This window comes from Drosophila pseudoobscura, chromosome 2 (assembly GCF_009870125.1).
Source record: "Drosophila pseudoobscura strain MV-25-SWS-2005 chromosome 2, UCI_Dpse_MV25, whole genome shotgun sequence".
NCBI classification, from domain to species: Eukaryota; Metazoa; Arthropoda; class Insecta; order Diptera; family Drosophilidae; genus Drosophila; species Drosophila pseudoobscura.
This window is the reverse complement of record NC_046679.1, coordinates 13,649,089-13,764,852: the sequence shown is the minus strand read 5'-3', so window position 1 is coordinate 13,764,852 and position 115,764 is coordinate 13,649,089. Positions and strand designations below refer to the sequence as shown.

The 115,764-nt window shown below is 48.1% G+C and overlaps 17 protein-coding genes and 1 long non-coding RNA gene across 22 annotated transcripts; 3 read left to right on the top strand and 15 right to left on the bottom strand.

Annotated features, from left to right (window-relative positions):
- Positions 1 to 543: 543 nt before the first annotated feature.
- On the bottom strand, positions 544 to 3,549 carry LOC6897281 (uncharacterized). The gene is made up of 3 exons (XM_002137405.3): positions 2,909 to 3,549; positions 2,588 to 2,840; positions 544 to 2,528 (listed from the first exon to the last, which is right to left on the bottom strand). The coding sequence occupies exons 1-3, from the start codon at positions 3,439 to 3,441 to the stop codon at positions 633 to 635; spliced, it is 2,682 nt and encodes an 893-aa protein (XP_002137441.2). The 5' UTR covers positions 3,442 to 3,549; the 3' UTR covers positions 544 to 632.
- A 459-nt stretch (positions 3,550 to 4,008) lies between these two features.
- On the bottom strand, positions 4,009 to 6,704 carry LOC4801624 (uncharacterized). The gene is made up of 2 exons (XM_001358646.3): positions 6,116 to 6,704; positions 4,009 to 6,061 (listed from the first exon to the last, which is right to left on the bottom strand). Exons 1-2 carry the CDS (start codon positions 6,535 to 6,537, stop codon positions 4,024 to 4,026), a joined length of 2,460 nt encoding a protein of 819 aa, XP_001358683.2. The 5' UTR covers positions 6,538 to 6,704; the 3' UTR covers positions 4,009 to 4,023.
- A 15,217-nt stretch (positions 6,705 to 21,921) lies between these two features.
- Dop1R1 (Dopamine 1-like receptor 1) lies at positions 21,922 to 46,179 on the bottom strand. Of its 2 annotated transcripts, none has more exons than XM_033385720.1 (6): positions 44,741 to 46,179; positions 35,697 to 35,757; positions 35,155 to 35,334; positions 31,532 to 31,661; positions 25,588 to 25,833; positions 21,922 to 24,271 (listed from the first exon to the last, which is right to left on the bottom strand). In XM_033385720.1, exons 1-6 carry the CDS (start codon positions 45,047 to 45,049, stop codon positions 23,734 to 23,736), a joined length of 1,464 nt encoding a protein of 487 aa, XP_033241611.1. In that variant the 5' UTR covers positions 45,050 to 46,179; the 3' UTR covers positions 21,922 to 23,733. The 2 variants fall into 2 exon arrangements, with proteins under 2 accessions (XP_033241611.1, XP_003736555.3); XM_003736507.3 differs by having other exon boundaries at positions 35,652 to 35,757; positions 44,741 to 46,178.
- A 207-nt stretch (positions 46,180 to 46,386) lies between these two features.
- LOC4801623 (brain-specific serine protease 4) lies at positions 46,387 to 48,707 on the bottom strand. Its single transcript, XM_001358644.4, has 4 exons — positions 48,361 to 48,707; positions 47,753 to 47,918; positions 46,948 to 47,689; positions 46,387 to 46,891 (listed from the first exon to the last, which is right to left on the bottom strand). The coding sequence occupies exons 1-4, from the start codon at positions 48,568 to 48,570 to the stop codon at positions 46,468 to 46,470; spliced, it is 1,542 nt and encodes a 513-aa protein (XP_001358681.3). The 5' UTR covers positions 48,571 to 48,707; the 3' UTR covers positions 46,387 to 46,467.
- A 390-nt stretch (positions 48,708 to 49,097) lies between these two features.
- On the bottom strand, positions 49,098 to 51,314 carry LOC6897279 (transmembrane protease serine 9). The gene is made up of 4 exons (XM_002137403.3): positions 51,015 to 51,314; positions 50,608 to 50,773; positions 49,808 to 50,540; positions 49,098 to 49,741 (listed from the first exon to the last, which is right to left on the bottom strand). The coding sequence occupies exons 1-4, from the start codon at positions 51,222 to 51,224 to the stop codon at positions 49,324 to 49,326; spliced, it is 1,527 nt and encodes a 508-aa protein (XP_002137439.1). The 5' UTR covers positions 51,225 to 51,314; the 3' UTR covers positions 49,098 to 49,323.
- A 256-nt stretch (positions 51,315 to 51,570) lies between these two features.
- On the bottom strand, positions 51,571 to 52,660 carry LOC6897278 (uncharacterized). The gene has a single exon (XM_002137402.3). It carries the CDS (start codon positions 52,634 to 52,636, stop codon positions 51,662 to 51,664), a length of 975 nt encoding a protein of 324 aa, XP_002137438.2. The 5' UTR covers positions 52,637 to 52,660; the 3' UTR covers positions 51,571 to 51,661.
- An 810-nt stretch (positions 52,661 to 53,470) lies between these two features.
- Positions 53,471 to 55,419, bottom strand: Sp212 (Serine-peptidase 212). Of its 3 annotated transcripts, XM_015181842.2 has the most exons (5): positions 55,286 to 55,369; positions 55,086 to 55,236; positions 54,845 to 55,013; positions 54,005 to 54,776; positions 53,471 to 53,946 (listed from the first exon to the last, which is right to left on the bottom strand). In XM_015181842.2, exons 2-5 carry the CDS (start codon positions 55,137 to 55,139, stop codon positions 53,538 to 53,540), a joined length of 1,404 nt encoding a protein of 467 aa, XP_015037328.2. In that variant the 5' UTR covers positions 55,140 to 55,236; positions 55,286 to 55,369; the 3' UTR covers positions 53,471 to 53,537. The 3 variants fall into 3 exon arrangements, with proteins under 3 accessions (XP_015037328.2, XP_015037329.1, XP_002137437.2); XM_015181843.2 differs by lacking the exon at positions 55,086 to 55,236 and having other exon boundaries at positions 55,286 to 55,419; XM_002137401.3 differs by having other exon boundaries at positions 55,086 to 55,364.
- Positions 55,420 to 55,857: 438 nt separating this feature from the next.
- On the bottom strand, positions 55,858 to 57,480 carry LOC4801618 (serine protease gd). Its single transcript, XM_001358643.4, has 3 exons — positions 57,208 to 57,480; positions 56,979 to 57,150; positions 55,858 to 56,912 (listed from the first exon to the last, which is right to left on the bottom strand). The coding sequence occupies exons 1-3, from the start codon at positions 57,418 to 57,420 to the stop codon at positions 55,948 to 55,950; spliced, it is 1,350 nt and encodes a 449-aa protein (XP_001358680.2). The 5' UTR covers positions 57,421 to 57,480; the 3' UTR covers positions 55,858 to 55,947.
- Positions 57,481 to 59,395: 1,915 nt separating this feature from the next.
- On the bottom strand, positions 59,396 to 60,787 carry LOC4801617 (uncharacterized). Its single transcript, XM_001358642.4, has one exon. It carries the CDS (start codon positions 60,685 to 60,687, stop codon positions 59,809 to 59,811), a length of 879 nt encoding a protein of 292 aa, XP_001358679.4. The 5' UTR covers positions 60,688 to 60,787; the 3' UTR covers positions 59,396 to 59,808.
- A 13,339-nt stretch (positions 60,788 to 74,126) lies between these two features.
- MetRS-m (Methionyl-tRNA synthetase, mitochondrial) lies at positions 74,127 to 80,982 on the bottom strand. Its single transcript, XM_001358641.5, has 6 exons — positions 80,770 to 80,982; positions 80,426 to 80,706; positions 79,944 to 80,366; positions 79,614 to 79,878; positions 74,952 to 75,149; positions 74,127 to 74,681 (listed from the first exon to the last, which is right to left on the bottom strand). Exons 1-6 carry the CDS (start codon positions 80,861 to 80,863, stop codon positions 74,170 to 74,172), a joined length of 1,773 nt encoding a protein of 590 aa, XP_001358678.3. The 5' UTR covers positions 80,864 to 80,982; the 3' UTR covers positions 74,127 to 74,169.
- Positions 80,983 to 81,522: 540 nt separating this feature from the next.
- Positions 81,523 to 82,817, bottom strand: LOC6897276 (uncharacterized). Its single transcript, XM_002137400.3, has one exon. It carries the CDS (start codon positions 82,706 to 82,708, stop codon positions 81,866 to 81,868), a length of 843 nt encoding a protein of 280 aa, XP_002137436.2. The 5' UTR covers positions 82,709 to 82,817; the 3' UTR covers positions 81,523 to 81,865.
- A 216-nt stretch (positions 82,818 to 83,033) lies between these two features.
- LOC4801614 (uncharacterized protein CG45076-like) lies at positions 83,034 to 84,048 on the bottom strand. Its single transcript, XM_001358640.4, has 2 exons — positions 83,913 to 84,048; positions 83,034 to 83,842 (listed from the first exon to the last, which is right to left on the bottom strand). Exons 1-2 carry the CDS (start codon positions 83,997 to 83,999, stop codon positions 83,093 to 83,095), a joined length of 837 nt encoding a protein of 278 aa, XP_001358677.3. The 5' UTR covers positions 84,000 to 84,048; the 3' UTR covers positions 83,034 to 83,092.
- Positions 84,049 to 84,087: 39 nt separating this feature from the next.
- LOC4801613 (uncharacterized) lies at positions 84,088 to 85,057 on the top strand. Its single transcript, XM_001358639.4, has one exon. The coding sequence runs from the start codon at positions 84,122 to 84,124 to the stop codon at positions 84,980 to 84,982; it is 861 nt and encodes a 286-aa protein (XP_001358676.4). The 5' UTR covers positions 84,088 to 84,121; the 3' UTR covers positions 84,983 to 85,057.
- Positions 85,039 to 106,962, bottom strand: trx (histone lysine N-methyltransferase trithorax). 2 transcript variants are annotated; one of them, XM_033376849.1, is made up of 9 exons: positions 106,288 to 106,962; positions 100,037 to 100,615; positions 97,917 to 98,938; positions 96,130 to 97,237; positions 95,848 to 96,063; positions 87,171 to 95,778; positions 86,976 to 87,109; positions 86,730 to 86,905; positions 85,039 to 86,660 (listed from the first exon to the last, which is right to left on the bottom strand). In XM_033376849.1, exons 3-9 carry the CDS (start codon positions 98,823 to 98,825, stop codon positions 86,487 to 86,489), a joined length of 11,325 nt encoding a protein of 3,774 aa, XP_033232740.1. In that variant the 5' UTR covers positions 98,826 to 98,938; positions 100,037 to 100,615; positions 106,288 to 106,962; the 3' UTR covers positions 85,039 to 86,486. The 2 variants fall into 2 exon arrangements, with proteins under 2 accessions (XP_033232740.1, XP_033232741.1); XM_033376850.1 differs by lacking the exons at positions 97,917 to 98,938; positions 100,037 to 100,615.
- LOC117183324 (uncharacterized) lies at positions 102,579 to 103,154 on the top strand. The gene is made up of 2 exons (XR_004468480.1): positions 102,579 to 102,803; positions 102,952 to 103,154. It is a non-coding gene; the product is annotated as an uncharacterized lncRNA (long non-coding RNA).
- A 1,299-nt stretch (positions 106,963 to 108,261) lies between the features above and the next one.
- Positions 108,262 to 110,396, bottom strand: LOC6897274 (bromodomain-containing protein 4-like). The gene is made up of 2 exons (XM_002137398.3): positions 109,770 to 110,396; positions 108,262 to 109,680 (listed from the first exon to the last, which is right to left on the bottom strand). Exon 2 carries the CDS (start codon positions 109,675 to 109,677, stop codon positions 108,322 to 108,324), a length of 1,356 nt encoding a protein of 451 aa, XP_002137434.2. The 5' UTR covers positions 109,678 to 109,680; positions 109,770 to 110,396; the 3' UTR covers positions 108,262 to 108,321.
- A 58-nt stretch (positions 110,397 to 110,454) lies between these two features.
- LOC6897273 (prolyl 4-hydroxylase subunit alpha-2) lies at positions 110,455 to 112,588 on the top strand. Its single transcript, XM_002137397.4, has 8 exons — positions 110,455 to 110,730; positions 110,790 to 110,941; positions 111,001 to 111,151; positions 111,209 to 111,402; positions 111,461 to 111,984; positions 112,040 to 112,093; positions 112,148 to 112,313; positions 112,384 to 112,588. Exons 1-8 carry the CDS (start codon positions 110,558 to 110,560, stop codon positions 112,443 to 112,445), a joined length of 1,476 nt encoding a protein of 491 aa, XP_002137433.4. The 5' UTR covers positions 110,455 to 110,557; the 3' UTR covers positions 112,446 to 112,588.
- Positions 112,589 to 112,600: 12 nt separating this feature from the next.
- On the bottom strand, positions 112,601 to 115,327 carry DIP-gamma (Dpr-interacting protein gamma). The gene is made up of 10 exons (XM_001358638.4): positions 115,176 to 115,327; positions 114,612 to 114,730; positions 114,454 to 114,554; positions 114,287 to 114,393; positions 114,046 to 114,219; positions 113,860 to 113,988; positions 113,580 to 113,778; positions 113,366 to 113,514; positions 113,208 to 113,267; positions 112,601 to 113,133 (listed from the first exon to the last, which is right to left on the bottom strand). Exons 1-10 carry the CDS (start codon positions 115,264 to 115,266, stop codon positions 113,015 to 113,017), a joined length of 1,248 nt encoding a protein of 415 aa, XP_001358675.3. The 5' UTR covers positions 115,267 to 115,327; the 3' UTR covers positions 112,601 to 113,014.
- Positions 115,328 to 115,764: the final 437 nt, after the last annotated feature.

Here is a 115,764-nt window from a genome sequence, read left to right as displayed (position 1 = left end):
GATCGTAGCATACGAAATTTGTGCATTGCACTGGATTTATTTATGCATTTATGCATTTATGCATTTATGCAGTTTTTCTAAAGTGATTCTGCGAAAAAATAGGAGCTGCAGCTTATAAATTTGGGTGGACTTCGTTTTTCTTTGAAGGTAATCAAAACGAAAGAGTTAATGCGCGGAGCACTAGCTTCTAATAGCTCTAAAGATATTTCATATATTTTTATCATGTCTTCTATTGGCGTCTACAAAGAGATAAATTTAGATAGAAGGTGACACCGTTTTCACATCTAATCTCTTTTGAGGACCATCCGTCTGTCAGTATGCATCCAAACGTACAGAACCGTTTGATATCTGTTTTTACCATTTGTCTCTCTGAGAGCCGAGAGAGCGTGTTCAAAATGTGGGTGATGCGACGTCACCATTAGGTATGGTTCTGCGATTCAGAGAAAGCAGAGCACCGCGGATTAATTCGTGAAACCAGTATAAATTATAGCCAAGAAACGACGTATGTAAATGTTTCCTGGAGCGCATTCGAAACAAGTTCGATCACTATTAGAAAGTACATATATTTGTATTATCTACTACATACTATGTATAGTTAATGCCATTAATAACTAATTAAAACAACATAAAATCTACTGAATCTTTGCCTCATTTCGCATTTTTGTTAGTACTCTTCGGGCTAGTCCACGCCAGGCTGTGCCACTAAATCGTTTGTTGTTATCCGCGCTGCGACCAATGCCAAGGCGCATAGGAGCGCCTGGACTTGTCCCCCAGATTCTCGGACTCCGACGGGATGGAGGTTCGCCGTGCTGCCCCCCGCCCATGTAGCCGAAGACGCCGTCCTCGAAGACGGTTTCCCCATTGCGGCCAAAGGCAGTGCCCATGTAACGATCACCCACGCCGCAGTCGAAGGAGCGATAGTAGGGATTCTGCTGGATGGGATAGAGTGGGGAAGGCGGCTCTCGGTCCTTTTTGCTGGTCTGTGTGCCTCGGTTTCCACTGCGAGCTTTGGGTTGCCTCTGAGGCTGCTCGGTGCCTGCGGGAGGCGTGACATTAAAGTCGAACTCCATTTCGCTCTCGCTGGTGTCCGTCAGGACCAGATGGTCGGCACAAGGGGCTATGCAGTGGCGCTGGCACTGCTTGTCAAGGGCGGAAGCCAGCTGCTTCTTCTCTAGGGTGTTGCGGCAGGTGCACATCATTAGCGTCTGGTGGCAGGTGCACTTTCTGAAGCCCTTTTCCTTGAGAATCCGTTTGATCTTCCGCAGCGCCACGGCCAGCTCACTCTTAACCACCCGGAAGATGATGGGCTTCTGCCGCATCCCGAGCGTGCCCAACGGCCGGAGGGTGATAAAGATCTCCCCGTTCTTCTTGCAGACATTGAGCACCGGCTGCTGTAGCTCCTTGGCCAGTTCCTCGGCCTCAGCATCCTTGCACTTCTTAAAGGCCGACTCTTGTTTGTCTAGGAGAAAAAACTTCATCAGCTGTACGATGGGCCGCCGGATGGCGCCGGGTCGCCAGCCCATCTCGCAGGCTTCATAGCTCTTGTTCCATGACCAGCCGTGGTCTCTGGGCACTCCTCCTTGCTGGCGAACGCAGTATTTGTGGCGGCCAGTCACGGTGCGAGTGTTGAAGGGGAGCTTGGGGCCTGGGCTGTAGAGAGACTTCTTCATCGTCTGTGCCTTGCGGATATTCTTGTCATCATCTTTGCCCGACGTCTTCGGCTCCATGATTTTCTTCACTTCGCAGTTCTCATCGAACTCGTATATCCTTTTATTGTCCTTGATGTCGTAGATGTCGCGTAGCTCAGAGAAAACCTTGGCCAGATGGGGTCCGCAGTCCTCGTTACTCGACTTGTTAACGACGCAAAAGTCTTCGGGCGGCTGCGGCTCCACCTTGGGACACTTGGCCTGGACTTGGTTCGTCTGGAAGATGTCTGCGCATAGTTTCCGGATGCGACAGTGGGCACAGAGCTTCCCGAATTTGCAAGTGCAGCGGCAGGGAGGACACTCGTCAGTGCCACCTGCATCGTTGTCCTTGTCCTTGACTGCCTTTTCGCAAGGATCCACGCAGTAATCGTCGATCGTGGCCGGTGGCTTGCCGAGGAACTCGAGCAGTATCTGGTCGGCCGTCAATTTCTTCTCCTTGTGCCGGTCATCTACCACGGGCATCGGCTTGATGCCACACTTTGGGCAGGACGCAAATTTTGGCATCCAGGACATGTTGGTCAGGCACACGGGACAGAAACGGATGGGCTTGATCTCCGGCTTCTTTCCGTCGCAGTCTGCAATGGGCATTGGTATATGGTTCTGATCGCAAAAGTCGGGCTTCTGTTCCTGACGAGTCGGCAGATACGAAAAGCAGGGCAGATGGGGCTCTCCTGGCATTTTCAGATCCACGGGCATGTGTGTGTCACGACAAGGACTCATATCAAACTCATCCGGGTTCCGACAAGGCGGCTTTGGTGGTGGCGCGCAGCCCGTGGACCTGGTTATGGAGTCTATTAGCTGCTCATACTCCACGGCCATTTTCTGCAAAGGTTTAAAAGATAGTATTATCAATGGGAGCTCTGATCTTACCTCGCACCCACCTTCAGTTCACAGCAAGCCGGAATTCCAGATAGTTTGTCCGTCGTCAGTTTGTTGGGATTAAAGGTGCCGGCCTTCTGACTGTGATATCGCTGCAGATCCAGGCGCAGACGCTCGTCACCCGGCTCTGAATCCATGGCATCTAGGCAGGGATCGCAAGGACTGGGACAGTGCTGGGATTCGCCCATAACGAACATTATGTCCTGCGGATTGATGCTTTTGTCCATGTTCCGCTGGCATTCGCTCTCCCCTACCCTGCGGATATTTGGAAGAAGCAATTTACTAGGTCTGGATCACTATGGGGGAAAGGACTCTTTACGTACTTCGGCTGCTCATTGCAGCGGATGACAAGGCGGCAGAGGACCTCCAGCCTACCAGCCGGCTCTCCCCCTTTAGACAAAACGCACGTGTCCACATGGATGATGTCACTCATCTCTCGTTCGATAAGCTCTGTGACCATGGTAGGGAAGGATGTCTGTCCGCTGCCCACAGCGCGATCATTGTACTTTACCACGAATGTCATGCCGCATTCCTCGAGAGTTTTGCGTAAGGCATTGGGCTCCGTCTGGAACTCGGTGCCGCTGCCCGGCTTGAACTCGTTCACATTGATCCGGCTCGAGGTGAGGGTCAAAGGCGTGCGATTGAAGTTCACATCGATCGCCAGCCCCTTGGGGTCGGTTATTTCTACGCCCTGTGCCTCCAAATTGGTCACCACGACGTCAAAAATAAATGTCGGTGGTGGCTCCTTCATCGTGGGCCTTGGTTTCTCAACTGGCACGGCCTCAGCCGGTGGCTCGGGCGCAGGTACTAACGTCGTTGAGCGGGACTTGGATTTTCGTTCCTTCTTCTTTGCCATGGTGATTAAAAATTTTGTTTACTTCATAATTTGTTCAAATACTATTTGTAAAATTTTGTAAGTATGTTATTTGTAGTTCAGGGCCGTCAGGGTTAACATAACCTAACCTAGCCTATTTGTAGTTCGACTACTTCGATGATTCGAATGGGCATCAACTTTTATGATTAACAAACCGAGAGGGTGTGGGTCGCAGCTACGGCCGAGACTCTACATATGTATGCAGGCAGTATGGCTCTCCTTCGCCAGAAGGCGCACACATTCATGAAAAAGGGTGTGTGAGAGCGAGAGATAGAAAATGAGTTGGTGCGTGGACGGCGTAGTGTAGTCCCTTCAGATTGATTTGTTCTTTCTGGCTATAATAATAATCCGATCAGTCATTCTCTATAGTTCTGTGCTTAGTTCTCTCGTATATTCAAAATTGTGGATGGCGCCCTTGAACAGTGTGATATCACAGGAGTCTGGATACAACATTTGGTTGCTCTAGCTTCATCCACTTTCCGCACAAATCTATTACACCCCAACACTTTTCTTGAATATTGGGTATAAAAAAACCTTCTTTCTTATTTATCTACTATTCACTGTTTATTTTATATTCTTTGCCCCATTTCGCATTTTTGTTAGTACTCTTCGGGCTAGTCCACGCCAGGCTGTGCCACTAAATCGATTGTTGTTATCCGCGCTGCGACCAATGCCAAGGCGCATAGGAGCGCCTGGACTTGTGCCCCAGATTCTCGGACTCCGACGGGATGGAGGTTCGCCGTGCTGGCCCCCGCCCATGTAGCCGAAGACGCCGTCTTCGAAGACGTTTTCCCCATTGCCGCCAAAGGCAGTGCCCATGTAACGATCGCCCACGCCGCAGTCGAAGGAGCGCCAGTAGGGATTTTGCTGGATGGGATAGAGTGGGGAAGGCGGCTCTCGGTCCTTTTTGCTGGTCTGTGTGCCTCGGTTTCCGCTGCGAGCTTTGGGTAGCCTGTACGGCTGCTCGGTGCCTGCGGGAGGCGTGACGTTGAAGTCGAACTCCATCTCGCTGTCGCTGGTGTCCGTGAGGACCAGGTGGTCGGCACAGGGGGCTATTACGCGGCGCCGGCACTCCTTGTAGATGGCTCGTTCTAGGAGTCGCTTCTCCCGCGGACTTCGACATGTGCACATCATCAGCGTCTGGTGGCAGGTGCACTTGACGAAGCCCTTGGCCTTGAGGCTACGCTTGAGATCGCTCAGAGCTAGGGCCAGCTCGCTCTTGACTATCTTGAAGGTGATAGGATGCTGCTCCATTCCCAAGGTGTTGAGCGGCCGCAGCGTCACGAAGATCTCGTGGTTTCGCTTGCACACGTTGAGCACGGACTGGTTTTGTTTCTCCATCTCATTGTTCTTCTCCGCTAGCTCCTGGCAGACGCTGAACGCGCTCCGCTGCGCTTCTTGATCCAGGAAGAACTTCATCACTCTGCTGGTGGACCGCGCAATAACACCGGGACGCCAGCCATACTTGCGAGCCTCATCGGTGTTCATCCAGCCCCAGCCGTGCCGCCGGGGGACGGCTCTATCGCTGGACAGGCAAGTTTTGTGGCCAGCCTTTTTTGGGGCCCCCCTGTCACCCAGAGAGATCCCAGCACCCCCGCTCACCGGGGCCTCCTGCCCTTGCTCTGACCGTCTATTGGAGGGCATTATCAGATGGGACTGAGTGCAGCGCGCTTGCAGCTCGGCGGCCTTCCGCGATTCGTCGATCTGATAGAGATTGATAAGTTCGGAGAAGACTCGGGTGAGGTAGGGACGACAGTTCTCCGGTGGATTGGTGATCACGCAGAAGTCCTCACCCGTCTGCGGCTTAGGGCACTCCTTGGCCTTGGCCTCCTTGGCGCTTTCACGTGGCTGGAATACGTCCTCGCAGAGCTTTCGTATGCGGCAGCGAACGCACATTTTTCCGCTTGTGCAGGTGCAGCGACAGGGCTTGCATCCGTCACCGTCCGTCTCCTGCAATTTCTTATCGCAGGGATCCTTGCAGAAGTCCTCGTCTCCTGACAAAGTGTTTCGCTTTCGCAGCTGCTCCTCAATGATCATATCCGCTGTCAGCTCCCCTGTGTGCCGCTTCTCCGTCACAGGCATGGGCTTCGTGCCGCAGTTGGGGCATGCGGCGAACTTGGGCAGCCAGGACATGGCGTGCAGACAAACGGGGCAGAATCGGATAGGCTTGATGCCAAACTCTTCCGTATCGCCCATTGGCACGGGAATCGTGCGTTTTTTTTGCTGATCGAAGGACACCCGGCAGGGTGAATCCTCTTTGACTGGACGCACAATACAGGGCGATGGCTTCAGGTCTTTGACACTATCGGCCACCGACTGAATGATTCCCGCATACTTGTCTGTAAGCTGGCGCAGGTGTCCAAGACAGGGCTTCTCCTGCGGTTCGGGTTCATCATAGTCGATCCTCGAGTTCCGGCTGCGGTAACGCGAGAGATCCCATTGGAGCTGCTCATCGCCCGGCTCGGCCTCCAGGTGGTCGTCGCACGGATCCGAGGGAATCTCACACGGTTCGGCGGATCCTACCATGAACATGATATCCTGCTGGTTGATGGTTGGACCCAGATTGACACAGGAGGGACGTCTCTTGCTGCCTGTGTTGGGTCTAAGGAATGACATTGAGCTGAATATCCTTTGAGCCCTTCCCTCCAATACTTACTCTATGGGTGGATCCTCGCATTTGATGGTGAGGCGCAGCATGATTTCCAAGACGCCGATGATTTCATTATTGCGTAGCAGGCTGCAGGAGCCGCCGTACATCAAGTCGCTCATGGGGTTGTCGATGCGGTCCGTGAAGTCATCGGGGAACTGTACCTTGCCGGTGCCCAGAGTCCTGCCGGCAAGGCGAACGGTGATGGGAAGCCCATTGGCCGCCAGAGTCTGCCGCAACGATTTGGGGTTGTCTATGAAGTCGGTCTGACTTCCGGCCGGGAACTCACGGACGTTGATGCAGCTGGAGGTGAGGGTAAGGGGCACCTTGCCAAAGTGCATGGACACCTGAAGATGCTTGGGTTCGCTGATGTCGTCATGGGGCAGCTCCAAGTGGCTCACGACTATGTCGCACAGGAAGTTGACTGCCATGGCTGCTGTCGTATGTGACTCAATGGAAAATTTCGTCGGCAAATTAAAAATATTTCAACTAGAAAAGTAAGTGGAAAGCTTTTTCCTCAATTTTAATGCATTCCTTAAAAGTGTCTAAGAGTAAAACTGTAAAACATAATGAAAAGAAAATAATCTGAAATGTATTGAATGACTTTAATGTCGAAGATTCAAACCCAAGTGCCTGTCATCCTGTGGGAAACCCAAATCGAAAGCTTCATTACCAGCGCTGACCTTCGGTGACCTCTTGCTCTCTGGCGCCACAGGACACTGCAGAGTGTAGAGGGTGTCTGGCTCTTGGCCAAGGCGAAAAAAATGTTATTCTAATTACTTGGAGCAGACCCTTCCAGGACACTCTTTAGCCTGTTGCACCGGAGAGGGCATTACCCTAAGCCCTTGGCTAGGGGCTACTTTTACTCCCTTAGTTTCACCCCTATGTTGAACCTTTAGAAATTTATTACCTCGGGTTACCACTGCACTGGGCGAAAATGTGTTCGGAAACTAAGAAAACATATCTTACCCTCTTACAATATCCCCGAAGTGTTGCCTCAGTGTACAGGTTTTGAAAGCGGCTAAGCACGCAAGGCATGCCACTGCCACGCCCACTAAAGTGTGCCACAATTTATCATATCAGCCCGCTCACATGCTTATCTAAATTAAGTTCAATTTTAATTAAATTTCGCGCATTAAGGCGACGCCTATCGGTTTTCTGGCAGCCTGCAACTCTCCACTCCCGTCTCCCCTCATCAAAGTATTTAAATTTGCAAAGGGGCTGGGGCTGGTGTTGATAGGAGGGAGGTGTTGCAGAGGAAACATTGGAAAATATCCCCAAAAATGCTGAACCACAAAACGAAAACGATTTTCGAGGGAAGAGAGGAGAGCAAAACAGAATAGACTCTCCCCGACTAACTAAGCCGATTTAATTGGATACAAATTAGTGCAGCCAAGTGGGTGGGTGTCCAGGGGGGGCTGCCCGATTAGGGGGAGGATGGTGGCTCGAGGGGATGGTGACCAAACAATATCAAATTGGTTCCATGGGCGCATTTCGTTTCTATGTATATGTTTGGTTTGTCGAGTGTTTGGCCGGTTTCTGCTGGCCAAGTGGAAACCACTCGTGCATAAATTATCCAAAACTAGTTGGGACCTAACGATACTCTAACCGAAGGCAGAGATCGTCGATGGAGAGGGGATGATCCAGCATACACTACCAGCACCAAGCTTTAGTATCCTACATGTAAGAAATCCTTGAAGCGATTGGTAATCATCCAAAGTTGGCTTGAAACTAAGAGTTCTTTACTATTGCTTGGGCTGTTATTCGTCTCTTAAATCACTCACATCACATTACTGAATGCCTAGATAGGCATATTCGGGCTCATAGTCTAATCGGTACATTCTAACCATATCCATTCAAAATGTTGAAACATTTGTAAGGGTATACACCCTTTTGTGCCAGAAAATATCCTCCTTTGATTGCAGCAAAATTTTAGCCCGACTTTGCATAAATGTGTTCGCCCACAAAACGTGTGAAAATGGCAACGGGAGAGTGCTGGCCAACATTTTCGTGCGGCACAATTGGCTTTCCTCTGATCGAAAACGTTGCATTAATGGCTTCTTAATTAGTTGGCCATTTTGTCATGTAAAGCAATTGCAAAACAATTTTCGACATTGTCAGAGTTTCGATCGAGTATCAATCGAGTGGCCCCCAGAATTCCCCATGGAGATTGTCTCTGGTCAGAATTTGAAGACTGAATGGCCATCGAGTGGTGGACCAAATTGCTGATGTGTCTAATATCCAGCCTTGGATTGCATAACTGATTTGCTGAATCACTTTTGAGTGAGTTTTCCAATGCACTTTGTCCCCATTCATTTGCATATTTGTGCCACAAATTCCACATCTTCATTCGGGCAGCAATTTAATTGCTTTGCCAAATTAATGTCTGGACTCAAAACAAATGCCAAGCACTTTGCTAAGCCAAAAAACCAAACCAATTAGAATTTCTTACAGACACAAAGCTCTCTCTAACTCCTCTAACTCTGTTTTTGTCTTTCTGTGTGTGTGAATGGGACAGTGTGATATGGCCCGAAGCATGTTGGCCATAAGTAGAGTTTAATGAATCCTTTTGGATAAACAATAAAACAGTTGCAAGCTCGCAAAACTTATTCCAATTCTCTTTCGGCCATGGCCCTGACAGTGGCAGAGGGGTCACAACCACATACCATTCCCACAAGTAATCGTAATTGGTAAGAGGGAGAGTGCGAGTGTGCATTTCGAAATGCTTTTTTGGGCGCTTTTGTTCGGTTTTCGCACGTTACGTATACGCCACAAGTACAAGGCACATGGCGTATGGCACCTCTTCGCTCCTCTTCGCCTCCTGCTCTTTTGGGTGGCGGTGCCTGTGGCTGCATCTAACCCACTGATTCTGTCTAAGAGCATTGCTGATGTGGCTGCCTCTGGTGCTGCTTCTGCTGCTTCTCCTGCTGGTAGACAAATGAGCACTGCCATTAAATGCGTTTGAAATATGCTGGCAAATCCCTCACAGCTGCAGCTGGAGTTGGAGGTTGGAATTCTGCTATCCAATAAATCTGCGAATGCTGAAAATGGAAGTGAGATGGTTCTGGTCTTTGAGAGACTGAGAACTTACTCGTTCTACCCAAAGTGTTACATCATGGCGGATGGTAGGCTTTCTAAGCCAAAGCAACGCCTGCTCTGTTCTTTTTCCGCTGCAGATTTTCCGGCTCCCAGAACTTTAAGCTGCATTGCGCCCAATATTGATTTTCTTTAAGGTATCGCTTCCATCTCTTCTGAAAGCATATCCATTCAGGACTTACTTGGGCTAATACTCGTACCTTTTTGGCTGTCAAGCTTCGCTTTGCCTGATTAGAATTTGACTTCAATTTTGGTATTTTTCTGCCCTTTGCAGATAAGCAAAAGGTTGGGATTTTTATGACAATTTTTGCTCATTTTAATGGCCTAGCTTGTGGCTCCCCCTCGCTTTTCTGGCCTGACTGCCTCAAGGATGTTTGTCTGCTCCACACACACACATCTTGCCCCTCCTCACCTCACATGTGGGGGAAAAGGCAAGTGGGTTCATCTATTTTTTATTTGGCCTTTGCCAGATGCTTCAATATCATTTGTATACCCACAACACACTCGTATGTAGGGATGTACATATCTGCCGGGAAGCAGCATTATATTCAAGCAAATTTCAATATTGACTCGACTGTCTGTCTCCCGTCCCATATCTTTGTGCGAAACTCTCTTAAGCGTTAAAAGTGGAAGAAAAAATCGAAAAAAGCAAACTCCAGGTAGAGTCAAATAATTGAATATTTATTCGAATTTGAACTTCATTTTGCTTAGTCCTCCGGCTTTGAGGAGGCCGCTATTGTTAAGGATCCCGTATTTTTCCCAACATAAAGTTAAATTACATCCGCCGCTTGACATAGTATTGCATGCAAAAGTGGGAGTTGATAATTCAAAAGATGCTCTCACAAGATACATTTTTCGCCGTCGCATAAATTTAGCACCTTTCATTCGGTAACATTTCAAAATGCATCTCTGACAATGATTTTTCGCCGCTGGAAGGAACCAATTGAATAGGACGTGCTCTTTTTCCACACAATTTGTATCGGGGGTGCATTGCAGTGGGATTTTTTCCCACAAATCGTTTGTATAATGCTCAGAATATAGCTATACCATTTGCTTCCACGTTGCCATTAGCTGTCGGTGAAAAATGTTTCGTTTAGCATCAGCTTACGAAGAGGGACAATTTTAGCTGGTACCATCGATGGCTTCTGACTATCTGCAGGCGACCGCAAAGCGGAAATTAAAACTTCTGGCCCGACAAGGCGAGAATGAACGTTCTTGTGCATGTTTGTGCCTGTTTGTTTGCTCGCCTGTGCATCCTTAGACCCAGAAACATACACACACCTACACACAGTGGAGAGCGGGCTAGGAAAAATCCCAAACCAAACAAATAATATTCGTTTGCGGTCCTGTGTGTATTGGTGTTTGTGTTATTGAATTCCGGAAAATTCTCTTTTAATGAACTCGAAATTCCTTGCACATGCTGCGCCAGGAATCCCATCACTATTCTCTGCCGCAGAGGCAGAAACCTGGACACTGACATGTCGATATATCTACACGTTGCCGGGGTGGGAATTTAATTTTGGAAAAATGCTAGCACTTACCTGGTCTAGAAACCCAATGGAGATGCGACATGACAGAGAGACTGCTGCGATAATTGAATCAAATTGGAAATTTCTTTTTCATTGAATATTCGTACATTTTTCAGTTTTGCAAAAGAAACCCGAGGCGATGCGATCGATGAGGGGAGGCTGGAAATGCAATTAACTAAAAGCCAAATTCATGCTTATCAATATTTTTCAGTATTTATTTAAGTATTTCTCACTTTGCTAGGTATTTTCTGGGGATAAACTTAGATCAGAGCTTATTAATTTATACAGAACAGGTGAAGCACAAGAAAGAGCCAGGTGCAGGTTGGAGAGGTCACAACTTAAGTTAGGAGTACACCAGGTGTTCTTGACCTTAACATATACAGATTATACACAGACACATTTACGGCTAATTCTTTGGAATGTTCCTTTAACCTTTAACCATTTTATTGGGCTGTGGGGCTACATAACGCACACACATTGAACTATTTACTGATTTACTGATTCATTTATTTATAGTTTAATTCATACTTTATTTATATCTCTAGACAGTAACAATGAACTACAATTTTCGACTACAGATTTGGTTTATGCTTTCTGATTTCAGATTTCTGATTTACGAATACTCGTATGTATGCATGTGTATGTGTGGGATGAGATTCAATAATTTACAAGTTAATTTGTGTCTATTCGGATTACCAGTATTGTATTTGTATGTTGTTCTTGTTTAGACTATTAAATGCTTTCAGCATAATTGTAGCTTAACTCTTAGATTTAAACACCCACAGAACAGGAGCAGGAGCAGGATAGCGAGTAGAGTACGAGTACTATCTGCTCCCAAATGGCTCGTTCAATTTTCTAGATACTTGGTATTCACATACACACATATGTCCATAAATATATATAGTATATACTCGTGTATGCAGGATTGCAAGTTGTTTAGGTTGGGTTTAAGTTTACTTAGAGCTAGACAAACGTTCAAGTTTCACTTAGCGCTTTCAAGGGATCGATCCTTAGTAAATTCGAAAGTGGGAGAGCAAGAGGTACAAAAGAGCCTTACATACATACTCGTACATTACATACACATCTTTATTTAGTTTCGTCCTTCGATACAAGACTTTGCCATTTAGCTAATATCTAAAACATGTTGTAGTTTTTGTTTCCGCTTCCGCTTTAATTTGCTTAGACTCTATGTTGGTTTTGGGCTTTCCCCCCAATTGATAGTTCTTTGGTTTGATATTCATTCGGGTGAGTGCACACAATCTTCGCTTGTTATTTACATAATTCAGGTTACCGCCTACGGGAGGGGAAAGTACAGTTTACACAACGCAATCACCTTAAGGTACAACATAACTAGTATTAGTAAAGTATAGGTACGGAATTCCCATGGCTGAGTCTCTTTGAGTATCAGTTTGAGTTTCAGTTTCTCTGTGTTTCAGTGTTTCGGGGTTTCAGTGTGCGTGATATGTGGGTGGGGCTGCCTCTGAGAAACGTCAGATAATGTTTGATAATTAATAATTCACAAGTTATCAGATATGTTCCACTGACTAATGTGGGATGTTTCTGGCTTTCCTGTTGGCATTTTCCTCCAATCGCTGCCATGCTCGGTATAAAAATGTGGCACTGCCGCATCCGGCGGATGTTTCCCCCACCTGACATATAATGCGGAAATGCATTTCTGAGCCACGGGGGATATCATCTAGCAGCTCAGCCTCGGTTCATTTCAGTTCAGTTCGTTTTAGATGTAGGAATGTGTCAGCTTTTGTGTCAATTGTGTTGCCATTAAACTATTGCACATCGACAGAACGGAACCACCAACAGATACACTCGTTTCCGCTCTGACTGCTCTCATATTCGAGCATGTCAGCCATTCTGTGACATGTTATCTTCCCGATGCCAGAGCCAAAGTTTCATTGCTGCCTAAAAAATGTTGCCACAAGTCCATGAAGGCTGCTGCTGCACCACCTACACCACTATGGAAGAGCTGTAGGAAACTTGCACAGAACTTGACAGTTTTTAGCGCTTAATGCAGGAAAGCCAGCTGTCAGCTGCAGTGCCAGAGGAACAGACGACTAAGTGGCTTCCATTCACTTTGCTGACCAGAAAGGAGGAAGGAAAGAGGAAGTTGGTGGCGGCACGAGGTCCATTAGATAATTTGATGATTGCGACGACACTCATCCAGAGGACAAAGACGGTTGTGGATAAAAGTAGAGATAATATCCTGAAATATTTCCATATTTTTTATGTACGTAACACTTGTAGCTGGGATATTCACAGCTTATACATTTTGGATTATATAAATGCACGTTTCTTTGCTATACGATATATCCACAAATAAAAAGTTTCTTTTGTTTTTAAAGCCAGAATGAACGCAAATGTTTCCACCAGCAATGCAATCGATATTCTCTTTGACATATTGTTTCCACTTTCTGCAAGAGCGTTTTTTGAAGAGATAAATCCTTGATTGTCAGCAATTGCCTCGAAGCATCTCGTGAAGCATTTAAGCCTTTTCGGATACAGTTTAGAGTGCTTTTGAAGGCCTGTCTGTGGTTGCAATAAATGATTCGATATTTGGGCATTTTCAGAATTTTCACCATCAAGATTCATAGTTTATTTATGCGAATCTTTAAGCCGGGCAGTGGGAACAATTTGTGCAGCCATTTGCTGCTTGCTGTTTGCCTCTTTGCACTTTTTGTATTCTACTGAAAACATATTTGCCAGAATTTATTTATGCGTGTAAACAAAAGTGTTGGGAAAGGCCCAGAGCCAGAGCCTGGCTGAGGCTATACATGGATCATGTATGGATGGATGGATGGATGGATGGTTGGTTGGATGGATCCGAGGATGAATGAATGGGGACTATGCAGATGGCGGGCGTGTCAGGCAAGAATCGCAGCCTGTTTCACGGCAATCACTCAGTGCATTGTTTGCACTGCTCCGCTTTTATTTTCGCTGCAACAACAGAAACTCTTCGCCAAAAAACCAAACAAAATACGAAGCGAAAAAGAAAAGGGCGGACCAAATATTAAGTAAACAAAAGAAAAACTGAAAAAAAGCCAGTGGGAATGCGGGTGGGAGTGAAAAACATTTTACCATTTCACTTTTCATTGCGTGCCATCGTAAAATGAAAAGTAGTGCGAAATATTTGAGCGGAATCTATGTCAGCAGTTCTTCCATTTTCCTCCTCAATGCTGACGAAGCTCGTAAAAGTGTGGAAGCCTCGTAATTTTTATGCGAGTACCAGTACTCGAATGAGTACTCGGGAGTTCCAGAAGAAGAAAACGGCGCAACTGGCTGTCGAGTGGCCCGTTCAGCTTCATTTAAGTTGGAAGCTTTCTTCCTTCCTTCCCTTGCACTTTTCCATTTCTCTGTTGCACCGAAACTGATCTAATTAGACAGCGGGGGGCACTCAGAGCGTATTGAACTGCTTGAAAAACTTCGGAGCTAACTTTTCCATAATGATTATTGAACACTGCCGGACACAACAAAGTGGAGAGCAATCAAAAAAATTTCCACAAGTTTGTTCCCACCGAAATATTGCATTGTGGGAAATGGTTCAATAGTTCATTTGACAGGGAACAAACTTATTTAGAAAATGGCAAATTATTAACTATTTGACAATTAGATTGGCCATTGGAGAAGGCCACAAATGAAGTCTGACAAATGTATGGAGCAAGAAGTCATCACATAAACATTTCCCAAGGACCACAACTCCGCTTGATTAATGGGGATCTTTAAGGAAAGGAAAGTCAAGCAGCCATCATGATTGATATCAGTGTCCTGCCAGAGACAGAGCGAGGGTCCACTCCGCTAGCCAGCAGCGGGAGGCATTCCTACACCCCATCTCTCGGCAATTTGTGTGGTTCAAAAGCCAGGACGTCTAAGCCCCAGCTAATGAAAATGTGAATCAGCAGTAAACGCTCTAAAAATTCCGCCAGCTTAATAGCCAATTAGCGCTACAAAAGGGACAGAGCAGGAGACTGATGAGGAGGCCTAGATTTCAATAAAGTGTCTTTTCTGCCAGACAGAGGAGTCCCTCTACTAATGCAAAAGAATGGGCCTCCTGCTGCTCTACTCTGCTCTTTTGATCCTACTCCTGTAGCGCATAAATTACAATTAAGTGTAATTAATCATTGCTGAGTGGCCCCGCGGCACTTCGACATCGACATCCACATCCACATCCACATCCCTAGCCCCATCGGTGGCACAGCCAATCCAAGATGCCACAGCCGTTAGCGGACCAGCCGCCATTTGTTTGGCTGTTGTCTTATCCTGGGACAGTGGACAGGATGATGGGACACTCGAGTGGTTAGCCGCACGGCCACTTACCCGGAGCAAGGAACGCCCTGACGCAGCAGGAACAGCTGCATCAACGACCATTTCCCAATGCAGGTGTGTTACTCTTAACACCTGATGGACAAAAAATACCAGAACACCATGAAGACATCGACGAGCTCGTGGATTACTACCTGGGGGCGTCGCATATTAATTCGAATTCAAAAATTGTATAACAGTGAAGTCTATATCCCATTTTTTCCCTCGATATTAATGACGACGTTTTTATTTTGTTATCCGTTCATTAATCAGGAAACCATAACGTAATATAATTACAGCCAAATCAAGCTCAAGGATTATGCCAAAACAAAATAAAACAAATTAGGCTAAAACACGTGCTCCAACCACACTTTAACCTTCATAAGAAAATATAGTAATTACCATAAGTGACCATGATAAGGGTGCCCTGCACAGTAGCTATTTGAGTCAAGAATATAATTAAGGAGAAGTATATATACTTCTCTTGCCGAAAGAAAGATGCTTAAGTGTTAGTAAGCATTTAATAAGAAATAAAAATAATTAACATTAGTTCGGCTTGAGGGTATCCTTAAAAGAAAAGGGAAATTACCCACAAACTATTTTTATCCTGGGGTCAGTCAATGGCACTTGGCCGTTAGAGGGTTAATGGGAGTGGAGTGGGCCAAAAGAAGGAAAATGAGGAAATGGCTCATGTCTGCTGGTCGCTGGTGGCTGGTCAGGTCGTACGTTCTGCACTAGTTGGCCAAGGCAAAAGGCAAATCAATGAATGGAATGAAAGAGGATGAAATACACAGGAGAAGCCTCACACAGAGAGAGAAAGCAAATAAAAGGGAGAAAGAGAGGGGCACAGAGAAGCATAAAGAGACAGAGAAAGAGAGAGAGAGAGAGGAGAGAGAGCGAAGCGAGTGTGCTCCATCAGCGGCTCGTTCAGTTGGAAAAGTTATTGCGCCAGAAGTAATTCTATAAAGAAAGCTGTCAGCCTCTGCGCTGTGTGTCTCATTCTATCTCTCTCTCTTTCTGGATATACCTGTCTCTTTCATTGATTCTTTCTGTCTTTGTCGCTCGCTCAGTGGAATTTGCCTATTCAATGGGAGAACGAGTATTCCAGCATTCATTTTGCTAAACGAAACATTCACGCTATTTTAGTTCTTCAAAAATCTCTTGAATGGGGCTCTGTATGGGTATATAGTCTATATATACCTCTTCATATATCGGGAATCGATTTTGGGGTTAACAGCTATTTGTGGACTCGACCAGCGAGTTGAAGAGCTGTTAACGATGGCTAAAATATTCGATTACCAGCATCGAAAAGGGTTTGGTTTCGGGGGCACGGGCTCCCCAAGGAGTTTGGTTTTTTGGGCTGAATGAAACGTTTTTTTAAAAATAAACTTAATTTGATTAGTAGGGTTCACTCGGTCACACACACACACACACACGCACACATTGAGAAAGAAAGAGAACAAGAGAGCAACAGAAAGAGAGAGACAAAGGACAATTCTCAACCAAACAGAACAGAGAGAAATTCCGAAAATTGATTTTCCTTCAACAGTTTTATTTGCCAACATAATTTAATAATAAACTTTGGCACTTTTAGCCATGGCCCAGACCCCAGGACAATGTCAGGCGTATCCAGCCTGCCAAGGATTGAGGATTGAGTGGGGATTGAGAAGGGACCGGAGCGGAATGGAGTGTAGCGGAGGGGCTGCCAGCAGGGATGATGGGTTGGCAGGGCTGGGGGTTCACTGAAGCTTGAAATTTATGTTCACGCCTGCATTGTTGCCCCGCAGCTCTAGCAGGACACTTTCCATCAGCATCCCCATTCTCCCATCCGCCTGGTGGAGGCAGCCAGCTGTCAGGAGCACACGGACCAGAGGGCAACCACTGGACAGGGGTTTCGTTTTTAGTTTCGGCAGCAGATACCCGTACGAGCTCGACTTTAATTGGAAAATCATGGAGCAGCAACAGGAGAGAAACAATATTTTAACAAATAAATTACGTTTGAAGTTCTGGTGTGCTTGTGGGTCACCTTTTATTATCGTTCCATTTTGGTTTTCCCCAAAATATTTATCAATTAATTAAATGAAAAATGGGGACAGAGCAGAGTGTGTATACTGTTCACGTGCCAAAGCAAAACCAAATAATCCACATAAATCAATTGCAACATTTCGCCCCAACGATTAGTAAATTTCTTTGTTCTGATCATTGTACTCAAATCAAAATATTTTTCATGTTTGATTGGTTTTATTCAGCTTAATATGGATTAAATTTAATTTGATTTTTCCCTCATCATTTTGAGCGTGCTATTTTTGCTGAATTCATATTTTATTGCGTGGCAAGAGCTGAAATGTTTTTGTTTGCAGCTGTTGTACTTCCAAGTGTTATTCATCGAGGCGAAAATAATAGAGTCTGACACATTTGAGCTTTCCCATAACAATTTATAACAGAATTCCTAGCTCTCCTAAGCAGACACTTCCTTGCTTAAGCCCTTCCTACACTCCAGTCGAAAATTCTTAGAATTCTTGGCATCAATTAACACTCGAGGCTCGACAGTCCCGCATACTGTTTCCACCTTAAGAGGCGACATTTTTAAAGCCGCATCAGATATGCGGGCTTTCAGGCCTGCCTTTGGGGAACCTGGGGCGACACACCAGAGCAGACCAGACCGCCAACGACGACGACAGCGACGACGATGGAGTAATTCAATTTGGGTTTAAAATTGCAAACTGCAGGATCCGGCCCAAGGCGAGGGCGAGGGCGAGGGCGAGGGCGATGGCGTGGGCGAGGCCTTGGCAAAGAAGTGGGTGGGCATCGGCAACAGCCTGCCTCAGGGTCACAGAGTGGGAGGTGGGTAGTGGGCGGTTGCACGGCTCAGGGGTTTCTTTCCTCTTAATTAAAATGCATTACATGTGATAGCCGGGCATATAAAATCGATTGAGTGCTGTTTAAGCTGAGCAGGCCGCTTTCTGCTTGCTGCTTGCCGCTTGCCACTTGTCAGCCAGGATCGGAGTCAGAAAGTACAAGAAAAACGAGAAGGAGGTGGGTATTAATTAATGATTGTTATATTGAGTGAAGACCGGAATGCAAACGGACAGACTTCCAGGGACCGCCATCAGGCATCGTTTGTGGAGAAAGTTTTGCTTGAAATTGAATTTGTTTCCCAATTAAATTGCCGCAATTGAAAGAGCTGGCACTAAGCCCAAGTCGAGTTCATTTTGGATCTGCTGCTGGGGCTGGGGATGGGGCTGCAGCAGGGGCAACTCTTTCGGCGCAACAAAGAGCTGAATGCGACTATGGCACATAATTTTAATTGCAGACTGCGGCGGCAGGTGGGCTACAAGAGGCAGGGAAATCTGTCTAAACTTTTGCCGGCATTTGTTATTGTTGCAACGACTGCACAAAGTTTTTCCAGCGCAAAAGTTTTCCCTACTCTTCGCCACACCGCCCAACGTCAAAAAGAGGAAACTTTCTGCGGGGTGGCTGAGGCTGCAGCGCAGAGAAGATGAATATCAAATGCCAGTTGCTGGCCAAAGTCTTAGGGGCGGTTGAAAGTGCTTTAAGTTGCCAAATGTCAAAGATTGCGTATACGCAGAGGTTAAATGTCAAGTTCATTGCATCCATGTTCACATCAGTAACCACATTCACATCACCCTCCCACATATCCTCATCCGCTTTGTGCTTGGAATGCTGCCAAAATGTCCGGCTGTCAAGGTGTAGGTCAAGTCTGCTGCGCTTTGACCTCCGAAATTGAAGGAAACGCTCTCCTCTTTTTGAGCATCCCGCCAGATGGAGAGGTTTTCTGGTAATTTGCCTATGTAGTCTGATGGATTGTGCAGCCAAAGCCAGCCCAAATCCTGGCGCGTAAGCGAAAAAAGAAATTGTGATTAAAATTGTGTTTTTATGATCCATTGAGGCGTGTCTGGGGCTGAGCGCGGCATTAAATTACGGCCTCGACTTTGGCCTCGGCTCTTAGCTCCCGAACGTATAAATTAGCACGCCAAGCGTTGGTGGCAATAAAACGATTTTCGGGGGCATACGTAGCGTATACATTGCGTATACGCAATGCTGGCCAAGCACAAAGGCAGCTCAGACCGAAAGTAGGCTACAAAATGACACGCGCCTGGTCCGGAAACAGAAGGAGGAAGAGATACTGGCAGCACAGACTGTGTGTAAGATGAAACGGAAGGAATTTGTAGAAAGTCGTAAAGCAAAGTAAACACATAAAAATGCCAAATTATATATCTCACGTACAGCACATTGGAAGGACAGCAGTATGGTCGGTGGACAAACAACTGTTGATAGTTCTTGGTCCTTGGGAGCCAGGAGCTCTGTCAATCTCAGCTGAGCACTGACTAAAACCGAGCCAGCGGAATTCAATGCAAACAAAGGCAGGAGTCAGACCATTCATCCATCCATACAACCATCAATCAATCAATCAATCTAAGCCAGTCAATGTCAGTGCCAAATGTCCAAAATGGAAAGCGACCGATTGGCGCCCTGCCTGGCATTCAACATGCAATTTATGCGAAATGTTGACATTCATCGCCTGACTTTTTCGTCTTAAATATTTGCCAAAAAGTTCGGCACCAATTGCAAAGCCAAACAAATTGTGTGCAAGCAGATTTTAAAGTGGGCTCAAAGGATTGCCAATTGAACATAAATGCCATACATACAAAATGCGCACACGATAAGCTAAAGAATTACAGAGCTCTGAAAAAATCTACTCTCAAATGAAATGCTGGATATACGATGGATATGCTAACAATATTTAAAATTCCTCTTCGCATAAAATATTCATTTTAAATTCTTAAACATCTCTAGCAATTATTCATTCGATTTTTCTTTGGCAACCCATTAAAAATGGTTATCAAAAGTAGAACAATTTGCATTTAATGGGAAAAATAAGAGGCATCAACGCTGAAATTTGGAAAAGTGCCTCGAAGAACCAGTACTGAAGCTAAATTTCCTTCCTATTAAATTACGATAGCCTAAGCTAAAAGAAGGGAATAAATTGGCCCACGAGGGGGAATAAAAGAAAGGAAATAATGTTAATATTTCATCAAGCATTGATTTCCATTTTATGTAACAACCTTTTTAATAGCTTTACTTGAATCAAGTATAAGACAAGAAAGAAATAAAAAGAGGACAAAAAACCTTGGTTTAAATGACTAAAGTATTCTTCCAAGAAAGCATTTAAGCAAATTAAAAGACATAAGACTGGCAAGTACTCGTTCTTAGATATGTTTAAACGTTTAGAACCTATTACACATCAGAGTTTATATATGCCTGCAAATATTTAACTTAGAATGTCCCGTCCATTAAATGTGTTACGTAAGCCAAAAGCCAAACAATTTCCTCAGTCTCCATCGACCCCACAAACGAACCCATAGTATTAAAACTTTAGGTTCAACACTCGATTTCGATTGATGGCAAATATTTGTTTAATGCTCACTTATGCTGTTTTTAAATTGAACAAATTCAGTTTCAAATGAACTTTTTTCCTGCATTTCCAGTTTGTTTGCACTAAAATTGTAATTGTTTGTTGTTGCTTTTGGCATTGATGGCTGTTGTATGTTTGTTGAAAAGAATTTTTTTTCGGTTTGTTGGTTTTTTGTGGGGCAAATAATTGAATTCCGAAAGCAATTACGAGAAATCTGTTTATTTAAGCAACAAATAAGCAGCCTAGGCAGTCAGTCGAGCAGATGGATCAGACAACAGGGGCCTTCTCTTGCTCTCATTATATATATATATATACGTATAGATATCCCTCTCTCCGTACCTGCGGAGTAGTCTGGGGGTTTTTTTTGTGAAGCGATTATGGTAATAAAAGGGAAAATTCAGCTTGGCTTCGTTGGGCGTCCTTCGTTTTGAAGAATAAAGACAGCTTGGTATGCCTGTCACGTAGCCATCTAACATGAATCTGGCTAATACAATTAGAAACGGAAAAAGACAGGGAAAGAGAGAGGTAAAGATAGGGAAAGGGACACGTGGAACGACCGCCCTTCAATTGGGTTTCAGCCCTACAAATGTTTCAATTAAAATTCGCTCAAATCAAATGGTCGAAAAAAGCGCGTAACCTTTGAAAGTTCGTTCTCGGCGCAGTCAACGACAGCACAGGATTTTCACGATGATTGCAGCACAAAAGAAACTCGGAAAAGCCGGAAAAGCACCAATAGTCGCAGTGGCAATCGCAATCGCATGGCCTCGAGCAAATCGAAGATGAACAAAAGAAGCGCCGAACCCAAAGTGGAAAAAACAGGAAGCCAGATTACGGGAAAGCAGAAACAAAAGCGAAAGTCTGAGAGGCATTAAGGGTATCTTAATTATGCCCCAAAACAGAGTCCAACGCCCTAACCCCTTAGTTGCTGAACTTCTCAGAAAAATAATGCTCCAAGAAAATGAGAGACTGAAAGTTCTCGGAAATATAATCTCTAAGGGAACGGTGTATGTGCGTCCACAAAGAAGTGGAACACTTGTTCAATCCTGTGGCATCTGTGAAGTGTAGCTCTTGATTTATTTCAATCCATATGGAATCTCTTCGATTTCTGGCCACAATGGGTTAAGGCTTAGGGTTGCGTATTTATCATGTAATTCCCCGAATTTTTTTTCCTGTTGAGGGTTTAACGTGCCACAAATGCCAAAGTCAAAGTCAATAGCTGTTCTGTGCCCAAAACACAAAAAAAAATTCCGCAAATGGAAATTGGGGCAGCGTTGAGAAGGGCCTACGGTGGCATATCGATGGTGCCACTCGTGTGGGGCGATACATTTCAAGCCTTTACCCAGGGAGGAAGAGGAGGAGCCTCGGCATGCCCCTGGAAGACTATGCGACACGTGCGCGTGGCAGTGGCAGTGGCAGGGCGCCAAAGTCGAATTGATTGCGTGCCAGTTGCGTGCCAGTGGCGCAATTCGGGGGCGGTTCGCAGGCGGATCAAGGGGCGTGTCAGTCGATAACAAATGCCATTTGGCGTATTGTAATTAAAATGACGAAAGCAGGCAACTTTTAATAAACTGCCAAAATAAATACGAAAAGGAGCTTGATTCGAATAAACAAAGGCTGAAAAGTTGTAAGAGGATTGTAAGCGGAAGGAGTCTGCGGGAAAGAGCTGTGTAAGAGACAACATAAGTACTCTGTATTAATAACAGCACCAGGCAGGAGGAACAGAGGTAATGGAAAAGCTCTGTGCCATCCTCAAATAAGTGAAAATGAAACTCGAGTGGCACGAAAGGGAAAACAGAAGCAGAAACAGAAACAGAGCCCCCAGCAGAAACAGATCCCAAAGCCAGGAGCAAAACTCAGACAGCATAATTTTTCATTATGCCGCGAAGAACAAACTGTTTACATTTGTTGTACTTCAGCAAAGACAGAATCCCCCGCAAAGGAAGACAGCCACAGCCGCTGGCAAGGCAACAAGCTCATTTCGCCTGGAGCTCCTCTATCAACCCCACTTCAAGGCTGAATCTTTTGCCTGTTTGCAGGTGCGGCTCATTAAATCATTCGGTAATCAGAGCTGAAGCCCCAAAATGCTTCACGGTTAACCTTTCGACTGAGATTGTTTCCCATACACTACCGGAGACGGCATTGTTATCGATCAGAATAAACAGCCGCTTGGCGGTCGGAGATATATCAGTAAGGGTAGCTAAGCCGTCGGTACCCGAAAATGTCCGTCCATTCTTGCTACCTTTTGTTCCTCCTCCGCGAGTGCCAATCACAGTTGGCTTAATTAACATTGTTGAGCACAGCAGTGTGAAGCAGAACAGAGCCATACAGAGATTTCCCGCATAAATTCAAATCAGTCTGGAAACTTTTCAGGGGTGTCCCATAAAAAAGTTGAGGCCAACTTAACATTGCATACACTACCCGTACAAAGCAGAAATAACGATGGGGTTGGAGTTGAACTTGGAGTGGTAATGCCATTTGGTTTAGCCATAACAATAATCATTTTGGATAATTTACGACTGCACTTGGCAGCTCTGCCGTTCAATGGCCATAAATTCTCATCAATAAATCAAATGTAAAGCTTTTCCTCGTCCAATGTGAGGGCGCCGCGATGTATGCAACGTTTTTTCTTCTTCTTTCCCTGTTGTGACAGCCAGTGTAGATGTATGTGTGTGTTTGTGTGTAAGTGTTAGTGTGTGGCAAGTGACATGTGTCACTCCATAATAATCGCATTTGCATGGATCCCAAACGATTGCAAAACTGCCATGAATAACGAAACAGGAACTTGGACAGAGAGCTCTTTAGGTGCTGGAGGGGGTAAGATCTTAGACCTAATCACGTCCTGGGCGTCGTTTGTGGTTGTGGGACACAACGGGGGCTTACTGCTAAATACGATTAAGTATACGCATAGTTGATTGCTTTGTCTCTGGGACGCGCTGATAATACTTACAGGTTTCCATTTTGCTTTCGATTTTTTTAGGGGAAGGAAGGAGGGACTCGGGATTGCTTTGTTTTCGAGTGAGAGATCGAGATCGAGATGGTGTTGTAGGAACCCAGTTAGTGGCTTAGAGCAGCTCCGTTTCCATTTGGGCAGCCTCGACGGTCTCCACAATGGTGACCGTAGGCGCCGTGACCGAATCTCATGGAACATAGCGCGTGGTCAGTGCTCCGTCGTCGTCATCATCCACGCGGAGGCCGCCACAGCCGCAGCCGTAGCAGCACGGCAGCCAGCTGTCTCCGCTGTAGCCGCCTTTTGGTCAAATCGCAGAGACCTGCTCGAGCTCGGCACTGGAGCGACCCGAGTTCATCACGACGACATTTTTGGACGCATAGTCGGTGATGAAGCGGTCGCTGTTCCGCGGATGGATGTTGCCTACGTCCTGGGCACAGCACCAGGGATTGCGCATGGTCAGGATACGCTTGAAGGCGTCCCGGAATTCCTTGTTGAAGATCGAGTAGATGATCGGGTTGAAGGCCGAGTTGGAGTAGCCCAGCCAGGTGAGGATCTTGAAGGTCTGTCCGCCGATGCAGGTCTTGCAGAAGGCGGCCGTGATGTTCACGCAGAAGAAGGGCACCCAGCAGATGAGGAACACGCCCATGATGACGCCAACAGTCACCGCCGCCTTGTGGTCCGAGACGTGGTACGGAGAGCTGTGGTGCAGGTTTCGCACCTTGAACTTCTTGGGCGTCATCTTGGGGCGTCGAATGCTCTTGTAACGCTGTTTCTCGGCCACCTCCCCGGGTCGGGTCACTGCCTTGATGGATTTGACATGCTTCTGGGCATAGCAATACAAGCTGAAAGACAAACAGAGAGAGAGAGGGAGAGAAAGAGACAAGGAAATGACAATTATTTGTCACTTAATAAATGTATTTTGCTTGTGGGCGTATCCGACAAATGATTGCTCAACTACTGGATAGTTTGTTACTGGATAGTAGTTACTGTTTCATGTAATTGATATGATAATTATTCACTTGGGCCACTTGCCACGTCAACTACTCCACAATAGCCAAACACACTGCGTATACGCAATGTACGACTATCATATCCAATCTTCCACTCCAGCTGCTCTCAATGAGGCCCTACTCCCACTCCTACTCCCACTATAATGCTGCTGGGCAGCAAATAAACAAGCATATGTCTCTGTCAAAGTATCTGTCAGAGTGTCCGTCAGAGTGTGTGTCCGTGGGCGAGTGTTTAGTTGGATCCATCCCCTCACATAAAAAGGATAACACGACCAGGCACAAATTATGACGATAAAAGTATATTTATTCTGTAATTTAACCGAAATTTGATAGAAAATTCCAATGCCCAACCAGCAAGGGATCCATTTGATGAAACGGAGCGGAGTCCACTCCCACTCCCACTACCGTCTATTGGCTGCAAATCTCGTTAAGCTAAAATGGCAACGTGCCGCTGGCCGTAACGTTGATGAGCAGCCATGCTGCCATATCGCCGTCCTGTTGCTACTTCTAAATATTTGTGTATGTGTGTTTGTGTGTCCTTGTCGTAGTCCTTTTCCACACGCCCAAGTCTTTTGCCTGCTCTGCCGGGGCGGGCAATGGTCTGGGGGTCAGCCTGGGGATTACTTAGACGGACACTAATGCGTGCGCTTATTTGCTCAACCCCAAGAACCAGGACCCATACTCAGACCCCTACCCCCCCAAAAACCCCTTGCCACAGCTCACAGCCAACAACCAACAAAACCTCTCGTGCCTGGCGGCCATCAGGGGAGCGCGCATTCTCCTTGTAGCATTTTTCTGATATATTCAGCATTGCGATAGCAGCAAACTTCCTCCGTTTTTACAACATTTTATTATATACTTTTACTACTTCTGGCTCGACTTCCTCTTTGTGTTTTTGGCATAGCTGGAAAATATTTGAGTTCTCGTTTTGTTACGATTTGAAAGCCAAAAACTTTCTACAGCTCCGGATTACAAAAGTACCGGAGGTATCTGTATCTGTCTATCTGTGTATCTCCATAATTGCAGCTGAAGGCGTCGGGAATGAAAACGGGTTTCTTTATGCATTTCATGTTTTATGCAGGGCCCGAAAGTTTGCCCCAAGTCTGAATCTGAAACCCCATCAGATAACTGAATCGCATTTGACTTACCGACAGTAGATGCCAATCATGACCACACAGGGCAAGTAGAAACTGATACAGCTGGAGACGACGGCATAGGTGGGCGTGAGGTCCAGGGCGCATGTGGGATACTTCTTGCCATTATCCTCGAAAATCATAGGCTGGTCGGGCCGATGGATGCCCAAGGAGATTGGCACAAACGAGACGAATGCGGCCAGCAGCCAAATGGCGGCGATGGTAATGACAGCCACGCGTCGTGTCACCCAGCGGCCATATCTGTGAAAGAGTACAAAATAAAAGCGACTCGGTGAGAAAAGGGTTGCACCAATTGGGAACAACGGAAGCGGAAATACACGCGCCATGCTTGCTGCTGCTCCTTCATATGGTGATGGTGCTGCTGAATACTGCCGCTGCCGCTGGCTCTTGTCTTTTTGTCCTTTTGTCCTTGTGGTCTTCTGCAAAGGGTAAATAACACACAAAGAGGGAGAGCACCAGGAGTAAGACCACGAGCAGGACCACGACCAGGACCAGGACCAGAAATATCAGCAGCAGCAGTAACATCAGAGGCGGGACAGAAAACAACAGAAACACGGTGCCATGTTGTGATTGTGGCTTTGCATGTCGCCGGCATTCCCTCAGCGCCCGGCAGTGGCAGAGGCAGTGGCCATTATACACAACAACACAACATCATTTTCGGGGCTGGGCGCGACAAGTGTGTGGGGCCGGCCGGCCCCAGATCAGGGATCAGGATCAGGTGTGTAGCGGCGCTGCATGTCATTAATTACCCAGCAAGCCCGTGCGACAAATCGACCTAACCCGAAACCAAACCGCAGCCACATATCCCACACAGACTCTGCCACATGGCGCATGCAAATCAGCCTCGTTTGGCTACCTTTTTTCAAGCACTTCGATTTAGCCCCTGCAGCAGGAAATGAGCAGGCTGAATTAGGGACCCCAAAAGCCCTCAGCCCACAGCCCAGACCCAAAAACCGAAACCCAAATACCCCACAAGGCTGAGTGGGAGCCACAACAGCGGTGGCATATGCCGCATCATTCTGGCTTGTGCAGGAAATCAAACAGAATAATTCAATTTCAATACAAAGACGCACTCAGACGATACGATGCCGATGACGAGGATGAGGAAGAGGACGAGGGCACAGACGACGACAGAGCGGAAACGGAAGTTTATGTAATTGTATTCACATACAAATTCAATTTCGTTTTCGGCACGAAAATTGATTTCCATGTGACGAAAGCCCCTAGCTCTTGGGGCCCAATCTCTCCACCTGTCAGGCTCCCGCACTCTCTATCAAAGTTTCCCAATCGTATTTCTTTCCTGCTTCTCCTGCCTGCCTGCCTGCACTAATTCGGCTGCTTCGAGGTTGAGGTAACGCTTTGATATATGCACATGCCCGTAAAGCTGCACCCATTAGGCGACACACGATTGCCTGCCTGCCAGCGTGGAGCAGCCAATCAGCGTCGAAGCATCGATGGGCTAATTGAAATCGTGTGTGAGAGTTCAAATATTGTGTGTACCAGGTGCAGGCTGTCTCAAGCCAAAGGACATTTGCATTAAACGCTCGAGCTTTGGCTGTGGCTGTGGCTGGGCCTCTGGTTCTGGCTCTGGCATGCGGCGGCGGCTTTGTGTGTGTTGGCCCACATGCACTCAAGAAATTACCGCAAGGCACGCAGAATGATCCTGCCCCACAGTCTCCTGCTGCTTCTAACGGTTGGGTGTTGGTTGGGGGACATTTGCATAGTTTGGGCTGATTCTTTTACAACGTCAGCTTGTCGGGGATTGTTTGCTTTTGCTTTTGTTTTCAACATGGGAAATATGACTCCTTACTGTCATTGCTGGCACTCACATCAGGTACTATGGAGCAAAAGGTCCAGGAAGTTGGAAATTAATTCCAAAACCACTTTCATGGGACAAAAATTAAATATAGCTTGTAAAGCTATGTAAAGCTATAAAGCCCTCTCTGTTATCCTAAATCTCAAAAGTGTCTTCCCCACCGCAATTCATTTCTCATTCCGCAATCAACTTTCAATCATCTCTCTCAATCGTTCCATTCCTATCTGTGGACCTATCTTGTAGATTCCTAAGAGCAACTTTTTGCCGACCAAAGCCAAGACAACCCTGAAAAAAACAATTACAAAATGTTCCCAAGTGCGTCATTCTAGGTGGGACAGGTTTTTGTGGTGTGCGTTTAAGTGCTGCGCCTCCGGGGGCTGTCCCCAGCCCACCCACAGCACCACGCCATCTCCATTAACCCACAGCACCATCCTTCTCCATTTCCACCCACACCTTTGTGTGTGGGGGGAGCTCCAGCACAGAATCTCCCCTTTCCTGCGGCAAAGTTTCATTGTTCTTTCACTTTTTATTGCAGTTTAAAATGAATTTCACATATGCGTCTGACAGTTACGATGATGACAGGCGCCAAAGTCAACGACAACCAAGTTTGGGGAACGACAACGACAACGATGGCATCAACTTGTCACATAAAATACAAAAATTTCCCATTTCGTTATTCTACATTCTTGGGATGAGAATGAGAGGCCAGCCGCTTCATCTTCTCTTTTGCAGGGCCTGCTACTAATTAAATTTGCACGCGCTCCTCATCCAAATTGTTTTTTGCGAAATCCAGGCGAGCGCAATTAAATTAAACGCCTGCAATTATTCTAAAACGCTAAGAAAATATACAGAATCAGCAGTTCTTTCTGGTTGGGAATGGGATGGAGATGGGGACGGGGATGGGATGGGTCTTGGATGGATGTGCTCTAATGAGACTGAACTTTGCTAGAAGGCACAGCCGAGCAATGTGGGGGGCACAAAGAAATGCGTTGCTGCCTCCACTTTGACATGCAAATAAATCAGATTTGCATAAAGAGCAGGATGGCGACGAGAGGAGATCGGGGCGGAGCGGAGCGGAGTACTGCTCTAAGGATAGCAACATTAATGCTAGACACATCCCAGAGAGCCCAGCCACCATTTCTCAGACACAAAAGGTGGCGACTGTGCACTGCGCTGCGTTGAGTTTTCCTGCAATTTACCAGCCAGCTGACGGCACCTCTGCCAGTGTTGGGGTTCGGGTCTGCTCCTTCAGATTGAGTGGTGCGAGCGACGTCTTGACATTTGAAGTGTAAAGCATCTCGGCGCTCACCCAATCATGGGGGAGTCCTGGGGCACGGTTGGAAGGCGAGAATGCAAACGAATTCAGGTGGCCAAACTCAATTTCAAATCGCTGTCGGGACTTGCCCAGCGGGCACTGTTCTCTGAGTGGCTCTGCAAATGTCATTAACCCAGAGGCTCAAATTAATATTGGACTATAGAAAGCGGGCTCAATCAGTGTCTAAATGGTAATCTTTTGGAAAGCTGTAAATAGATTAAATCAAAGGCGAAAGCTCTTTAAATCTAATAATGCCAGCCACTCTTTGATGTTCAATTTGTAATAGTTTTGATTGATAGTGATTTCATTATTCTAAAGTATAATCCTCCAAAATAATAAGTATTTCCCTTGCAATATATCTGTATCCTCCTTATATAGATTACCATATGGAGAGACTCTACCTCCACCATCAACTAAGATCAACCAACCACATCCTGCACTGCACCTATCATTAATCAATCGATAATTTCACTTTCAATTCCATTCAGCCAGCCAGCCATCCATCCATCCAAACAACCAGCTACCTCTCTATCCTTCTATGTCAGATTATCCTCGAGGACAAACGGAATTCGAAATCAGGAAAAATGTTGCATGAAAATTGTCATTTGCTTGCCCCAGTCAGTCGCCCCGAATCTCCTTCTAACCCCCGGCTAGTGGCTCCGCCAGAGCTCATTTAAATCCTTTGCCGGGGCATACAAAATTTTCAATCTGAATTTTTAGACTCGCTCTGGCATCAGCTTGCCACATCAATGAAGCGTTATATGCTTCCCAACTCGTTACGGGAACCGGGCCATACAAAAGACCAACAGAGTAGAGAGATATGTACACTCGTCTATAGAGTGGGGGCAGGACCAGTGGCGGCGGCGGAGGCAGAGATGGATGCTCTCACACCAATACAACTGTCGTTCAGCATTTTTCATAAACGAATAAGCTACCCCAGGTGGCAACAAGCAAGGGTCGGTGTCGTAGTGTGGCAGACTGCTGGGGGGGTTTGGAGATGGAAAAAAAATATTTTTCTACTTTTGGCTTTTGGCTGAAAATAGCATCAAAGGATTTATTATGGCTCTTTTATGGCGGGGTTCGTGGGCTAGTGCTGCGGTATGGGTCCCGGGGCTGGCAACTGTCTCGATTTGCTGTAGTTGCCCCCAGCCCCTTTTCTCACCCCCAAACAGCTTGCCCCATACTGGTGCACAATCATTTCGTTAGGATCCTCCCACTGGGCTCACGGTCTGGCTCTGTGCTCAGTGGCAGGCTGTCAGCAACTTGACCAACATCATTTTTAACATAGCCCACAGAACACACACATACAGAGATAGAAGTACATACAGATACACACATCTACAGATGTGCTTGCCACCCACACATGGAGAGATTCCGCTCTGTTGCTGCCGACACATAATAAATTTTTGCGTTTGACTTTGCCAGAAACTGCAATATTTCTGTTCCGATTCCTGTGGTCCTTCAAATTTCTGTTGGCTTAAACTTTTGGCCAGGCCCTGGTCGGGGCCATTGTTGAAAATTTAATTAACACACAATTGTTGTGGTCCAGCCTAATATAGAAGCATGTAGAGTTTTGAGAACAGCAGGGAGACGCCTGATAAACTTGTTTCAAGTTCTCATGGGGGCCGACTGCTTTTGTTGGAATGGCTTGGCTTTGGAAATCAATTTCAAATGCTGACTACAAAGCATACTAACATGGCTGACTGGCAGGTTTTTAGGACTCGACAGCAGGACAAGCAGGGGCAGCATTGTCATTGTCATAGTCGGAGGCGCACTCACAGAGAGAGAGAGACACAGAATGGCAGCCACCTGAGGCAGCAGAATTTGATTGTCTCTTAGACTGCCTACTGTTCCTCTTCCTCTTCCCCCTGCTCCTTCTCGTTCTCCTCTTGGCAGGAGAGGACAGAACAGGATAGGACTGAGCCGCACAGCTGGAGAGACGTGCCGGATATATGTACACAAGCTAGATTGAACAGTGATAATGGAACATCACATTTGGGCAACCTTTATCCACCTGATAGATGAAGTCATTTCGATCGGGTGTGACAAATGTGAAATGTAGGCAAGAGTAAATAAAGCTAAACGAAATTTTAAAGATACACTTGGCTAAGTTTAAGGCTTGATAGGGGATATGGAGTAGAACCTGAAAAAATACCTTACCTTTTTCCCCATTAATCAATGTTTTCTTCAACCATTTTCAGCAGTTCTCTTTCTCAACAAGTGACCAGCTGCTAATGAAAGCTCTTTTGTTATCCTTCGATTTGGTTCAGTCACATGACTTGCAGGAAACGATTCCCTTGCAAACCATCCTTCAAAAAAAGGAAGCCAAAACCACAGCAGAAATTATACCACACCTAAAATGCTCTGGCAACTTCATCTTCAATAAAGTCCCGCCCAGAGAAGCGAAAAACATTCCTCGTAATGCCCAATAAATCTGTTACTAATGAAACAATTATGTGGAGCGATTAATGGGCCACACTACCATAAACAACTCGAGTGGCAGAGGCGGAAAAATAGGGAGAGAATGAAGCAGTGGCACGAGTGGCACGAAAACGTGACAAGCATGACAACGCGGCGTATGAGTAATGTGCATACAAAGCACCTGCAATGGCGCCTGGCTTTGGGGCTGACATTAATGAATCGATATAGACGAGCGCGGCTGTCAGTGGGACATCAATGAGGGGACTTTTCACCTGTCCGTACCAGTACCAGGGCTCGGGGAGTACAATTAGTTTTTATCGCTCGGTTATATGGATGGAATAATGTATGCATGTGACAGGGAGATGAGAACAGCTGACATCACTCACCTGAGCGGATCCTTGATGTGGATGTAGCGGTCCATTGATATAGCGCACAGGTTCAGAATTGACGCCGTCGAGCACATGACATCAAAGGCCACCCAAGTATCACAAAATTGCGCTCCAAAGATCCAATATCCTGCAGGAGATATATCGAAAAGGAAAAAACATATACAGAGGGGAAAGTTAAATGACTATTTGATTGACCTGACTGTCTGATTTCTTCTTTAAAATGCTTAATAAGTACTTGGCTATGGGTCTGGCAATGGTTCTGGGTCGGGGTTTGGGGCATCTGTGTCTGTTTGTGCTGCGGAAATTGCCATGTTGCGGCCGTCGCACGACGGACGGAATAAAAAATTTCATTCATTTGCTTGCTGCCGTGCAACAAGCCCAATAACAACAACCATAAACGATGGCTACCATCGGAAACCGAAACCTTTGATACCCTCTATACGATCTATCGTTGTTTTGCTAGCTTTGAAGCAATCCAATTTTCTGTATTTTGGAGCTACAACTTTAAATGTTCAAAATTGCTTTCCCTTTGCAGCGAAAAAAATCAGATAATAATCATAGTGACCCTTGCATAGAGGATAAGCGCAGCAGAAGCTGCAACAGGGACCAGCAGCAACATGGCAGCGACTGAAAATGGTGTCACAGCCATCAGATTCTTGTTTCATTTATTCATGACGTAAACTGAGTTTAAATCATTTCATAAATTCATTTCCGTTTACTCTGCTTCCCTTTTCCTTTTCCTTTCCTACCACACATACACACACACACACACACACACATATATCCCGCTGTCCTTTGCGCCATTTAAATTTAATTTGGACAAAAGTAAAAACAAATATTTTGTATTTTTTTTTGTGTGCTGGGCAATTTTATAAGTGTGCTGCAATTATGGACAGACTCGATTGATGTATGGTGCGTGACCAGAAGCGGATGTCCTTTGGCGGACCCAGGGAAGAAGGCAATGCCACACGGAAATAAATTACACACAGATACAGAGCACACATACGAGTGCGGTCTGTGTGTGAGTGTGGAATTCAATAACAGATTTTGATACGCAAAAAGGTTATTTATTTGCGGTATGGCTTTTGCATGATGATTCGATAAGAAAACGCACATCATGCTGGCAAACGGTACGGCTTTCATGCCGTTCAATCAGGCGTGCCACAGGATATGGCTCTTAAGTGCCACAGGATGTGCCGACGCAACTGGTCAAATCAGATCGCATCCCATCCCATCTGACCCTCCTCACGTTTCTCCCGTGGAACATCAAAAGTTATCCTGTCAAGTCAGCCATAATGACATTCAGTTTTCAATGCTTCAAATATTGATTTAAACATGGGAATAAAATACAAAAAATATTGCTGGTAAATGCAAACTGGTAGCTAGCCAAAAGAGCACATTGCTTCTAGGAATATTTTCGAATGGTTGGAACGGTTCTACATTCTGTAGAGCGATGCCAAAACATATTTCGTCTGTCAATGCCCTGTCGATGGTCTTATTTCATGACTCTATTTGGTTATCAAAAACATTGCATAGGATTTGCAAATGGATTCCATTAAACATGGCATTTGCACTACCCAACTTTGGCCCCTAGCTCGGGTGCACCAATACCCCGCTCACAAAAGCAGCTTTGGAACAAAAATATGCACAGCATTTGCCTCAATGCTTAGGGCCCCAGAAGAAGGGAGAAAGAGAGAAAGAAATCTCTCTCGGGGAAACCCAGGGATCTGTACAAGTCAGCAAATAATTCCCACAGCTTTCAATACTTGAATGCATACACACATGCCAATTGCTTATGGCCAAAAAATGTGTTATATGCTTCTCTGTGGCACCATCTGTCAGTTCTCTTAACGTGTCTGTATCTGAATTTGAGAAGAAGACTGGGACTGGGACTGCGATTGGAAGTGGGTCTGATTCCGGGTCTGTGTTCGAGTCTCTTGTTGTTTGAATTTGTCCAATTGCGTATGCTGTTTATTTGCTGATTTGCCTGTCCTGAAGCGTGCTAAATGTTGCCTTGGCGAACATAATTTCAGTCCGTATGGGTGTGTATCGGTGTGTGGGTGTTGAAGATGCCTCAGGGGGCATCTTTTTGTCTTGAGAGCAGCTGAGCATTTTTATTTATTTTTTCACACATTTGCTTACGCGGCAGGCTTCTACCCTCCACTCCTCTCAGTCGAGTGGCTAAGTCGTTTATTATTTTCACACACTCCCAGGAAAACCCCAGGCAAGCGCTGTTCCGGGTTTGGCATTGGGTGTGGGCCCGACATACATGTGTCACCTCAACGCATCGCGACGCACTTCACTCCCGGCTTTTCCTCACATTTTCCAACTCATATGACGAGCTCACATTCGGCTTCTTCCTTTGTTTGTGGGGGACGCTCCTCCACTTTTTTCCAGTGTTTGCGCGAGTCCCTACACATTGATGTCAGCTGCATGTTTCCTGAACCGGAACACGTTGTTAGCTCTCTCCCCGGCTGCTTCGAACCCCTATTCTTCCCATGGGAAAAGTTTTGCCGGCTCTCAAAGCCGCCGTTCGCCTAATTTGCCTCTTATTTACTTAGCCAATGTTCGCGCTGCCGCCACTCGTCAAGTCCTCCCAGGATTCAGGACACAGCCAGTGCCATCCCCGTTGTGGAATTAATAAAATGCACTCATAAACGGCACCCGGAATGAGGCTGGGACTGGTGCTCCTCCCTCCCCTCCATTGGCATCCGGCTCGGCAAAAACTTGCAGCTGCAAAACTTTGTCAGCGTCAGCGTCAACGCTGAGAGGATACGAAGGAAGGGTTTCATAAAGGAATGGCTTCCATGGCGGCGGAGCAAGGACTGCCATGGCTCTCTCGGAATGGCTAATGGAAAATAATCAGAATGTGTGGTTGCACTTGGGATCTGCATGTTAGTCTCCACATCAGACATGCAGCTGGAATAAAATGAAATTCCTGTATGGCTCACTATAACCATTTATGCATTGGAAGAGGGTGAGATGAAGAGTTTCTACGGAAGTTGATCGGAAACTAGAGCTATCACTTAAGTAGATGTCCAAAGAACTATCTCGAATGAAATCTCCTCTATTCCTATATCCTCAAGCCATAGACCATCCTATTCCATCCATCCTTCTCTCAATTCTTCTTTCAAGACCAGAGGCAACCCTCGCTTATGTATATCATGCCACCACCTTCCACGGAAGTTTTTGAAAATCACAATGGACCACTCGGCGTACGTACTGAGTGTCCTCGGCGTACCCGCTGTACTCTGGGTAGTCGTGCGGCGACTCCTCATGCAGCTGACACTTTAAAAGGCATTGACAAAGCCACATAAAATCCGGCTTTAAGCGCTGCCAGGCATGTCAAATGGGCCCCCAACACGAGTGGAGGAGGGAGGCACTCCTCCGTCGACTCGTTTCGACACTCTTCGGTTCCTCTCGAGGGGCGGACCTCAGCGTTTTTGCGCTGAAACAGCCTGCAGCATTTTACATAAATTTCCGCGATAGCAACAAAAAAATTTCAATTGCAATTTTCCATTACCCACACAGAGATACGGATAAAGGCTCAATAGAGGGAGATGCTATTGGTGATGAAGGTGGGATGATGTTTGCACAAAAAAGTGTTCATTTGTACTCACCCAGCAAATCGTTGACGCCTGCGAATGTCATCACCAGGGAGGCCACAAACAGATCCGCAATCGCTAATGAGGCCAGGAACAGGTTGCCGATGCGTCGCAGGCTGCGCTCCGTGTAGATGGCCAGGCAGACGAGGATGTTCCCGGCCACGGAGAGGAATATCAGCACCGATAGGAAGATGCCTGCGGTGATTCCGAGAAACATATTTGTACACCCATAATCGCACCATATCCAGATGATGGCCATAAGCGCCGAACAATGATCAGACAAAGCATTCTCATGGGATGGGACACCTGATGTGTGCTATGTGCTGGATGTGGCTGTGCCTTTGATGGTGTGTTTGCCGCATGCAACATGCAATTCTACAGATACTTGTAATTGCTAGGATTGTGGAGAGTAGAGTGTGTATGCGTATATAAATGTGGTATGGCTGATGAAGGGTCTTGTGGCTTTGTGTGTGTGCGTGTATACGTGTTGCATTCAACGACATTTACTTTACCAACAACAACAATTGACACAAGGGACAGCGGCTCCGGTTCCTCACCAACTATTGTATCCATTTCGGAGGCGTTTGTCCAGCTGCTCTCATTGTAGAACGATGTCAGCTGCAACGAAATGAAGAGAACGGAAACGAGTGTTGTTAAGACAGTTTCCCAGTTAGTTCTAAACTTTGTTCTAGTACTCCAACTTCTTTGATGTTCAAACTAATTAAATTTTGTAAAAGGTTTTTGGCAAAAATAATGAGAGTTTTCTTTGCTTCCATTATGCTTTGCCTGCGAGTGGCATGCGTGTGGCATGCGTGTCTTGGCTGTGGTATCTGGTGCCAGGGCTGCCGCAAAGAACCATCAATCATCTGTGGCATCTGTGGTAGGACCCGACGAGGCCAACGTCTCTGGCATTATTCATAATTAAAATTGACAAAATTTCAAGAAAATTGTTGGGGGCGGCTCTAATGAAATTAATTTGTTTGGCTAAGCGTTGCCCTATCCCATCTCTGCATATCTCTATCCCTCTGGCATCTGTCTGTCTGTCTGCGGCAACTTTGAGTGCGAATTTGTCTTGCGGTTTCTTCAGTCGTTAGTGTGTGTCTCTCTCAATCTGTTTGTGTGTGTGGCAGACATGTTGGCATTCTGGTGGTTGCCTTTGCTGTGGACCCACCATCACCCACTATCCCCAGGCTGTGGCACGCACTCACACACTCACACAAACACAATTGAGCAGTGTAAATTAATTTATTAATTAATATATACTCGCACAGCCAGACACATGCCCGTCCTCGTACTCGTATGAGTTCGGGAAATGCAATTACTGCGAGAGTGGAAGTTGTAGCCGGGATCTGGCTGGGTCCCCGAAAAAGGATTCAGAGTGCTGCCCTGCAGCTGGCTTTGGCTTTTTTCGCGCACTCCTGCCACAGGAAAGTAATAATAACAATAACAATAATTATAATAATGATAGCAATAATAAAATGCTCAAAAGCAGACCTGAAAACCGCTGACAAATGCAATTAATTAAACGGAGCTTCGCTTTCCATCGATATAACTTTATTTAATTACATTTTTTCAACGGTGTATGCATTTATCCCATAAGCGGCTTATTAACTTTAAAGTTGCTAATTGTCTGAAATGGAAACTGAAGTTTAATGAGCTCCGAAATGCTGTGGCTGTGCGCAGGCCACAAATGGAGCCCTCTTTTGGCGTGGAACACATGGCGTATGTGAAATTTAGCGAAAAACTTTTGGGAACATGCAACTGATTAGCACACAGATTGTGGATTTCTGGTGAAGATCATTCTCATTATTATTATGGCTTGATTATAAAGAAAAATGGGTTCGAAAGAAGCATTTTTTTAATGTCCCACATTGCGAATACGCAATGCAGTGAATGCAAGTAATTTTACTGTGAACTTCTGACTTGACTTCTGAATGCGCATCCCCATGGTATTTGATATATAATTTACATAATTTGAAAAGGAAGCAAACCATCTTCCATTGGCCGATTGCCTGCTGCTCCAAAGGCATCAAGTAAATTGCATGAATATTTAACTAGATCCCAGAAACCACATTAAAATTGTGTTCCGGCTTGGCCCCAGAAGTGCGTTTATTACTTCACAGCTCGGCCAGAGCGAGTAATATTGATTGGGAAAGGGCCTTAGATGGAGGCTAACTTTGCATAGATGGTCGCCCCCGAGGCACTCGCTGATTGGGTTAAGGATTACGTGTAATGGACCATGAATTAACAATAAATAAAATTAATTGCCACTGCACATTACGACCGCCCGGCGGCGACGGACAATAAAAGACACTTAAGATTATAAAAATTACATGAAATGTTTTCGCGTGTCAAGTGAATTTTCATTAAACTTTCCAGCTGCTGCGGCTGCTTCTGCCGCACAGATTTTGTAATGCCGGCAAACATTACCCAGATGTTGATGGGCATGTTGTTCATGTTGATGTTTCTTTCGGTGGCATCATTAAAAAGCAGTTAACTGCTCGCAAGTAGCAGGAGTCAGGGACTGGGGCACCGTGAGTCAGCCATCTTAAGGAAGAGCCTACAGCACTCATAATGTATTGCCATTGGAAGTTACTGCGAGATATACGTGACCATTTGCTAAGAAAATAACCATAAGTTCTTATGAATTATTTGATTTACTCAAAGCTAACGTGACAGTCAATAAAAGTGGGTTGGGGCGATGTTATTCAACCTTCAAATGTATTTCTAGTGTGACCACGCCTTATCCTCTGGGCTTCAGTAACCATCTTCTATGAGCAGCAGTCTCTTACAGTCCATATCTTGGTCGTGCATTCTCCCATAGTCCTTTTCCTTAGCCTCCATTCTCTCATTGTACTTTTCTTGCCAGTTTAAGAACAATAATCCACAATTAAGTGACTTACATGGAAGAAAGCGCTAAGAGAAAGCATAAAGCAGGCATCTGCCAAGTGAGTGCGAAAAGAATTTAAAGCAGAAGTTAGAGGAAACCAGCAACTGTGACAGCAGCTGCTGCATTTAATTGCCAATAAAAGTGGACAACAAATGTATCTGGAAAACTGTTTGTGGCTGAAGGCCGCGTCGTGTAAACACAAAGCAGAAAAGGGAACGTAGCAGGAATAGCAGGAGGGAAAGGAGGCAAAAGCGGACACGGGCCGCACTTAGTCGCTTTGGCTCTGTTTGCAGAGTTAAATGGCACAATGCGTTGATTAAACGTCAACACACACACAAACACAAACAGCTGCACACCCACTCGCACACTTAGGTGTATCTAACAACAAATACAGATACACAGACAGCTGTAGGCTGGGAACAATAATAAGGCTCGAAACGGCACAAGGGAACACAGACCTGTTGGAAAAACAACTACAGAGCACGTAACAAAGTCCAGCAGCGAGAGACGGGGCAGTAGATACCCTTATAAAGATGTCGTTCTTATGGTAGCCATATGAAATGGTCGTCCGATTTGGGTTTAATAATAGAGAAGAGACACAGGCAAGAATACATTAACTGGCTTCAGAGTAGCTTCCATTTTTCCAATGCAAGCATCGTAGTACCCTTTGCAAGGGTATAAAAAGGTAAAGTGACTGCCCTGCCTCCCAACCCTTGTACGGACAGCAATCGGCCGAGTCCTGTGGCTCTTCCTAGTCTGTCTGTCTGGCTGTCCAGGAAGTAGTGTGATTTACAAGGAGCAGCTCAACAGAACAGAACAGGCACAATAATAAGCGAACAGCACAAAAGGAGGACACAGGACTGAGTCCACAGTTCTAGAGTTCCACACTTTACAGTGTCATTCGAGAACTTCCGCCGTAGAAGCAGAAGAATAACCAACCATATGGCCAAAGGCATAGTTTTGTTCGTTGAATGTTATAAACCATAAACTCTAACAAAAGCTGGAGAAAATAGAATTCCCATGAGCGAAAAGTTAAGTTTTAGAATGCACCATAATAAATTTCCCATTTTACAGCACTTTGAACTTTTCGCACAATATTCTCCACCAAAATCCTGAACCGCTTGAGCATGAGTTTAAGAGCCAGACAGAATTTTGTGGTCGGTGCTCCATGGTGCTCGACCTGGTGCTCCCTGATTAGCATACATTTAAATTCTCATAATAAACAAGAGAAATTTTGCGGAATGAGGGTCTCCCCCGGACTCTTTGAGGTAGAAAGGATAATAGCCGCGCCTAGACAGCTGATTTATGCGTTGAGAAAATATTTATTGTTTGCTTTAAGGAACTTTCTCTGAGAACCTCAAGTTTTGGTGGGTTTAGGTATAAAGCAGTGGATGCCTTGTTATCCAAAAATGCAAAAGAAAACAGAGCTGCCAAGGTGTGGCATTCGGCACTCACTTGAGCAGATGCTAACTGCACCAACAAATTGCTAGAGCCTTTCTCCAGTCTGTATATCTCGCCTTGGAGCCATTGTCAGAGCTGTCAATGTCCATTGACAATTGCGGGGAGGGCTCTGTCAGGAGTTCCCCCAGCAGACAGCAGTCAGTTCTTGGCTCTAACCCCTCTACTCCCCTTCTGGCCCCGTCTACGCCTGTCAGCCAACATTGCTACTTGTTCGCAGTGTGCAAGTGTTTGTGTGTGTTCATTGTTTGAATTTCGGCTTAATTAAACAAAGCTGAAAAGTCAAGAAGCTGATGGAGCGGGAGCGGAGCCCACATGTGTCTCTGGCTGTCAAATTTGCCAAAACTATAATAATAATTGAAGCCCAAGCATCATGAACATTCCAGCAGTGGCTTGTGAGTGGAGGAGTGCTAAAGGATGAGCAGCAGCTCGTCCCTTAATTATGAGTGAACTAATTAGATTCATATCGTCCTAAGCTGATGGATAACAAGTTTTTCTTCCCTCCAGCGGGGATTCACACTTGCGGTGAGCGACCAGACCTTGGACCTCAAGCTCATGCCGAATTTTTCCCAATATAAATAATTAAAATAACCCAGAGCTGGACGAATGGTGCTGGGTTTTCGTCTGTGGAAAAATCTGATTAAAATTTCATTATATTTCGGTCGTGTGCAACAAACCAGGAAAGCACGTTTCGTAGAGTACAATTAGGGGTAAGTACATGGATGTATAGTGATCTAAAACTCGTTTTATCATTTTGGGAGCACTGTATTGAGTATAGTGACCACACCCCATCTTGAGACTGCACATCATCCGAACACTACAGGAGCATAAGTCTGCACAGCTATGCTAATTAGCCCCTTCCCATCTCATCATACGTGTTTGAAGGTCCTGTTTCCCGTGTGGGCAAAACAAATGTTTTGGTTGTGTTTACCCCGTCGCTGCTCTATTGCCTGCCGATTTTCACAGGGGATCCAGGTAGTGAGGCCAATGAGGTCTGTTTGTGTTGGCTGCTAGCCTTTAGATTGCCTTGCTGATTGGCCTCGGGGCAGATTGTCAACGACAGGATAATTAGCTGCAACAGGAGATGACTGTCTGGCGGTATGCTGGGGCGACTGCTGCTTCCGATGTGTATCTGCTGCCACTCTTAAGCTGATTGTATAAGCAGCATCCCCCTTCTCAATCACTCACTCGCCCACTGACACTCAATCGCTCTCTCCCTCTCCGCTGCACTGTGCATCGATTTTATTTTTCTTTGGATTTTCTTCAACTTTTTCCGGATTTGCACTGAATTTGAGTGGAAAACTTGCCAAGTGAACGTCAGTCAGTCACTCGTTGGTGCTCCTTTTGTCAGTGCTACGAGTGCGACTGCGAGTGCGTGTATGTGTGTGTGTGCTTAAAACAAACATCCCGTTAACCCGCACAAGTGTCGTCGTCGCTACACAAGAATTCACACCCACACACTCAGAGGAAAGGAAATACAGCCTCGCACACTTATGCAGTGGAAATACACGAATGCAGCTGCACTTGTCTTTATTGAAGGCGGAGAGCGAAGAGCGAGAGTGGGAATGCCAATGGATAAAAGAATGATAGGGGAAACTCTATCATATGGATTTTTGTCTAGCCGTGTAAATATGCTCAACAATTTCTCAACCTCCGCAAATCCATGAAATGCGAAAGGCATCTACAAAATGCAATAAGATTTCTCGCACATATATATTATATACTATCTTATACAAATCATCGCAGCAATATTCATATTCGATTCCCCCTCAATTGCCTAGATCTTCTTTAACAATTTTGACATGAAATTCAATAAGAAACAATTCCATTTCTTATGTCGTTTAAGTAGTCTTAGATATAATGCATTTTCTGGTCCCCAAACCAGCACTAATTTCTAAATAAAACAATCGCGTATAATTTCGAACGATTGCCCCTGAGAACTTAACTTAACGGCGCTTAATCCTCCCGCACAGCCAATCCACTCTTTGACCTGGCAGCCATAAAAATCAGATCTATTAGGAATATTGTATTTTAGCAATAACTTGCAAATGTCGCTGCACGACCGACATACAGATGATTGACATGTATATGGTATGACATGGCCATGGCCCTGTTAAATTGACTTGTAACCGTTTGCACTCCGGTGTCATTGTCGGAGTCATCGATGCCAAATACTTTGCTTGTGGCCCCAACAAACAGACCCACACACCCACCATAAAAAACGGCAGCAAAATAGGGAAAAAAAAGGGCAAACACACACTCGTATAGTCAAGGTTTATGGTCAATAAGGAGAGGGCCTTTTTGGGCTAGCGGAATCCCTTTGACTGTCCCATTGAAAATCCTTAGCCCCATTTACCTGGTCCTAAAAAAGGGAAGAGGTGAATGAAATGTAGACAGCATAAAAATCAGGAATATCCTACCACTTTCATTTACCTTTTCCTGCAGAAGGGCGAGCTATGAGAGAAAGGAACGGGGCAGTGCAATTAAACGGCAACACCTAGACAAACACATTGTGGCTCTTGTGGCCAAGATTAATGTGGAATGGCACGGGCAACGGTCTGTGCTCAGCAGCTGCATCTCCCTCTCTTGATGGTAGGGTCCAGGGCGATATGTGTGTCTGTGTTTATGCGGTTTCTATATATCCGTGACCCGATTCATGGAGCACACAGCATTTTTGCTCATTTATTTTGTGGCCAGCCTCGTGATTATGGCAGGCGCTGTCACACACATTTAATTAGGCAAAATTGCTGACATTTATCTCTCTCCAGTTTTCTTTTAGTCTATTTCGTCGACTGTGATTCCCGCAAGTCTAATTGAAACTCCCCACAGTATTCAAGAGATATTTTTCTGTGGTTAGCAAAAAATTAAGCTACGAAATGTGGCTGAGGGATATTTATGGCTCACAAATTCAACAAAATGTTGTTCAGAGTTGGCAAAAGCTGAGCGATTTATGATTGAAGTAGTTAGGAAACATTTTTGAAGCGAGATCTTCAACATTTTAATTAAATGTTTGCCTAGGATCTCCTCTACATTCCATTCCTCTCTCAAAGTTGCAAAGTTACAAGCCTAGAAACACACACACTGAAACTGCGTTTGTGGCAACTTTATCCTTGATGTTGTTGAGGCATAGCATACAGCATATAAATTACTGGTTAGACCCTCTGGTAAACAATTACAGTTGCGGCCTGATAGCCCCCATTTCAATTGGCTATCGATACCCATTTCGGTACGCCCCTTCACGACCCAATGCTCAATGATTTCGACAAATGGCTGGCGGAAATTTGCACAAATTCCAAAGGATTTGCCACAACAATGGAGGCGCTTGTTGAATGGAAAGAGAGAGACGGGAGAGAGAAAGTGGGAGTGGGAGTGGGAGAGCGAGAAAATTCAATATCAAATAATGCTATTAATATTTTATTATTATTACTATGCAAAGCTCGCGAACAATGCCCAAAGCCAAAGTTTTTCCATGCGACGGTTTACGGGCAATAGAAAATGCGGAATTCAATCCCAGAACACACACAATGGCTACAATGGAGGGGCTGGGAAGCGGGACGGGGGGAAACATAATACTATTTTTCCATACTCGTATAAGCAATTTCAGTGTGGATGCAAAAGATTCGCCGAGAGCAGATTAATAATTCAATTAGATGGCACAACGCGGCGTATGCGTGATGCATTATGCAAATGCCTAGCAGAGGCACAAGAAACGCGGCAGACGTTGGCAATTTGGTGGCTGACACATGACGAGGACAAATGTCAGTGTCACCAATTGAGAGCAAGCTCGGGGAATCGCACGAGGTATTAGGTATAAGGTGAAACTATCATCCGTCCTCTCTGGTGAATGAAAATGGAAGTTGGAAAGCCAACGCCAACTAATGGCAATTAGATCAACTAGATTGATGGGCACAAAGTGACCCAATTGAGTGACGAACATCAACCATATTATCGTTGGCTGAATCAAGTGGCTGCGCCCTATCTGTTCTTCCCCAGCAACAGTTTATAAATTAGTTAAAAATCTATTTATGTGGAAAATGTGCGTGGCATAAACATGATGCTAACGTGGCCTCTGTGGCAGGCTGTTCTTAGACGGATGAGTATCCCATCCCCAGGGAGTCGCCTCGTTTGCCAACTTACGTGATACTCATTATTTACATTCGATTGAAAGTTAAACGTGCGAACAGATGAGCAGAACTTTGTCGTTCGTTTCGGCACAACATGTATTTAGATTTCTATATCTGTGAGCGTGCAAGTATACGCGTGTGTGTGCTGCCTCGTATCCTTTACTGCTGCCATGTCAAGCACGTAAATTGCTCGTTTTCGCCCCAAAAAAAAAGGATAAACTTTGGTTCCGTATATACATCCTTGCCTTCCACTGAGCGAACCGAGGAGGAGTTCCTTTGGCTCCCCGCTTTTGAAAACTGGATTATGCATCGATGAAGGTGCACGCTGCTCTGTATGCCTGTTTGCCAGTATGCGGGAGTATCTGTGTGTTTGGTAGGGGAAAACGAAAAGTTTCACATGTGCTAGGGCTGCTAATGAGACTCGCATTCATTTTCATTTAGCAGCTGGCTGGCTAGAAGTGAAATAAATTAAAAGCAAGGAGTGGGACCGAGCCAAAGGAGGAACTTTTGCTGAAACCTTTTGTCGTGATTTATACATTTTATTAAATAATATAAATGCACGTTTGATGTGTGATAATTGTGTAGCACAGCTATGTCTTTTCATTGCCATAAACTTTGCTCCCCATAGAGTGGGTTATTTCACAAAGGATTTATCGCTATCCGCATCCTGTTGCTCCCTGCCTGTCATCGCTTTCCCTTTTGTCTTGACAAATCATCAAAGGGCATCTGTGCTCAGAGGTTAGTGAAAATATTGATTGCGAATACGCACCATAAACCAGAACAAGGGAAACCACACAAAAACTATACGACAATGTTCGTCGAAATATGCGCGCACGTAATAAAAAGGAAATGTTCATAAAAGTTCATGTCCGATGCCTCGCCTTACCCATACAATTCGCCTCTACACCCTCCTGATCGGAGAGAAAGAGAGAGAGACATTGTAAATTATAGTAGCAATACCTGAACCAGAAGCAGCATTTTTTTTACGAGCCTCGCAACAGACATAAAGCCCAAAGAGGAGCCGGAGTTGGAGTGAAAACCCAATGAATGCTTCGATGGCAGCCATATGAAAACCGAATAACGAATACCCATAACCCCCTGACCTTCCCCTGCAGTCGGAATCACTCACCGTTGTGCCATCATAGCCATTTGTGAGCAGTTGAATGTCGATTTCAATGTCCATGTCCACCTTAGCGGTTGTCAACTGCAGCGGCAGGTGATCGGCCTCCAGCAGCGTGCCGTTCCGACTGCTGCTGCTACTGTTGCTGATGGCCATGCCGATGCTGCTGCTGATGGAGCCGGCGGCGGTGGTGGTGCTGCTGGTGGTCAGGAAAGGACTGCTGTGGTTGCTCCTGCCGCTAGCCGCAGAGGCAGCCACTGCCGCTGCCCCGGCCGCTGTCAGAGCGAATGCTGCAATAGCACTCATTGCATTTGTCATTTGGATGGCGGGTGGGGTTAGGATTAGGACGGGGAAGGAGGTGGGGTTCTGGTCTGGCCTGGTCTGCTCTGATCTGGTCTGGTAAAGGGTGGCAGGTCCTCTGCGGTTCGTTCGCTTTGTGCCTCAGTTGCAGGATTGACGGCAGTAAAAGCCCGATGGCCGGATACGGCAATGCAGTTGCAGCATTTCGCTAATAGACTTTGATTGAGATGCAATTTGTCCACTGTTTTCCAGATCTTCACTTGGTATTCGTTTTGAATTTTCCTGGCTGTTTGTTCTGTTTATTCATAGCTGCAGCAGCCGCCAGAGGCCCACAGGCGATGGACGCACTGCACTGAACTCAGGCTCGACCGGAAATTGACCAAGTCCGTGCATCAATCAGGCAAATTACTAAAATGGAAGTCAATTCAGGGGCCAGGCCGCACCACTCCTTGAATGATTAATTGCCCGATGTCCGACTTTTTGCACTTCCCAGCTACACGCATACGCACTGGCACTCGCACACTAGGAGGCAACGCGCGCCCGACAAGAATTCTCGATCGGCACAGACACAGACAGTGACACCGACACAGACGCCGAAAGAGAAACCGACACACACCTTCTGGCACTTGGATATGGTAGGGCGGCTCCTGGCGGGCTATGCTTCAGCTTCAGCTGCTGTTTCTGCTGCCGCGTGCCGAACCGTGCGAACTGAAGTCTGAACGTCGACTGTCCGGACACGCACGACTGGCCGTGCCGGAGCAGAGACGAGCGTCGGGCCAATGTGTCTCCTTGGCCAGTGCCGCCAAGTATCCAACAACTTTCGAATCGTTTTCATACGCGACTGAATGCCAGAAGGCTAGAAGGGGAGCCGCAGTCAGAGCCGGAATCGGAGCCGGAGCCGACAATTTTCATTCAACAGGATGTGCCATAACACAGGCGAAATATCTGCGCCGCGCATCCATGAGAGAGCTTTGTTCCATAGAGAGAGTGAGAGAAAGAGCACCGAGCGGGAGGGAGAGTAAGTTGGGGTAAGAGCGCAACAATCACCTGTTGTGCCATAGAAGCGTTTTAGGCGCGACTTCTCTGCGTTTTCTTGTGCGCGACTTTGGTGCGTTTTCGCAGTGCGACTTTCTGCACACTTGCTGGGCGCGACTTTTATACAGGGCGCGACTTTTATACAGTGCGCGACTTTCGAGCATTGCTTGCGCCTTGCGATTTGCGATTGGCGACCGGGTGCCTCCATTAGGTCTCATTAGCAGACGACAGCCACAACCGCATCCAAATGGGCGACAATTTCCAGCTTTTGACAAATTGCCGCTGGCACAGAGCCACAAGTCGAGGAGGCAATCTTTCAATTTTAATGTAAAAAACTAGGCTAGCGTTTATTTTGGCACTGGATTCATATGAGCTATTCACTAATCTTCTGGGGAAACCCCTCAGAACCACATCACCGTATGCAGCCATTCGATGTGCCTGGCCAGATCCGTGTAGATCACGGGCTGCGATAGGTCGCAACGATTGCTCAGCCGCTGTCCGGCGGAGACGACTCCGCGCAGCAGCCATACGTCCGACTCCTGGAGCATCAGCCCACCTCCAGAGTCGCCATTGCAGGGACCGGCTCCCTCCCGATTACTGGCACAAATGGTGCGTGAGGTGACGAAGCGCACATTCTCGGATGTGAGATTTCCCCGGCACTCCGGCTGGGTGATGATGTCCGTGTCTGTCATTTTGGCGATCCGAGAATTCCTGTTGCCCCGCTCATCCTCTCCCCAGCCGGCCACATACGACTTGTGGCCCGATGGAAGGTCCAGCAAATAGTTATCATTCCACAGGCAGATGGGTCGGATATAGTCGCCGATACTGAAAGATATATATTGTTAAGATTACTCTAAAAGGATCTATCTTGCAGCACTTACTCCACAGGCTCTGAAAGCCTGAGCGCCGCCAGATCCGCGTCCGTATAGATACTAGGATTGTACTGCTCGTGGATGACAAGCTCGGCTACTGCTCGCCGGGCTCCCACTCCTGGCGTCAGCAGGTCCAGGGTGGTGCGTCCCAGCGACACGGCCGTGCGAGAGGCGGGCAGATTGCGGGTACCGAAGCGGAAGCAATGGGCCGCCGAGAGCACGGTAAGAGCTGAGATAAGGGTGCCACCGCATAAAAAGTTGTATTCGTTGCCCACCCGCTCGAACAGGGCCACCATCCAAGGCAGCTGTCCCCGCTCCACCACCTGCCCGAAGTGGATGAGCGGCGTACTGACGGGCTTTTCCCTGCCACAGACTCCATTCAACTGTCCCAGGGTCTGGGGCCTGTTTCCTGATGGTCGTTGTCGAGATGCTGATGGTGCTGTGGGTCGCTGTGTGGTGGTTGCAGTCGGTTCTGGGATAAATTGTGGTGCTGGCGTTGGTCCTGGACGTGGTCGGAATGGTTCTTGGTGCTGTTGGGGTTGAGGCTGAGGCTGAGGTTGGGGTCGTATTCTCACTGGTTCCTCCGGCTGTTGAGCCTGTTGAGGGTATTGCGGCTGCTGTGGCTGTTGCGGCTGTTGTGAAAATTGTGGCCGCCGAGGCCTTTGTTCTGGTTCTTGTGGCAGGATATTCAGCAAAGGCGCTGTGGAACGCAGGGTGTGTGATAACGAAAGTTTCGTACTAGGCGGACCATCTGCAACGGTATCAATAAACGAATCAGATGAAGACATAGATGGAAAGATGGTTCCCCACTTACATGCCATAGAACGGCAAAACACCTGGCCGTTGAGGGAGATCATGGTTAGTTTTGGAACAACACCTGGTGTGGGGAAGTCAACACGATAGTTGATGGGTTCATTGTGTTGCAGACGATACCTAACCGATTCCTCATTCTCCAGAAGATTAAGGTCCCCGGGGTAGCTCTGAAAGAGATGCAAAGAAAGCGCGTCACAATTTTTGCTCTCGTATAGATGTCGTCAACTGTTGTAATCGACGTCAGATCCCCCATCTTCGTAAACATAACTCAACTGGTAAAACCAAACATCCAAAACAGCACCAGCGACAGCACAGCAGCTGAGGCTCGGGCGATATTAATACTGCTTAGTCTTTAGTAAAAACCGGTCGCACAACTTTGTTCCATACCGGAGAGAACAGATCAGAACGGAACGACACGGAACGGAAGAGAATCAAGTGACAGCACTGGGGGTTTCCCCTCAGGCCTTATCAGGCATGCAATTCCCATGAAAATCTACTACAACATTGAGTTCGCAATTGTGATAGGGGAAAATCACGCTCCCATCTGAGAGTAAGGTCAATGCATGATAAGAGAGCACACAAAACAACAGCTGGAAAGGGAAAACTTACAGAGGTATGTCGACCTGGCTGGGAAAGCTCTATACGGAGTGTATTTTCCACAATGGAGGAATCCAATTTCAGGCTTATGTGCCCGATATGCTCCTGGTTGTAGGCCAAGTACTCAAACAGCTCTGGGCAGGCAATGTACGGTAGGTTTTGTCCCCAGTTAAGAGAGATCTGAAGCAGAGCCAGCAGGAGACCTAGTTGTAGCGAACACATAACTAATACGATCCAATAAATATTTATAAGGAAAGAAATAAATAATGTAACTGCGAAAGTCGCGCACAAAACGCGAGGTCACAAGTCGTACCGATACCGAAACCGCACTCAATGAGAGTCGAGCGATGAATGATTTGTGTGTATAGTTAGGGGCACGATCTAGCTGAACGATCTGGCGGAATAGATCGATAATGAGATTCGATTGGAGCTAATATTCAGCCCCACACAGAGCTTGTTGGCGTTCTCTCTCTCTCTCCGTTTATGTCGTAAGCCGCTTGGATAGGGCCACTTGATTTTACGAGTACTCTATCTTAAAGGTTTTGTGGATTTTCAACGTGATGAATGAGGAAATCCACTGGATAATCCTCACAGAGGAGTTTCCATTTAATTTTAGAATCCGTACAAGGAACTTCCTATAGATGCCACTACCTATAAAAGAATCGAGCCAGAACAGTTCCCAGAAACTGTAGCTCCCAAAAATATGCCTTTATATGAATTCCCTATGAAATTTACCAGCAAACAGAGGGTTGAAGTGTACAAACATTTCGTGGTTTTGTTTCTTTATTTCACTTTATGATTAATGGTTGCTAGACTTGAATTACCCGTTGCGTAGATGCCAGTTTAAATTCAATAAATCAAGCTACGGTTCTGCTTGGGTCTTCCAACAATTTGTCACTTCTCAGTTAATTGTCATTGCATTCACAAAAGGCAGGAAAGAGTAATAATTTGGCTTAGATTTCAGTTCTTTTCGGATCAGTTCCACATGTTCCTGCGCACCCAGTCGATGTGCTTGGCCACGTCCGTGAAAACGGAAGGCTTGGACACGTCGCAGGTGTTCTCCTTAGTATTCCTTATGCCGCCGGAGATGACGCCACGCAGTAGCCAGACATCGTCCTCCCTCAGCATCAGAGGGCCACCGCCATCACTGCCACAGGGACCGGCACCCACCTTCTTGGCGCACAGGGTGCTCGGCTGGACGAGGATATGGGGCAGCTCTAGGGTGCAGTTCGAGTCGGACACAATGCTGAGGTCAGTCACCTTGGCTACGTCCGTGTTTCCGTTGCCCTCCCCATCCGCACCCCAGCCTGCCACATAAGACCTGACTCCCTCCGGCAGATCCATGCGGTTGCTCGTGCTCCAAAGACAAATGGGTACGATGTAGTCGCTGAAGCTGTAAGAAGGTTTGTTAGTGGATCAGTGGAATCTCTGAGTAGAATTTACCAAAAGGTGAACTCACCTGACGGGCTCATCCAGCCTGACCAGCGCCAGATCCGCCTCTGTGTACTGCTTGATCTGGTAGTTCTCGTGGATCAGCAGCTGGGAGGCTCCTCGGAACTCACCATCTGTTAAAATGTCCAGACTGCTGCGCCCCAGAGAGATGGCCGTGCGACTGGCCGGCAGATCACGGTTTGGCTGCCGGAAACAGTGAGCCGCCGTCAGCACAGTGGAGGCGGATATAAGAGTGCCTCCGCAGAAAAAGATAGGGCCGTTACTCTCGCGCCGCTCAAAGAGTCCCACCAGCCAGGGCAGCTGCCCGCGCTCCAATCGCGTGCCCTGAAAGATCAACGGCGTGGTCACGGTCCTCTCACGTCCGCAAACAATGTTGTTGGAGGAGGTTTGCGGAGGAGTCCTGGTCCAACTATTCGCGGGTGCACTCTGTGTTATGGTCTGCGGGCTGACCCTGTCCTGTCCACGATTAACGGTCGGCCGCTGAGTGCTGTTCTGTTCGCGGGCCCAGAATTCTTCGTAGTTGAAACCACTCTGAGGTTCAATTGCAGGAAGTACTGGAGATGAAGGTCGTACTGGAGATGGGGTTCGGATGGGTGGACGAACTGAGGGCCGTAGCTGGGGCCGGACTTGCTGGACTGCATCTGCAGCACGAACCGTGCTGCGCCCAATAGAAGAAGACAGCGGGGAGATTGAGGTGGTGACTGTGTGCGACAGCCGTATGGCTGTTCTCGGTGGAGGATCTGAAAGAGCCATTTACTTTCCGTATAAGAATCACTTCCCTAGCATCACAGGTAGATCCTTACTCACATTGATTATTACCACAGAGCTCCACATCGTCCACCCTGATGCTGGTGACCTTGGGCGGCTGGCTGGGAATGGGAAAGTCCACACGATACTGGATCGGCCAGCCCAGACGGAGATTAGTCTTGACCGTCTCCTCATCAGTCACTATGGCAACGTTGCCCACGAATTCCTAAATGAAGAGAAAGAGAATATCATGATTTCGCTCTCTTTCGGATCTTGTTTACAACGATCGCTACATATAGATGATCAGTATTGACATTGCTTTGTTTTTGCAAAGCCAATATTAAGTGCCAATGGAAGGGGGAAAACACAACCGCAAACGCATTAAATGATAAGAGAATGAGAAGAATAGAAGTAAATGCCACTAAATAAAGTTGGGGCTAAACCCGAGATCAGGGATGACATCCTACCCAGTTATAGAATCCGGACTGCGAGAACTCCAGGAAGAGCGTGTGATTGTTCACCATAGGATTGTGACGCACTGTGACCAGGCCAATGTACTGTCTGTTATATCCCTGGTACTCGAAGAACTGCGAGCAGCCATTCGCCGGCAGCTGTGCAAGGCTCGGGCCGAGGCACATCGTCATGATAATTCCAGAGACTAGCAGGAGCTTCTCCATTTCAGCTGCAATCGATACTTATTTGTCTTACTCTGCGATCTACTCGACCACAATCGAACCTCACTCAGTGAACGCTGGCTAGCAAATGATCTGTGCCTATTTCATCTCCAACGATCTAAGAGAGCCCCACTTTTCTAGGTGTACTTTGAGTACAAATACTCAAAGCTACAATCTATTACTCTCTACTCTGAGTCGGGGTCTGAGTTGGAACCGCATTGTAGATGGGAATTATGCAAGCGCGTGGAATTCCTTTACGATTTTCCAGTGATACATTTTATTCATCGAGATCTGCGGGAGGTAGGTTTGGGAAATACTCCAATTTTGGGAAACCTTTAAAAGGCTTGCCTTTCGTTGATATGGGATATTTATTTGCTGCTCTTAACCTAGTATTTGTTTAATATTAAAGAAGAAAGAAGTCTACTAATTAACTGTCCAACTCATTCTTTTACTGTCTCTGGGGAGACTGTATTCCCGTACTGTTCGATGATGTCCTGCAGCTGACTCTCCACTTTGAGTCTCTGCCCGGCGTATTCCTCTAATGTTTCCGACAAGCACTGATTACTCTCCCCAATTACAACCAGTAAATGTTCGGCCTTATCCCGAAATCTGTCAAGCTGCACAGGCACCTCTATGATACCATTGAGAGCTTTTCTTACGGCATTGCGGCACTCGTCCCCAACAACTTGACAATTCACCGTTGCTTGGATCAAGACATCGGTTGAGTTTTGAGCGATCTCAAGTGTCTCCTGCAATTCAAGGTTAAATCGAGTATGGGCCCAGATGAATCCCTCTTGGCAGGCGTGCAGCCGGAGGCCGTAGCGTGTGTTGAGACCCTGGGTGATGTTCTTGGCCTTAGAGATGTCCGTACCCGCACCCTCGGTAGATTGCCTCACATTTGACACTAGGACTGCGGCCCAGAGCTTCCACTCTTCCGCTGTCTGCAGCTCCCACTGATCGTTGTTCGCCTGCTGCCCATTGATTCTCTCCAGGCTAGCCTCCAGGTCGAGGATGACAGCATTCAGTTGGGTTAGCATCCCCGTTGCATCCTGCAAAGCCTGGCTCCTGTATGTATTGCGCTCCTTTTGGAGAAAGGACTGCAATTCACCCAATGCATTGCCTACACTCTCAACAAAGCTGGCAATCAACTCTGTGATGGCAATTTGCACCTTATTAGCCAGATTTATGGCCACGAAACCAGCCCGTTGGATAACCTCATTGGAAGAGGTGTGCAGGTTGTTCAAGACCTCTTCGGAAGTAGCACCACTGCTCATCTCACTGCGGATGATCTCCTCTACTTGTCTTCCCAACTCAGACATATCCTGCCATTGATCACCATGCGGATCCCTGCCGCAGATGCCGCCATAGCTGGCACAGAGAGCGGCCAGCCAAAGCAACGAACTGCTCCACTTCATCGCTCCAACAGTCTGGCCAGAGGTTTAGTTTGCCCAGTTCTTATATAGATCGATTACTTCAAAGCATACATCACTCTTTCTCAAATATTTGATCAACTGCAGTATATCAATGGACAGTGCAAGACAGCACGTGGTCAAAAGATAAATATTCAGATAATAGCAACCCTACAACACATTCAAAGAGGATGAACAATTTTTTGCATACATATTTTTTTCAAGATAACGTCTGAGTTAGTTCAGAGCCATCGTATCCCTTAGTAGATTAGTCAAACGATGAAAATACTTTTCTGTCTAGTCCCGCATGAGCACGAGTTCCAACTGCAGCTTCCAGGTTCCATTCTCTGCCAGGATATTAGTAATGTCATACTGTGTCACCTCCACCACTGGTGCCTGTGTGCACCTTGAGCGTTGCGTTGGTAAAGGAATATTCCCTCAATCACTCTTACAATGGTCTCAGTGATCTTCATCGAGAAATACGTTGGTGAAGTATTTAAAAAATCATCTGCAAAGACACGTTCCGGCAGTCTGTTGGATAGTGTCCATAGAACGATGAGAAGTAGCACCGAGTCACTCCACTGCATGATGGCAAGTGCGACTACGGATGGATGGATTAGTTTACCCAGTGCTTAGTGCCGCTGAACACTGAACAACCGTGCCGCATAAACAGTGGGAGAGTAAGGGACGGATCGAAAACTCGTTCTGCCAGCTGATTGGATTACTTAATACTTAATATTCCCAAACACAAATAATCTGTCTGACAGCGAAAAGAAGCTTATGCGACTCGGTAAACGGGTTTGACCAGAGGTACGTGCGGGCCAGAGAACATCCAAAATATTGGCTTGTGTTATGTCTTAGGGTTTATTAATCTATGGTATACAAAAACTCGCGCTTCTTTGCAGGTTTAACTTAGGTTCTCGTTGATCCAAGTGAGATGCTTGGACAGGTCGCAGTAGAGCACATACTGGCTGAGCTGGCACCGTCCGGAGGTTCCACGTTCGCCCAGCGAGACTATACCGCGCAGCACCCAGTGGGTATCCCGCCGGATCATCAGGCCTCCGCCCGAGTCACCAAGGCATGGCCCGGAACCGTCCCGGTTGCCGGCGCACAGCGTGCGCTCGGTGACGGCCGACGCCTTCCAGGTGCTGATGCAGTCCGTGGCACTGGCTATCTCGGCCTCGACAACCCGCGGATATTGGGTCTTGGAGTTGCCAAACTCGTCCGTGCCCCAGCCCGCTATGAAGCCGGATTTGGTGACCGTTTCACTCTCCTTCTCTGTCCACAAGCAGATCGGGCCAATGATGTCATTAAATCTGGAAGAGGGAATAAGATATCAGAGATCAAATCGAAAGAATATCTCAATGAACATACGTTACGGGCCGCTGCATGGTGACCAGAGCAATGTCTGCATCGGAGACCACTCGTGTGGAGAACTCTGGATGCCACAGCAATCGCCTCACATCATGCATCTCGGCCCCGTCCTCGTTGTAGTCGTCCAGATCGTAGCGGCCCACTCCAATCAGCACGCGGTCCTCCTGCATCTTGTACACGCAGTGGGCGGCCGTGATCACCATGCTGGCCGAGATCAGGGAGCCGCCGCACTTGAAGGCCAGGGACAGGGACTCCTTGTGGTAGATCGCCGATAGCCAGGGATACTGCCCACGCGGGAACTCCTTTCCGCGGTGTATGAAGGGCGAGAGCCTGCCCTCGCGACCACACTCAACCGGCGTCGAGGCGGGCTGGGGATTGAATCGATTGGGGGCGCGGGTCGGCGATGGAGCTCTGGCGGTGGTGGTTACTTGTGGTGGTACTGGTGGCTGCCAGAAAACAGTCGTTGCAGGAGGTGCTGGAGTGGCTCGTGGACGTTGTGGTGGAGCACGTGCAGGTGCAGGTGCAGGAGCTTGAGTCTGCCATGTTTGTGGCCAGTCGGGAGACACAGCGCCTCCGGACGATACAGATGTCCAGGAGGGAAACGAAGTTTGGGTGGGCGTGCCGTAGAATAGGGTATTCACCTCCAACCCAGACTGTTCCCTGGGGAACAGACCAAACACAGACGAGGGATCAAGCGGCCGCAGCGGACGGTGCGACTGTACACTGACGTGAATCTCGTAGAAGCGATTGAAGAAGCTGTTGGGGGGCCCATCTAAAAAGCAATGAACGTGAGTCATACTCGTTCTGTCTGATCCAACCACCACTGCGCTGAATACTCACATTCGGTGGCCGAACAAAGCAGAAGATCGTTGTAGGAGAGGCGAGACAGCTTGGGCAGTAGACCGGTGGAGGGGTCCGGCCGGAGACTAATCCGAAATTTCGCGGTTCCACCAGTCGAGCGGGCAGCCTCCTCATCTGGATAGGGCCGCAGAGTGCCAACGGAAGAGGGCTGTGGAATGCGAAGGAGGCAAAGCAATCAGTCGGTGTTTCAGCTGGAGAGGGCTATAGCAATCCACCATACATCTTGATCCCCCCGCTGGGTGAGACGGACGTCGATGCGGTTGCGGCCCCGCATCACGCTCGGGAGGGTCACCTCCCCCTGGAGGCCTTCGAAGCCATCGTTCACGTACTGGAAGTAGTCGGAGCACGCGTTCTCCGGCAGAAGCTGACACCTGGCCAACGCTATTAACGACACAATTATGGCTAATTTCAGCCCCATACCTTTCCAGAATATATCGACTTCAGTTCGACTTGGATCCGTTTTCCCCACTGCGCACGCGACAAGCGTCGATGGATAAATAAAACAGCCCCAGCTTCGGGCTCATTCTCAGCACCATCTCCCGCTACCGCTCTCGGTACGGGTTGTTGAGTCACTGAGTAAACTGGAAATTCCGCATCGTGCAGAGCCAATAAGACACACAACAAGCGCCCCAGTCGCGCAATCCGACTACATGATACCCGCGATTCAGATTAACATATTTATATTTTTAGGTTTCCAAAACAAAAATATCGCTATAAGTAGAACAAATGCGATTATGTGGAACCAAAAATTCATGCAAAACTTTAAGGATTCAAGTCTTTTAGTACCATTTGCATCCCCGCGTAATCAGTCCCATAGACCCCTGGTACCCTTACCAGCCACACCATTCAGATCGTCTGCTCTTGAGTGAAAACCCCCCCCCGCATAATATACGCGGGAATTGCTATGCAAACAAATAACGTCTGAGTATTGTTTTTCGCACGAGCGAAAAATATTTCAAATGTCCACTCAACAGATCTAACTACACTTCGAATTCGATTGAGACTTGTTTATTTCGCATTAATCTCTTATCTACGAGTATTCTCTCACTCATCTCTCACTCATCACTCACTCCAGTCCTGTTCTATTGCACTATGTTGCTTTCGATCCACGTAAGGTGCTTGGCAACGTCACAGTATATAACATATTTCCTCAGATCGCAGATCAATCCCTTCCGCGGCGCCAGAGCGACGATGGCCCTGAGTGTCCAGCGACCGTTGCGCATGATCATCAGACCACCACCAGAGTCGCCCAGGCAGGGTCCGTGGGCATTGCTGTTGCCGGCGCATAGAGTGTTCGGAGTGATGAAGTCCTCCGCACGCTTCATGTCACTTAGGCACTGCTCCCGGGTCACTACGCGGACATTTACGGCCTTGGGGTAACGCGTCTCGACGGCATTTTCGTCTAGGCCCCAGCCGGCCACGGCCCCCATGTCACCCTCATTGGCTGGCAGTCCCATGCGCGATGTCCACAGGCAGATGGGTCGCACGTAGTTTGTGTATACAACCTCGGTGTCGAGCACCACGAGACCCACGTCCGAGTCGGGCACTGGGTTCCCGTCGTACTGTGATGGCGTGCGCGTACTCGAAGCACGGATCAGTGTGGCTCCGCTCTCGGGATGCGTGTTACGATCATGACGTCCCACATAGACCCAAAGATCCAGGGCTTTCTTTCCGTGGATGCAGTGAGCCGCCGTGATCACCGTACGCTTAGACACCAACGACACCACGCAGCTGTACTTCAGCGTTGGTCCGTTGTCTTCGTAGAGGGCACCCAGCCAGGGGAATCGACCTCTGGTAATGACCTCCCCTCCGGCCTGGGCAGCCGCAAAACCTTCCACGCCGCACTCCGCAAAGTCCGGATCAGTTCGTGGGGCAACTGAAGCCTGCGTTCCCGTTCTGGCTCTATTAAGGAAGGGATTGCTGCCAGTGCTGGTAGGTGCTCGCGAGCTATAAGTGAAGTGCGGGGGCATCGTCACAGGAACACTTGGTCTACTGCCCGTGACAGACGCCTTCCATCCGCGTGTCATTGTACTGGAGGGGGCATCATCTGTGGCGACGGAGAAAAGAAACGGATCAGCACATGTGTGGAGAAAACCCCATAAATCCTACTTACAATCTGAGGCACTGCAATAGACGTGACCATTGAGCTCCACCTTGATCAGCTTGGGCAGCTCGTTGCCGTAGTTCTGGAAGCTCACAAAGGCCTGCCCCCTACCTCCACTTCGCATCTTTTCGAATGCTTGCTGCTTGTCGGGATACCCGCCCATGCTGCTCACAGTATGCGCCTACAGAATGGAATGATATGGGTTGATATTGATAATGGAATTTAGTCATCTGCTTACCTGACTAGAGCCGTGCGCCGTGAACACAACGCTCCAATCGAGACTTGTGAGGCCGTCCTGAAGGGGTGTGAAAACACCTATTATTGAACCATCCCCTCGACGCATATAGGTGAACAGGTCGCCGCAATTGTGGGACGGCACCGTCTGTGCCAAGGCCGTTCCCAGACACAGCCCAAGACAAACAAAAAGCAGGAGCACCGGTGCTATGGCCATTACGAGAACCGATGTTGATTACGGTACAGCGCGTACTAACTCTGAATCTGTTGGCTGCATTTACAAAACGACTATCGCGACTAACGCTTGAACGAGCTTCAATGCACTCTCCATCAGGTCCATCAGATAGAGAATCATATTCATCTCTCTCCAGCGATTCTTAGCTCTCTGGAGGTTGTAGAACTTCCCGCCGCTGGCCCGCTAGGCAGCGGGCTTTGCCCAGTGCTCCTACTCAAATGCTCAAATACCAGCGGGGGTCAACTTATTTATATATTCTTATTCAATCAGCTTATCAGGAAAGCTTTGGACTGAGCAAATTCATATGATTGAGAACACTGGTTTCAGAACTTGTTTCCCCTCTGTTTCGAAATCGAAATTGGTCACGCTTTGTGAATACGTCAGAGTTGGTCGCCATTCGTCTCCTATATTCACTCTCCGATCTCCGGAACAGGGTGTTTGCAGTTTAAATGGGTTCCATTATAGATGCGCATCCATAATGGAGGCCTCCAATATGAGATCCGGTCCAGCCGATTCACGAAGCCATATTGTAAGCCCGTTGATATTTTAAGCAAGCCGGACAGTCAAAATCATTGCATATTGCAGTGACAAACTTAGGTATTGGGATAAACTAATGGAAATCGGGATAATTGCAGTGACGGGAGCCAATTACAGCCAGGAGAAGCCATAAAATCAGAATTCGAGAAATAAAATGGTTTTCAATCGCCAACTTCATTCGAAAATCTTACACTGTCTAGTAAGAAGAAGAAAAACATAACAGTTGGGTAAAATAGTAATCGTGGTTTTAATTATGGGATTTCGATTTTTATAATAGCTTTTCATTCCCAAAAAATTGACAGAATTCTCCAAATTTATTCGGATTTCCTAGAATGGTAAATGTTCGATATACGGGCCAAGAAATCCGATGATGGACCGCCTGAATTTATGTGCAGAAATTATTTGGCGGTCAGATATGAGCTCTATAAAATGCACTTCATTATTAAATGGAAAATCCAAAAACCCTAAAACCAAAGCGAAAAAAACGCGAAACAAATTTTAGAGCCCGTGGAAATTTCCATAATTATTAAATAATCAGCTTTTGATGAAATTTAGACGGTAGTGTCAAAACTCCTACCAGAAAAGTTTTCAAATGCTGTAATTTTATTCAATAGAATGTACTACATACCGCCACATGTAACACAAAGTATGTATTACTTACACATATATACATGTTTACATTTTGTGTGCGCAAATATGAAATGACTGCCAAATAATTTGTGCACGTAAATTCTTGATAAATTGCGGTCCATCGAGCGTAGAAGCATACCCAAATTTCTCAGAATTTATTCTACATACAACATTCAGAACTTAATGGTGCTGAAAAGTCACTGTGAATGTGTAGTATTCAGTGTACAATATTGTGAACCAAATGCATTGAAGATAATATTAAAGTGACTGAAAAGTACATTATAAACTCTGGGCTGGTCTGGTGGTTTCTAAAGAACCGAAAACCATTTCTGGAAATTACGTTAAGTGTACGGAAACTTAGTAGGCAGCAAAATTCAAATAAAGGAGCAGCAAAGATATAAATTATAAGTAGAATATGCTGTATTGCATTGCATGGTACGTTTTGTGACCTTCGGGTCCTTTTGCGCTCTAACCTTAGGCCCGAGACCGCACGAAAAGAGTCCTCTTATAAAATTTTTGTCCTGTGCCCATCTCTAGTTTGCAAATACTTTTTAGAAGAAAACTTGGGGCTCTTATAAGGCAGGACTGCGACTGGGGCAACTTTTAATAACATAATGCAAGGTGGTTTATGCGAATGTCTATTGAAAATGATGCCTGTGTACTTCTGTAAGTAGCGACAACGCACTCGCCCGAAACTTTTGCCAGCGAAACAAAAAAGTAAGGCCAAGAGGAAAAGCGCCTTCGATCCGAGTCCCCCACATCATCCTCGTCCCTACACTCTTAAACTCAATTTTCACTGGCAGGGTTTCCCAGTTTGGCCTCTTGTTGTTCGCAACTTTTATAATCAGTTCCAAGTTGGTAAAGCTTTGTAATAATTTGTTGAGATTTGGCGCGAAATGTTCGCTGCTTTTTTGTTGGCAAATAAAATTATAAATCGCACCCGGGCACCCGGCTTTGGCAGTTTGACGGAGGCATTTTGACACCACTCGACGGCTGGCTGGCACATTCCCGGCAACATTGAGGTGTGAAGTGCTTCCGGCTCCGGCTCTGGCTCTGGCTGGGGGGCGGAAGTGCGTCCGATTGCACTCGATGTGGGACGCCTAATTGGAGCGAACGCTGCCAGGAAACCGGGGCACTTCAAATCAGAGTCGATTCAAATTAGGAAACCAAGAATCGCCTCCACGAGTGCGTTTGTGTGTAGCTCTAGAGGCGGCGGAGCACGGCATAGGTATCGCAGGTACAAATCCCACGGAACCGCGAAAACATGAACAGGAAAGGCTCGCCACAAGCCTTGAGGATGTGCAGTCTCTTGGCCTGCTTCAGTCCGGAGTACAGCGAGGCATGCAGTTCATCGTGCCAGCTGTTCTCGGCGCTCTCCTCCACCACCAGGGTGTGGAACACACCCAGCAGCTGGAGACACCGCTCCATCTGACTGGTCCGCACCACCGCCAACATTTGAATATACGGCCGGAACTTTATCCAGCGGTGGCAATCTTTCAATTCCACATCCTTGCCCACATCGATGATCATCAGCTTGCACTCGTGGTCGTGAATTTCATCGAGGATTTTCCTCTCCATGGGCAGCACGAAACAAGTTTTCTGCTCGGAAGTCATCTCGAAGTTCAGCTCGTGCTTGGGCGTCTGCATGGTCCACGGATACTTGCGGTTGGCGAACGCGTAGGCCAGTTTCTGACGGCGCTCCTGCGCCTCCCGCAGATGGTTCACCATCTTGTCCACGGGCCGGATGGCCTGGGAGCCGCGTGGCTTGAAATCGGCATTGACAGCGTCCTGCCTTCCCTCGGTCTCTGCATTGGCCGCCAGTTCTGCCTCCTCCTCGGCGGCTTCCTGTCTCTTGGCAGCTTCGCAGCAGCGCATCTCGTGGGGCGACTCGTAGTCAGGATACCCCGCATCCGCCAGGTAGGAGTGGAAGTGCAGTTCATTGAAGGGTTGGCGGGGCTCAAAAAAGGCAGCTGACTTGCTCTCAATGTGGCACTTATTCTCTTCCAACAGCTGGGGCCACAGGTCGTTAAAGAATGAGCTGCCCATTGTTTGCTTCGAGGAGTCTTTATGGTGGGTTTCCATTTCGGCCACTTGGAATTTCTATTTGTAATTTTGTGGGATCAAATGTTTACGATATGTGTCTAGCTCGACGGTGGGATTTTGTTTGAGTTTAGTTCTACTTATGTGTTCTACAAGTGTCAGTCTACTTTAAGGCAGGTGTACACCGAGCAAAACTTCAAGAGGGTATTTTCACAGATTGAGGTGGAATGTAATAGAAGCACCCCAAAGATACTTTCATTAATTATTTTGACTATTAACAAGTTTATCCACATATGGGTCATATTTGGGGGTGCTACAGAGGACTTTTAGCAATTTGTATATAGGTAATTTTTGTGTATTTCGGGGCCCGTTGTTCAGTCCTAAATCTCTCAGTGTATGGGCAACAATTCCATTTTATTATCAGTGCATAAATCCCTTGCCTGGCCTTCTTCGGATCTTCCCATAAATATATTTTCTGTTTGTATTTTGGCTCGATTTATGCACACTCACAGGCAATAACGGTAAGCAAGCATCAGGCATCTACGTCGACATCGGGCATCGGAATCGGGAAAAACAACAATTTGCGTAAATTTTATGACATTCCCTGTCGTAGGTAGCCGTCGATCGCCATCATTTTATGGTCTAAACCGAGCTGAAACAAGTAAGAACCGAGAATCTGATGTATTGACTATAGGATACCCATTACTTGGAGACTTAACCACCTTAAAACATTCGAATGAAAAGGGGGAAAATTTTAATTTCTCAATTTAAATTTCTTATTCTTGGCCTTTTTCAACCATTATTTAAGTCTCAAGTTTGGCAAGACATACACGTAAACGTATAATACTTATATCCTTGCACTTTATTAGTACTGTGGGGGAGGGCCAAGATTGTTTCGTGTTTGATTTGATGAAAGAGTGCAGGCGCTCGTAGATACGAGCATATGTATATATGTATACATACATATGTACATGTATTAGATATTCTGTTGTGTGGACGAAAGGGAGTGCTGGAGGGCGGAGATGGCTGTGACAACAACGACGACGAGTTTTCGGGCTCATTAGCTTTTATGGCTTTGATTTTATTGCCGCTGCCGTGGCAGACTTTAATTTCGCCAACGAAATTGTTGCCTATCGCAGGGCGCCTGCACTAATCAAACGGAAAACTCGTGTCTGTGTGTGAGAGTGTGGATGGTTTTGGGTGTGTGCGTTGGGTCTTCGGCGTGTGTGCAATAAATTTTCATAAATCAATTGTGCGTGCCACTTGGCAGCGCAAAAGCAACAAAACGCAACCCGAAAAAGGTTTGAATTTAGATTTATGCACACACAAAAAATGAGTGACGAATGCTTTTTTTACGCCTCGATGTTTAACAACTTATTGCAAATTTGATTTGGAAAAACTCTCTACCTCCGAACTGTGTTGCGGTGTGAAAATTGGAGCAGCAGAGGCACACGTTTTAATTTAATTCCAAGGCTCCTCTCCACGCATGTGGCAGGATGCGGCCTCGAAGATTTATGGCATCAGGGCTCTGGCAGCTGCTCTGCCAGGCCCGCCATCGAGATATCAAAGTGAAATTTTAAGCTCCCTTTTCGGGAAAATAAAAACTTTAAGTGACCAGAAGCTGGGGGGTATCAAAAATATTGGCTCTTCTCTTTTTTGGTCTATTAAAACGCGACAACTTTTTGTTTTCCTCTGGCTGCAAGCTACACAAAAACGCTGATGTACTTATTTATATATGTACACATGATATAAATGTATAAGAATTTATGAGTATATTTATTGTATTTTATTGGGGCACTTAAATAACGACACAGTCGAAAGACTCTCAGAAAATATCGCGAACACAGAAAGCAGAAGAATGAAAAACTTGAGAGTACAAAAAAAAGCCATGGCAAAAAGCGGGACTAAAAACAGGAAAAATGGCACAGAAACAAGTGAGGGCAACCGAGACGCTTATTGACATAAAAGCCAATCATTTTCAAATGGCTTTAAGCATTCGACAAATGGAGAGCTGCCCCCCAACATCAAAAGGAAAAAATAAACCAAACTGTGGCTTGGAAAATCTGAGAGTGGTTTAGATGCTGTTAAGACTAGGGGATACCCGCTATTCAGCAGAACATGATCTAAGTGAAGTTCAATGCTGCCAAAGAGATTATCATTGCGGGCAGCAATTTCGCAAAACTTGCCTCAAAAGGTGAATGCCACAACACTTTGTGTTTATTTTCAACGGCCTTCTACCTGAGATTCAGAGAAGTCTACATGAAAAACCATTGTAGCTGTAGCTCGAAAAGGCCTCGAAGAACAAATGGAAAACCAGACGAACATGGCTAGATACACTCGGTTTTCTCCGTATGCCACACTCACACGAATAAGTATACGTACACCCTTGGACTCAACGACGAGCAACGGGTAAACCAAGTTGAGCCCGAACTTTATTCGGTTATGCATTTGACTTGGCAGCAGCGACAGCCAGCCGCAGCAACCAGTGAATGCACTTTGAACTCGTGTCGAGGTTCGAGGTTCTTGCATAACTGCATAAATAATCAAAAGCCAGCATTTGTGCATGTAAAATGTTCACCGCCGAATTTTTTGCAACTGAAATGTTTGCCACCGAAACCAAAGTGCCATTTCGAATGTATAAACTTCGGGGCATGTCACAGGGCGAACAGGAGCCACGGCACCGCTGCCTGACTATTGAATATCCATCAAATTATCGCTGAGGCGTGAGACGCATGATTGATGTACCCAATGCCCCGCCATCAATCATTGATTCGGGGATTCGAGTGCAATGTTCTCGTATGCGGCTCTTTGCTAGTACATAAATCAGAGCCTCAGTCAAGTGCACACAATTACACCCAGGCAAACACACGCTTACAGCTGTTCTTCTTGAAATACGCTGAAAAGAACTAGTTTTCAAACGAAGTATACTTTGAATATTAAGAACTAGTCGACAAGGGTCTGCTTTCTTTTGGAAATATCTCCTACTTTTAATTTCCCTTTAAAAATACCTTTAGACTTTATGCAGTTTTTTCTCCCAGTGTATCTGTGGATGAATGTCGTATTAAAAGCATCTGGTACGGTCTGGTTTCAATATTTGTAATATTTTCCAACTGTCGGAGCTCAGCTCAAGCTGTCTGGAATTTTTCCAACACAAAGGAGACATGCAGACATTTATTTAGAGATACATATGTGCATATTGTTGTACACTCAACCAAAGTCGAGTTTCTGAGTGACATGGCAGATTGGGGAATTCTCTTTGTATGCAAGAACTGCTGGCAATTAAAGGGGCTGTCTGAAACTTATACAAAAATTCTGCGGTTTGCACATCTGCACATCTACGGAATTTCCACTGTGTTGATGGTTTTGTACTTTATCTTTTCTAGGTTTCTGGTTTCCTGGTGGTCTTGTACCTTTTCGTTTCTTATGCAGGAACTTTGATTAATTTATTAAAATATTCCTGCCTGGAATTGTAAAGTCTTTTGAGTGGACCCAAGACCCAACGGGAGGCAATTTGTCCGAAGGAAATCTTCGCTTCATGAATCATAGTTGGGATCGAGGCGAGCTATTGGCATTGATAAATAAGTGTAGACCTAAACGCCAGCTTAAATATTCAATTTTTGTTTATTCGGGTCCCAGAAATGGGAATCGGGTATGAGCCATAAAGCATACATACATGGCCTCCCCATCGGCGTGGGCAGCGAAACCCAAGGTAGCACACACACAAGAAAAGCTCCCAAGGAATTTTTTCAGTACCCACAATCAGAGTGGGTGGGTGTGATTTCCCTATGAGACACAGAGAGAGAGAGAGAGAAGCCGGAGCAAGACTTGGCATCCTTATCCTTAGTTCAAGGCCAGGAATCCATAAGGAAAACAAAGGCAACGAACAAAGCAATGGCTCACAGGCACCGCAAAAGATGGTCTTGAAGCAGGACCCGTAGCCGGACTGGCCTACAAATGAGTCTGCCACCTTGAATAACAAAGCGAGTGCGGCACGCAACTGATTGTGGGCGTGATGAATTTCTGGCTGGCTTGGCATTAATTCCATTTAATTATTATGACACTCGAGGGCAACGCACACAGCACACAGCCGTAACAATAATCGAGGCCGGAGAACAGATTACCAACACCTCGGGTGTCGAGAGTGGAGCCCCAGAGCACGGACCCCAAGACCATCTCAGTCATGCTGCAGCTCTGCTTTATTCTAATGCTCCAGGTCGGAGGAAGCGATTTGCGAATCAGCAGTGGGCACATTTGTCATCCGCCATGTGGGCCGGCCGTGAGTCGAATGTGCAACGTGAGGCGGAAAAGTTTTCCCGCAACTTGAGTAAAGTTTTCCTGTAAAGCTGGGAAAAAGTCGAGTGATGGTCCTGGTGCTACCAGTACTAGGACAACATCGTTTTCACGCTTGCCCTACCAAGTGAAACCAATTTGCGCATTTTGTCTGCCCCTAGACTCCTGGCATCGACGCGCATCGTTTCCTTCTTGGTCGAGGTCTTGTCTTCAGACTCGAGCATCTTGCATGCTTGCAGGCATTCTCTTTCCGCCCTGCACTTGACATTCAATTTTCGCTTAAAGCCACAGCCATCTACTCGTAATGTATGCCATCCAAATCGAAATTCACTCAGCTTCCTTTTGTGCTTCATCTGTCCCAAGATTCGGAGCCAGGCCTGGCCAACCGGGCAGAACCTCTCTTAATGAGCCTCATAAACATGCGCTTGACTACTTTGGTGCTTTGATGGTGCTAGCCTGCAGGGGAGCAGCACTCACTGTTTGAATATGTTGAAGTTTTGAATGGAGTTTGGCCAGCCGCATGAACACATTGGGGTTCAGCTTGGAACAGGACCAAACATTCTCATTATCACCCCACAGCAGATGAGCCTCAGTTTTCATTTTTCATCCTCAAACTCTTTCATGCCCCTTGGGATATTATAGTATATACATATATATCTCTACATATTGCATATTTAAATAGAAATTCCCGCCTGGACATAATTTGAAAAACAAATTCCAGTTTGCAGCATTGTTTTGCGGTCGCCCAGGGTCCAAGTATGTGCTCTCTCTTTCTGCTTCCACACACTGTATGTGTGTGTGTGTGGTCGTAAATCAATATTTAACCCGTATATCCTCCCCGTCGCTATGTCCGGGTGCTCTGGAGGTTTCCATCAGCAGCCAGCGTTTAAAAATAAAAACCCAAACTCATTCAACTCGTTCAACGACTCAATAAATGTTGCAAATGCGCTCGTTGTGCCACTCGCTCAGAGAAGGAGAAGCCACAGAGAAACGGAGAGAGATAGAGAAAAAGAAAGACAGAGTGGCGACTAGAGATAGATGCTTCCAAGGTATATTCGATAGAAGGTAAAGCTGTACCGCCTTTACCCATATGCTGCAACTGTGTTGGGAAGCATCTGATCTGGGCCGTACGTTCTCTGGGACTGCCTTACCTTCTGTTGAATAAACTTGAATGCTCCTATGAGCTACGTCGCTCTTCTCTAGAGTGTGCTACAATTTTTGTTCCATCTGCAAAGTGAAACATGGAGACCATTTCCAAACACTATTTATCTTTATTTCTCTGTCTCTCGTCGCCATCTCTCCATGTTGGTTCTGCTCTGGCTTTGATATTTGTTATTTGCTAAACGAAATGATATATACCCCCGTAGTGCTGGCATGGCATGTACACGTCTGACCAAAGTTGTCATTAGTCATGCTTTGCTGAACACAAACCCACACCACCACCTCTCTTTCTCTCTCTCTCTAGGTACCACATTGCGTATACTTGATGTGGCGTATGCCTGTCGTTCGAAGCTCCACACGCAGCCCCATTCACAGCTCAACATATCGATTATGGCACAAGTTGTTCAGTTGAAGAAACTTTATTCATAATGTTGCCTTTTCCATGCCCCACCACTGTTTTGTTTCGAACTTAACGCACAATTTATGCAAAGTCTATTAAAATGCAAACGTTTCAGTTAATTACGGCAAATTTCAGTTGCTCCTCGTCCTTGAAGAAAATTGGCCAGCAACTTTTCAAATATCGACAGCAACAATAACAACAAAGTTTGCCGGGCTATTCCCCTTTCACTTTCCCCCCCTGCCCCACGCCTCCGTCTGGTCTGCCTGTTAGCAGCGTTAAACGTTTTATTACCAACCAACAGCGCAGCGCGAAAAACTTCACATTTTCCTGGGAAATCCTCGCTGCGGTTGCTTTTAGCTGAAAGTGCACTTGACGTGCGACGCCCAATCTCGTCTTATTTCTATAATTTTTTGCTTGTAAGTTTTGGCGATTTTTGAAATCTGGCACAGTGGATATTAGGTAAATATAAGGCAAACTTTGGTTGCCAATAATTTGGAGCATACTTTTCTGCCAATCAAATGGGAAAGCATGCAAAAAAAGTTTAAATTTATTTTATTTAGTTTTTCCAAAGGTAAATTGAATTACAATAAAGCTACTTTTAGCTTCAGAAAGTTGTTAAGGCCAATTTAGGAAAGTTTCAGAAAAACAGTTACCATTCATCAGGAGAAAGTTTAGCGATTGGATTAGCATATATGTACATAAAGCATTTCAACAGATTAAAGTTAAGTTAAGTATTAGCTCGAGCTCCTAATCATGGATGTTTATGGATGTTTTCGACACCATATAATCGTAAATCCTCTTAATGTAGAAAAAGAAAAGTTTAGCAATGATATTTACATACTTAGAATCGAATAAACAATTTGTGGGGGATTCTTTTGTAAAGATTAAGCAAATTAAACTAAGAAAAGTTTTTCGATTGCACTAACACATTTAAATAACGAAGCACTGACAGAAATCTTCCTCAGAATGTCTTCCCTTCCCATTACTGATTCATACCTGAAATTAAATGATTATTAATAGTTCCTGAACATTCCTTTGAGCCTGCGCCACAGTGCACTGTGCGGCACAAGCCATTAGGCCCCATCAGCGTCAAGGCACACTTGACACAAACACGACAAGCGGAATATCCGCCGCCATCTTGGCCATATTTACGCACCTAATCAATATGGCCGGGGGCGGCCATGAAACGGGCCAACTGTTTGCTTGACATTGTTTGCGCATCCTGGTCGCGAAAGTGCCCCGAAGTCAGTTTCAACCATAAATAATTAGGCAACTTAATTAGGCCCGCTTAAAGGCCAAAGCCACCACTCCTGCTGCTTCTTCGACTGGAACTTTAAACTTGCACCTTTAATATAGGACTAGCCGCAAGGATCGACCAGGAAAAAAACCACAAAACAAAAACATACAGAAATACAAACAAAATGCGGAAATAGACGAGCGATGGGCAGGCACTCAGAGCGAATGCAAATAAATCGGATTTCCAGGGAAAGCCCCACAACAACAAGAGCAACAACAACAGCAGTAGCAGCCGCAGAGTGTGGAAGGAAAGGAAAGGAAAAACAAACAAAGCTCAAAAACTAACCAGAACCAAAAGCAGAACCATGGCCAGGAGCAGAAGCAGGACCAAGACTGAGAGCAGAATACAATGTCCAGGACCGGGACGAGGACACGCAATCAAAACTGGCCCGCGGGCCCAGGCTCGATTTGTGTTTAATGCGGCATAGGAAAATATACATTAAGAAAAAGATATAATTTTCAGTATTTTTTGGACATTTTGGATTATGTTTTCAATGAGATATGTATGTAATACATACCACAAGAGGGAATAGTGCGCTTGCATGCGATAAAAGATAAATACAAAGTATCGACTATAACCCTTTAGTGGATCATTCTCTATGGCCTTTTGAAGCCCTTCATTTATTTCTCCCAGTGCATCTATTTGAGTGCTAAAAGCAGCCAAGTCGAGGACAGCTGCAGCTCTCCCCTGTTCAGTGCTACGAGCACTCCACCTCCACTTCACCCCAGACCCTGGGGTTGCCTTAACAGATTGAAACAATAAACTCAAATTGCCCCAACAGACGGAGACGCGGCGACGGGCCGAAGGGGGATCCGGTGAGACAGTGGGTCGGGTGGAATTATCTGCTGTAAGTTGAGCCGATAACTTTATGCGCACAATTCCATTTGATTGATGAGATTTATGCTCGCAACGCCCCCGCACGTATTTGATTTTATTTTTATTTAGTTGTCTTATTTCATCTCCGTTTTTTGTAGCAACAAAATGTCTGGCTGTTGCTTCTTTTATTTCATTTCCGGCCCAGTGCCCCGTCCCTTATATCATCTGAAAGCCAAAAAGAAATCAGAGACAAACAAACGAAAAATAAAACATTTAAAGCCGCTCAACATGTGGCAGTGGCAGTGGGGGGAGGAGGCCAATTCCTTTATTTCGAGAGTCTGCTCTGACCCACTGTTCCCGCAGACTCCAGATCCTTCAGAGCATATGCGAAGTAAGTCAAGTGGATTTATTGTCACAGAAATGTAATCTTTATCATTGTGTGTTTCATTTTTAATTGGCTTCCTTTCGACAGAAACTCTGAGCGGCTGTCATTAGTGGCCAATGCATGAAAATGCCATCGGATAATGATTTCTCTGGGAGAGTGCAGTCTTCTGAGCGATGGGATGTGTTATGGCAACGCGTCATCAATTATAAATTGGAAAAGCTTAAGAAACTTAGAGTACTTTTTGGCTCATCTTCCTGGAGTACGTCTTGATTCCGGGAATGCGCGGAGATGTTTTTCATCCATTCTTTGCCCTACTGGACACTTCCTCTCGCTTCCTCAGTAAGGACCTCATCTGGTACTTCCTTCGATTGGTAAATCAAAGGGGATATCTTGCCGCCGCCATCCACTTCGTGATGCCTTTTGTGTGGCTGTCATTGTGCCCCCCTCGTTGAGCTCTTTGAGTGCTTCATGTGTAAGCCGCTGCTGCATCCACTTCCGCTGTCATTGCTCCTCCTGATTCATTTCCCGCATTCCGGGGAGCACTCGCGCAAGGAGTCGTCGCGGAAATTGCAAGTATCGTTGATTCATTTGATCGTTTTGCAAGTCAAATGGGCCGCATGACGAACGAGTTCTCTGGCAGGGCAGGGCTCAAAGTCATTAATATGCATGGTGATTGGTGTGCAGGAACAGAAGCATCCTGAAGAGGAGCTGGAGCAGGAGCAGGAGAAAGAGCCAGAGCCAGAGACTGAGCCAGTGCCAGCCCAAGGCGCTGCTGGTGTCCCAGTGTGAAAATTACAAGCGGCTTACTTACCCTCGAGAACGGGTCCTGGTTCTGTCCTCCCCAGGGGACTGCCTTCCTTCTCTGTTGATGTTGAGGGCACCGATTATGGGAGCCGTTATGAGGGGGCAAACAACATTAGCAACGCCGATTGTAGGACACTTACCAGGCGCCGGAAACGGCAGAAAAGTTCCACTGCGACGCCATTTAACTTGCTGTCAAATATTTGCATGCAACGGCAGACAGGCAGGCACACAAAGATACAGATACACTGAGGAACGAAGAGACTTTTTTGAAGGTGCATTTAATTTTCCTGTTCCCATTTGTTGCCTGTCGTCGCCTTTGTCTTGGCTCAAATTACATTTTTCATTTTCACTTTGTCTGGCGCTTTTCCTTCGCATAAATTCTGCATTGTCATGGAAAAGTGCAGCAAATTAATTTGTCCTACCTATCAACGTCATCATCACAGGGCATTCTTATGCTCATTACGCTGCGAAAAGTCTGGCAAAAGTACACTAAACTTGAGGGAAAAGTTTGCACAGGAAAGTGAAAGGGAATCCCAAATTAGAGGTCCTCGGTGGCCCAAGGATGTGTGCTACTCGGCCAGCGGAGAAAACTTTAAAATCAGTCCCACTTCCATAAAACAGGCCAAATTAAGTCTCTCCACCACCACACTTGACTGACCAAGGAGGCATCCAGGGACCCGGGGCTAGTTCCCTGTATGCAAAGATATTTCCCTCTTGAAGCGCATTCGGGTGTTGACTGGGCCAATATAACTTATCCACTTGAGGGCCAAACACTTATGGCCAACGACCGACAGTAGCTCTAAGCTACTTTTAATGTTTAGATACAAGCACAAACAAAAATGCAAACAGAGCCCCGAACGACGTATACTCGTCGAAGGGGGAATGGATGCCATGTTTTGGCATGAAGTTAATAAAAGTTCTACGACATTTTGACCTGAAAAATATTGCAAAAATAAAATGGCGGCCAGGCTGTTGCTTCAAAGGAGCTCCGCTTGCTGCTTTCTCCGTGCTGTGCTGTGCTGTGCTGCGCTGCTTTCTCCTTGCCGCTATGTTGCCAGTGCCACACTGCCACACCGCCTGCAGCTGCTGTGGTTTTCCAGCTGTGCGGACTGCCGCTTGAAAGTATGCTTTAAATAGTGGCATAGTAAAATATTTACTTTGGCGCAAAAAAGGTTCGGTTCGGGAAAGGGAGGGTTAAAGCAAAATAAACTTTTGCTGCCCCGGCAAAATGAAAAGCAGAGGCCGGACTCGAAGCCAGTCCCAGAGTCCAGCAAAAAATTCATTAAAAGGGATAACGACTCACATAGTTGGAGTCCGTCCTCCTCCACGTCACTGTGTGTGTGTGAGTGGGTCTGTGTTAAAGGATTACGAATTTGGTGGGAATTTTTTAGTGCAATTTAATTACAGATTATGTGAAGCAGCATGGCATCCACTAATGCGGGTTAAGGGTTCGTATACTTAACATATTTCCCAGAAATGTAGCAGTCATGTTCCCAGTTTCATTTCCGCCAATTTATTGCAAAGTGAAATGGCGCAAAGATTCTGAGAAAGCTTTCAATATTCTGAGAGTGGAACGACACAAACATAACGTGCTATATATGTACATACACATATCCATATGCGACCAAACTTTGTGGAAATGAAATCAAGAACAAGTGCTGTATATTTGCTCAATTTAATTTTCATATTTAATTGCTATGATTGGTGGAATTACAACATTTGTTGGTGGCTGCTCTTGCTGCAGCTTTGGTTGTGCCGGGCCAGAGATGATTCATTAAGCACTTTTGGGTTGGCTTAATGAATTAGTTAAACGGAATTTGCACAATTGCCAACATTAATGCATTTACTGGCATTATTTCGCCTTTGAATTTGCATAAATTCACAGGAAATCCGATTAGCAAACTCTGCCCTGGCATGCATTTGACATTTGATATACATGTAACATCAAATGCTTATTACTCGGGACTTGCCACAGCTGCAGCACGCGAGGGTTTAATCAGGAAACCGAGATATATGTGGGCCCTACTCCTCTGGAATATTAAAGCGGTCCAGAGATACGTATGGCTCCAAGCAATCAACACTGCGCTGCTCTCGAATGGTTGCCTCCACACAATCGCCCCAGGTTCCTACTGCTCATCCATGCTTCTCAACTCGTAGTTTTAGAAATATTGCCAGTAGTATTGCCAAGGAGTATTCTCTGGCATGAGGAAGCTGCCAGGCCAAATCAATTTGGTGGCAAACCCTGGCGACAAGGTGAAGCTTGTTGTGCGGGGCGGGGTATCCAAGCCCCGGACAGGGGCTAATTCATTTACAATATTGCGCATTCGCCACGTGGCTGCGGGCAAATTAAATTATGCATTGGCAGTGTACGGTGGGGCCCTGTCGCGGACAAAGGGGCGCCAAGGCTATCCATCGAGCAACTTTGTAATTAATCAAAGTGCAACAGCGTTATCCCTGCCACCGCAACATCGACGGGCCGGGCAGCATCCTCCACTGCCACTTAAGGTTTTCCTTCAAGTTTAAGCAGCATTTAAACTGATCATTAACCTTATTACCTGCTCCCGGCTGTGGACCACTTCCTAAGGAAGGAACGAGCCTGCCTGGAAGACCTGCATAATTTCATTTTGCATTGCTAACTTTGCAACTTTTTACAAGTCGAGCATTTTAATGCGCTTGTTTATTTTCCCTGCACTACTCGGCTCCGTTCTGTTCTGTTCTGTGTCTCATTAACGTCAACTTAATTTGCTTTCCATATAAATTAAATTTGCCACAGGTTCTATATTAAATTCCACACAGCAACAGATCGAAGGAGATGTGGTCTGCGGCCACCACTAAGCTGATCAGAACTTCAGCTTCACTCGGTCTTGACTCTCCCCTATTGTTTGGGACTTCTTTTGAAATTGTTTAACGAAGTTTGGTGTGTATTCTGATACATATTTTCTTGAAGGTTTGATGGATATTTAGGCTTAAGTTTACTCTCATTATTCTTGCTATTGAAAGCAGCCTTGTTGTAAAGTTTCATTCCAATTAATTTTGTTTTCTTCTCTACTTGTTTGAGTACAACTGGTTCAGGGGAGTGGCAAGTCCCCTATTGTTCTATCAACAGATTGCACATGCATATATTCTACACAAATGTAAGCAAATATTCTGCCAGAGTAAGCCAGTACATTTGATACCTTGGCCATTGTTTGGTTTTCCTTTTGATGCTGTCTACCAAATTTTCTATCAAATTAAATTTCCCCCTGCATTTGATTGGTCTCTCTGGTCTTCAAAATGCAGCAAAAAATTAAACGATGGCCTTTAGTCTGTCAGTTTCCGAAATGCTATTCAGGCAAACACTAAAGTGTCTGCATCAACATGGGCAACATCATCATGGACTCTACTGCAGGCCGCACAGCAAATTGCAAGTTAACTGGGCCCAAAGCCCGCACATTTTGGCTGGCTAATTGCCAGGCTCTCCATGAGAGATGGTCTGGCAGGTCTCTCCGGATGAAGTAAAGCTGTGGTCGGTCTATGCGAGCATCCAGGTAAATTGTGGTCTACCTGCACCTGATGGCGAGTGGCACATCAGCCATTAACGCGCAATCAAGTGCACTTTGTACTGCGACGAGAAGAAAGTAAAGGCAACAACTTTTGACTTCTGTTGCTGAGACTTGATTGATGGTGCAGTTGGCAAACTCTCCCTCTCCCTCGAGCAAATCCTAATTAAACCATTTCTTATTGCGCCAGTGGAAAGCTTTCGCGCTTTTCTCGAGCTCAAAAGAGAGCAAAGAATATCTTAAGTCGGCCGGCCATTGGCTTACAAGTAATCTAATCAGCTTTGTCTGGGCCAGGGCCAGCACTTGTCTCTAATGGTTGCACTTGAGTCCTGCCACTGCCGCTCCGACCGCCCCTCGCAACATGCATTTCCACTTAGATTGAGAGCAACATGGCCATTTATTTTGATTACACTTCGGCGGGGCCTGGGCTTTTTCCATTTCGGCTTTTTCTGAGGAAATTAAAATAAATTAACAAATAAACTTTGGCCCCAAACTTGAGTAAGAAGTTTGGATGCCGATTGCTGGCTATAAATTATGTCCCATCCTGGCGGCGGGTATGGCACCTGATCCTGACTTCAATTGCGCGTAATAAATTACGGAACCAACGAATATGAGCCGGCGTGAGAGGCTGCTGACGGGACTGGGTTCCTTCCTGCACATAATTAAGTGGATTTTAATGAGACTCGCATCTGACTCGCAGGAAGAGTCCCCGAGCTGAACGAAATTGTGATTTGTGGCCACTTGGGCACTTATTAGACACTGGGCTATGAATAAATACGGCAAGGCAAGTGGTTTGTAGGTTGACTCTGGGACTAGGTTTATTACGTCTACTTTAAGACGTTGTCGTTATCGTTGTCGCGGCCGCCTTGAGGCGCTCCTTCTTCGATTTGCTTCGCTTGGCTGGCTGCGGCTGCGGTTGCGGTTTCTGTTGGACTGCCTTATCCTTTTCCTCCATAATGCGCTGGAAAAGCATCGCACTGCTCTGCCCATCCAAGTCATGACTCCTCCTGCTGCTGCTGCTGCTGCTGCTGTTGATGGAGTCCCTGGCAAAGTTCTCGTTCAAACAATCCCAGCCGCGCTGGGACGCGGGCACGCTGAGCTTATCGAGCAGCCGCGTGGCCAGCTGAGGAATTATGGGCTGGAGCACAATGCCGCAGAGCCGCAGCGCGTCCATTGTCATGGCGATTATGGTAGCCAGTCGTGGCTCGTTGGCGCCTTCGTTACCAGTCTTTAGCTCCCAGGGCCTGGCACTCTCAAAGAAATTGTTGGCCGCATGCAGAGCAGCCATAGTCGTGTCGGCCACCAAGTGGAAGTGATTGCACTCATAATGCGCCTCGCATCGCTCTGCAAAAGCGGACAGAATACGGAATACGGAATACAGAATACAATATACAAAATGATGGCTTCACTTTGAGCTCTCAAGCTCTTTGGATGGCTTGGCCACACTCTCGAGTGCACTTGCTGCCTAGTGATTGGCCGGAAGAGCCCCAAGCAGATGAGGATGCAAATGCATATTATAAAGCATCTCGAGGCAGGCACACTTCAGCAGCAACTTCAGCTCGAGGAGGGGGGCTGCTTAAATATTAAAATGACAAGGAAGCTGTCTTGGTTTACCTGACAGCTGTAGCAGCGAGTCCCGCAGACGCTTGGCCGCATCCACGCTCCGGAGCAGATCCGCCAAGTGCTCGACATGCGGCTGGGGATAGACTTGGCGGGGATTCAGCGACTTGGCACAGGCACGTGATAACAGATTGCCCAGAGTGTCCGCCATCTCCGAGTTGAGGATGCGCAGGGCCTTCACGTGGCTGTAGTCTGAAAGGAGAGTACGGAGAGAAGCCATGAGAAAATACTTGTCAGGAACTGCTTTCTGCTGTCGCTGAATGAATGGATAGCCAACGGAATCAGATCTCCTCGCATTATCACTGTTGTTGACCCAAAAGAAAAGAAAAACCCTACTCAAAGCGGAGCACTGGTCGTATGAGTGATATTTTCATCTTCCATTTAACTTCCACACGAAATGCTTACAAATTCGCCCATTAGGGGGATTAGGACAGCGGAAACAGACAACCCACCAGAGAGACTCCGGTCAAAGACTGCTGCCCTCGCTGTCCGCCGTGGGGATAAAATCCGAATAACTTAACAACAACATCAGCAGCCTGCTGGAAAAGACTCTCCCTTTTTGCTTATTTCCCGCTAAATCTGCTACAAAATGTTGCAGGTGGCTTTGTGGGTGAGAAGCTGAGCATGAAAGGGTTTAAGCTTCGCTAATAGTTGCAAAATCTTAGCTGGTTCTTGGTTCCGGGGAAATTGAGTTGAATGAAGGAGCGTGTAAAGGGATGCTGGTATAACATGATGATGGTGCCCTAAGGGACGCTTTATTTGCTCGTATTTAATCAAACAGCACCCGATATTGAATGTCCTGTGTTCTGAGTATTTGCAGTATTTTGCCTCAAGGGAATATGAAATTTATTACACATGGAAAACGTCCTCCAATAAACCTTTTGCTTCAAGGATACTTGGCTGGAAAACAAAAAAGTAATAACCTTCTGCTTCAAGTATGTTGGACTATGGAGAGATGCAACAGGGCAAATGGCAACCGAAAATCATTGAAATTCCTGCCAGGGCCATTCATCTGCGGCCAGTTAATTAAAATTTCTACCTATGAAAATGAAATTCCAAACCGAAAATGCGCCAACAATTTTGGATTTGATGATAGCTCCAGCCATCGATAAACGGGGCCACAAAATGCAGCTGCAGCTGCAACTGCCTCTGCAGCCATTTGGTAATTAAAACTACCTCGTACGGAGACAATAATCGGCTAATTGCTGCTGGCAAACAATTATGCCTGTTTCGAATCTCTGACAATTTTGATTGGCGGTTTTTCAATGAAATTAAAACTTGCCCGAAACCGAAGCTTCCATAAACACAATTTATTTTTGGGGGATTTCATTAGGAGTTCTATGAACTTTCAATCCTCATCTACTGTTTCAGACACGTCGCAATGGAGTTTTGTTTTCTCTGGGGAAAATAGAAACTGCCAAAACTGTTACCTCCGTCATTAATGCAATTGTTGCGCAACAAGAAGCAAAATGGGGGACACAAAGAACAAAGTTTTACCACCTGAAGCAGGCAAAAGTCACCTGAATTCGAGTGAATGGGCGTCGTCGGGTTGAGTTCCACCTGCATAGACGACTAGAATGTAGACTGTAGTTTCTGAAATCAAATTCATGTCAAGGCAGCATGTACAGAGAGAGGATTAAGAGACGAATGAGGCCTGAGAATACCTCTGGAACAAAGAGATCGTTCAGGGTACTTTAAGATGATTTCTTAGTCTTTAAAAGATATTTTTCAAACGCCTACCGATTGGAGAATACCTCTTTCATACGGAAACACTTCTGCATATGATTCTTATTTAAAATAGGATATCCTTTGCGTCTTTGGCACTCTCCGACAGGCACTGAACTCCTTTCAAAATGTATTTGTAGTCGTAGCCTTTCATTTTCAGTTAACTGAAGCGATTGGATGGCAGGGGCTGGCTTTTCATTTTGAATGCATTGAATTTTGATGCCTTGCCAGCCGTTTGGCTGCCGTTGGCTGTAAATCCATTGAAAATGGAAAAACGCATCAAAGTTTATTAGCAGCTGGCACCCCTCTAGCTCCACACTCCCTCGCATCTCAATCGAGTATTGCTTTCTAATGAAATTGTTCGGAAAAGGCTCCGCAACACGTGCTGTATATTGTATGTGGCATTACCTGTCCGAGACCCCCCTCGCTGGCGCTTAAGTCCTGCCAACTCTTAACTGCTTACGTGAGCAGCTACAAATTGCAAAAAAGCAAAAGTTCCTGGCATGTGCAACAAACTGGGAGACGGTTGGGAAACCGGGACACATGTACAACACACAACACTTGCAACAAAACTTCAAGCATCCTGCACATGGAACACGGTAACACGGGAACACGTGACAGGGAAAGAGGCCCGACCAGCCACAGACAAATGCTGCTGCACTTCCTAGTCCAAATATAAATAATACTTTTTTACGTGCCCCACGAGCTGCACTCTAGATGTTGCCGGCTGCCGGTTCTCGGTTCTCGGTTGCCTCCTGGCTGCACCTTAAATAACCTGAATAACTTGTCGCTTTACCATTGCTGCTCCACTTTGTGCCATTTGCCCTGCAGAACTTTGACACAATTTTCCCCGCTTTTCTTCCCTTATATATTTTTCCAGCAAACTTTGGCTTTAACTGGAGAGCAGGCGACAGGGCCGGCGGGAACAGGGGGTGGGGAATAAATGAGTGTGCCTGGCAACACTTTCCCATCAAATATTTAACCATCCTTGCTGCAATCGGAGACAGCCAGTCGGAGGTGTCATGCAAATTTGCCGGTGAGCACAGGTCGTACGAGTATAGGTTATAGTAGAGGTGCCAGGCACTAATTTCTTGTCGACAATCTAACAGAATTAGTTAAGGATTAGAGGTGGAGCAGAATAGAGGAATGGCTAAGATGAGTAGCGCAGCACAAGAAAGAATCATAAGATACAAGTCGAAGTAGGATAAGCCTTGGAGGATTACTAGATCCAACCTCCTTGTACTGATGTTCCACACAAATGGAAGCGAAAGACGAAGAATACTTGCCCTCGAGGCTAGCAAAAAACGGGTACAAGGAGACCCATAATAATAATAGACTTCTGATAGATTCGAAGAATTCGTTTCGCGCTGTCACCAAACTTGCCCGACCTTCAGCTCCATTCAGTCCAAGAGGAGGCGCCGCAGGACTTCAAGGAACAGCATTCTCCAGCGACAAGCTTAAGTATTCAAATTTATAAATTGAGTAACGCCCCGAGGAAGCTGATTGCATCAGCGTACAGTTGCCTTTGCCAGAGGGCTGCCTCCTCCACTTATTTGCATTTCCTGTGAAACTTTTTTGCTATCTAGACAGATGACGCAGGTCCTTCAGCAGCTCTTTGGACTTTGGTCCTGTACCCGCAGCTGTTGTTGCATCAGATTCTAAATGCAATTTCCATGCACGCTGCCCAAGTTCCGCCCGTTGTTGCTAATGAAAAGTTGAGCTGAGCGGTTAAGGATGTTGTCCAAACGCGTTACCGCAGCCTCTCCCCCCGAAAGCTACCGGCCACAAATCGAATTACGAGCAAACCTTTTGATTGGGAAATTCACCTAGTGGACAGCCATCTGCTTGAATTAAACCAAAATGTACCTGTCACAAATCATTTATGGGCCCCAAAAATATGCAAAATACGAGCTCGAAACTTTCGTAATTTAATCAAGCGGCGCGACGCCGTCGCACTGCAGCAGTTCTTGGCAGCACACTGTCGTTTTTTTTTTTTATTTTAATTTGCAGGCCAAATGCAATAAAAATGCAATTAAATTAGCCGCAAAGCAGCGTGCCATAAAACACACAAAAACAACAAAAATCATTAACAAGCGCAAATTGAATAAAGGAAAATGTGAAAATCTGCTGCCTGTCTGGGAAATCCACCGAAAAAGCAAAGCCAGCAAGCAATAATTGAAAATTAAGTTTAAAGACCTGGCAGACAGAAACCAGAGGGCGGGGCGACAAGTTATGCAAATTGAAAGCCAAAAAAAAGAAGTGAGAGAAGGGGAATCAATCAAAAAGCATCGAAATCAAGGTTGGCACCCCACAAATCAGTCTCTGGGCATCGAAGTGTGTTAATTGCTTTCGAAAGAGCTCTGAATGGAAGCCAGAACCCCGAACTGCTATTCCCGGAACCTGATTGATGGCAGATCTAATCATATCCGTCAGACAATTGCCAGAGCCCCTACGAAACTGAGAGTCCTGCTTCTGGGGTGGGTTTCCGTTTCCTACTCCTATGTAAATCACTGATACGAGATTCCCGGGATACGAGAAACTTCCAAGGCAAATAAACAAAAGTCAGTTTTGGCAGCAGGTCCTGCCAGACCGAAAAACTTTTCCCTTTAGTTTGTGGGGAGTCGGGCATAAAATTGAAATGCAAATTAAAGCAAAGGTAACCGGAACGACGACAGATGGTCACTCACATATGCATACACACGGGCACAGGACACCTCAACCTCAAGACAACCCCAAACAGTTTTTGCTGATGATTTGATGGAAAAACTATTTGAATAACCGCAGGCCATCTCTTTCCTCCAAGGAACCACCCTTAGGGAGAGGTTTCTGAATGGCAAGCCGCAAAGTGAACAAGCCACAGACATCAAAAGGATTTCGCGGTTTGCTGTCGCACTGAACTTAGTTGGTAGCTTGCTTGATAGCGTCACTCACTGCCATCGCTGTGGGCCACGCCCTCGCGCAGCAGAAAGTAGCGCAGGCCCTCCATGGTGTACTGCTGGGCGGCCTGGACGGGATCCACCACGTTGTGCTTGCTCTTGGACATCTTCTGACCGTCGACCGTCCAGTGCGAGTGGACGTACAGCTGCTGTGGCGGCTGGAGGCCAGCGGCCAGGAGGAATGCGGGCCAATAAATGCCATGGAACTTAAGAATGTCCTTGCCAATCACCTGCTGGGCCGGCGGCCAGTGATCCAGAAACTGCATTGGGAAAAAACCAATCGCAATCAGTTGATTATCACAACAGTCTTCAAGCTTGATCTTACCTCCTCATTGGGATATCCCAAGGAGCTAAGATAGTTGACCAGCGCATCCAGCCATACGTACACCGTTTGCGAGTCATCACCCGGCACCGGTATGGCCCAGTGGACGCGGTTCGAGGGCCGCGACACGGACACATCCGGCAGCGGTTCGCTGAGCGTGTCCAACAGAATCTTCTCGAACTTGGCTGGTCGTATGCGCGCCTCCTGCTTGACCCAGTGCCGGACATCGTCCTGGAACTGCGACAGACGGAACATGTAGTTGGTCTCCTCCGTCCACTCCACGGGATGGCCCGACTCTAGGGAGTATCGCGTGCCACTGGCCTCGTCCAGACGCAGTTGAGAGTCGGTGAGGAATACCTCATCGGACACACAATACCATCCGCTGTAAGCAGCCGAGTAGATGTGTCCCCGGGAGTGCAGAGTGCGCTGTGAATCAAAAATCGACATTAAAATGTTTCAGGAATCTCCAGTATCGCCCATCCTACCCAGAACTGGGCCACAGCCTGCTTGTGTCGCTCCTCCGTGGTCCGTATGAAGTCATCATTCTGTATGTGCGCCGCCTGGAAGACTTCGCGGTAGCGAGATGATATCTGCTGGCAGTACTGATCGACAGGCACCTTGTGGTTGGCTGCCGCCTGCTGGATCTTGGTTCCATGCTCGTCTGTACCGGTACACAGGCGGATATCATCCGCAGGATACCGAAGCCTCTGATATCGACAGTGGGCATCGGCTATCACCGCCGAGTACAGGTGGCCAATGTGTGGGGCTGAAACAGGGTCCATTTTTAGTGTTATCCAACTTTTTGGAGAAATGAAATCACAGAACTCACCCGCGTTTACATAGAAAATTGGCGTCGTCACATAGTGCGAGCTGCTGCAGCGTGCTCCCAGACATTTAAGTAGCTTGATTCTACGTATCAGCATTGTCTTGTCATTTCTTTTAACACATAAATCCAACAAAACTACGAAAAACAAATTGCCGGCAATGTTTTATAACAACAAACAGCTGTTGGGTGTGACCGCGGACCATTCGATCAAATATACCGAAACTACGTCACAAATTTCAAAATATACTGTAAGTATACTGACGAATTATTTGAATTCAAGTTTTCATATTCCTCGTTTTTGAAATTGCGTGCAATTTTACCAGCTATTTAGAATTCGCAGCTCTGCCCACATCATTTTATTCAATTAATGAACCTATTTTCTGCTTGACTGCCTTATTTTAAGTACCTGCTTTTGTTGGATTTTGTCTAAAACAATGTTTTAGCGAAAAAGATCAACCAAAAAACGGAAGAGAATAGTCTAAGAACTAAAACTTTTGGCCCTGCCCACATAATTTGATGAATAAATTGACTAAAAGATTAACTACTTTAACTACTCCCATTTATTGTATTTTGATTAAAACAAGGTTTAAACAAAAATGTTCGGCAAAATAACAGTTACAGTGTTGTAACTGTCATACTTGTCATCCAAGTATGGGCATTTGTATACCCTATTTTGTTAATAATAATATATATATATATATAAGATACTTTTTCCAAACTATTTTAAAACGTAATTAATACATTTTCTCAAATTGATATGTTTTAGATGTATTCATGCATTTAATTAGTTTCTTATTCTGATCCCGATACCAATTCATGGTATCCGTAAGTTTACCACTCCTTCAAAATATCGTTGAAATACATTTTAAACATAATCTGACTATTTTCTGACATTTTTGACGATTTTCATTGGCCGAAAGCAAAATCGTTTTAAACCCGTTTCAGTTACCAAAACCTACGCTATATCATTGTTGCCTACCGGTTCAAAGAGACCGAATAGACCCAGGGCTGCATTTGCATTTAACAAAATAAGAAAATATATAAATTACGAAGCCCACGTGATCTTGGCCCCTTCTTAAGCGTACTTTTTCGGCTGTTGCTACATCTTGGCCCCTCCTCGAACGTACTTTCTCGGCTGTTCCATAATCCACTGGCGATAGGCGGCCATGCGTCGCATCCTCTGCGACGCCTTCTTTTTGGCCTCCACGGCGGCACAGGCCGCTTTGTAGGCCGCCTGCTTGGTCGCGTCAAAGTCCTTCTTGGCGTCCGCTATCTGCTTTCCAAGATTCTGTACCCGGTTCTTGGCCGCCTCCAGCAGTTGGGTTTTCTCCGACAGCTCCGTCTGTGCGCCTTGGGACACGCCCTCGATATTTACCAGATTTGCGGTGGCGGCGGCGAGCAAACGCTTCAACGACTCCACTTGACTCTGCGACTCGGTGGCCATCGCCGCTGCGGCATTGGAGTTAGCCTGGGTGTTCTGCAGGGAGTTCGTAACATCATTGACGACTGCCTCCGCCTCGGCCATCTCCTGTTCCAATTGCTCGACCATCTCTTGCTTGCCCGCGAGTGCTGCTTCTGCTGCACGCGCCGACTGCGCCGCTTTCTCGGCCAGCTCTGTCTTCACCTGGGTGGCTGCTGCCTCGGCTGCCGACATTTGGGCATCGCTAGCCGCCTTGGCATCTTGTGCGGCTTTCTGGGCGATGTTAGAGGCCTTGGACTTGGGATTGCCCTTGTCAAAGTTACCGCATTGCTTCGCTTTCGAGCTCACGCTCACGCCCCCGCACCCGCCCTCGCCACTGACCGAATCCATTTGCAGATTGGAGAACTGCCTGCCGTCCGATTCATCCAGCTGGGGCGAGTCGTCGTACAGGTAGATGGACTCCAATCCGGAGATTCCATACAGCAGCACAAGGAGGGTGATCCCTACTTTGTGGTAATGCATTATTCGATTCAGACCCGATGAAAGTCTCTCAGCTCGTTTGTAAACGTCTGAGGAATAGGCTTCTTTGATGCTGCTTCGAACCGATTTTTTTGTAACTACCTATCTGATGATATTCAGGCTTCTCTGTTAGGAACTGTTAGGGATATTTTCAGTTAAGAATTTGAATTTAAATCTGATTGCGATTTGCAATCTTTATCGGTTATCGGTGAACGGCGCAGTTTGCCGCCGCTACTCTATGGCGCTAGTGTGTTTGGCGCGAGTCTTGAAACTTAAATATTTTGCTCTGGCTTTGCCTGCTGGTCTATGGACTTATCAGAGATGTTTATTATAATACCAAATATATTTATTCAAACATAATAATCGCGAAATCCAACTCAAAAGTCCCTAGGCTATCTTTGATTTTCCCCGAGCCTGTCGTTTTCGCTGCCTCTTTCGCAGCATCCGACGATTCCTCTGGGCCTTCCTCTTGGCCTCGACGGCGGCACAGGCTGCTTTGTAGGCTGCCTGCTTGGTTGAGTCAAAGTCCTTCCTGGAGTCCTGCAAATGTCTGCCGACCACTGTTACCCGATTCTTGGCCGCCTCCAGCAGCTGAGTTTTCTCCTCCATCTCCCTTTGCGCCCCATTGGACACCGCCTCGATGCTGTTGAGATTGGCAACTGCCGCCTCCAACATAGTCTTCAGGTCCGCCACCTGCTTCTGGGCTTCGACAGCAGCAGCATTCGCAACGGCCGCGTTCGCATTGGTGCTCTGAATCGAGTTCATGACATCATTGACGACTGCCTCCGCCTCCCGCTGCTCAACCTCTAATTGCTCCAAGATCTGCTGTTTGCCCGCAAGCGCTGCTTCCGCTGCCCGGGCCGACTGGACAGCCTTGTCGGCCAGCTCGGACTTGATCTTTAAGGAGGCCGCCTCTGCGGCAGAGCCCTGTGCCTCGTTGGCCGCCTTTGCCTCCTGTGCCGCCTTCTGGGCAATGTTGGATGCCTTGGACTTGGGATCGCCTTTGCCCAACCCGCAGTCGCTCTTCGCAGGCGTCCCACCACCCTTACATGCTTCGCTGCCGCCTCCTTTCTGCCCCCCTTCGTCCAGCCGCACGAGATCGGGATAGCTTTCGGCCATCTGACGCTTTCTGAGCACCTATCGGGAGGGGGCGAGGAGGAAGTCTGATTAATCAGTGGGCTCCTGATGTCCCGGAGGTTGCTCCTACCTTTCCGCGTGGCCTTCGGATGAAGCTCTCGGAGCAGCAGAAGGCGTTCAGTATTACGAGCATGTAAATGATCTTTCGAAAGAGCATCGTTTTTGATTCGATTCTCGATCTGAGGAGTTTGGCAAAGACTGAATAGAAATTTCACAGAATTTGAAAGGTTTTGCCTGACTTGACATTGATCTGACTGCTGACTGACAGTTGGCAGTAGAATGTGGAAAAAATGCTCGAGAATGCGAATAGAATTCCTTATATTTTGGATCATTGCACTCATCTTTTTGACAGCAGAAGCCACGGACTATTCGCATTTCCGGAGACGCAGCAAGCGGCTCATGCCGTATGATGCTGGCGAAACGGATAGCTCGAGAGGCGGCGGGGATGGGTGCGATGGCGACAACCAGCAGAGGGACAACCAGCCACGGGCCGAGCAGCAGCAGGCACCAAAGCCCCGCAAGCAGCTAAAAACCAACGCCAAGCAGCGGTCCTCGAGCATTGCCGTGCAAGCAGCCAAGGAGGCGAAGAAGGCCAACGACGACATGGCCTCAGCCGTGAAGCTGGCCTCGGATAAGATCAAGCACGAGTACGCGGACAAGGCGATGGCTGCAGCGAAGGCTGCAGAGGCAGTCTTGGCTGGCAAAATGCAGATCGTGGAGCAGCTCGAGGCGGAGGTGCGCGAGGGCGAACTGGTGGTACAGGAAGAGTCCCAGGGGCTGATCGAGGCGGAGGCCAACGCCCAGCTGGCGATGAAGCAGTACCAGCAGGCGCAGACCGAGCTGAAGATGCTGTTAGCCACGCTCAAGGTGACCAGGGAGAGCAAGGAGAGCGCCGACCAGATGAACATGGTCTGGCAGCAGTCGCTGTCCGAGAAGACCGCCCTCCTGGATGCCGCCCACAACCGGGTGGGTGTCCTGCTCCGCCAGCTGAGGGATGCCCGCGCCGACCATGGGAAGACCAAGAAGGAGGCCTATAAGGCCATCTGTGCCGCCAAGGAGGCCAAGCAGCGCATCGAACAGTCCGAAAGCGGCAGATGCCGACGCCGACGCGCCTGGAGGTGGGAGGACAATCACGGTTGACACTCGTTTCTTTTTCTAACTTATATTTTCCATTGAGATTAAAGAACGTTTACGTGTTTTGTTTTTGAATTTTAATCTGTAGTTTATTAAACTTTTTTCTTTAGGGAATAAAAATATAAAATTCCTCGACAGCGTGCAAAAAGTGCGCGCGCGTCTTGAATGGCTGCCAAAAAAATGCTATGGAACTTTTGCCTGTCCGACTGACTCCTTTTGATCCAATCCGATCGATCCAATCGTCCGTCCAGTCCATCCATCCGTCCATCCGCAACAAGCTTAAACATACATACAATTTATATGCGCGACAAATACCAGAGCGGACTAAAACTATTAGAATATACGGGAGGCTCCTGCCTCCAGGACTACAATTTAAAATAATTTTAATCGAACAAGCCACAAATAAAACGGTACGGTACGGATAAACAATTTACACGGATTCGGATTTTACATATAAAAAAAATATTAGCATAAACATAGACATAATGAATAAATATACAAATTAAAATTACAATTACAAATGTTTGTGTTTGTGTGTTTGTCTGTATAATTTCAAGGGGGTGATGCTTTGTTTCTATATACTACATACATATGTATATCTCCCTATATCGAGTGAAGCGGATTACTATTTGTGGTCCAATCAATCAATTAGTTAGTATTGACAGTTGTTAACAGAAAACATAAATACGCAGAGGCTCTCTACATAAAATAGTTGCGTCTCCACCACAATCTGGTTATACATTTGTTATATCCTTTGTATCCTTAAGAGTAGTTTTCAATTCTTATTTTAATATTTCTATGCATAGATATATATAGTATATATTTATAATTCGTATGCGATTTATATGTACAATCTAACACAAAGCCCCTGTAAGTAAACGTCCTCCAAACAACCCCCACAACTCGACCCGACTATATCCTAGGCTTATTATAGATCTCGTGTGTGTGTGTATGTGTGTTTTGTTAGAATCTGTGTGTGGGTGGAGCCCTAGTCCTAGACACTAGATATTATGGTATATATATATATAATTTTAATTATTCCTCCCCCTCTGAATACTGACGTCATCGAGTTTCTATATGTTATTTTTGTTTTTCTTGTTGTTTTGGGGATTGGATATACATATATATTGTTGGGGATTCTATGTTGCATTCGTTGCTGCTGCTGCCGCTTAATATGTGCTCCTTATTCATGCTCTTCTTCAGATAAACATGTTTATACTATTTATATGAATGTGTATGCTGTATGCTGTATGTGTATGCGTGTATAGATATATATATATAGGATATATAATAATATCAACTGTTTAACTCTTACATTTACTTAAGACTTTTTCATGGGGGTGTTCTATTTTGTGGGGCTGGCGGGGGGGAGTATGTATAAAACGAAAAGTATATCACGATAGATCAAACATAGATCGCAAATAACCGTTAACTACAAGTGTTTCTTTTTTCATTTTTCATGTTTCCGTTGTCTCCGATACTGAGTATATATTCCATCCATCCTTGGGCTCTAATTTAAGTACTTGCGGCATCGCTTGGAGCCGCACGAGCAGGGTATCTTCTCGTCCTCGAAGGGGAACTTGTAATCGTAGGTCAGCTCCTCGCCCTGCACAATGCGGCGCAGCGCAAAGATAATGATGTGCTTGTGCCCCAGTATATCGACGACCTTTGAGTAGCAATTTGGCTGCAAAATCCCATACAAATTAATATAAGCCCACAAGGAAAGGGTAATCAATGCTTGAAAAGTACTCACCTCACAGGAGTGATTGATGAAACGGGCCGCATTGCCCCGCATGGTGGCATCCACCACCAGGTTGTCATCGATCTTGAACATGTAGCAGCCGATGCCGCGACTATCGTAGTAGCGCTCCCTCTTGTCCGTCAGCGTGGAGCGAATCAGCTCGCCAGCGTATTCAATGACCATTTCACCTGCGAAAATGGAAGGGAATTTCTTTCATGAGGCTCCACTCTTCACTCCACCCACATCCACGACACCTACCCGCTTCGATGTCCTTGGTGCAGTAGAGACCACGTCCATGGATATGGGAACGGAACACGCCCACATAGTCCTTGTAGGTCTCCTTCAAGGTCCTGTACTTCATGGCCATCGGTAGATTACTGCCCGTTCCTCTTCTGCAATTGGAAATCCAAGTTAGTGGGACTCCTCCCATAGGGGACCGAAAGAGCCACTTACCTTGGGACCAGCTCGTTGTCCGAGGGCTGCACAAACACCTGAATGGGCTGCTTGCGGTGCCTGGAGGCCAGCCAACTGAACATGTCGTATTCGGATCGAGTCGCATACGGCTCACAGCGCGCACAATCGTACGCGTTCTCCTGCAACTCATCCTGGTCCGAGCCGTAGTCCAGCAACGCCTGGGCATCCGCGCCAGCGGCAGCCAGGGCTGCCAGCGCTGCTGCACTGCCTCCACTGCCTGCGGAGGCGTGTCCACCGGCACTTGCCGCCATCGACACATTCCCGTTGCGCTTGTGGTACTTGGGCGTGTACTTTGAGCACTTCTCCACCCCCGGCAGCTGCTCGATGAGGTACTTGAGGGCGTTCGTCTTCAGGCCAATCATCTGGATGCCGCCCATATCGGCCAGCGGTCCCTCGGGCAGCGGCGTGAGGCCGTGGGCCCGCCTGGCCACCTGCACCGCCTCGAAGACCTTCTCCCAGATCTCGGCTATCGAGCTGGACTTGTACGTGAATCCGTCCTCGCTCTGGATCTCGTACAGCAGATGCGGGCCGCTGATCTTCTTCGGCTCGCGCATCGGTGGCGGCGGTTCTGGGGCCGCTGCTGTGGGCACCTCCATGGCCACGGAGGAGGCTGCTTCCTCCTCCTGCTGCTGCTGTTCCTTCGTGGACGCCTCCTGTTGCTGCTGGTGCTGCTGTTGCTGCTGCTGATGCTTCTTGAGCTCCAGTTCGACGCCATTTTGCAGCTCCTTTAGTTCCAGGACATGCGCCTCGGCCATTTCGTTGATGTAGGTGGCGGCTGCCTCCACGGCTGCCGTTTCCTCGGCCGTGGCCTCGAACGCAGAGGGCGCCGAGGAGGAAGAGCCTGCCGCTGCCGCCGCAGTGGTGGCCAGGACATCCTCCACCATCTGCTGGTAGCCGGCGGCTGTGGCCTCCACTTCGGCCGTCGTCGCTGTGGCTATCGAATCGGCACAGTCGTCGTTCGTGAGGTTGTCCAGGATCTTGCTGATCTTCTCCTTGACGGCCGGCTCCTCGCTGTCGGACATCTCGTGGTCGTTGCACGCGGACGTGGCCATCTTCAGGCTGAAGTCGTCGTCCTCGTCCTCATCGTCGTCGAGATCTTCGTCGTAGGGATTGTCCGTGTCCATGGGCACCGATGGCTCCTGGTAGCTGTGCTTCTCCAGCAGGTAGCCATTGCTCACCATCTGGTGCTGGTGCTGCTGTTGCTGCTGCTGCTGGATCAGGAGCACTTCGCTCTTGGCCTCCGGCTGCTGCTTCTCGTACAATCCCTCCATGTAGATGGACTCTGTGGGCTGCTGCTGCTCCTCCTCCTCCTCCTCCTCTTCCTCCTGCTCCGGGTCCTCCTCCAGGATGGTGGCCATCGAGGTCAGAGCGATGCTCTCCAGCGCAGCGGCCGCCTTCAACTCTGCCTCGTAAACAGGCGACGGCAATGGCGATGGCGAGGCCACCGTCTTCTGGGCGTAGCACTTGGACACACTGGAGATCTGGAGGTTCACCTGCTGCTCCACGAGGGGCTTGGGTGGCGTGGGCGACGGCACCACGGGCTCGTTCGGCAGCGGCGCTGGCTCCTGGCGCTGCTGCATCGGCAGCACGCGGTTCGTGGGTCGACAGTTGATGCTGGTCGTGGTGCTGGTGGTGCTCGTGCTCGTCATGGTGATGCTGGTGCAGGGCGTCGCCTGCAGCTGCAAAGGATTCACCACATTGGTGGGCAGGCAGCTGCTCCCAGCAAAGTGCTGCAAGCGATTGATCATCTCCGGCTGCTGCTGCTGCTGCTCGAGCACTTGGGGTTCCATCACGAACTGCGCGGCCATCGATGGTGGCGCCTCGGCAATGGTGATGATGGGCATCGCTGGCTGGGATTGCGGCTGCTGTTGGATGAGTATCTGTTGCTGCTGTTGCTGTTGCATTTGCTGCTGTTGCATCTGTTGCTGTTGCTGCGGCTGCTGCTGCTGCATCAGTTGTTGCGGCTGCTGTGGCCGATGCTGCTGCTGCTGCTGCTGTTGGATGATCGTCACCTTGGCGGGCACTTGGCTAATCACCGGAGGATGCTGCACCTGTGGATGTTGCTGCTGGTGCTGCTGCTGCTGCAGTTGCACGACAGGCATCGCCTGTGGCTGCTGCTGTTGCTGCTGCTTGGGCGTGGGCTTCATCAGCTTCGGCTTCACCTCCAGCTTGTGGATGGGCCGTATCAGATTCGTCTTCTTCTGCAGCGGCTTCGAGGCGATGCTGGGCGGCGCTCCGCATGCGGATCCTGCCGTGGCCTTGCTCTTCATCTGCCCCTGCGATCCGCCACCCTGTTGCTGTTGCTGCTGCTTCCCTGCCGCCGCTGCTGCCGCGTTCTTCAGCTGCTGCTGCTGCTGCTGGGCCTGCTGTGTGGCTATGCTCGTGGGCAGCACCTTGTTCACTACCTGGGGCTGTGGCGGCACCTTGCCCACGCCCCCACCACCACCAGCGGAGATGTTGTTGGCCTTTGCATTCGCGGCTCGCTTCATCTGCGTCACGGGCGGAATCTTGGCGGTGACTACCAGGGGGGCGGAGGAGTACTCCGCCGACGAGGACGCCTGCGGCACCGTCTGGAACTGAAAGCTGGCATTCTGCAGCAGCTCTTCCTGGCTCTGCTGCTGCTGCTGTTGCTGCTGCTGGAGCACACTGGCGGCATTCAGGAACGTACTGCCACTGCCGTCTGTCGCATTGTTGAGCACCACATAGCCGGCGGGCAGGTCCACAATCGGTTCGATTTTGCTCGCCTGGAACACCTGCGTCGTGGTGGCCGAGAAGCTGGCGTTCTGGCTGAGGACCCCCGGCATTGCTGTCGACACGAACTGCTGCGAGGACATCACCGTGTTCTGGACGATCGTCTCGAGGCCGTAGTACATGGGCTGCGTGGCCAGGATGACCTGCGGTCCCCCGGTGGCAAACTCCAGCCCTGTCGTGCCGCCTCCCGTGGCTCCGCCCAGGATGAGCGGCTGCTGGACATTCTGTCCGTTCTGGATGGCACTGCCGTCCCCCGCCGCCGATGTCGTGGCCAGCTGCAGCGTCTGCGGCTGGATGAGGGTTCCGATCACCTGCGGCTGCGACTGCAGCATCTGCAGGCCCGAGTTGGAGGGCGCCGTGGTCAGCACCAGATTCCCGCTGGCGTCCGTCTGCAGGTAGGTGGTGGTGGCCCCCCCGCCCGGGGCGGCCGTCAGGAATGTGGGCGCCGCCTGGGCCTGCGGCTTGAAGTCGCTCGTCGTCGGTATCGATATGTACTGCAGAGGCTGGCCCTGGCTCCCGTCGCCCGTCACGAACGAGATGATGTTCTGCGGCTGGGTGTGCTGCGGCAGGATCAGCTGCGGATGCTGCTGCTGGGCATTGCTCTGGAAGAGGAGCTGTGGCTGCAGCATGCCCTGCCCCAGCAGCTGTCCATTGCTGGCCACCGTGATACCAGGGTGCTGCTGCTGCTGGTGGTGCACCTGGTGTTGGTGGTGCACCTGGTGGTGCTGCTGTGGCTGCGGCTGCAGCTTCGCCTGGATGGGCTTCACCTGGTGATGGCCCCCGCCGGACTTGAGTTGCTTCTGCTTGGCCGCCGCCGTCGCCTGCTGGCCGGCCTTGGTGGCCACCGTCTTGAGCGGCTTGCCGGCCCCATTCAGCGGCAGGACGATCTTCTTGTCCGAGTTGGTGGCCTGCAGCGTCTGGTAGGTGGCCGCCGGCGCCGCCGTCGTCGTCGCCTGCATCGTCTGCGGCAGCTGGATGAACTGCTGGGTGCCATCCGGGTTGGTGGACACCGCGATGAGCTGTGGCTGCTGTTGGGCCGCCACCTGGGGCTGCGACAGGGTGAAGCCTCCGCCCAGATTGGCCGCGAGGCTCTGCAGGGAGTTGGCGTAGATCTGCAGCTCGTCCGTGCCGTTGGCCGTCGCCTGGTGGGTCGTCGGCTGCGACGACAGGAAGAAGCCGTTGCCGAGGGACTGCGGCTGCAGCTGCAGCTGCTGCAGGCCCTGGAGTCCGAACTGACCCAGGGATCCCAGGCTCTGGACCTGCGGGAAGGAGGTCGTCTGCAGGTAGTTGAGGCCCCCGACATTTCCCAGCGTGGCAGCGGCCAGGGCCTGCTTCTGCAGCTCGTTGAGGCTCTCGGCGCTCAGCTGCTGGGCGTGGGCGTGCTCCGACTCCGATTCGCTGGCGGACATCTGCTCGCAGTTGGGCAGGTGACGCTGGAAAGAGTCGTAGTTGCGGTACGTGCACTGGCACCGATCGCACTTCACCTGCCCCGTGAACTGCGCCGTCGACAGGTTGCCGTCGCCCCCGATGATGCGGAACTCCGTTATGGAGTCGTCCACGCCGTCCATCTGCATGATCCGCATCTTGGCGGGCTCCTCCCTGGCCCCCTCCGGGCCGCCGGACTTCTCAAAGTACCGCTTGGCCGCGCTCCAGGTGAAGGTCTTGCTGCGCACCGTGGACGTGGAGGCCTCCTCGCTGACCGACTGCCTCCGCGAGACCCCGGCGACGGTGGCCATCTCCTTCTTGGAGCGCTGCTGATTGCTCAGGCTGAGCAGGACGCCCTCGGCCAGGTTCTTGGACAGCTTGCGCCGCTTAATGGCCGCCACACTGTTGCCGTCCAGCTTCGGCCAGGCGCGCGTCTTGAGCACCTGCACCTGGGTGGAGCTGCGGGCGGCGGCGCAGAGCATGGCATCCTCCACGGGATTGCTGGCGGGCCAACAGCTGCCGCCTCCGCCGACACCGCCGCCCGTCAGACTGTTGTTTGAGTTGCGGGTGTCCTCGTCGCAGATGGGATGCGGCGTAGCCTGGTGCGATCCTGCTGGTCCGTTGGTGCCGTCCTTCGACTGCTCGCTGATGGCAAACAGGTCGGACTTGTCCGCCAGATCCTCGTACATGAAGATGTCCAGCATGGAGATGCCGTCGAGCAGCTCGTGCGGCAGATCCTCGAATATGGCATCCTTGATCTCTGGCGGCAGCAGGTCCGCATTCTGCTGCGGCTCCTCCTCCGTGTTCTCGTCCGGCGGGACACACGAATTGGGGTGCGGATGCGGATGGGGATAGTCGCTCCATCCGTCTGCGCCGTCTGTGGCGCCCAGGAGGTCGCTCCTTGAGGCCAAGCTGCTGTGCCAGCGGGCGATCTGCGCTAGTCCCAGCTGCACCACGTGGCCATTGGGATTCGTGTGGTCCACCGTGTAGTTGCGTCCCACGTCCAGTGCGGTGAGGGTCGAGGAGCAGCTGTTCTGGATGGTGGTGCGCACCGTGTACTCCACGATCTTCCAGGGCTCCTTCGAGGACCAGTAGAGGCGGCTGCATAGGAAGTTGATGGGGACAACCGCCTCGTAGGAGTCGGAGAAGCGCGGCACAACGGTTCCCAGCTGCCGCACCTCCAGGGATCCGATGTGGAACTGCACCTTCGCCGGGTCTATGAGCTTCTTCCGCTTGCGGTCCAGTTCCACGTAGACGGGGCGGGAGACCTCGTAGTTGGACTCGTACGTGACGCTGGGCGAGCCATTGGCCCTGAGGGCGTTGCCATTCCTCGCATGCGTCGGACAGTACATGGACTTGTCCGTGAGGAAGGCGCACTCGATGCTCCGCGCGCAGGGGTAGTGGTAGTGCTCCCCGCAGGAGCGCACATTGCAGCCAACGGTGGCGCCGCGATTCCCGCAGACGGTGCACTTGATCATCCGCCCGCGGGCCACCGCGCTGTGGACATTCTGCAGCGACCCGTCGATCTCCTCGAACACCTCCGCGGACCACATGGCGCAGTTCGTGTGCACCCAGCAGTCGTGGCCACAGTACAGGAGTCGCGCCTCCTCGCCCGAGAGCCCCTCGCCGCTCTTGCGGCAAAAGAGGCAGACGCGCGTGTCCAGCCGCATCTTGATGCCGCAACAGCTGCCGAGATCGTCCACCTCCTCGAGGGGTATGTCCAGCACGCCCGCGCGGGCCACCTGCGACGAGGACGAGTGCTCGGCGTAGACTGAGGCGGAGGCGCAGGGCCCGGCCTCCTGCTGCTGCTGCAGCTGCAGCTGGTCCTCGTAGCGACTCGACTCGAACATGTCGTCCTCGAGGGCGTCCGTGCAGGCCTTCGTCTCGTTCTGGAACCAGGGGAACTGCTCGCTCAGCAGCTCCTTGTAGGCGATGTCCAGCTCGTCGCAGTGGCTCTGCTGGATCACCTGGCTCATGTCGTAGTTGAACTCCGCCAGCGAGACGTACGCGTTGCCCGCAATCTTCTGCTTGATGTCCACGAGGCTGAACGAGTGCGACAGCGGCTGTTGCTGCTGCTGCTGGCAGGAGCAGGTCTTCGTCGCAGCGGATCTGCCCTTGGAGTTGTGTAGATGGACGTTCCGGGACTGCTCCTTGAACTCGTACACGTCGTCGCTGTTCTGCGACTCTCCGTCGCTGCCGAGGCCGTTGTCCGAGCCGCTGCTGAACTGCAGAGCCTTCGGCTGCAGCTTGCCCTGGCCCTGGCCTTGGCCATTGGCGGCTGCCGCGCCGCACGTGCAGCGCAGCTTCTTCCTGGGACTGAGCTTGAGGAGGGCGCACGCCTGTCGCGACTTGCTGAGCAGCTTGAGGACACTGTACAAACTGGCCTTGAACTCCTCCATCACCGCCTGCCGCCACTCGTCGGCCTTCAGGCGGGAGCTGTCGCGGCGGGCGCACCGCTTGCAAATGAACTCGATCGATTCGGGCAGGGTGCTGAGCAGATTGTACTGCTCGTCGCTGAGGCCCTCGCACTTGGAGTGCACCCACTGGTTGCAGTCGCCGCACTCCATCATCTTCAGGTCGAAGTCGTTGTCGTCGTAGCACTTCTGGCAGATCGGGCAGTAGTTGCCCTTCTTCCGCAGCTTGAAGCAGCCCGTGCACATGGGCAGGTTGCCGACGAACTTCGACACCTTGGTGGTGCTGCAGGACTTGCACTTCAGGCAGTTCACGCAGATGAGAGGCCTGTCCGCCCCGAGCAGCCGCTTGCTGGTGCCCAGGCACGTGCTGTGGTAGTTCTTCTGGCACTTCTGGCACTTGACCTTCGAGCCCGAGGACATGTTGCAGGTGTAGCACACTGTGCAGCGCGGGCACAGCCAGTTGAGGCGCTGCGTCAGCTGATTGAGCGACGAGTGGGCGCCACTCAGCGACGTCTCCAGCAGGCTGTTCATCAGCGTGGTGTCCTCGAAGGAGCTGTGCTTCAGGTTGTACTCGTCCTGCACGCAATACTGATGATACGGCTCGCAGCAGCAGGCGCAGAAGATCAGCGGATCCAGCCCCGTGGATCCGCACAGGAAGCACAGCGCCCGCTGGGCCACCGTCTCGGTGACGATCAGGCCGAAGCCCGTCTGACAGACCTCCGCCGGGTCGTAGTTCTCCCAAAAGTCTATCGATATGAGAGTCCGCTGCTGCTGGTGCTGCTGCTGCTGCTGGCGATCCTTTGTCCTTCGACTGGCTCCGACTGCGACTCCTGCTGCCAGCACGGACGACGACGCCGACTGTTGGCTGCTGCTGCTGTTGGCGCCGCCCGTGATGATGTCTCCGTTCCTGGGCTTCAGGCTCGAGGCGGAGGAGGTCGTCACGGCGGCTGCGTTTCTGGTTGTGACTTTCACTCCTGCCGCTCCCTTCTTAGCCTCTGTCTGAGTATTCTTGGCCTTGGTGTCTTCACTGGAGAGAGACGTTGTCGTTGTGGCTGTCGTTGTCGTGCAGGTGGCACAATTATCGTTTTCATCCGTCAGCATGGGAGCTGTCTTGTCGGCAGCTCCTCCAGATGATGGCTCTGCTGGACCATCGTTCTGCTGCTGCTGCTGCTCCTCCTCGACCTGATCCTCGCCAAAGGTGGCCAGTGGCTGACCCAGAACAATGGAGGCACTGCGACAGACATGCTTCACCCGGGGGCCCTTGAGGTCAATCCTTTGCCTCTTTAGGGTGTCCCCCTCTTCCGCCTGGGCTGCTCCTGGGGCCTCCTGTTCTGGCTGCTGCTGTTCCTCCTTTTGCGGAGCTTCTGTGGCAGGCGTTTCTTCTGAAGATTTCTCCCTTTCGCTGTCCAGCTCCCTGGCCTTCTCCTTTTCCCTTTCCTTCTCCTGTTTGCTCGCCTTTCGTGTGGCCTTGGCCTCTGGATTGGGACTAATCGCAGGCACCTCTGTGGGGACGGAGGCGGGCACCTTCTGATCCGTCGCACTGGTAATCTTCAGGAACAGGGGCTTCTCGAGGATGGCGGGTCGCAGGAGTGGCGTGCTGCCAAAGGTCACATTGTTCTCGGCCAAAGGATTCGCCTTGATGGACGTCAGCGCCGACACTGGAGCAGACGTGGCATCTGCATTCGATTTCCACTTGACGGAGGACACAGCCGCCCCAGAGGAGGAGGAGGAGGATCCGTTGCTTCCATTCGAAGAGCTGGGCGCGAATCGCAGGCTTCCTCCGACTCCCGTGGGCGACAGCAGTTCCGCTCCAGACTTGTTGTCCCTGGGCGCCATATTCGCTGGCAGGATGGCCGCCAATCGACTCCTGTGCGCCGCCGGCAGCTGGAACGAGACGAGGCACTTCTTCAGCCAGCAGGCGGTGCAGCGCTCCTTGTAGAGCTTCTTGAAGTTCTTCAGGAGGCTGCTCTTCGGCGAATGAATGCTGCAGGTGGATCCTGGGGGGAGGATACAGGCAGGGATTAGTTGGGGCATCATCTCTAATGCAGATCTCAAGGGACTCGTACCCTCTGTTCCTTTGCACTGCAGCTGCGTGGGGCCCGAAGTGCCCGCGGCACTGGCTGAGGCCGAGGCGGACGAGGAGTTGGCCGATATGGATTTCTTGGTCATCTTCGAGATGAATTTGCGGCACACATCGCACGCCACGATCCCGTACTTGCGTTCCTGGGCCACCTCCTTGCTGCTAACGGATGTGCTACACACAGCACAGGTCGTTGAGGCACCTATCCAGGGGCGGGCGGAAACCAAGGGATTAGAAGGGGTTTCAAATGGTTGGGGGTTGCTCTCACCTGTCGATGCGAGTGTCCCGAAGGACACGCCTGCTGTTGGCGGAATGGCACTGTGCGGGGATGTGGCGCCAAAGGCTGCGGTCGGCTTGGTGTCCATCTGCACCTGGAGACGCGGCTGCCAGAGCACAAAGCTGCTACTGCTGCTGCTGCTGCTGTTATTGTTGAGCTTCAGGCCCCCAAAGCTGGGAAACGATTCCTTTCTGGCGGCGGAGACGGAGGAGGACGATCCCGGCTCCGATCCCAGGCCAAAGTAGTTCTTGGGCTTGGCCTTGGGTGTGGGATTCCGGACGATGGCCCCCTCTTCGAGCAGCCGCTTGTTGGGCTTAATGATCCTCGAGGAGCGAGTGCTACGCTTTGGCAGGATAAAGTGCGTGTCCAGCACGAGCTGCTTCTCCTCGGAGGAGGAGGACGAGTCCTTTTCGGCCAACTCCTCGCCGGCACTCTTCTCCGAGGCGGCCTCGTCGTTGTCCTGCTCCTGGTCGTCGTCTTCCTCCTGCTGTTCGTCGGCCTCATCGCTTCCCTCATCCTCCTCCATGTCCTCGTCCTCCGACTCGTTGCGTCGGAAGGTGACGGCCTCCGAATCAGCCTCATCCTCCTCCATGGGCGCCCCAAAGGCCCGCGAGAAGCCAAACACATTCGGGGCTCCTCCCGCCTCCTGGCCCGCTGCTTGCGGGGCCGATCGAAACTTGAGGGAATTGAGTTTGTCGATGTTCGAGTTCACGTTGAGTATCTTGGAGAGAATGGAGGGCCGGACGATGCACTCGCCGCTGCGGGAGTAGGCCATTGCCCGGTTCAGCGAGTCCTTCTTCATGATCGAGACGAGGGGCGTGCGATTGTCCGGATTGTAGAACCGCTTCACCACCGACTTGTCGTCGCTCGTCTCGAGGACATTCCTGAATGTCACAGTTTTCTTCTGTTTGACGGGAGCAGAAGCAGGAGCAGGAGCTGTCGCTGTGGCCGTTGTTGACTTCGGACTGCCTCCTGCTGCTGGTGCTCCGCCTGGTCCTGGTGCTCCACCTGATGCTGCTGCTCCTCCGTTTCCAGCTGCTGTGGCCGCTGAGGCCTCGGCGGCCCCTCCTTCGCTGGGCATTTCGCTCAACCTGCGCTTCTGCAAGAGTGCGAAACGGAAAAGGGTGTTCAGAAAAAGGGTTCGGATCGGGGGTTCCGCCACAAAATCAATAATTCATGCACTAACTGACTACGGGGCTCGGTAGAGGTAAGCAAAAGGGCGGATAGATAGGATAGGGGGATAGGGGGAAACAAACTCGAAAATGCAAGCGAAAGAAGAGGCAGGAAAGGAGGAAAGCAGAAATGAAGCAGGAGTAAGGACAGCAGGGGAAGGGGAGAGGGGTATACGGCTATGGCTACGGTTTAAGGCTAAAAACAAGTTACTAAGTATCTGCCACCGAATGGGGTACACACCCCAGACACGACAGACACGACACCACATGTGGAAGTTGCAAAGAGCGCTAAAACGTCATAAAAGCCAATTAAGCAGGTAAGCGAGCGATGCAGCGGAGAGGGGAGAGTGGAGAGTGGAGAGAGGGCTCCTCTCTTCTTTATTTACATTCTGTGGGGCGGAGGGGAAATGGTAATATCAGGATGGGGGTTGCAGCACACGCAATCCCCAGGCAAACAGAAAATCTGTGGCAGGTATCAGGGCGGGGAAGAGGCCAGAAGGGGGGGATGGGGAGGGGTAGCGTTGGAAAAGCGGCTTAAACTTATTCATAAATAAAGCGAGACACAGAGCCAGAGAGCAGCCACCACACACAACAAACGAGACTTACCAATGTAACATCTTCGACCGATTCCACCACAGACCTGGGGTTCCCGGCTCCTACTCCGCCTCCTCCTCCTCCTGCTGCTGCTGCTACTGCTGCCCCTCCACTAGGTGAGACGCCGCCAGGTGGCAATGTCGTTGGGGGAGACACTGCCACAGCAGAAGAAGCAGAAGACGTTGAGGCAGAGCAGGGGGAGGGGGCGGGCACAGAGCTGGCAGAGACAGAGGCGGAGGTGGAGGCGGATGCGGATACAGCGGGGCAATTAAGTTGCAATTGTTGTTGCTGTTGCTGCTTCAGTTTCGATGTCGAGGGCAGCATCACCTCGCCTCGGGCCAGATTCAAGTTCTTGAACTTCTTGTTGCCCCCCTTTCGGGCACGTTGCAGCAATGCACTGCTGACCACAAAGGGACCGGCGGTGGAGTGGGCTGTCGTTGTTGTCCTCTTTTCGCCATTGTGGCTGCCACTGGCACTAGCACTGTCATCGTCTTCATCCTGCTCCTCCTCCTGGAGATCCTCAGAGTTCTCAGCGGTTGCACTCTTGTGATGCGTACCTCCGCCTCCTCCTCCGCCATTCACCCCGCTGCCATTGGTGGTGCCTCCTGTCGATCCATTGCTGCCACTGCCACCGCCACTGCTGCTGTTGTTTGTGGCTTCAGAGCTGCCACCGCCGCCTGTTCCACTGATGGAGGCACCGCCTGGGGCATTGTCATCCTCGTCGTTATCACAATTGTTGCCCTTCTCCCGCGCAGCCGCCGATCCAGCGCTCTGTCCACTCTGCTGCTGCTGCTGCTGCTGCTGTTGCTGTTGCTCCGTTGTTGCTTCGGTGGCAGCAGCATCTTCCTCCAATTGCAGGACACTTATCCGCTTACGATTGATCGACTTGGAGGGTTTCCCGGGAAACTTGGAGCGGCCCATAATAGAGTTGTTCTTCCGCTTGTTTGTTGCATTTGCCTTCGATTGCGGGGGGCACACGATAGGGGTATCACTTGGATATCGGAGCAGGTTGGCGCTTTCCTGGCTCCCACACACTGTATGAAGAGAGAGAGACGGTTCACGTGAGAGACACGACACCCAGCACAGAAATACCGGTATTGCAGCAGCAACGACAACAACAATGCGGCCCCCGTCCCCCTTCCCCTGTAACCGAACCGAACCAAACCGAACCGCGTCTTTGGAATGCGTCAATTTTCCCCCCTTTCGGTACGCGACGACCGACCCGACTCGTTTCTGCTCGTTCCTGTTTCGGCTCTAGCTCTCCTTCGCCTTCTCCTTTTCCTCCTTCTTCTTCTTCTTCTTCTTTTGCGTTCCCCACTTGCGTCTTGGTTTTTTTATTCGCGCGCGCTCCTCGTTCCGTTCCTCGCTCCTTGCTTTGCGAATTTCGAATAAAGCCGAAGGTGACGTCAAAGCGCGACAACGCGTCAAGCCTCGGCTTTGTCTGAGCTCTCTCTCTCTTTCTGTTTTTTTTCTCGCTTGGTTACTCTCTCTCCCTCTCTGAGCCTGACTCTTGCGCGCTCCTTGGACTGCACTCTCAAGGTATATTGCCGAAGGCGGGTAAGGCAGGCAGGTCTTGGGCTGCACTCTCACGCGGACCGCCCTACCTTCGCGGCTATATACCTTGGGGGCTGGAAGGAGAGCAGAGCAGAGCGCGCTAAAGGTGCAATTGCAGCTGCCTTTGTTTCGCTCTGGCGTTTACGTTGCCGCTGGCACGTCTTGCGTGACCACCAGCACACACACACACACGCACACAGAGACGGGCCACACCACCTTTCCTACCACTAAATACCCCTCAAAAAACAACTGCCCCTGCTGCTCCTTGTAGCACGCGCGCCACGCTCTCTCACTCTCCCAGACTCCTTTTTAAGAAACTCTTGAACTCTCTCTTACGCTCTGCTCTGCTCTGCTCTTCTCTCTCGCTCTCTCTGTCCTGTCCGTCCGTTTGGTCTCTGTCACGCTGTCCCATAGACGTTTCATCGACGTTTTAAGTGGTTTTTCTACTTCAGACTTGAACTTTTTCTCTGCCAGGATTTTCTCGTTTTGCATTGTTGTTGCTGCTGCCGCTGCTGCTGCTGCTTTTGTTTCTCTTTTCTATTTTCTTTTTTTTTTTTGCTGGAAATTGAAATTCTTACAGTTGTTGTTGTTGCTGTTGGCCACTATTAAGTGGTGGGTTTTTCCTTTATGACTGCCTTTTTACGACAGTTTTTTTTTTGTTTTTCTGCTGCTGCTGCTGTTGCTCTGATTCTCTCTCTCGCTCGCTCTTTATGGCCTCTAAGGCTGGGTGACAGGAGGAGAGTGAGAGAAAATTCTTCTTTTTGCGCGTTTAGTTTTTCTGCGTTCTCCGTTTTCGCTCAACTTCGTAGTATTTACAATTTTCCACATTGCTGTGTTGCTGTACTTTCCGCGAAAAACTTCGTCTTAACTTCTCTGCTGCCGCTGCTGCTGTTGCTGCTGCTGCTGGCGCTGGCGCTGGCTGTTGCTGTTGCTGTGGCAGAAGCCAGCGTTCTGGGTCTGCCCCTGCGGCCTCATCATGCTCATTATCACCATCATCCCCATAATCATTATCGGGATCGGATCATCATCATCATCGTGGCATCGGCTCTGGTCTACATCATTGCCATTCCTCCACAAAAACTATACCAACAAACCAACTCACACACACTGGCGCACAAAAGTCTGTGTCTCTGTTGTTGGGCAGAGTTTTCTTGAATCTGCAAAAATGATTGAGAGGGGGTTTCGGGTTGGAGGTTGAGGGGGTTGGTAGGTGTTGGGGAGAGAGAGAAAACAAAGTAGAAATTTATTAGTTCGCTTCGTCGCAGTTGGGCAAACACACAAGTTGAAAGTTGACTTTTGTTGGAGAGTGTGGTGTGTGCGTGTGTGCGTGTGAGGGGGAGAGCGTGAATGGTGGGTGTGCGATGATTATGTGTGTGCGGATGTGCATGGTTGTGTTCGTGTGAGTAGATTGCAAGGAGCTCAAATGCGGCCTGACTGCTGCTGCTCCTGTGTGGCCCTCCCCTTACTACCACCTCCCCCACCTCCCACCAACGAGCATGAGTCAGTGTGGTAATTGTTTTCCGTTGGGATACTCTCGCCGGAAGGGTCATATTAGTTTAATGAGATGTCTTTGCCACGAAAAGGAAGGAACAAACTATGACCCCACTTCCCGCAATCTTTTTTCAAACCAATCTTAAGGAATTCAAGAATTCTGGTCTCATTTGGCTCTTCTGCTGAAAGACCTATCAGAATCAGAGTACTATTACGATTTCTGATCATCAGGTTCGATATTTTAGATGAAATCCCAGTAGTCAAGGCTCTCTATAAGGTTCAGCACTTTCATGGTTCTGGTTTCAGATATCATTCCACACAATCCTGCACAATCATATGTGCTATTCCCACAGGAACCATTCACTCTACCGTTTAAGGGTATCTAATGTTTCATCATTCGCACGCCACGTTTATAGCTTGTTATTTATTTTTTTATGGGTTTCTACTCCTGTTAGCCGAGCCAAAAGGTGTTTCTTGTCAGTGGTTGATTTAGTTTTAGTTTAGTTTGGTTTGGTTTGGTTTTAGTTTGGTTTGCTTGTTAGTTAGTCAATCTTGACAACTGTACCCCACAGTGGGCAGGGGAGACGGCGGCGGGCAGCAAGTCAATTTAGTTACATTTTGTATCTGTATGCATGAACGAACCGAACACAGTGGTCGGGAGCATACTGCTGTACTCCTCCCCCTCACTGAGCCGGGGCCAAACAGGTCAGCATGTGTGAGAGTGTGTGCACCACCCACTGTACGCGAGTCGATGTCTCTGGACCTGGCTCTGGCTCTGGCTCTGACTCTGACTGTGTTGCTGTCTCCGGTTATGTGTCTGTTTGCGATTTGTGATTTCATTTGTCGATTTTCCTCTATTTTTTATTTAATTTCCTTTTAGTTGTTGCTTTTGTCGGGTTTTGTAGTGTCTTTATGGCCCGAACGGTTGGACTATTGGCATGATGTAAGCCCCGGAGCTAAGCTTAATTGGATAGCACTCCTCCGTATATTGGCATAGCGATTACACTAATTGCCGTTTGCCGGAGTTGGCTCGAATGTGTGCGCACGGATTGAATTGGATTGAATATGCATATTTGAATGAATGATTTGCATATTCAATCGATAATCATTCGATTCGCATAGCTGATTGAAGTGTAAAAATAAACACTTGATTCTAAAGATCTTAATAGACTGCACACCACCCGCTTCCCCTAGTGATGCAATTGATTATGGCCTTTGGATCAGATTTTCCTGCTATGTGGTCTCTGGCTTCATTACAGTGCGCTTCAAAAGTATATGGCAGTTGAAAGATTACAGATTACCCAAAGGGAATCGTTAAGGGGGGACACTGGAATTATATATCCATTCAAGACTTCATTTATTTAGTACCATCTGTTGCCTTACAACACCGAAACGCACTGTTTGTCTAAACGTCTGCTCAATTATACACAATAAATAATTAGATATTTGCAACGACAACAGTAAAACTGCAATATTAGTATCTATTTAATGGCGACACACAAAAGCTCAAGCACAAAGCAAATAACATGACATAACAAACTAAAGGTTAATTCTCTCAAGCTCAAAACAATTGTCAACAATTTAATACCCATTCACGGGGCAGGCAGGCAGGCAGAGGCAGGCACTAATGGTTGACGTTCCGACTAGAAGATGCCCATCGTTCGGATGGGATGAATGTTTTGTTAGATGCTATCACATTTTCAGGAGCGTAAGGAAAGCGTGTCAATATTTGAAAACAAAGTTAAGTACGCACACAAAATGTGACTGATCTTTGAGTCCACCTATGGATCCAGGTGTTCAGGATTTCTATGCCTGTTACAGACAATATACCCTATTGTTCTCAACGTTTACCAGGTACAAACACTCGCCAACAAATTGCACACAAATTGGGCCTGAGAAACAAACACACACACACGCACGCACACAAAGGCACAGTGGCAGGCAACAGAATGCTTAGCACGCTGTGTGTTGACATCAATTAACTAAATCGCTTTAATTATAGTATGCCACCGGCAGCAGTCCCAGCGCCAGATCAAACCAAGGCAAACCCCACCCAGGAGAGAGCGAGAGCGAGAGAGAGAGGCCGCCGCCCAGCCGCAAATACAATCTGAACAAATCAATAAAAGGCCGCACAAAAATGACAAAACGCGAGCAGGTCCCAAAGAAGAGACGCGCAGAACAAACACAAAAACAAAAACAAAAAAAGAGTGAATTTTGATGGGAAAATGCAATTTGAATGACACCGCCTATACCTGTATGACGCTCACTTTTCTAGATGTATCTGTATGGCACCGACTAGAGGGGCGTGGGCGTGGGCTGACAGTACAGTTATGAGTCTAGAAGAGTACAAAACGGTTCGGATATGAAATGCACAGTATTTTTAGATATTGAGATATTTTAGATTTTAAATTTGCCCATATGAATCCTGTTTTAATCAGCAAAAACGTAGACTAATCTAACATGTAGTAGAAACAGTAATTAAGACACAAATTGCATCTCCCTCTAATTATCTCTGATTATCTGATATTGATTGTATGGCTGTACTCTTTTAATGAATTAATCCAATTGTAAGTGTCATACGGGCCTAAACAAGAGTCACGCGAGAGCCGTTGGGGAGAAGGGGGGAGCAGAAGAGGTCGAGAGATGACAGGCAACAATCTCCAGCGGCGAGCCCCGAGAGCTGGCCAATTTGAACGCATCGTCATCGACATCGACAGCGACATCGAACCGGCCCGAACAGGCAGGCGGTGGCAGTAGGCAGAGCAGACAGCCGAACAAACACGACGAGGCCGCCGACTCACACACTCGCAAAAGCACACACAGAGAGACAGAGACCCACTCACACACCTTTAATTTAATTGCCATCAATTATGGTAAAAAGATTAAGAAATCAAAACAAGCGCAAAATGTACAAAAACATGAATAAGAAGAATGGCAAAAGCAAAATGAAACGGAGTACACGCAGGCACACAAGCAAGCAGGCGGGGAGAAAGAGAGACACTGACAGACAGACATAGCCCCCCCCTAACCAACACCCCACCAAAGAGGCGCGCTCATACAACTTGCAAATTGCGAGTAATTGAGAAGATTAAAGTCAAGCAGCATGCCAGAGGAGGGCAGACAGCAGGGCAGCGCAAGAAACCCGAGGAAGACAGAAAGAGACAGCTGGAGGCAGAGAGCAGACCAGGTAACGACGATTGAAAACCGAATCGACTGCCGAACGATTAAGAGCCATAAACACGAGCACGACAATCACAGATACAGCAGCAGCGGCCAGCACCCCCTCCCACTCACAGACACACACAGGCACCCAATAGACAACTATCTGCATACACTCGCACTCACAACAAACACGACTGACAAGTTGAGCAGCAAATATACATACATACATATGTACGAAAAAAAAATCGAAGTTTGCCACAAACGAGAGCGCGACACAGCTACATAAAATATGTAAATTCGTATGAAATTATGCAAAAATGCCTTAAATACATGTGCAACAATAAGAGACAAGGAGCGGAACGCAAGAGAGAAAGCCAATGGCCAAAAGCTGAAGAAGAAGAGAAAGACGACACAAAACAAGCAACAAATGAGCTTGGCGCTCACCTCAAAGAGAGATGGATGGCAAGAAAGAGAGAAGCAACGTCAAGAGAGCAGAGCGCAGCACATGGCTCCCCCAACCCCAACAGACAATAGGAGGGGAGCCATGAATGAGAGAGCATGCGGGGGTGTGTGCGCTCACTCGTTCGTGTTTCTGCTTGAGAGTGTGTGTGTAAATCAAAACACGCAGCAAAAGGTGAAACATGAAAAATGTGCGCGCCAATAAAATGCAAAAGGTGTGAGAGAGCATTGGTGCTGGTATTGCTGTGGGCCATTAAAATAGAGTATCTCTCTGGGCCATTAATGAGCAGCATTAAGAGCTGAGCGTGAACGCAGTTTGATGATGATGATGAGATGTCCAATTTGCCACGAAACACGAAACAGCAGCCGAACTAAATGCGTGAGAGTGTGTGTGCGTGTGAGTGTTGGGACATCTGTTTCGTCGTGGTATTAGTGGTGATGTGCGGTGGTGGTAGGTAAGGTAACCCAGTTGGCAGCTGCACAGCCTCCTCCCTCTCCTTATTCACCAACAAGAACTAACGAAAACTAATATTTTGCCGAGGGGTGTTCAAAGAGTTGATGCTGCTGCTGCGGCTGCTGCAGCGGCGATCAGTGGAGCGTGAAAAGTGCACCGGAATCAGCGTTAGCATACGGCCCAGTGGCCTGCTGTTCCTTCGAACTCCCCTGATTTATTGATTCTTTGAAAGGCAAGGCACATTTTTTAATATGCGCAATTACTCATTTTACGCCTCAAATGTTATTTGGCGCGTAGTTTCTCACGAACTTAAGCTCACACACACACAGTAACACTCTCTCACAAGATTTGGAATTTGCCTTTTCGATAGCAACAAAAATGGCGTCAACACCAGCCATACATATTTATATCTACAAAAATACACATTTATTTAGTAATTATTCAACAACAACCACAACAACAACAAGCAGCAGCCATCGATCGTTTTAGCGGTCTGCCGCTGTGATCGTTTCTCATTTTATTGTATAATTTATTAAAAGCTTCAACGACAGCAGCAGCTACAGCGGCAACAGATAAATTTTTAGTTATACAAACACTTGGCCCTGGTGTGCGTAAGCGAGAGGGAGAGGGACAAGTATCACAGGAGAATCTAAGATTTCAAGTACTTGTTAAACGATACAGCAACGCAACTGCATTCTTAGATGTCGCATCAGAGATCACTATGTCGAACAGATGAAATGGGACCATAATGTAGCCAAATAATTATATATCAACCATTCAAATGATTATTCTTGCTGAAGCAATCGTTTTTGATATCTCGTTTCGCCAGTACTTTAATTGAAGCGACCACAAAAACAATTAGCTCGCCAGAGCAGCACAGCAGCACTGGTCACATTAACTGTTATTTATGGATGCTGTCTTGCGGGTGGGCTTGGGCGTGTGCGAGAGTGAGTGGGCGCGACTAACGAGTACCGTGGAAACTCTGATTTGGTCATAAAGTAACTGTATTTGTTGTACGAGTGGGAAGGCTGCTGCTCAATTTGCATTTCACCTTTGCATTCCAGCGGTAAATCAACAATCTAAAATCTACTCACTAAAAGGTGTACGGGTGTTAGTAAATATGTATGGATAATGGATAATGTATATGGATATGGATGGATGGAAATGTGTGTGTTAGAAGTCAAATCAATATCTACGTGCACAATTCAGGGACCGACTGACTCATCGGCCAGTCCGGTCGTATCACTCGGATCTCTTAATTACCTTTCGCTCAGGGAGGGCAGGGAGGCTGCATTTAATATATATCCAATATCCAATTTAGGCAGATTTCAAACTCTTTTTTTTTGTGTGCCAAACAGGCACGAAACAATCACAAAAACACCATACACAAATAATGTGACAGGGACAGAGAGGACAGGGGGACGAATGGCGATTTTTCGTTTTTATTTTCGTTCACTTATTTCTTGGTTTTTGCTTTGGCTTTCACATTCGCCGCGCGACTCTCTCACAAAACAACACCAACACACACAAAACACGAACACAAATGCACATATACAAAGACCGACTACTACTATTGCTCTCGTTCACGCTCGTGCTCTCTTTCGCGCCCGCGCGTTTCGCATATACACACACATGTATAGATTTGAGGCTGTGTGCGCGCGTGTGTCTGCATGTATGTATTTTTACGACGATGGAAAAATGCCTGCTTCTTCTTCTATACAAATCAGGTTTGCTGCACCATTTGGATTTTCACACTTTCTGCCTATCACGCCTAGGAAATTCAATTATATTTCAACATTAGACACTGCCTGCAGCACTCACACACACATTTAACATTAGTTTTACAATTATTATGGTTTTTTTCTGCATTTTCAACGACCGAAAACGCGAGAGCAAGTGTGACCGTGACCGCGGATTTATCGATAAAATATACCGCCCGACCGTCGGAAATATACCAAAATATACCGTCTTTTTGAAAAAATATACCATAAATATACTGACGAATTCAAGTTCTTTTCACATATTCCTCGATTTTGATATTCCGTGGAAGATTACTATATATATAGCACATTTGGCCATGCCCACTCAATTTTATACGATTTATGAATCGATTTTCTACAAGATTGGATAGTTTTTAATCCTTGCTTTTATTGGATTTTGCGTAAAAAAAGGTTTAAACAAAATAGTTCAACAAAAAATAAGTCGCAATGTTGCTGGTATTTGAAGACTCATTTGTTGTCAACCAGGGTATGGGCGTTTGTATACCCTATTTCGTGAATATTATATAAAGATACTGTTTTCCAAGATGCTTTCAAATGTAATTAATAAAGGCCTTGTTTTAGATTGCATTTTTTTGGTCTATTCATGCATTTGATAAGTTATTTGTATATAAAAGCTGATCCCTGTAGCGATTCTTTGTCTCTGTAAGAAGACCACTAATTGCAAAATATCGTTTAAAATATATACTGACTAGTTTCTGCATTTATTATAGCCTGGAAAGACACACATTTCCGCTATTCTATAACATCCATTTCCCCCAGGGTATGTGGGCATGGAATTAGCAACATGTTGGTGTATGGAATGAGACTCATTGTTGCAATAGCGAAACTGCGGCGAATTCAAATTCGATTCAAAAAAAACGACCACATGGGAGCGAGGCGAAAACCAGTTTCTACAGTATGACCCTCAGAACAGCACCGAAATATACGGTCTGACCCTAAAAAATACCGAAAATGTATCATAATCGTAAATTGATAAACGGACTTTCTATTTATGATGATTTGGAATTTCGTAATCTACTTTGTTCTTACTTTATTTGGTGTGCTCATAAATATGAGCTGCTGCACCCGCGCTATGGAATTTTTGGTAAATTTCCCTATTTTGATTTCTCTTTTGAGGGGTAATCGTCGTGTCATTTTGAAAGGTATTTTTGCTGACGGTGGTCACACTTTTAACGTAATCATCGTATCATTCTTCGTCATTCATCGGTGCCTGCCCGCCAGATTCGAAATGAAAATGCAGACTTCCAACAAGAAGTGAGTACGACATGGATGTATTATGAGTTATAGAATAATATATTCTCCGATGAATTCAGCGTACAATTTAACGTTATAAAGTGAATGGATTTCATGAAATTTGTACGACTGAAAGATTGGCAAGCTACCGATAGGTAGTTCAGAACAAACACGCGAGAGGGCGCTTCCTAACCGTTATTCAAAAGTCTGTCTGTTGTGTGGATTGTTTTTCTGCACTTGAATATTTGTTAACGTGATGAACAATCAAAGCATAATTTGGTTATTATTTGAAGAGGTTAGCTTTTTGAAATGGGGTCATGGTTTCAAGTTTCGCACGCACCCCCTCATGAGCCCTCTCCTTTGCGCCAGTCATCCGTTCCATATATTGGGGTATCACCTTGTCAACAGTTGCGTGGATCCTTTGGGTCGATGTGCGGACCGACGGGTTGAAGACAAAGCAAGACATTGCGTTCTCCAGCATCCGGTGAATCTTGCTCAGGAACCAGTCGAAGCCCTCGAACTGCTTCCCCGACACCAGCGTCTCCAAAATGCCCCAATCAAGGCGCTCTTCGTCGTGGTCATAGTCTGGATCTTCTCCAAACTTTGCCCAATACTGCGAGTCGTTGAATGGCCAAGAGTCCCGCTTCGCACGGAGAAACCGGAGCAAGCTCTGGCTGTGGCGGCGCTCGATCTCGTGATCTAAAGGAGTCAGGTCAACCCCCAATCCCTGTCGCTTTGGCATTTCGTCAATCGGTTCAACTTTCATTGTGATTCCGCAATTTTTAACAGTTTTTTTGTTTGGAAGAACGGCTATAGTTTCCGGCTTAGCATAAAATCTCGCAGGCTTGGCTGTAACCACGGCTCGCTGAATCGGAGGGCGACCACGGCCACGATGGGAAGCTGCGACGGACCTGATCTGTGCCCGCGATGGCCGACACGGACCTGGCCGATTGGCCTGGACTGGCCGCACCGGACATGGAATTTCCTGCAATTGCACTGGCGGAGGAGGCCTTGCACTGGCAGCCCTTTGCGGCTCCTCGGGCTTCGGTTCCACCTTAATCACGGTCTGGACCGGGACCCTTGCAACCGGAGGCTTTCGACAGGCAGCCTTTAGCTGGCGCTTCGGCTTGGGTTCCACCTTTATCTCGGTATGCAGTTCCGGTTGCAGCTTCTCCATGCGCAACCAGAATAGCTCGCACAGGGTGACGGCGTCCCGGAAGACGGGCGAATCCGGACTGTTGTAGGTCTTGCAGTTATCGAAAATTAATCTGATGTCTTCCAGAAGATCCGCCCCCCACCAGTAGTACGAGTACTCCAGCCGCTTCTTGATGGTGTTCAGATCCATGGGCCTATGGATCTTTTCGTGGTAGTCATATATGCCTTGCTTCACGGCGTTCACGGGATGTCGAAAGTGGACGGAGGACTTGTCGCGCAACATCACGTTCACCGCGGTCCTTAGCTTCAACAGCAGATTGGTGTTCCTTCCCTTGCGATGGGGCGGCGGCATCACCGCCGGCTGCACGATCCCATTCACCGGCTCGACCTTGGGCTCACTCCGTGGCGGAACCATCGACACGTCGACCTGGCTTGTGAGCACCGCCAGAGCGCGCTCAAAGTCATCGTTTTGCTTGTCATTCATTTTCTGAGGAGCGACATTAGAAAAATGCGATTTTATTCTCTTCCCATTCGCACTAAAACTTTGTATCAATAGGAAACAAATAGCGTACTTACATGTATTATCTCTCTTCTCTTTTTTTTGAATTTGTTTCACCAGCTGCTCGCTTCTGGCTGGGAATTAAGCTGAAACAAATGACTGAAAGGCTCGACAATAGTGTACTTACAAGTATTTTCTTTCCCTTTTTTATTGAACTAAAAAATTAATTAAATCTCAGCCTCATATGTAGGATCTGAATCGTTTTCTTCATGTGCTTTTTTCTTTATGACAAGCATTTTTTCAGGGATGACTTTTACGGAATCGATACAAAGGCATCGATGTTCTGAAGTGCATCCCTGGAAGTTGCTGAAGCGCTGAGTGTTAATAAAGTTCGAACCAAAAAGTACTAATACTGGCGAAAAATAAGAAGAAGGACCAAGAACCGAAGGAAGAAAAAGGTAAGTAAAAGAAATAAAGAACTAGAATGAGTCAGAACTCTAATTGGAAGTATGAAGAGACCTCACTTTCTGTAATTTTGGAGGAATCCAACACTGAAAGACTGTATAAGACTGCTTCTTAAAGAGACATTTGCATTGATTGCATTTTCTTTATTGAACAATCATTTCTTGATTCTTCCCTCTAGCCTTCGCGGACCAAAATTTGCAACTTGTCGACCTTGACGATTACTGCGTTTTTCTCGCGAAATTCCATAGATGCAAACTTCCAAAAATGTTGTATAGGGTACAGAATGGTTCACCCACATCCACTAAGAAGCGTAATCAACCGTATCCGTCTTGGCCAATCGATCTGCCACAGCTGGAACAGACACATTAGAGACTAGCCCTCCTAGAGGCTGGCAGTGAGAATGATCTCTCCGTACTGGTTGCTTCTGTGGTTGGGCCTTGGGGCTGGGGAGGAGCAGCACTATGCCACATCGACACGGCACCTGGCCTTCCTGCTCCAGGTGGAGGACGAACTGCTGGCGACTGTGCGTCAGTATGCGGTGGAGCTGCAGCAGAAAGTGGACACGATGAGAGTGTAGGTTAATGTTATTTTAGGGCCTTGGAATTGCTCTATCCGCAGATCCTTTCTTCCAGGCTGCAGGCCGAGTGGATGGCCAGAAGAGTGGAGGCCAGAGCAGATCCCGACAGCTATGTGGCCAATCCCTTGAGGAGTCTGCCTCTGATGAGGAGGATGCACGTGGACGCCAGGAAGTGGCTGGACTTTGCCCGCCTCGAGGTGGGTCAGGGTGAGAAACTGTCGTTAGGATGATCTCCTCCAGAGGTGCTAACAGATGATAGTTTGTAGAGTCTTTAAAGCAGCTGGCGGACTTCGATCTGAGTGGGATCAGCCCAATGGATTTCCAGGAGGCGGCCGATGGTTTGCTGCGCATTCAGGAGATCTACGATCTGGATGAGAGAGACATGGCACGTGGAAAACTGCGGCACAAGCATTACAAGTGCGCTTGTCCCCGAGCCACATCCGAGCCACACACATTAAAACCACTTTTTTGCAGTTCCAGGTTGAGCTCCGCAGATTGCCTGGCATTGGGCGTCCATCTGGAGGATCTGCAGAAGGGCCGCCTGTCTGGCAAGTGGCTGGAAGTGGCCCTGGAGCAGTACGAAGACAAGTGGGAGCCCATTCACAGGCTCCTGCAGGTGGGACGCTCCCAGATCTGGCAGCAGTTGGGCTTGACGCTAATCTCGACACGTACTTTGAGTCCCACCGTCGTTTGAGCTCTCTAATCTCTAAGCTCCTCTCTCACCAGATGATCTCCAAGCAAGCCACGCTGCCTTTACAAAGGCGGTGGAGGGGGCCAGCGAGTCCGAGGACGTGGAGATCGCTCGCCATCTCGCCGACAATCTGGGCTACCACTTTGTGCACCAGCGCAACTGCCAGGGCAGGAGTCGGCTGCCAGTGCAATCCTCGCTGCGCTGCCACTACTCCGCAGAGGGATCTGCATTCCTGCGCCTAGCCCCGCTCCGGATGGAGCTGCTCAGCCGGGATCCCCTTGTGGCCGTCTACCACGAGGTGGTCTCTGCCGCCGAGCAGCGGCATCTGATGCTCCTCAGTGAGTCCCAGTTGCAGCGCCAACGGGGCCACCAGTACGACAAGATCCGTACATTTGCTAGTGCGTCGGTGGCGGCGAATGCCACGCCCACTGTGGAGCAGCTCCATCGGCGACTCGAGGATATCACAGGACTCGATCTGGCGGAAAGCGAGCCGCTGAGAATCCTGAACTACGGCATTGGGGGGCAGTACTATATCCACGTGGACTGCGAACAGCCACAGGTACGTGCCCGGCTCTTGGCTGTCGATCCTTCTAACTGATATCCATCCCCAAAAGACGCACGTGGAGCCCTATCCCAAGGAGTACCGCCTGGCCACCGTTCTACTATACGTGAGGGCTTAACTTTTCATTAATTTTCCATTGAAACCTTTGATTTTTCTACAGCTCAGTGATGTGCGCCTGGGCGGCTTTACATCCTTTCCCGCTCTGGGCCTGGGCATCAGGCCCAATCGGGGCTCCGCCCTGGTCTGGCACAATGCGAATAACGCCGGAAACTGTGACTATAGAGCGCTGCATGCTGCCTGCCCCGTGCTGCTCGGCACCCGATGGGGTAAGACAATATGCGACTCTTCTTAAATGGAACTCTCATGAGCCTGCATTTCTCCCACCCAAAAAAACAGTGGCCAGCAAATGGATCAGTGGGTCAGGAGGCCAGTGGCGCAGGAAACCCTGTCGGAAGTGAGGGAAAACACAATTCCATTCAGCTTTTCCTTTTTGTTTCACTGTTTTTTTTTTTTGCTTTTTTATTTGTTTTGCGATAATTTATTCAATAATTTTGTCGTTATTTATATTATGATAATACATTTTATGCACTATTTTATAGTATTCATATTTAATTTATATGCAATGTAACATTATGTTCGGGGGAATGGGCTGTGGCTGTGGCTGTGGCTGGGTCTGGGGCTATCCTATCGTCCACTTTGATATTATCCGGGCCAGGACCAGGGCCAGGGCCAGGGCCGGGGTCTGTTGGTGGTAATGGTGGGAACAACGCGATTCCTGATACGTATGCAAATGATATCTGGCGCAGGACGGCGCCCTTGGCAGTACATATATGTATGTGGCGAGGATATACACTAAGGGGAGATTTAACGCAAACGCAAACGCAGAACGCAAATGGAAACGGTAACAGAAACAACAAGAATGCAGGCGATATAGATATCGATGTCGATGTTGTAGTCGATGTCGATGTCGATGTCCGAGGGAATCGTGTAGGAATACTTGATTGCCGGCTCTTCTTCAGTTTTGATATCACGCTCCCCCAGGCCGCTGTCGCAGCGGCATCAGCAGCAGCAGCAGCATCAGCATCCAGAGGGGCTGCCACGTTGTGTGCCTCCTGGTGGCCACACTCCGTGCCGCATCCTCGAGGCCTGCCGCAGAGGGAGAGACAGAGACACAGATAAGCCATAGCTCCCTCGAATGGGGCACTCCGTTCTTCTCTTACCTCCAACGAAATTGAGATGATCATCGTTGCTGGCCGCGGCACCAGGGTGTAGCTTGATTTCTGCAATTTACAAAGTATATACGCCCCCAAGGGACCACCACGACCACAAATGAGTAAGGGACATTGGCCACCGCTGGGCAGAGATTGCGTATACGCACCGTATAACCGCAGTGTGCCCTCGGCACGGCCCAGCGAGTTTGTGCTGACGCAGTGATAGGTGCCCACATCGGAGGGCGAGAAGGAACGCACCACCAGCAACATGACCCCGCGATAGCCATCGCGCCGCTCCGTTATCCCATACTTGGGCCTGCAAAATGGAAAGGGGGGGAGGATGAGGTGGTACAAGCCCCACAAATGTTGGCAGTTCCTTACCCATCGAGCAGCATTTCGGGTCCTGGTGACCCGGACTCCAGGCTCGCTGTGGAGACGCTGGCGAACCCATTCGAGGTCCGCGCCCCCTTCAGCCAGTAGGAGACGGGCGAGGGCGAGGCCTCCACCTGGCATTCCAGCTGCACATCTGAGCCCAGCGGCGTGCCCAGCAGTTGGCTGGGGGCACGCACCATAGGCGCAACTGTAGTGTAGTGGTGGAGGACAGGGAAATTGTATTGTTATCACAATATTCCATTACATCGATTAATAATCGACTACTTACATTGCACACTGAGCGATACGCGTTTGCTGACTGCCGGTGGTACATCATTGGAGGCAATGCACAGGTAGGCGCCCATCTGGCGCCTCTCCAGACGAAGCAATCTCAAAGAAGAGCCATTGTAGGACTCCACTAAAGAAACAACGTCCAAATGTATCAACATATCAAATACAAGACTAGAGTACAGACCTTTCATCAGCTCGCGACTGCCTGGCTTTCGTATGAGTATCATTTCGCCATCCTCCCGTCGCCAGATAACGCGGGGCAGAGGATTGCCAGTGGCCTTGCAGGTGAGCGTGGCATCCTCGCCCTCCTGCACGGCCATATCAGCGGAGGAATCCTCATTGATTATGTCGGGTGGGACTATTATAGAAGCAGTGGGTCATTAACATATGCTATATGAGAGAAATGGTCTCGTGGCAAGACAAACCTTGGACATCGATGCATCCGACTTGCTTCTTCATGGGACTCGTGTTGATCTGGCACATATAGCAGCCTCGATCGCTCTCACGCAGCTTGCTGATCTTCAGTTTCCATCTGTAAGTGGTCCAAAGAATATAGGTAATCCATGTCAAAGGAATCTCTTCTACTACTTACGTGTGCATATCTTGGTGCATGACACTGATCCTCGCATTGTGGGTGACCACACGGCCTTGCAGGGCCAGCACAGTTTGATCGGAGGCCCTTAACCAGCCCACCTGTTTGGAGTACATCATAAATGCCCTGGAAACTCTACAGAGATCATCGAAGCTTACCTTGTTTTTGCCTAGATTTCGCACGGAACAGGCGAGTATGGCCTCCCGTCCAGCCGGATATGTCACATTGTTGATGAAGCCAATGAACTCTGGGTCGGGATCCAACTGGGAGTTGCTTTCTGTGGGGATGTAGGATGGGATTTAGTTGATTAACTGATACAAAAAACGGTCTATATGTATCTTCATTTATTTTCACTTTTGTATAGATAAAGAAACATTTAACATGGTACAAAATATCAACTTGGCCTCGTTGTAAATTCAGTTACAGCCATTGTATCGACATGAATAAAAAATCCTATGAAAGATTAGACAATTCCCTTTTCAAACCATTAATATGTTTTGATATGGGCGCTTTAAATGCCCCGTGAAAATTATGAGAGCTCGGTGAGTCACCAAACAGAGGTTATTGAATTTTTAAAAAAGTTTCTGTGGTTACTTTGCAAATTCTAAGCCTGAGGATGTGATCTACTCATTAAAGCCCACAACCTAATTTTCATCTCGTGAACGATAGAAGCTCTAGCATGGCTTCTGCTGCACCCATTACACCCGTTTTTGCCCACTTACCGTGATGCTGATTCTGTGCAACGGCATTGCCGCATTTTGTGGCCATTATCAAAATGACAAACAGCGCCGGCGATAGCAGTAGCTTCTCCATATTGTTGTTGTCCTTTGTTGTTGTTTTTGTTTTTGTCGTTGTGGTTCAGTTATTTGCTGCAGCAGCAGAACCGGCAGCAGCAGCTGCTGTTTCTCTTCCAATTTTCTCTTACTGTTTCTCTCTCTTTGTTTTTGTGTTATTTTATGGGTATTTTAGTTGTTTTTTTCGCCCTGTTTGTTGTTTGGGGTCTCGTGGCAATTTCTATTTCTATTTCTATTTGCATTTGAATGCGAATTTCTATTTTCAATTGCAAGCCTCGATTGCGATTTCTATTTACCGCGTGTTTGTGCCAATTGGGCTTTGATTTCCAGCTGCCTGCACCACATCCACATCCATGGCAGTGCCTTTGCCACCCGCTGCCGCGGCCGCCGACATCTGCAAGTAAACAGAATGGGAGCAAAAAACATCAAAATCTAAATCAAAATCGGGATGGTATGGCATGAAAATCGCTAAAGAGGAATCGGAATGGGAAGGGGAATCGGAATCATCGGCTTAAAT

Coding starts and splice junctions, on each gene's coding strand:
- LOC6897281 (XM_002137405.3), bottom strand. CDS start 3,441: ATGGCAAAGAAGAAGGAACGAAAATCCAAGTCCCGCTCAACGACGTTA. Junction 2,841..2,908: donor CGCTGCAATGAGCAGCCGAA/GTACGTAAAGAG, acceptor AAATATCCGCAG/GGTAGGGGAGAGCGAATGCC. Junction 2,529..2,587: donor CGGCTTGCTGTGAACTGAAG/GTGGGTGCGAGG, acceptor AAACCTTTGCAG/AAAATGGCCGTGGAGTATGA.
- LOC6897274 (XM_002137398.3), bottom strand. CDS start 109,677: ATGAATGACAAGCAAAACGATGACTTTGAGCGCGCTCTGGCGGTGCTC.
- LOC4801617 (XM_001358642.4), bottom strand. CDS start 60,687: ATGGAAACCCACCATAAAGACTCCTCGAAGCAAACAATGGGCAGCTCA.
- LOC4801613 (XM_001358639.4), top strand. CDS start 84,122: ATGTGGAAAAAATGCTCGAGAATGCGAATAGAATTCCTTATATTTTGG.
- DIP-gamma (XM_001358638.4), bottom strand. CDS start 115,266: ATGGAGAAGCTACTGCTATCGCCGGCGCTGTTTGTCATTTTGATAATG. Junction 114,394..114,453: donor ATGCACCAAGATATGCACAC/GTAAGTAGTAGA, acceptor GACCACTTACAG/ATGGAAACTGAAGATCAGCA. Junction 113,779..113,859: donor CGTATCGCTCAGTGTGCAAT/GTAAGTAGTCGA, acceptor ACTACACTACAG/TTGCGCCTATGGTGCGTGCC.
- trx (XM_033376849.1), bottom strand. CDS start 98,825: ATGGGCCGCTCCAAGTTTCCCGGGAAACCCTCCAAGTCGATCAATCGT. Junction 97,238..97,916: donor CGGTCGAAGATGTTACATTG/GTAAGTCTCGTT, acceptor GCACTCTTGCAG/AAGCGCAGGTTGAGCGAAAT. Junction 96,064..96,129: donor CGGGACACTCGCATCGACAG/GTGAGAGCAACC, acceptor GCCCCTGGATAG/GTGCCTCAACGACCTGTGCT.
- LOC6897276 (XM_002137400.3), bottom strand. CDS start 82,708: ATGCATTACCACAAAGTAGGGATCACCCTCCTTGTGCTGCTGTATGGA.
- Sp212 (XM_002137401.3), bottom strand. CDS start 55,283: ATGGGGCTGAAATTAGCCATAATTGTGTCGTTAATAGCGTTGGCCAGG. Junction 54,777..54,844: donor GCTTTGTTCGGCCACCGAAT/GTGAGTATTCAG, acceptor ATTGCTTTTTAG/ATGGGCCCCCCAACAGCTTC. Junction 53,947..54,004: donor ACCATGCAGCGGCCCGTAAC/GTATGTTCATTG, acceptor TCCCTCTTCCAG/ATTTAATGACATCATTGGCC.
- LOC4801614 (XM_001358640.4), bottom strand. CDS start 83,999: ATGCTCTTTCGAAAGATCATTTACATGCTCGTAATACTGAACGCCTTC. Junction 83,843..83,912: donor TCCGAAGGCCACGCGGAAAG/GTAGGAGCAACC, acceptor CCCTCCCGATAG/GTGCTCAGAAAGCGTCAGAT.
- LOC6897273 (XM_002137397.4), top strand. CDS start 110,558: ATGATCTCTCCGTACTGGTTGCTTCTGTGGTTGGGCCTTGGGGCTGGG. Junction 110,942..111,000: donor CCGCCTCGAGGTGGGTCAGG/GTGAGAAACTGT, acceptor GATAGTTTGTAG/AGTCTTTAAAGCAGCTGGCG. Junction 111,985..112,039: donor TGGACTGCGAACAGCCACAG/GTACGTGCCCGG, acceptor CATCCCCAAAAG/ACGCACGTGGAGCCCTATCC.
- LOC4801623 (XM_001358644.4), bottom strand. CDS start 48,570: ATGTGTTCGCTACAACTAGGTCTCCTGCTGGCTCTGCTTCAGATCTCT. Junction 47,919..48,360: donor AGCCAGGTCGACATACCTCT/GTAAGTTTTCCC, acceptor CATCTCTTTCAG/AGCTACCCCGGGGACCTTAA. Junction 46,892..46,947: donor AGGCTTTCAGAGCCTGTGGA/GTAAGTGCTGCA, acceptor TATATCTTTCAG/TATCGGCGACTATATCCGAC.
- LOC6897279 (XM_002137403.3), bottom strand. CDS start 51,224: ATGGAGAAGCTCCTGCTAGTCTCTGGAATTATCATGACGATGTGCCTC. Junction 50,541..50,607: donor GCTCTGTGGTAATAATCAAT/GTGAGTAAGGAT, acceptor TGGCTCTTTCAG/ATCCTCCACCGAGAACAGCC. Junction 49,742..49,807: donor AGGCTGGATGAGCCCGTCAG/GTGAGTTCACCT, acceptor ACCTTCTTACAG/CTTCAGCGACTACATCGTAC.
- MetRS-m (XM_001358641.5), bottom strand. CDS start 80,863: ATGCTGATACGTAGAATCAAGCTACTTAAATGTCTGGGAGCACGCTGC. Junction 79,879..79,943: donor TGGGATATCCCAATGAGGAG/GTAAGATCAAGC, acceptor TTCCCAATGCAG/TTTCTGGATCACTGGCCGCC. Junction 74,682..74,951: donor CTCGCTGCTACAGCTGTCAG/GTAAACCAAGAC, acceptor CCGCTTTTGCAG/AGCGATGCGAGGCGCATTAT.
- Dop1R1 (XM_003736507.3), bottom strand. CDS start 45,049: ATGACAAATGCAATGAGTGCTATTGCAGCATTCGCTCTGACAGCGGCC. Junction 35,758..44,740: donor ATGGCTATGATGGCACAACG/GTGAGTGATTCC, acceptor ATTTCGTTGCAG/CTGACATCGTTCTACAATGA. Junction 24,272..25,587: donor ATGATTGGCATCTACTGTCG/GTAAGTCAAATG, acceptor TTTGTCTTTCAG/CTTGTATTGCTATGCCCAGA.
- LOC4801618 (XM_001358643.4), bottom strand. CDS start 57,420: ATGGCCATAGCACCGGTGCTCCTGCTTTTTGTTTGTCTTGGGCTGTGT. Junction 57,151..57,207: donor CGGCGCACGGCTCTAGTCAG/GTAAGCAGATGA, acceptor TCCATTCTGTAG/GCGCATACTGTGAGCAGCAT. Junction 56,913..56,978: donor CTATTGCAGTGCCTCAGATT/GTAAGTAGGATT, acceptor CCGTCGCCACAG/ATGATGCCCCCTCCAGTACA.
- LOC6897278 (XM_002137402.3), bottom strand. CDS start 52,636: ATGAAGTGGAGCAGTTCGTTGCTTTGGCTGGCCGCTCTCTGTGCCAGC.
- LOC4801624 (XM_001358646.3), bottom strand. CDS start 6,537: ATGGCAGTCAACTTCCTGTGCGACATAGTCGTGAGCCACTTGGAGCTG. Junction 6,062..6,115: donor TGCGAGGATCCACCCATAGA/GTAAGTATTGGA, acceptor GTCATTCCTTAG/ACCCAACACAGGCAGCAAGA.